General features: G+C 40.6%; 1 protein-coding gene across 1 annotated transcript; it reads left to right on the top strand.

Moving 5' to 3' along the window:
* Positions 1–22,923: 22,923 nt before the first annotated feature.
* LOC308143994 (cadherin-12-like) lies at positions 22,924–130,539 on the top strand (the record flags this gene model as incomplete). The annotated part of the gene is made up of 11 exons (XM_080514967.1): positions 22,924–23,169; positions 54,799–55,093; positions 63,755–63,874; positions 68,302–68,469; positions 75,553–75,740; positions 99,473–99,726; positions 108,555–108,691; positions 113,643–113,764; positions 121,432–121,549; positions 125,142–125,393; positions 130,028–130,539. 11 exons carry the CDS (start codon positions 22,924–22,926, stop codon positions 130,537–130,539), a joined length of 2,412 nt encoding a protein of 803 aa, XP_080371093.1.
* Positions 130,540–144,179: the final 13,640 nt, after the last annotated feature.

Raw genomic sequence — 144,179 nt, 5'->3', positions numbered from 1 at the left:
CATCAGAGCAAGAAGAAAATCCCCATTAATTCACAGAAGTGACTGTCTGCTATTGGGTGTCACATGTTGAGTCGTGTACATGTCAGCAGGATGGCTTACAGGATGTCATTTTTCCACGTTTTGCTGGTATAGTGTAGGATGGATGGATAGATGGATGGATGGATAAGATTTGTATCCAGATTTGTATTTGTACTTTGATTTTTTTATTCTGTTGTCAGTTCCTCAGTCATTCAGTCTCTCCTGCTCGTTGTGTGAACTGCTCATCTGCTAACTAAATCAAGAAAGTTGAGAAGGAATGAAAAAGGCGTCAGGGCAACTGTTTTTGTGCTTCTTCTCCATTTGAATCCATATTATGTTCCCCGAATGATGCAGCTGTGAACCAGGACCCTAAATCCGTGAGACGCCTCCTGGAACTCCTCTTTTAGCACTTATTTGATGATCGTTCTGAGGGGCCAGGTCTTTGTGGGACACTGCCTTTAATGTTCTACCTCATAACTTTGTTCGTACAGTGAAAAAGATGAAAAGCTGAGGAAAGTGAAGGTAATTCAAGAGAACCAACAACTAAATGATGCTTAACCAACCAAAGGAAGCACCTAAATGGTTTCTCCTCAATGCCATTAAGGGCTTCATTCCATGAGTGGCTTTAATGTGTTTTGTTAAGGAGGACATCATTGGCTTCACAAACTGCGGGGGCATTGTGCAAATTTATTTCTTATTTACTTAATGTTTGGCTCCCCATCAAACACATCATTAACCAACTTTCACAAACAGTAATTTGTCCGTTTTACTAAGTTTTTGAATCAACACACATAATGCAGTATTCAAAGTTTAGTTGAAGTAACGTTTAGGATGTTTTTATCTTGAATATAATGAATGTTTCGCTAATCAATGAATACACATTTCAACGCATCAGCAGTTAACAGCGGTTGACAGGCCAATACTGTTAGGCTGTTGTGACAATACTGTTAATGATTTCATGTATTAACTGCTGAACATATTAAATACTTTAGATACCATTGATAACGTCAAAAAAACACTAAATTAACCCTTGTTTATACGACGTTTCAAGTGAAAATACATAGTTTTTGGACAGCAGTGTTTCTGAAACAATGTATTTTTACTGAAGGACAACTATAGGATGGTCTTTATATGTAATAAACGTACCTTCCTGTATACAGATAACAGTATCTTATAAACATTGAAGTTTCTTTAAATGGTCTTTATACGTCATTTTGATCAACTCTGTATCGGTTGTTAGTAAAAAAACAAAAAACAGAACATTTACTTAGACAGTTCCTTAATATCTGTTGACGCCACCTGAAGTACTGCTATTAATTAAACAAATGCAAACAATGTGATTTACATTGACCTAATAGTCTTGAAATGTACTGTGAATATCTTTATTTTAATCAAACTGAAAAACAACAAACTTAAACTTCCAACAATTAAAAAGTACCTTGAATTGTGGAACCATTTTACAAGGGGAATGGCGTACCTTTCCAATGGCACATAACAGCACTGCAATACTGTTTGAGTATTGAGAAAACAATATGCATGGTGATAAATCCATAGACTGAAGTCGATGATTTTGATGAGTTTGTTATTTTGATGGAACCAGTGACAAAGCACAGCGTTCTATCGTCTGGCTCTCATTAACACCATATGTGTTGTTGGTTGTTCCATCATATCTGCATCTTCAACTCCCACCAGGAGCATAACAACAGGAGCAGTTTCACTCTGTTTTTTTTTTTTGGATATTTCAAGAAATAGCTGCAATGAATCACACTTTTTGACATTTATAATACATGTTATAGTATAACATGCATTACCAAGAAGCCTTCTTGTTATAAGCAGTTTAGTTCCTCACCCAAGTTCCCTTTCCCACCTCAAACAAGATAGACGTTTAACTGTGGCTCGATGCTCTGCATCCACCTTGTTATGATCCGACTTCTCTAACCTTGTCTGTCAATAGTCGGCATTGCCGATAGCTAAATTTAATGACCCACTGTGCAAGACAACAACAGGATTCAATATTCAGCCCTGCAGTGTTTCCTCCTTTAGTTCAAACGGAAGCAGTGGGGGCCGAGCCAGCTACCTCGGTCTGCACCCGGTAACCTGTAGTAACAAGTACAGCCACATTCCCCCGACTGCCAGTTTGACTGGTGGGCATGTTGTCAAGCTGTGAATTGACAGGTCTCCACGGTCACACCTTTTATTTCATTGTGCATTCACTCACTTGAGATTAGAGAGCAGCAGTCACTCCGACCCGGGAACCAGGCCATCGGTTTTGAGCTGTTCCACCTTCAAGAGTACATCGATTTAGCGTATTTTTGTGTTGTTGTTTTTTTTTTTCTCCTCCCCAGACGCCTGTGTCATCTCTCAGATTAGCCACTGTACTTAAGATTTTGCACGCAACGCTTACGTTCACATCCTGCTTCGCCGATCGTGACTTTTCCTTCTAATCATAGCCTTTTCATGGGACATGTGTTGCATCATAGGTTTCGTAGGCAGGGGATCCAGACGCGTTCCCACTGGGGAGAGCCGAGTCGGCGTGGTGCTGCTTTTATTGCCCCGGGCCAGTTTTGTCTCTACAGCTAAGCCTTCCACATCTTCGGGGTGGAAAAGTTCAGCTGGGAACACAGAGGCAACCTTCGTTCAGTAGGACACGTAGCAGCTAATTTATTTTTCATCAGCGGATTATATTCAAGGTGATACGCCATCTCGGAGAGCACTCGGTGAGATGAGGAGCTCCTAAATGGACTGAATTGAACCGAGCAGACGAAAAGTACGTCTTCTGAGGGTATAATCTAGCCTGTTTCCTTAAACGGCGGGAACGGTCGGAACACTGTGAGAGCAGGTAATGGAGGGGTACAACAAGATCTCAGAAAAGAGCTTATATATCACACACACAAAATGTATTTTGAAGGACAAACCAACTGGCAGGTCTTCAGCAAAATGCTGGTTTCCATCTAAATAAATGATGAGTAGCCAACTGATTTATGTCTGAAACAAGATTTTGAATGCTGACAAACAAAAAGTCTGTCTCTCCGCAGCTTTGGGCGCATTCTTGTTGAACATGTTACGATAAGAACTTTTGAGGCCAACACCATCATGTATATTAGTGTTACTGCAGCAGTAAATATTCAAAGTACGGATGGAAACAACAGGACTGTGGACCGAGTTCAACCACAAGAAAGATTAACAAGGTACATCCGATGTACATCAAATTTACTGCCAGATCAAAATTGTGCATTGTGATTTAAAAATGCCAAGTTTAATTGTTGAAGATCTGATAATGTGCATTAATTTTACAGACAAGGTTGAGCTGAATAAGATCATTTCCGGAGCTTTTAACAGGGGACGTCATGCGTGTACTCACGGGTTAATTTCTCCAACTTTTATATTAAAAACCAAAAGGGAAAGCAGAAGCACATGGACAAGGCTCCATTCACATAACATGAAAACGGAAAACTTACTTAGCATTTTGATTTCCGTTTAAGCAACAATGTCACTTGGAGCCACTGAAAGACACAACTTTTCAAAATCGCTCCGACTCGGTCTCCGTGGAAACGGGGAAAGAAATGCAGCTTTTTGGAGAAGCGACCACTGCACATGCGCAAGTTGATGCACAAGAAGAACAATGAGTGTCACGACTCCCAGTCTATACTCTCCTGGACCTTGGTAGTTTTATACATTATAGTGATTTAACTTTGTTGTCTGCCCTTACAAACGTTTGTGTACTCGGAAGTTGTATTATTTATAGTAAGAAAAACAGCACCAACTCCTGGCCTGGCATGCCAACTACATTGTTTTCAGCATTTCCGTGTAAATGGACATGTCAACGTAAAACTTTTAAGGAAGGTAAACACTGAAATGATTGGTTTTCATTTGAAACATCGCGTAAACCTGGCCCGTGCAATTTCCAGTCAAGGAACTGGTGATCATGCATATTAGATTGACCAAGGATGGTTAAGAATCAGAGTCAGTGCTTATAAGTGGACTGACTCATCTAATCTTGGCACATTCCTGATTGTGAAGGCAAATAGGAAGAGATACTCTAAATAGAGTTCTTGTATCTACAGGTTTTGAGAAACTTCAATGGCGGCGTTATTTTATTTCATTTTCTGGGGTTTTCTTTACTTTGCGATTTTAGGTCCAGTGTGTTCATCCAGTTTGTCAAAATTAATAAATAGTTGTAGAATCACATAGGTGAGGTTGTGCTGACAAAAAGGACTCCAAACATTCAAGTGAAACAGCATTGAATAGTGAAATACAAATGTAAAATCAACAGTAGTCAAAACTGACAAAATGACCTTCAGGGCCCGAAGGGTTAAGGATGGTTAAAACCCAGAACAACAGAGTCTATAAGAAGACCGACTCATCTAATCTGAGCGCATTTCCCAATTTTAAAGGCAGACAGGAAGACATTCTTTATGTGGAGTTCTTATATCTATGGGTTTTGAGAAACTTCAATGACGGCTAATGATAATGAAAGGAATTTCAATATTCCACTTACATGAAGTGGTGTAATTCCTTTGTGCCTTTGAAACAGCTGCAGGCCAGAACCGTTCAAGTTTTTTATTCATCCAAGTCCTTGTCTTCCATCATGCCTTAAAAATCTGGTCACATACCTCAAGTTTCCCTGAAACACCATCATAGATTTTTTTGGTGCCTAATTCTATGTATTGGTCATCTTTTATCTTCAGTTTTTTGTTTTTTTCCTGGAGAATGCTCGAATCATTTTTCAAACCCTGATATATAAGCTGCTGTTGTGTTTTGCTGATGTAATCCTACTAGTGCTTTTATTTTTTGCCTTTATCTTAATGTCGAAAAGGGCTGACATTTGGACTATTCCTCTTGGATCAATAAAGTATTCCATCTTTTTAGTCCAGGTCATTTTTGGAGCTGTATCAATTCGTTAAAAAAAGGAGAGACCGAAGACTTTACAGTCAAAGCCTCGAAGTCTTGAGAAAAATGATATATTATGCAAGATAGAATATTCAGTGTCCATCCATTAAATGCTATCTTATCAAACTTTATCCAACTCGGGATTGCAAAGTGCTGAAGTCGACCCAGACTGATAATGGGTGAAGGCGCGGTCGATCCTGGACGGGTCTGCAGTCCATCACACGGCAAAAATCGACACAGGTAGAACATGCAAACTCTAAACAGGAAGACTCCCAAGACCAGACCAGGACAAATCAAATTTCTTAAGAGTAGCCGACAAAACACAAGACTGAGACCTGAGCTGAGATATCCGTGATGCTGTCTTTAAAGATAGCTACCTCGTTGCCTCAAAGCCATGATGTCAGGCTGAGTTTGCAAAAACATGCATAATACAACAGCTATAGTGGAAGGTCTTTTTCTTTTCTTTTTTTTTTTTTTACATTTCACTGTATTTTGCACCAGAAGGTCTCATTAAAATTGGTTTTAAGTTGAGATTGTAATCATTTTCTATAGTAATTGTTTGGTTTTCATCACATATAATCTGCACCACAACAAGGACAAACTTTTAAGTTAAAATTTAAAGGTTCTTATAACACTATTCGACTACGTATAGATGCCCCCTCGAGATGAAGTTGGGTTGTTCATGTCCCCTGAAGTTAAAACGTATTTGACAGCCCTGATTTAAGCTGAGTATGCAAACCACTGCTTCACTAATAATTCAGTTGTTTAGGTTATACATAAAGCTCGTCTGTCAGTGAAAAGTCTGCTCGGAGACTAACAATTGCAGTTTGGCATTGATTTACCATCAGAGTCATTGACCTGTGTACCCCCCCTCTCACCTGAAAGATGTACTGCTGAGAGTTCGACTTTCATCAATGTAATATCTGAAACAAAGCAGCAAGCCTTCGTCTTGACTTTTATTAGAAAAGCTCACCCTGACCTATGTCTCAAAGTACTGGTCGGAATTCAAAGTCTGTTGTCTTCTCGTGTTGTTTTAAAGAGAAAAGTCTACGCTCAACACCATGGAAGACAGTCTTGTTTATTAGATTGTCACTCTTGCCAGACTTCATGTAGACAAATCTCGTCATGCACAAAAAGAAGAGCTCCTGATAAAGGTGAAGCATTCTGCGTACTGTAACAAAAGGCAGACCGTCGTAAATCCCGGAACAAAATCTATGTAATAAATATAATTTGATTTCCCGAAGGCTTTTTTTGTGAAAAACGCTTCAATTGTTCCGCAGTTAATAGATAAAAAACAGCTGCTCTGTCCTTCTTAATTGAGTTTCCCGAACTCTCTATATCTGTTTATTTTTAAGTACGTTACTTTGTTCCACAAGTAATGCCTTGTACTTTAGGAGTGTTCGTAAATCCGGTCTGCAGTCGGCAGTTCTCCCTTAATGACTCCCATTTCCCGGACTCACTCCTCTTTTAGAGGTTGCCACACAAGAAATAATTAACCGGGTAATATATATTTTAAATACTTTCGCAGTGTTGTCATTCGCCTCTTCATTATTGTTGGTCTCAAGTAATTGGGTTTAAAGTCCACCCTCCTCCTCCTCCTCCTCCTTCTTCTTCCATAGCCAGTCTGCCAGCGCAATAATCAACAGATAACTGCAATTAAAAGGAAGTGAAACAACAAAAGGACTTGGAGTGTCTGTGCGTCTTGTGAATCAAAGGAGCTGCTGGATACCCGTGCCAGATAGCATTGTTCTCTGTATGTAAATGGATCAGCTCCCTCTCACAGCGCTGTCACAATAATGATCAAGTCGGCGACCTTGATTGAACCACAGCCATGTCTGATGAAGAAATGTGTGCGTCTAAGACTTTGGGAGAGGAGGGTAAAAAAAACAAAAAAAACAAAAGTGTTCCGTCGGGGGAACGGGCTGCAAAGACATTGTTTTTGCACGGCTCAGGCAAGAGAAGACAGTAATATCATTGAAGCCCTTCGGGGAGAAAGAGTGGGAGGAGAGAAGTGTAGGTGGAAGCGATGTAATGAAAATGGGAGTAGCAACACAGCTGGCCAGTCAAGCTAAATTATCAAAGAACATCTCATGCGTAGGCTATAGCACCGCCGATGAAATGAAAAGTGAATACAAGGGCGCTGAGCACATTCAGTGGTATGCAGTGCACCTTGGATCGGAGCATGCTGCAGGTCTGAAGTACCACAATCTTTTATGCACTGTTGTGAATATTTGACGAAGCAAATATAAACGGCGATGGATGATTACCATGGTGTTCAATAATGACTCTTACAAACACAAAAGTATGTTAGGTAAAGTCAGGGTTTTTTGTTTTTTCTCTTCTTTTCTTGGATTCAGAGGCTTCCACTCATATTACAGCTGGACAGGCTCGATTTTGTGCTCGATATGAAATGCTCGGGGCCCTTCATTCATTTTCTATACCTGCTATACCCAAGTTAGATAGCGAAGAGCTGAAGCTGATCCCAGATGACAGTGGGCGAAAAGCAGAACCTGTCCATCACAGGACAAAGACATCTTCAAACTACAGCCATCAAATAAATCAACAAGCACTTGGATTGTGGATTTACATTCAGGAATATTCAGGCCTCGTACACAATCAGAATCAAACTAGCATGTGATTACTGTGAAGTAATGGTGCAAATCACGAAACTGACTATAGCAGTCAAAACATTGTTTTTGCATTTTCCTTTCTGAAAAGCTGTGCGTTTACATGGGACTGTTTTGAAAATGATGCATGTTTGCACAGAAATGCTGAAACTAAAAATGAACTAATGCAGTTAGCATGCCAGGCCAGGAGTTGGCACCATCTTTTTCTTTTTCTTTTTTTCAATGTAACCACACACACTTACGAACAATACGCTGTACACCCAAATTTAACTGGACGTGTTTATTCTCTGTTCAGCTACGAGGGGATCGTCTATAGCGTTCATCTGCAGTACCGCCTCATCCATCTCAGGCTTGAAGTGACAAAGGCGGGGAAGACCCTGAACAGCTCTACAGTCTGTCCCAGGAAACACAAAGTCCCTCTCTTGGACTCCCTCTTGGAAAGAGAAAAAGTTTTAGCCGTAAATAACCCTGGTGATTTACAGTAGATAATCCTACTATTGAATGCCAGTAGTGTGTTCATTGAACCGTTAATGAAGACCAGGAGAACAGAAGACCTCCATCTCTCACAGAGTTCATTAGAACGCCAAAGACCAACACGCGTTGTTTTAATGGTGACAAATGGAGACTACCCTCATTGCCAAGACTATTTCAGTGATGAATGTGCTTTGATGCTAACTAAAACGCGACGTCGGCAAAACCAAGGAGCCGTCGCCGGGCAGAGTCTTAGCAGGAGGATGGCTTCGGTTTGCGTCTGGGGAACTTCTTCGGGAGGTATTTTAGGATGGTGACGAGTTGCCGCGGCTGCTTCCATCGTCTTAAATGCTTTTGTGAATGCACCTGCTGCTACCGAGTTCATGATGGTTCAATTATCTGCTGAAATAAAGCTGCTGGAGTCGGTGTCTGGCCCACCTCGGCTCCCTGACGCAGCACAGCTCTCCTTTACCACTGCGAGGCATCTCATCTGCAAGCTACTGGAAATGAAAGTGTGCTAATGTGGATATGTCTGCACTGATTCCATTATAACCCCCATTGCTTTTAGCTGCTCCATAACGCACCTAAATTCTGGATTTAGCTTACTAAAAGACCAAAATGTAACTTTTTTTTTTAATGGCGAGTGTAATTGCCGTTCCAACTCCGCTGTACAACCTCCAGTGTTTATATAGGTCCAAAAAGGTCAACAGACCTGGGTGTCTTCTGTCTAGTAGGTCATTTAATATTGATTTCTGGAGGTGCATTTTTCCAATAAAAGTTTCATGCAGATGAATTATTGAAGCTCAAGAAACTAATGGCTTTGAATGAAGCAGCTTAGGAACCACAAGATAGGCCACATTCACAATATTAAGGCTTTTCATGGTTCTTGCCTTTTCACAGAAACTTTCCCCCAAAGGAGCAATAATCTGATTCAAGTCAAAATGAAAGGACTGCATATAAGGAACCTGTGGGTACATTTTGAAATCCTTTGACCCTCATTGTGCCGTCTTTTTCCTTGAGCTTTTTGTCAGTCTGCTAAAAAACCAACAACAACACAATGTAAGGCTGCTGTGGGAGAATCAGGGTATGAAAACACAGGAGACAAACGTATTTACTGGTGTGGTCACGAGGCACCAATTATTCTGAAAGGCAAGCATCCAGTCTGAAATACCAAAAGGAAACTCAAAAACATGCAAACTGGAGTTTGATTGAACTGGGGATGGCGCCGACCCGATTCAGTATCCGTATCGTGTTCCGATACCAACGTAATTCACGGATCTGGAAGTTCCAATCCAACCTGCGGAGATTTCCCATCCATGAAAAAAACTACATGATGATAAACTCTTTGTATGTCAAAGAAATTACCTTTAGGTTCATATGGAACCCAATTTAGCTCTAAAAGCATGAATGGTATACTTTAAAACACTCACAACAAATGTAAATCTATGATTTGCTGTTGCTGAAATGACGTTTTAAGTGTTTCCCTACCGGCTGCTCTGCTCGCTGGCTACAAACTGTGGAATGGATTTCCTGAACGGAGGCCGGTCCCAATGAGACGTGGAGTAATGAGTCAGAAAATCCATTCCACAGTTTGCAGCCAGCGAGCAGGCTAGTGTAGAAGCACTGCGGCTAACCAACTTTGCATGGCAACGTGTCACTGGATGTATTTTCTACGCTCAAAACACCGCAAAGCAACACGCCAATGTTTGCAAAGCCATTGGACAGCGAGACGGCCTCTCTGCAGCCGTTTTAAAACGCCAGCTCACCGAGGAGAACAGCACTGACCGCGGCATCAAAATAATGAAAAGCAGCTCCACCACGCTGCAACAGGCAATTCACACCTCCGTGAAGCTGCGTCCTACTCCACGCCAAGCTCCTTGAAAATAGTCCCAATCGTTTGTGCTGCGTTAAGTGCTGGAAGAAATTCCACTTTCTGCTGCGTTGATAAAGAATTTCCTCAGGAATTAATAAAGTGATTTTGAAGTTTTAAATATAAAACAATCTTATGATATGATGACGTCACACAGACCCCCACATTGTCCTAATTGAACAAATCTGACCTTGCTAACTATAAGTTGCCTTTTGAGAGAATACATGCAAACATTTGTACATTTCATACTTTACTGTAGAGACAAGTTTATTACAGCCTCATATAAAATCAACAACAATGATAATCATTAGAGCAAACCTCCAGTATCAGAATAGTACCGGTATCGCAAATACCCAAATTTGGGTATCGGGGTTGGATCAGAAGTAAAAAAAAACGTGGCTCGGTGCATGCATGGATTGAACTAATCGCTACACCAGGAGTCTTCAAACGCTTTGAAACTAAATCCCTGTTAACGTGACACCATTTTCAAGTACAAATGGTAAACTTTTGCAGTGATTTGTAAGCTGATATCATTTTCAAACCATTTTCTGAACTAAAACAGCAAAAACTATGTGCTTTTACATTAAACATCATTATGTAAACGGGTCCTTCAAGCTTCTTCTGAGAAACAAAGTGCGTGTTCCAAAACTCAATAACTAGAACCTTGAAAAAGCTTTGTTTATACTTTGGAGCCTGTGGGCACCATGTTGACGACTCCTGCACTACAGCACTGTGTGTTCCAGCTAAAAGACCAATACTGTGTCTGTGTTGTAATTTCGAGAGAGTATTGGTGAGCTTTTATCAATGAAGGAAGCAGAGACGGAAAAGACGAGAGGAAGCGTCGATAAAATCAAAAAGCATTGTGACAGCTCTCTTTCCCTGCATTCTATCTGACTGATGCCATTGACTGTATGCACCGTGTGTTTTATATCCTTGAAACTTGATAACTAAAATGTTTTGAGTTAAGATAATTGAAAAAGACACTCAATAAGGTTGTATGCTTTTTGCAGCCGTACATTCTGAATAGTGTTCATATGGTTTTCATACTATCGTCAGTATATATTAAACATTTATTGTGCCAGGATGTCACTTGATTAAAAAAAAGAAAGAAATTCTTCTCGAGGGAGATCTTGACAAAAGGCATAATAGTTCAACACAAAAGTTTGCAAAATTCACTTCTGCTAATTTCACGAGTTAAACATCCGATATGTAATTGAATGTGAAATAAATAATTAGCGAAGGAAGTACAGCCTCCTCCCGGCTCTTTTTAAAGCGCTAGGAATTGTCTGGCTTGCAGTTTGTTTATGTAAATACACAAAAGTAGCAGTATAATCAGTCCGGAGGATGATGTCAAGCACTCCTCGAAAAATGTGAACTTTCCACCAAGTAAAATGAAACTATAAATTAGAGAGAAAACGGCGTCGGAGTGAGTTACTGCTGCAGGGATCACAGTAAGTTTCTTCCGGACCTCTCACACAGCCCTCAGGGTAAAATAAAGCCACTGCCCCTCCTCATTTAGAGGAACCCGTTGGGTTGTTGGGGCATCTTGTTAGGCTGTCTCCCGGTCGACTCCTGTTAGAACGAACCAAGAGATTCGGTCTCTCTGGACTCGGAGCAGCCGAGGTTCGCCCTCCCTCAAACAACCCATAGTGGTATTTTGAGGACAGTTGAATTTTAAATCACCTTCCTCTAACCTTTAGGCCGAGTCTACTTAATTTGATGCTTCAGAAATGAAGCACAACAAATTGCGTTTGCATTTTTTAGTCACGCGAGCGCCTGCTTCGTCAACACTTGACCTTATGTGAACACTGCTTGTTGCATGTTTCTACCTCATGTGGCCTGATGCCTGCAGAAGGGCCTCAATATTTTGAAGGGAGACGAACCAGACAAGAAATCGCCCAGCGTTAAAGGTCTTACAACTTTTAAGCAGCCTTGGTGAGATCCAGCACCGTGTTTATAAAGGAAAGCAGTCTGACAGATGACTGCCAGAAAGCAGAGCCTGGCAATAAAAACCAAATGCGACAAGGTTAGGTTTGTCACTGCAAGAAATACAACAGATGTCAACTTTTTTTTTTTCCCTGCTCCAATCCCTTTTTATATGAAATGTCTGTCACTCCATCATTCCTGCATTTTCACCACAATACGTTCCTGCTGCACACAGCAAACCAACTGGGAGCCTCTTTCAACACAAAAACACTGAAGAAACAAAGGGAAGAAATACTAACGTGTTGAAATAGTGAAAGAAAACCACTTTAATCTTATTATAGAAAAATATACAAAAATACTGGCTTTTTCTTCAGCTTACAGTATTTAGTTATGTTGCACGCCAATAAGCAGTGATTCATCAAAACAACTTATCCACCCTCCCTTTAGTTCTCTTTTTCCCGATAAACCAGTGTTCAGCTTCATCTTTCATCACGGCTCTGACATCAGAAGTTTTGACAGATACAAATATTCAGAGTCGGGAGACATGCCTGATCTTATTCCGGAGCGGTGAAAGACAGGCAGCTCCTCAGATGAAATGAAACAGCCCCGTTGCCCCAAGGAAAGCCGGGGAGCGCCGCTGTTGCACGAGGCAACTCCTGTCATGTAGGCAGACAGTTTTCAAACACGGAGGGCTCCAACCAACGTTTGACCCCCGTGACTTAGGCTGCGTGAAAAACTGGAGCTTTGCTCTTAATAAGGAGCTGACAGATTTCGATGTTTGCTGCATTTTTCTTCTAGCCTATCTTGGATCTATCAAGTGATCCTGATGGGGTCGTGACCTTACCATGGTGGGATAGTCTGCATGTCTCTAGGACCTCTTGAGCGACAATATGTCAGATGGAGCATGATGCTCCTGGTTGGACCACCCCTGCCGAACAGGTGGGAATGTAGAGAGCAGACAAAAAGTGTATTACGGAAACCCAACTGGGGAAGCAAGAGGTACACGATGTCAGTGTAACACATCGGGGGCTGTTTAATCACTGCAGCATCAAGAGTCATTTTGATCAAGACTGTAATCGTGCTTACTGGCTGGCTTTACGTGAAACGTTTCAATTTCATTGAAATGTATAACCTTATTCAATATTTTCTCTTCCATTGTTGCTACACTTTATCAAGGTGCAAAGGTGTCATCTTCAAAATCACACTTAAACTTAGTGTAGAGCATTGAAATATGGAATATACCACAGATAGTATCGACAAACACGTGGTGCAGTTTCCCTCAGAAATGGACGAGTAAATGTTTCCCTATTTGATGAACTGAATTACTGGAGTTTTCCAGATTAAAAACAAAACATAAAAACTCACTGGTTTTTAGTACTAAAGATGTACAAGTCCAATATGGCGGCAAACTGCACTTACATTTAACTCACTAATGGCATTATTGTATCTGTCTAGTAATAAATATAGATAATAATATTTCACTATTTAATCCTGTCAGAATTTGAGCTTATGCTTTTTTTTTTTAATGCCGGTCTGACACTTTACAGTTCATAAGATGCAGTGAAATTCATCACACCATACACATACCACATTATACTCAAAGTAAGTCGATACAGTCCATTCCCCTCACTCAAAGAAATGGAAGATCTAACGTGGTTGTTTATGTAATTCATAAACAAAATAGACTTTAAAAATGGGTGAAATTAGTGTTTCTAACCTCAGTGTTGCTGTTTTGGGAGATTAAATTAAGCTTGCAGTCACTGGAGTGGTCCTCTTTGTTTCACGCTGACCCCGGCGAGCAGCGAGCAGGGTAAGAACTGCAATTTGCCTTGATCACGTCTCTTTGTGCATATTAATGAACCGTGAAATTTTCAGCAGCGGCCGTGTTCCTCTCACTGCGCGGGGAAGACACAGAGTAGAACTGAATGAACCATATCAGGTCCGTGAAAAATTAGGTTGAAATTGGAGGTGAAACTGTTACCAATTTGATGCAGGAACTGAGATTTGAAAACTGAGTCGCAAATATTTGAGTTTGGGCACTTAGTCCATTTGCTGCCAACCACTGCACTAAACTAATTGTAGCCCCTTCCCCGTCTTCCTCGGATGACTTCTGGGAGGGAAAAAAAAAATAATCTTCTTCACATGACTTAAGCATCCTTAACCACTAGCATTGCTCAGAAAAAAAAAAATTATACTTCACTTCAATCGCTAATATCTAATGGCATAAATCCAGTGCATGATTTGTAATAATTTTCAGATTTGCTACAATTGTTTCTCTTCATTTTTTCGCCGATGTTCTATTTTCCACTTTACAGCCTTCACATAACAATGACGGAAACAAGGCCACCGCCAGTAGTGCAGCTTTCTTCCAACTGTCAGCATCCTTAAAAGAGCTCATCACCACGTCCTTCACATGAATCAACACCTCATGGTGCAAGTTTACCATCAAGTAGATGTGTTATTTTGCCATGATAATATCTAGTGAATTGCGAAAACTGTTGGGATCAAACTCTTCTTACAAATCAAGTGTTAAGCTGGTGTTTTGTCTCCGACATTTTGCACACCTCACCCACGAAGATGCCAAAAACATCAGATTAAAACAAAACAAAGCAGAGTAAGTATCGAACCAATGTGAATTAATCTCTCTGAAGCTTATTACACTCTCTGCGGTGGAAATAAGGCTGATGTCTCCGAGTGATAATAATGCGAGCTTCAATGCACTGCGGTAGTTAAACAGGGATGAAGGATAAACAAAGCATCTACATTCACTTATCCATCAGGAGATAGAGCTGGAGACGGAACAAACAAAAATAAAAAACTTGATCAGATGACTCATTTCTCCCCTCCAATCCTGCTCTCCGGTGCCTTTGTTTGTCATGTTTATGGCAGCCTTGACGAGTCATAACTTTCGGTGGAGGTTTCTGGTGGGTGGTAATCGGCGCCAGGCAGATCAGCGAGCCATATGTTCTTTGATTATTGCAGGTGATGTGTGAGAGCGCTGTCAGCCCGGCGCGTTGCGCTATCTGAAGTAGACACATGGGTCAGGGCTCACAACCCAAGCCCGACATATGCTAATGAACTCCCCTCATAAAATATGCATGGAGCCCTCCCAGGATCGTACAGTGGCAGAGGCGTGATTTTGCAGGAATTATGGGAACAGTCATTTTCCATTATGTCGCAGCTAAATGAGGAGTGACCTACAGGAGAGCCATGTCCGACCTGTGTCAACGCGCTTCCTGCCAATTCTGCAAAGAGAACTTCCCCAGATCAGTTTTGACTTTTAAGATACTGCAGATGACAGAGAGAATAAATGGATCCGGGTGTGAGATGTAACCTTGCTGAAGTAATCCTTTCTCTGAAGCAGACGTTCCAGGGTGGTATAATTAATCAAAGACAATGATGTCAATGAGGGCTCCAGTTATGAAATTAGAGGCATGCTGTCTTCCATTACCTTACGGCTCATAAGTGCATTAAGGAAGGAGAGAGAGGAACAATAAACCAGGTGTGGAAACCATTAGCTCCATTCTTCATCCAAACCATTTGCGGTTGCCTTCTCCTGTTTTCAGCACAATTAAGTGTCTTGTAACAAGGCCAGAGCTGAACACTCGAGTGTTGACAAGCTAGTCGAGGTTGTAAATAGGTGTGAGCAGGAACAAGCTTGTTCCCTCGATAATAAATAAGGTTCAACAAATTAGGCTGTTACTGTAATATTTCATTCGCTTTTACGCAAAGGGTCCGTCTAATGAATAATTCTTCAAATAAAATTCTACATAAGTCACCTGACAGTGATGAAAATGGAACTAATTCATACATCTCGTGGGTTTATTCATGTATTTAGTTGTTTTACTTTTCAAAAATGCACTCACACTTAAATTGTGCAAGACCAAGACTCGATGAAAATTGTAATTCTTCAAACTAGGATTTTGGAAAATACTTTGTTTACAAAAGTTTAGTTTTATTATAGCAACAACAAAATGTAGACTCACGAACCAAGAGTTTGAGTTTTGAACAAAAAGCTGCTGGATTTTGAGCTTTTCCAAGGAGTTGATGTTCTTGAAGGCATCACCCACATTTCCCAAAGCAAAGACAACACTGTGAAGTGTCCTTGAACGCACCTCCGAAAAGAGCCAGCAGCATATCCAACCACCACTGAAATGTCCGTGAAGACCTATCCGAGATCCACAAAAGCAAAAACAAATGTTGTAAATTGTCCTTGAACGCCTCTCCAATATGTCCAAAAGCCCAAACTGCACAACAAAACCTATTTGAACACGTTTCCTTTCCCCAAAGGCACATCCCACCCTGGTGAAGCCTTCTTAGTCGCCACTTGTTCTTGAATACTTTAGACCGTATTAAGAAACCACTAATTCTGACTGATGCCAAAACGTGGTGCGGTTTGTTAGAAGACTGCGACATTGCTGTGAAACACTTTATACGGATGTAAAACCCCAATACCAGGGGAGCAAAACCATTTTAGAAGTTCCCTGATGGTGTCAGATGTTTCCTGTTGAAAGATACTTTTGTGCCAGAATAAACGGTTCCCAGAGTTAATACAATACTAGACTCTGTTGAAGGTCATCGCGCCGGAGCACAGTGATCTGGAGAATTACCAGGAAAAGACACACACACACACACACACACACACACACACACACACACACACACACACACACACACACACACACACACACACACACACACACACACACACACACACACACACACACACACACACACACACACACACACACACACACACACACACACACACACACACACACACACTCACACACACACACCAACAGAGGACATTTTTAAATGTGGAAGTTAATCTGCGACTAGGGAACACTGAGGACTCCATCTGACAGATGTGTAAAGTAAAACATGGTCTATGTATTATGGGCTCTTTCGTGGGTTGCACCTAATACTGGTACCCAGTGGTATATTCTAGGGTATTCATGGCTATACTTAATCACGTATACTCAATTATTTTCCAGTCAGTATTGTGTGACCCCCCCCCACCACCACCGAGGCACCATTCTGCAGTATCTACAAGTCAGATTGCCTATTTATTCCCAAAGATGATGAAGTCATGACCCACCCTACTTGTTCTAATTTGCTCATACTGGCTGCATTCACTGATTTGATTGGTTGATGTCTATGTTTTCCGTGCATAATGCGGGCTGACGAGCCAATGAGATTTAGAGCATATGAGGTCACGATGAGGCAAATATTATTAACCTGGAAATTATACCAAAATGATGTAACGATGAGCAAATACTATGGATGAGTATTCACTCAATGGAGTAGCCGTACGTGCTACTCTGCTAGGCTGGAGAAACACAGAGAGACTGACAACCACTTTGACACCTATGGACAATTTCAGAGGCACTCACCGACTTCTAATGTTTATTGTTTGTGAAAACGTACACACAAAACCCGGACTAAAACCAGTCCACTGTGAGGCAAGAGTGTCACCACTATACCACCGCTCCATGGCTGACACAAATAGTCGCAAATGAAAAAGCTAAATTTAAACCTAAATCTGTTTGCATGCGTTGTAAAAATGGTAAACAGATCTCACTTATATAGCACTTTTATTTATTAGCATCTACAGTCCCAAAGTGCCATAAATTGTTAGTCAGAAAAGACACACACACACACTCGCATTTGGCTGCCAAAGCTTTACGTCCACTGGGAACAATCTGGTGTTCCTCGTCTTGATCAAGGACACGTTACCCTCAGACGGAGCCAGATGGGTGAACGAACCCAGAGCCTTGTGAGTGAACCTGCTCTATCCACTGCCTCAGCTGTCAATCAAGCCATTATCCGTCGTTCATCAGCCACAAAATGCACCCAGGCTGACGGTGCAATCAGTTTGCATCACCATGCAATTTACGTCTCTTTATTGTGGAACTCAGTAAATCAGGCCTGAAGTGTCCCCGGTGCCGTGTCCTGATTTTTGTCGTAATATCGACCAAGTGTAGAGAATTTTGATGTCAGGCGAAGCTGCGATAAGCTGTATTTGATACATGTGCTGGAACGGTGCGTCCACTTTTCATGATGTAAACAAAATCCATCATACATGCATGCAGGTGTGCATGAATGACGTTTCCCACCAATAAAGCCGCGCGTCTGTGTCTATTTGTTTCTGTTACTTCGACTGAATGATGCAAGGACAAAACAGTGGGAATAAGCCAAATTGAATATTTCATTATTTGTCAGCTGAATTATTTATCTTCTGCGGAGGTGCAGCTTTCACTGAATGCATGTCTGTCAAACGACATGCTGCAGCGATGGGCTGGATCTCCTGTGGCCACTGGCTGTCAAATTGGTCTCGTCAAGCGCAGAAGCGTCTGAGAGACGGCGGCGCATTTTAAGGAAATCACTGCGAGCGGGCTGCTCCGCACTGACACTTCATACAGTACTCGTGTCAATTTGAGATATGAAGTGCCAATGCGTCACGTTATCTTCACATGCTTGGATGCAACCGTTTTCTATTTTTTTTTTTTTTTTTTTTTGTCAAAATTGAGAGGACAGAGGCTTGATAAAATGATTATTTATTTTTTTTTTTTTAATTACGACAAGTTTAGTGAAGCAAACCATGAAGCTCATCAGCACCTCTCATTAAGCTGTCATTAAATAATACATGACTTTCAACCTGTATGGGCAATGAAGGAGCTGAGCTGAGTGACGGGCCTCACAGCAAAAAACTAAAAGCCACACGTGACTCGGCAGAGACGAGTAATCTCGCTAATTAGAGCATGGATCCACGAGAACAGGCTGGCGAAGAGGTAATCTATCACCAGGCAAATAATTGCGGCAGTTACTTTTGTGTTCGAGAAGGAAAGTTGTGGCATTCATCAGTGAGCTGTTCAGACTGCAGCAACCAAGAAGACGACAGACCCCAGAGGGACGCTGATAGAGAGTCAAAGTGGGACAAGATGCAGCAGGATATCAGCTGCTTAACAAATCAAGGTACTTTTCCTCTTTAGGCCCCAGCATCAATATTTGTTAAAGCACTTCAGATGAAGGTGAACGTTAATAACTGAGGCAATCTTTTGTTTAGTCAGCCTTTCTCAATGTTTTCAAGTGAAAAATGTCGTTGCATTTCGCGGCCGACACGACAACGGTGCTCAGAGCCACTGAAAACACAAAAGCTACAGAAAATCGTACTTTTGCATAAAAAGCTCTGGAGTGTGGTCATCGAGCACCGCTCGCATGCAGTCGCTACAGGTTCATATACAAATGAGTTGGTGTGATTGTACATTATTCTGGTGCAATGATTAAATGGCTACGTTCACACTGCAGGGAAAAGCAAACCAATTCTGATTTTCTTTTGCTAACAAGTGACTCATATTCGACCAGTTTTGTGGCGGTGTGAAAGCTCAAATTCTTAATTTTTTTTTTTAACACCAGACACAAGCTTCGTTCATATGTGGGAAGCAGTCGGACATTTTCCCACATGCCTCGTCATTGCTATGTGACTGACGCCACGCGTAAGCGCCAGAGAAATATTAAAAGCTGTGCATCACAGCTGTGCCTCATCTCCTCTTCTTTCCCTCATAATTTTGTCTATATTCTGTGGACTCGTATTTAATAACCACTTGAAAATGGGTCCAGATATGGCGGTATCCCCCAATCGGGGAGCCAAATTGTCTTAACTAATAGTTTTAACATGATTTCTACACAGGCTTAGATTTGGGGCTGGTTTATGTTCAGGTGCGTGGGATTGAGCTCGTTTGGGCTGGAAACATTGAGTGACATCTGGCAACCATGATGCTGGCTGTCGTTCCGTCTCATATTTACTCACGTCAACAGTGTCTTCTGCGCATGCGCTCTGGAGCCCGACAATGTTAGGTCTGATCACGTTCACATGGCAGTCTGATGAAGGTCATATTCAAAATGTAACGTGAATGATCACGTAAAATCATTGGCTTCCAGCAAAAAATGGGATTTGACCTTCAGGACCTGCGGTGTGACTTTGGCTCAAATGTGAGATCGATTCTGACAGTTTATGTTTTGCTTCAACTCAACATCCTGGTAAACTGCACAGGGTTAATAGGGGAACATTTTTTTACTTTTCCGACCAAAAAATGGTGTCTGAATCCCAGAAGTTGCCTGAAAAGCTGTTCTCCGAGTCGTATCTATGGGCCGGGGGGGGGGGGGGGGGGGGGGGAACAATGGTTGGATAGGAAACATGGACATGTTCCAACATTTCACTTTCTGGGCAATCTGCATAGTAATGTTTTGATGCAGCATTGGATTTGCTCATATTATCTATTTCTACTGCATTTGTATTGATTGTAGAAGCTGCAGCTCATAGCAGCAGAGACTGAGAAGCCAAACGATGGCGTCATGACAAGTTTTCAATGTCACATTGTCCGATTGTTGCCATCACTGCACAAGTGCAACAGGAGTGAAACAACACAGACTCAAAAGCTGAATTTCCTGTCGGCCTACAATTTAGATGATGGTCTATTTGAAGACAGCAAAAGATGAACATACCTTTTTTTTTTGGGGGGGGGGGGGGGGGGGGGGGGGGAGTTGTAGTCATCTTTCTGCTGGTCTGTGTCCTGGTCTGTTCCTGGTTATTTTGCCATCTGATCACTGGTCTGGTGAGAACTGTGTGCCCTTCCTCTTCCTGTCACCTATGACTTCTACATATACAACCTGTGTCAAACTGCCATCGCCAAGCGTCCAAAGGATGCAACAAAAATTATCTAAATAATCTAAATAACCTGCCAACAATAAGCATCAATGGCACCGACAGATGCTCTACAACTTCAGATGAGTTAAAATCCCATTGTACACTCACCTTGAGATGTAAAGAGAGTTCACAGTTGGAAAATGATGAATAGGAATAAGAAGAAAATTGCATTGAGCGATCGACCTGCGATGCTCAAGTCTGGACCCAACTAAGCAAATTTGACAAAAGACAAAATCTGACCAGTTGGCATAAACATGTATGGACGGATGACCACTGCACGATATATGAGAACCATGTTACGGGCAAGAGTAAAGCAGGGGGATTCAGATACTATGTTTAAAATAGACCCTGCTTTCTAAATGAGAGGTATTTGAGATTAAAAAAAAAAAAAAAAAACACCCAGTTAGATTTGGATGGACCTGTCCCAGTGTTACAAACACTGAAGCCAAAGCATGAATAATTTCCCCCAAAAAGCCGTCCTGGCTCTAAGCATTACTGACAGTAGAAATAACTTGGTTAATGCAATCCTACACTTGTGCATTTACATTAAAGAAGACGGTAAATCCCTTCATGCTCCAGATTGTCAAGATTTACATGAGAACACTCCGATTATACAGAGAATTGCCACATAATTTCAAATAGTTTGCATATATAGGTCAGTTATGCAGTATTCACAAAAAGTCGACATTGTATGTATAAAGGCTCAAGAAATCTTTATGGGCCGGAAAACACTGTGAAGCAGAACTGCACTGTTTGTTTAATTTATTGCCATGCTTGAATTCTGCCAAGTTACACTCTAATATGTTCAGGATATAATTTTTCTGTTATTTCCAATTCAATACGAGTGGCATCAGATCGAAGAATGATAAAAGAATGAAAAAACTAGTTGCCAGTACAAACTGCACCTCATCGCTTCACTGGTGATTAGTTTTCCTTATTTAAAGAGGTACTATAATCTACATTAATGGAATTATCTTGCTGTAAGGTAGTTCATGTATTGATTTATCCTCTATCGCACTTTATCGAATTAAGGTCGCAGGGAAGTCCCACAGCAAATTAACCTTTAACATAAAATTCAGTTCTGAGACTGGGCTCAGTCTAATGAGTCCATGTGTATCTTAAAGAGCCAGGGTTCAAAGGCAATTCATGTTTTTGGGTTTGGTATAAATAGTTTTCCGGGTTGCGGTGCTTCAGGTGTTTCAAATTATATCCTCTGGATTTGGGATCTGGGTCAATCTTTTGAACAATCCAGTAAAAAGTAAGTCTTTCCTTGAGCAAATCCCTTTATTCACATTTTCGTATTCTATTTACGCATTATGCTACTTGTGGTGGGGAGTCACATTAGGTCACTCCGTGGTCAAGGGTCTTGCTCAGGTGTCTTGCTCAGGTGACCTGTCCACTGTGGGATTAGAACCTGTAAAAATGCAATCCAAAGTCTACTTGTTTAGCCACAAGGCCACCACCGCCCCAAGTTCTTTGTATTTGTCCCATCCGACGAGGCCCAGCCGGCTGCCATCAAATGAGTGAGTGGGGATGCGGTGCTCAGGGGCTCAGAGTGATAACCTGTAGGCTGTGGGAATCGAACTAGCGAACGTCAGAACCCCAAGTCCGATTCTCCAACGACTGCTCAGTTCTGGTTTGAAGAGTCTTGGTTATGTGTTTTAGTCTGATAAGAAGAGTCTGGGTCTCTTCTGAAAACAATCACAATCTAGTTTTAAGAAGACTGTTAAAGTTTAAAGAATTATGTTATTACATTCAAGAGTCCAGGAACCAAATAGTTATTTAAAAAAAAAAAATGGGTCTGTATCTAAAGAACTAGGGATGACTTAAAAACCCAAGTGGACTTAAAAAAAACTGCAATTCAACAGTTTAAGCCTTTAAGGTTCTTGGACTTTTCAATGAATTTAGGTCAGTTTTAATAAAGTTCAAGGTCTAAGTATGTCTAAGTAAGGATAGTAAAGGACCACATAACCATGCTGTATCAAAGTATGTTGTGAAATCAGTATCGTAGGCCCTGTATCATATTGCAAGGTACTGTGTGCTGCCTGCCACCTCTACTATCAAAGAATGAACACATCAAATCAACTCTGTGTGGTTATTATTATTATCATCACAAGATAGTCCTCGTAATAATAAACCGAATATCATTATTGTGGCAACACATGCAGTAAAAAGACGAGCTGGAGGCAAAAGGTCTGAACATTGTGTCCGTTTCCTTTCCCCACAGGTGATGAGCTCCACAAATCTCTGAGTGGGATTCTTGACAGAGCCGGGGGGGGAAAACTGCCACGCCACAGGATCACGCCTCCCCTCATTCCTTCCCCTCACACCCGCCATCACACACCGGTTCGCCGTGGCTCAGTTCTCGTCACCGGACTTTAGCCTGCGGACCTGAACCCCACAGATTGCCAATGCTAACAAGGAACTGCCTGCTGCTGTTCCTGTGGATTCTTGTCAACGAGGGTTCGGTCTCTTCTTTACACCCACCTTCGCCGCCACAGGGACGGGGCCGGACGGGGAGGGAGAACGCCAGGAGCTCGGTGGGCCCGATGAGGAATGGGGCGGCTGGATTTCAGCGGGTCAAGAGGGGCTGGGTATGGAACCAGTTCTTTGTGCTGGAGGAGTACATGGGGTCAGATCCGCAGTACGTGGGCAAGGTAAGATGGTTTTTTTTCTTTCACGCCCCCCCCCCCCCCCCCCCCCCCCCCCAGTTATTTATGGTGCTGCAGAAAGTCATAAATCACATAGTAAAGGAGCTTGGAAGAAATTGAATTGGTGGTAAATGGAGGGCGCTAAAGAACGTGAGGGAGATCAAATGGGAGAGAGGGAACGAAGAAAAAAAAAAAAAGCACTAATGTACAATAAGTTTAAAACTGCTCGGGTTTCCATTTGGTGAGATCATTTTATTCTCTTCATTGAAAAGGATCTCCACGAGTTCACAAAGAGAACAAGGAGACTTCAACATGGAAATCAAGCGTGATTTTCTTGGTTTATCACCGCATTAGCTTTATTTTATAGAGATACACAAAAAAGTATAAAAACAAAAAATTCAAACAAAAGATGTATAAAACAAATAAGGGATTGATTTATATAGAGAGAATGAGTAAAAATGAACAATATGGATTGCTGGCTGTCTCGAATGGTGGTTTTCATTACAAAAACAAACAACTGCATCATTTTCATCATTTGTCGTTCCCGTGAAAACAGAATTTACAAAACATTGCAATGTAAACAACTTTTCTGAAATGAAAAAAACTATAACTATGCATTTTTACTTGAATCGGTGTCATGTAAATGGAGCCTCAGTGTCAAGTCTTTAACTGCCGCAATTGAAGGTTTTGCACGAAAACTTATTTCATAACTGCACTTTATTATTCTTACTTTTCAACAAATACTAAGAAACTACGCCCAACGTATATAATGCTTATATTTAAAACTTATATTTCTTTTTTCTTTTTTCATGATCGGTATTATAGAAGAATCAAGATTGTGATTTTCCACTGGATTTAAAAAAAAAAAAAAAAAAAATCATTAAAATATCCTGTTTACATGCATGTTGCCATTTTGGTCAAATTATAGACCTCAATAACTAATTTCCAGTATTGAATTTCTCTGTTCACTTAATGTAGGAATAAATCTGCCGTCTCCGAAAGCAACTGCTGCCAGTGGCAGCTCTGCCTCTGCAGCCTCACTACTTTAATCTAATAATGCTTTCATTGTCAAACTGCTCTTTTTTGTTAGTGTTTTAAGATAGAAACAGTGGAGGGCACGGCGAGGAGGGGGAGAAAATCCATACATGCTAATGGAGTTGTGTCACATTTCTCTGTTAGACCAGCCAGACACACATGACATTGAAGCGGTGAGAGAATCGATGGTGTGGTAGAAATAAATTTAAATTACGGCCTTAGTAAAGCTGTCAGAACATCACCGTTATGAGCTCGGGAAGATGCTGACAGCAATAAAAAGACGGCAGAGATCCAATAGCCTGCGCCGAGACCACAGTGGGGTACGTACACACATCCTCTCAGATTTTCTGCCCCCGTCCTCCTCAAACCCCGGCCATCTCGTTTTAGTACGCGATTTTCTTTTTTTTTCCGTTAGATTTTATTTGCCGTCTTGGCTTAAGACATTCTCGTGAGCAAACTCTGCTGGGGGTTTAAGGCTAAAGTTGTAATTTGGCACTCCTGGCTTACATAGGATAATAGTAAGACTGACTTATCTGCCCCAGTGCCACTGCAATCAGCCCTGACGAGCCTTGCTGTTTGTGGAAGCCTCTGAGGGTAAAGCAAAAGGAGGAGGGGGGGGGGGGGGGGGGGGTCTGCTGCAGCACTGCTAAGTCACTTAATCCTTGGCTACTGCACTGCCTCCAAATAATTGACTTATTCTTCAGCATATGAAAAGCATTCAAAAAGGTCCTCGGACCTTTATTGGGAACTTTTTGAGGAGAAATACCACAGGATTTGTACCTTCTTTTTTTGGGGGGGGGCCTCTTAATGAAAATAAAAGTTGAACCAGATGATTCCCGCAGACTCGGAGGAGCCCGTCGAGGTGACATATACCGAGCATTTATCAAGCACCATCACAGAGGCCCTGAAGGTATCTGTTGTATTTCTAAGGTGCATAAATGGACTGTAATGGACCGTGAGTCTGCAATGAATGCTTGTTCTCCCATACATCACTGCCTTATTGTGGTAATGTATTCACTGCGGAGTGTAAACATGATTTCCATTCAGTGACCTGCGCAGCAGGGAGGCCATAGATCCTCTTCCTGCAGCAGAAGTTTCCTTCTGAACCATTTGAACAAGTTATTATCTGTCAGCAGACTATACAATAGCGGCTGGAGGCAGAATGTGGTCATGGTGGTTATTGTGGCAGGAACAAGGAAGAATATATGTGAGAAAGAATGAAGAAAACATTAAAAACTACAAATTCCTCATGGTTGAAGTTATATTACTTAATGTATCCACAGATCATTCTGAAAATTAATGTCGACATCCTGGTAGAACTATTAGACCCATCTCACGTCTGGCTGAGGCGTCAAAAATAAGGCGTCAAAAATAAGTAAAGAAATAAGTAAAGAAAGAAATAACCACTCACCCAAAAAATAATGCCATAAGCTTTACATTTTAAAGTGTTTCTTTGTTCCGGTGCAGAGTATACATGAGACAAATGTTTGCGTTTTTGAACAAAACCAAACAATTACTGCAGAAAATGACGACAATCTCAAAATAAAGCGAATTCTAATGAAACTTTCTGGCGCAACATACAGTGAAATACCCCAAATCAACCTCGAGAGCTGTTGCATTCGGGATGTTTTTACAAACTCCCCCTGACAGCATGGCTTTGAGGCGTCCTTGTTTCCACATTTACCCGTCTTATTTGTAGGATCAAGGTCGGCAGCCACGTAAGAAAGAAGAGGAAACCGGCGCCTAATCATGCTCAAAGACACAAAAGGCAATAAAGCAAATGAAAGAAAGTGTCAAGCGCAGTGTAAATACCGACACAGTCTGCAACAACCCAGCCTCCACATTCCCTAAAGATAACACTGATCTGTGGTGCCTCTTCAGTGGCGCCGAGCGCCATTGTTGTGTAAACAAAGTTCCTCAACTTGTGCCTTTTGCACAGAACTTGAAATATTATTTCAAGCTCGCCTGAATCGAATCAGGATTTTTTTTGGTTTGTTTGTTTGTGCTGGTGACAGGAGAACAGAGAATTGGGGGACGTTCACGTGACTCTGTCAGAACATTAAGCGAGACGACGCAGAATTCTCGACTTTACAAATAGAGCGTCAATTTCTGGCTCTTTTCTGACTTGTCAACATGAATTGGCAAATGTTTGAGGCATCAACAGTGACTATGAGACTATTTACAAAAAATAAATAAATAAATAAATGTTTGCATAACTTGTTTGGACAAAATCATTTGTGACAAGTCACCGACGAGTGAGATGGGAGCCGTTTTGTATTTTGCTGTTAAAATCTAATTTACATGGATTGGAACAAAACTATTTTTTTTTTAAAGTACAATTTATTTCCTTTGCGCACATACACACTTGCAGCCTGAATAAATTATTCATGTGTGAGTACAAGAGTGTGTATGTCGCTGCTACATGTTTATCCTGGCGATGAAATCAAACCCAGTGCTTTACTGGCATTTGCCCTGTATTCGTCGGCTCCTGCAGAGGTGGAGAAAACAAGTTATGTAATAATAATCTGAGGGATTTTTTTTTTTTTTTTTTTTTAGCCGGACAGTAGGACACAATCATCAGGTCACCCAACAAAACAATCTGTTGGATTTTTAGATTTAGGTTCTGAGTATTTTTGTCCTCTGTGTAATCTGTGTGAATGCACCCAAATAAAAAAAGCACCTCTTCCTCTTTACATTACTTTAAAGACGCGAGTTTCGCGACTACTGGATTTCACTTGACGATGACAAACATAAGAAAACATTTTTTTTTTTTTTTTTTGTAGATCCAATTCCAAAGAACCTCACCTTGCTGCTTCGCCTACTCATGCTTTTTAAATCCAATACATTACACATTCATGAAGCACAGGGAGAATTTTTTTAAGGACTGTCAAGTGAGTAACAGCAGTTTTTTCCCCCACAAAAATAAGATTGAAGCACGAGTGGAGTACTTTTTTTTTCTCCTTCTTTTCAAAGTATTGCTTTAGCATCAAGTTTCCGTGAATGAAAATGAAAACTTATCAGGAATTCAGGGTTTATTTTTTTCTGTATTCCAGCTAAAAACATGACCTGACTAACAAAATATTACTCAGAAATATGCCATTTGTCCAGTTTATCGAATGTTTTCAGGATTCTGTCTTATCTGCAGCAAGTGGATTTTTGTCTGTTGAATTGAATAGAGAATCACGACCCAAACCAAGGATTGAATCCCTTGTCACAATTTCTCCCCGTCTGTTCTATAACGTTCCGGTTCTCTCCCCTGAACCCAAAACTGGAAAAGCAGAAAATCTCCACCAGTGAGTCTGGTTCTGCAGGTTTCTTCCTTTTAAAAGGGAGTTTTTCTTTTCCACCGTCTCGTATGCAGAATTGTTGGCGTTCCTTGAGAAGTTGCATTTGGCACAGTAGAAATTAAATTGAATATAATTCCTATTAGTTGCAGTTGCATCCAGGAAAGTCACACATCCATTATACACAACTGAGAGATCACTCATAAGATCCCAAAATATATCCAGTATACATAGAAATACAATCCAGTCATTCACAACCAATATTTATTAATTTTTTTAAATCTGATTTTGGTCAGAATCGGACCTTGTCAGCAATGATGAACACAAAGTTTCAAGAGAACTGTACGAAACGCTGCGAACTATAATTACAACCGCCGGACCACGACTCATTAAGCAGTGGACACTGAAAACAGACTTAATAAGACAAAGTAATTTTGTCACTTGTGACAGCGTACACAATGCAAGACAAGAGGCGCAGCCAGGAAGGACAAGCGCTGGTGATGGAGTACACGGTCGGCGCTGGTGTTACGGTTCAACTGGTTCGCCTATTAACTGGTGGCTCTCGCCTGAACGCACCGGCGGCTGTTTGGGAGGAATGCAGATGTTTGGAAACGAGCGAGATAACATTTAAGTGTCCTTGTGGATGCCTTACTGTTGTCTTGTTCATTAAAATGTCAACACCTCCGAGTGTAAAAACATTCCATCAATCACCATACCGTAAACACAATTTCCAAAAGAACTTGGCAACAATTCATTTTATCTTTATGCGTGTGTGTATATGTGTGTGTAGAAAAAAAAAAGTTTGGAGGCAGTTGGGTCCATAAAACTAAACAAATAATTTCAAGCATCCCTGCATGATTAGCTTGCTGTAATGCATTTTTGAAGACTGTGTCTGCCTTTAAGCAACGTATTTTTTTTAATAAAGAAAATGTGTAATATCTCGAGCAGTAGTCAAACTTCGCCTCGCATTTCATTATTGCGAGAAGAGAGTGGACGAATGTGTCGGCAAGAGGGATGACAGCCGCTTTAATAGCCTTGATAATTTACTCAAGAACACTTGGTTAAAAGAAAAAAAAAAACATGGAATTAGAGTGCTGTGAAGGTCTTTGAGCAAATATTCCTGAGCACACACAAAATTAATAATCATGACACTACTAATAAGTATAAAACAAAGAAGAAGACAACAAAGGGCAAGGAGAAGGATACACACAAAAATACATCAGACGAGGTGGTCAGAAGAAGCAGACTGGGACGAAAAGAAGAAGGTGCAGGAGCGAGGAAGAGGAAGAAGCAGATCAAAAAGGAAAAGAAGGAACAAAGCAGAATGCAAATGAAGAAAAACATGCAGGAGAGGATGAACTGCAGAAGCAGAGGAAACAACAAGATGGTGAAACAGAAGACGACGAGAGGGAGACGAAACCGATTAACCAAACCGATAAACTAAAAGGCCACAAAGGCCTCAGACCTGGCTGCAAAACCGCCAGCGAAATTGTAAACATTTCAAAGAAAACTTCTTCTTTTTTTTTTTTTTAAAGCACATTACTTAAGAGTAGCAGAGACAACAAAAAAAACAGAGACTCAAGTTGAAATATGCTCCTGCATCCACACAGTACATTAAGTATACAGGTGTACTTTCCGGTTCTACCTCACACAGCCTGGATAATGCCGCGTGTTTCCACCTTTAGAAATTAAAAACCTGTGTTGTATTTGACTATTTTGAATGTGCATAGCACCTGAGTTCATTGTGTGGCCAATGCCGAGACTTCCAATTACAATTTTGTTGCGAGTGTGGAAGCACATATATCATGACAAAGGATTGTGATATCAGTGACGCCGCCATGAAAGTTGGCAATCGAGCACTCGCCTCAATTTTTTTTAAGAACATTTCACTAAAGTTTGCATGAGCAGGTTTCATTGAAATTGGCTTTATGTTGAGTTTATAGTCATTTTTGGGAGTAATTGTTTCGCCAATCTCAATCAAGGTAGGCCCTCCCTTTGACTCCTCCCACAATCAGGCAGCTCTGCTCTGGCACATGGCACCACGAGAGGAAGTACTTCCTCCTCTTTCCAAGATGGGCGTGTGTGAGGCGGAGCCAGTCCCGCTCGCACAGACACAGCAGATTCTGAATGCAGCTTCTATGGTCCAATATTCTAATGGAGGAAAATCAAGGAAAAGCTGGATGAGACCATGTGAAAGTGTTGCAAAGCTGTAGATTATGACCACTTTAAATTTAAAATGTAAAGGTTGTTATGGCACTATTTTACTTGTGGCCAATGAACTATATTATGCAGAATAGAACCATAGTTGTGTTGGATACCAAGATTCTGATCCAATGGTTTCCACTCAGAACGACGTTTCATTCACAGAGATAAAGGTGGTTTATGTCGAGCCTCATTCTGTTTCGAGGCCACGCCCAAATTTCCCTGTAGAAGGGATGTAATGATCAATCCTGCACATGGCTGGTGTGCAACGTCACCGCACAACGAGGGGTGGGTGATATCGCAAAAAAATATCACTTTTTTTAATAAAATATTACTTAACAGTCATTTTAACAGGATTTATGTACCAAAACACTAAAGAGCTTATTGAAAATAGTCAAATAGAAATGCAAACTAAAGTAACTGAGGTTATCTCGGAAAGTGCAGCAATTTAAACAATTAGCAAACTCCAGTGTCTATAACCTGACAATTGAAAATCTAAGCTTTTAAAACATATTAGTACTCAGGCATCTGGCACAGAGTTTCTTTTCTCTCCCTGGAAAGGTGGCGCATTATGACAGAGTACGTCTGAACGGTGGACGTACACACTTTTGCAAATCACGGTTGTTTGTACTTTTTCGTCCGGGTGGAAGCCAAACCATTTCCGCACGACGGCTGTCGGGTTTCTTTTCGGGGACCACTTCCAGCCGCGCTTCATTGATACACAACCAAAACAGAAACACTCGTAATTCGCTTTGAACGGTTGGTCAGGTGGAACCTTGTGAAAGTGAATCTTCTGATGCGTCTGTGCGTCATCATAGAACTCCAATGTATAGAGCGGGCTGAACAGACCTTTCTATGCAATGAGGAACCTGGCTGGTTTTCCCCTCTGGGCAAACACCCCCCCACCCCCCACCCCCCCACCCCCCACCCCCCCATCACAAGATCATATCTCAGCTGGTGCACGGTGTGCCCCTGTTAAGTTTGCGTCCTGGGCAGCTGCCCATAGCAAAATCCGCCGCTGATTCTATGATCCCTCTGCTTTGTCAGATCGTCAACACGTTCTAATCCTTCATGATCTAATGTGGCCATATCTACCCCGCCTCTCCGCACGACCATGACAAAACGTGTTTTTCCTGCACAGACACCAAAGAAGCAGAATGCTTCTTTGGTGTTTCAATGTTTAAAGATACAAGAAGCTCGATTAGTTGAGCCGACAAATCCATCTTTAATACCGACAGGCTTCCAGGTAGAGCTGGATGTGGGACCGTGTCACCAGAGGAACGGCACAAAAGCCTTTTGGGATCGATCCACTGGCTGAATCGAGCGCATCAACCCGACTGCTTCATTCAGCGTTTCAGTAAACAGGACAAGCGGCCACATTTACACAATGCGTTCAGGTGAAAACGGGAAACTTTCATTGCGTTTTAGGGTTCCGATTACACAACTACCGCATTTTCGTTGTTGTTGTTGTTTCTGTGTAAACAGACATCGTCTTCAGAACGCCACCGTGTCAACATGAAACCTTTTGCGAGAACGAAAAGCCAAAATCGATGCACTTTCACTTGAAACGTCGTGACAATGGGGCCTCGATCTGAAAGACTTCAATCTGACGGGCAAATCAGAGCATGCGAGGGAGCCAGTGTGTGTTTGAATTCAAAATGAATGTTAAAAAAAACAACAACTGCATTTTCTTCCAACCTGGTGTGCTTATAAGTCATGATTCAATTTTCTTTTCATCACATGCATACATTCCACGAGACGCTTGAAAGCGCTGACAGTTTCATCTTTTCTTCGGGTGTTGGGATATTCCAAATCACAGGTAAAGGCGGGAGACAAAAAGAAGAAGCCGATTCATCTTCACATGCCGTCTGCCCTATTTAGGATTAATGAGTGCCAGCGAAGCAACATTTCTTTTCTTCTGAAAGATGTGCCGGGTCTGCACTTGTGGTGATGGTGGCGTGGCGAGGCCACAAACCAAACAAACACAGATGAATGCACACGCAGGCTTTTTTTTTCTCTCACACCCTTTAATGTATGCGCGTTAATCTGAGAACACAAACTGTGAAAAACAAGTGAAGTAATATATTCATGCTGCTTTAACACACGCTTGCACTTAATCTTAATATTTGTCAGACTTTATATATTCTTGGGGTAACAGCTATTTGGTCAGGACAGCTGAGCCGGCAGGCACCGAACGTGAAGGGAATTCAGGAAATGCTGCAGTCACAACTCGGAGCAACTACTTACACTACTTACTTAATTATCCTCTTTGCTCCCCGAGGTGCAAATAAGGTCATGAGGAGATTCAGCGGGGTCTTTAGCGCTGCTGCTAGTCACTGCTGCGAGCATTAATATGGCTCTGGGTCCTTGCTCAAGGGCACCTGAACTGCTGCTGTTTGAAAAAGCGGTTATTTAATTTTTTTTCCCCCCCATACAGATGTCCAGAGAGTCTCTGGGGCACGAGGATCCCTCCGAGGAAGATGCACCTGCTACATGAAGTGAATTAAATTCAGTCTTGAAATGGCACAATGGAGGGGGTGACACTGTATTTGACTCTAAAGGGGAAAAAAAGCTGTCAAACAAGTGTTTTAAGAAAATTGTTGAGACCATAATAAGCTTCTGCATTTAAAAGTGAAAGGTAATATTGTGAAACTCCAAAACAATAGGCACTTTTTCTTCTCAGTTTTAAATTATATCTAGAGGAAACCAGAATTGTAAGACAGAGTCATAAATTCACAGGCTCTTTCAATACTGGTGCCGTTACTTGACAATTAGTCTTGCAACAAATAGAAACTGAATTTACAATTTCAGTTCATAAAGGTCTAAAACTCAGTCTAGATGGACTCAAACACTTCTGAACGAGTTGAATTTGAAGGGTTTAACTGGGTTAAATCATAGCCTGCAGGCCAGAACCGGCCCATCAGCCCACAGAGTTATAGCTGCCAGCTGTGAAAAAAATGTTAAGATTACCCGCAGTATATGTATTTGACCACCAGGGGCACAAATCTGTATAACTTGTTTAGTTTCCAGTCAGTATTGTGTGACAGGTCAGTTTGTTGTGGTCACGATTACTGGACAGATATAAGGGAGGATTCATGAGAAGTAACAGTGTTTCAGAAAAGTTATGTTTGCCCCCGTTTCCAGAGAGACCAGGTCCCAGCCTTGTCGAAAAGTTCCACCCTCCACCAAATCCCAACTTCTCAAAGAGGGATCATGGTGCCTCTATTGGTTTGATCGAGTACCGTAGATTTTGTTTTGTATAATTCATTCATAATCCCTTAAACAGTTAAAAATTACAATTTGGGGGGGAAAAAAACATGATTCTGAACATATTATAGTAAACATTCAATATGTTTAAAACAATCGTTAAGTGTCTCAGGCTTAAACCACTTAAACCAGAACCTAGAAGTTCGAATCATCACATAAATTGGCCATTTTAATTCTAAAACTGTGCTAAATGTTATTAGCACAAAAGCTGGAATTGGATTTCTCGAACAGACCGTGTTAAACTGTTAGCTAGTCATTGTTTGAATATTCACTCACTGAATAAATCAAGAAGAATTACCAGAGAAGTCTAATTCTCTTGGTTTTTCCATGAAAACCAATTAGTAAGTGATCACGATCACTGCAATTTTGGTCAAATGGATACAGAGGAGTACAGAGCACAATGTAAAACTCATTAAAATAGGGAAAGCAAATGTCATGGCAAGTTGCACCAATTTGGACATCGACATTAATAAAATTCTAACAGTATACACCTCTTCGCTTTAAAAAAGAAAAAAAAAAAAAAAACAATCGATGTCAAGGAACTTTGGAGATTCTCCGATTGCCAACAGCATTATTGCAATTTAGCAAAGAACGCCCAGAGGGTTGAGCGGGGTTAATGTAACAACCTGGTGCACTCACAACTAGATAATGCCGAGGCCTTTTCCTGTGCTGAGCAGTGATTATCTGCAAAAAAAAATCTGCCGTTAATGGTGTGGCTGTACATCAAGCCAAGCCGCTTCCTCTCACCCTCTATTAAACTCTCCACTGGAGCCTCTTTTTTTTTTTTTTTTTTCCCCCTCCAAACATCCCGATAGTCTTCAATCCTTCTGCATAAGAGCCATAAATTGCCATTTGAGGTATTTTTCTTCAAAGATCTAAAATAGTGCGGCCACATAAAGGAAATGCGCCCGTCGGTTTTGATGAGTGATAAATGTGACAAGTCTCGGAGCAGGTGCAATCAAAGACATCTCTCACAGCTGCGACTAAACTGCTGGGACTTTGACTGGATGCCTCAATTATATCTGGAGCATACAGCGCATCACTGAGCCGGTCCTGTGAAAGCATCGCATACAGTACGAGGCTTCAATTTGTAACCAAAAACAAACATGATTCGGGGATCAGATCGGGGAGTTGAGAGAGAGGATGCATTAAGATTTTCCCCATGTTCAACTGGTGAGGGAGTGGACCCACGAAAAACACACGATTTCCTTGAATCAAAAAAAAACTAAACTAAACCATAAAACTAACTGAAAATAGATTCCACATCAAAAGGAATCCACCGTGTTTGCTTCACAGAAAAACTCATACCGAACGTCAGCAGTGTTTCTTTCTGTATGAGAAATCTAACGGCGAGGCAACGTGCCAAGCTTTCTCCAAGGATGGAAGAAAATGCAGATTTGGAATCGCGTAAAATACTGCAAAACACTTTACTCTAAACACAGCACATATGGTAAAGATTAGTCAAGAATTTAATTGCTTTTGATCAGGGGTGTCAAACATTCAGCCTGCATGTCAACACTGCCCTGTGATATTGTTCCATTTCAAACTCAACCACATCAACTCACAACACTAACCCGCGTGTTGATTTCGTCCACATATCTAAGTTCATCCGGCTCAGCTGACCGACAGGCCTCCATCCAGTTAGAACTGCCAGGTGGTACATTCACGCAGACAAACGACCAAGTTGGATTGTTATTATGTCGACTCTCAACTCTGAAACTCCCAGGACAACATGGACTGGGAGTCATGACACTCTGGAGGCCGCCATTGATGTTATTGTCCGTCTACTCGCTCATATGAAGAAGAACTTTTTACTACAGTCGCAGTGCGCATGAACAGAAGCAGCATTTAAGATAAGTTGCATTATTCCATGAACCCAGAGTCTGAGTGTTTCAGAAAAGTTCCACCTTGGGAGAGGTTTTCAAAAAGTTGTATCATCAAACAGATATTCCACTTGAAACATCATCGTTTAAATGGGGGTTTTAATCCAATGTCCAAACCACGTCAATGAGCCAATTTCAAATTGGAGGAGCAACAACTTCCACTGAGTCGCGACAGATGGAGGAGTGAAGTCCACCTCTCTGCTTAAACTCAGAATAACTACTATTCCCGATGTGGCCAATAGGGGGTGCTAGCAGAGCCATGGACGTACAATCAAACAGTTTTCGAACGGTGCCTGATCCAAACAAATCCTTTCATGTCTACAATCTCTCTTAGGTTGCTTAGCAACATCATGCGTGTGCACGTACAGCCCCCACTAAAATCACACTTTAAACTGTTAAAAAATTTACATGGCGAGATTTCATATAGAAGCATGAAAATAGTGTTTTTCTCAGATCTGGCTTTGCAGTTCATCGTCCAAACAATAACATTCCTTCTTTTCCGCCTAGTGTCCCATTAAGGCTCCACAGCAAAGGTTAGAGTGAAAGAAAATGTCTTACTAATTTAATAACTTGTTCTTTATTCGGTTGGTATTTTAGAAAATATCACATTGCATCTGTAGGCAGCAAAAACAGCTGTAAAGGTTAACAAATGCTTTATTGTGGAGGTCAGGACTGAATTAATTCATCTTTTATTGTTTCTTAGGGGAAGAAAGGTTTTTTTGTTGGTTTCACAACAAATTTGTTCGAGAACAACTCTCAGGAACAAATTACATTTAAAAATCACATTTTGATTGTATCAATGTGCAGTAGATTGCACCAAGAGGGTTGTCGTGTCGAGTCCCGACCTCTCTGTGTGGAGTTTGCATGTTTTCCTTGTCCAACAACGATTGAGTTCAGTCGACTGAGGCCGATGGTCGACTCTCGATTGGCTTTTGTGTGAAGGAGTGGAAGATCTCCGGCTCGTAGCATTAACATAAACATGATTCCACTGCAGTTTGCACTTGCTTCTCCCCACTAAATTTCAAACTCATTAATTTCGACTGAAACATTGAGTATTGAAAAATGGAAGCCATTATTCCGAGATTATGTTTATCTGCTCTGACCTTATAGAAGCCAAACGAGACTGGATGTAGCCGCAGAGCGGAAGTTTGACACCACTGATTGGGGTAATCACACACGGAGTACATTCCCCTACGTGCGTCGCAACACGGAGCATGTGATCGCATGCGGTGTCATGCTCCAGATGTCTCCGTTTTGCACATGTGCAGACAAAAAGGTCACTTATTTACATACAAGTCAATAAGTCCCTTTTTTCTGGGAAAGGGCAGCTCGGCTTCTCCCACAGCTTGTTTATCCCCCTTTAGCTTCCTGCCTGACACGGAGTGACCATCCTCCTTTTTATTGATGGCCTCTTCCTCCCGGTCCCACCCCACACCTGGCTGAGATTTATCACCGATGCGGAGCCCGCAATTTAATCTTTCAATGAGGACCTATAAGAAGGACATAAAAACCTTTTCGACAAGACTTACACACCAGGGCACACAAAGAGTGATCCCATCAGCTGACCATATGAAATTTACAAGCCTTGCTCGCAGCGATGGCCTGTTCCACGCCGTTAAATACGAGTCGGTTTAAATCCTCCTGAATTTAGCCGCAGAGCAAAAAAACCTAAAGATCTCTCGTATAAAAAAAAAAAAAAAAAAAAGAAGGCTGTTTACATGCTAGGATGATGATGACAGCCGCAGCTGTAAAGCACTTTCAGTGGGACCGGCTGCGAGGCGAAGCGGCAGCTGATTAACATCGACTCACCAAAAAAAAAAAAAAAATCACAGGCTTCATAACTTGATTGCTTTGCACTGAGCTGTGCAGATGTCTATCCACTGACCTACAGCTAAGTGCAGCTCCAACATGCAGCGTCTGAGCAGTGTGACAAATAATCTTGCAGATTTATCCATTACATCCAGAAAGCCATGGCCAATACTCCGTGTGACATCACAACACTTAAACCATGCAGTTACAATACACTGGAATTGTTTTGGGTTCGGTTTTTTTTCAAGATGCATACATATTAACACTATGAGGCTGGTAACAGTTGAACTGATAGTTTTCCAATCAATATATTGGCAGTTCCATTCCCCATCTCTCCCTGTCAATTTAAATGTATTTTGGCAAGACATTGAACCTCAAGTTCGCACCAAGAGTTGGTGAGAACTTTGCATGGGAACTGTCACCACCCTTGTGTGTGTGTGTGTTGATACGGCAATGACATAATGGAAAGACTCAAAATATATCGTGCAACTCCGACCAGCATCATAGTTTTAAGTCTATTTATCTAAACTCAATTGCAGGGAGGATGTTTAACTAATATTGTGCTGCCCTTCATAAACAAAGACGATGCAAACTCTGTTTTTATTTCAAACATTGACGTGTAAACAGTTTGAGATTTTGTTGCAAAAAAGTTTTGTGTTTCCATGAAAACGTCAGATAAGAATGTCGTCAGTGTGCCACACGACAAGTTGGTTGTTTTTGTCATGAAACCACACACGGGTGGAGAGCAATATGCTATAAACATTAACAATGGCGAATCCCCGGACATTCATATGGACAGACGACCAAGTTGATTTTTTTTTTTTATTTCAGGTGACTCAACTATAAAACGAGCAAGTCGCAGGGGAATGTGGAGTCATGGCAGGGAGAAACACATTGAGATTAACAATCTCTTTTTCCAAGTGTGTCCTGGCAGGAACATCACAGACGACAAACTTAGGGCAATTTGAAAGCGTCACGACTTCTTCCTTATTGGTTCCCACAGAAATTACCCATAAGCCTTCATAAAAAAAACAAAAAAACTGGAAACCAATAATGTTTCCACTTGGCTGCCAAGAAACTGACATCATTGGGTTCAAACTGAGGTTTGCAAAGGCATAATGAGCTTCTAAACCAAAATCCTTTAAACCAAGGTTTAACGGATCCCTCCTAAACTGCTTCATATCTCATTACAACACATTGTGTCATTTTTCTTCCAATTATATGCGAATATGACAAGCACATGTTTACATGTGGGTGAATTAAGTCCCGGACCCTGAAATTCATTGAGAAATGTATTGGCTGTGCACCTCACTGTCCCTATGCAAAGTAACTTGAAAGGATTGCTGGTGTGAAGATTATGCATGAAGTGTGTCCAAGGCCGAGCTGCTCGTTTGAACATATTAGGAGCTTGAGAGCATTTACAATTGTAATGTACGTTGATGATGAATGTTGCAGGAAATTGTGAAAAGAACAGCTGAAATCAAAGCTAATGATGCCATTCATCTGTCCAACCAAAGTCATATTTTTCATATTTCATCCTCATGCATTAATGGACAATTCTCCCCCTCCTTCCTGCTAAACTGCCTGGATCATATTTCCAAATAATGTGCTGATACCCCCAATCAGTATCACTTACCAGCATGGTCCACATTTTCTTTTGCCCTCCCATTTGTGCGATGACATTGATGAGCAATATTGTTCCGATTTGGGGTAGAAAATTGCATTCTGTATGTTGTATCAATATTGCTATATTGTTTAATCAAGTGTGATATGAGAAAAGGGAACTAAGGCTTAACCCTGGTGTGTGAGATCAATAACAATCATGTGCATTAATTCAATGTGTCAGAGATAAGGTTTTACACCGTTATCTGCAATGCAAAATGTACACTAGGGCAACAGTCGGTATTATGTAAACCTGTGATATGCAATACTGGCGAGTGTTGCAGTTGCAATATGACTTGTGATAAACAAATACATAAATATTCCATTTAACAGTGCTTTTTTTAATACCAAGTCACAAGATGGCTTATTTGAAAAACTGGCTCGATCTCCTCTATACAATAATAAGTCGTGTCCCTCAATAATTTCAGAGATTCTCTGTGGAGCGCAACACGAGATGTAAACAGGATCGACGTCCAGAAAAACCACAAATCTCTCAGACCCCTTTTACACGGCGATGTTTCAAGTTTTTGTCATATTAAGTTTCATATTCATATTAAGTTTTGTGGCAAAGTTTTAAAATTATGGCTGTTTACAAGAAAATACCCTGTTTGTTGTTTTTGTAATGAAATCTCACACACACACGTCCATAAAACAATACGCTCGGAACAATAACGATGGCGAGTACTCATACATTTCAATGGACAGACGACCAAGTTGGATTGTTATCATGGTGACTGTCAACTATAAAACTACCGAAAAAAACGTACAAATTAAGTATAAGAAAGAAAACAAAACGTGACGCTCGAGTCCAATGTTGTTATTTTCTACTTGCACATGTGCTGAGGAAATATAATATCACAAATATAATGTCACCATAATTATTATTTGCCCAGAAAAAAACCCAAAACATTTCACACCCGGTACTGCACGGAGAAGGAGGTGAATCAGTAGTTGTTGGGCCATCGTTTACCCTCAAAGCAGCTTCAGCTCAGGATTTGAAATGCTAAACTGTTTATGAACGTCAGAAAAAAAATAAAAAAATACCAGAAAGAAGGAGCTTCCATGTACTTCATATTGTTGCAACCCCAGACCTACTGGTCAGATGTGATTGACCATTATGTCACAGCTTCTAAATACCATAAATAAACACACAAACATAAAATTGCAGACATGGGAAAATGAAATTATCTTGCTAAAATTGTATGGAGACAATTCTGCAGACATAAAAAGGTTCAGATCAGGGCTTTGAATCATGCTTAATTTTCTTCATTCCTTCATGGAACGTTTTTCAAAGTTCTTTTCATTTCCCAACATGCAGATACAGATAAGAACCCGTTGTGGATTCAAGAGTTTCCGTTTAAATAACTATGAAATTGATGATTGAATAAGATCACTGCAGTGTGCAAAATGGGAATAAATTCACAGATCACCAAAGCAATTCAAGTTGTGGTTATCACATTGATGCCAAACATGGTGACATGACTACAGACACCCATACTCATGATAATGTTATATGAATAGCACACACAGTTGTCCACAATGAAAGCAATTGCTGATTTATTCAACAACCAAAAATCAGTTTGAGTAAAAAAAAATATATATTTTATATATATATATATATATATATATATACACACCAGACTACATCCATAGGAGACTTCAACTTTGTATACATAAAGTTGAAGTCTCCTGTGGATGTAGTCTGGTTCAAATCCTTTAATCTGTTCATGTAAACCCAAACAGGATTGATTCTGCACCGATCGGTGCTCTGTGGGCGACACCCCTCTTTCTTGTTCTTTACCCTGAAGGTAGTTCTCGATACACAATGTCTGTATATTTGGGGACGATTCAATCAGCTGGAGAGCATATATTCAGCCAGACAGCTGTATTATATGGTGGATAAGAAGCAGAGAAGAGCTCCTACACATTTTTGGGAACTTTTCGCCGTCTATGATGAAACTGCAGCGTGGCATGTTGACTCGGGAAACATTTAGCAGCACTATTTCACACTCCACTTGTACAGACGTCAGAAGACTGATGAATGCCTAATTACACGGCATCACATGTACCATTACATTCTGTTGCCATGCACCCACACCTGTCAATTTTCTCACGTATACGTTTACCAAGGTTGCATATCGGCACGCATAGCCTCCCATGTGAGCATTTTTCCCCCCCTCCTCCCTCCATCCCCATTACCTGACTGAGGCATGACACAATCCAGATAGGGAGCTGGGAGCTGTCAGCAGTAAAGAAATGGCTCAGGAGCCAATATCGATCAGCTATAATAAGCTCCTAGTATTTGACACAGTGGGGTTTCCCCCCCCCCCCCCCCCCCCCCCCATCTCCATCAGCTGCACACACCGGCAACACCAACTACCTGCAAAAACTTGCCATAAGCAGCCGTCATGATGCGGCGTGTATGGCGTGGCACCGGCCCCCCGACAGTACGAGCTCGGGAAGCCACCTACAATATGTCAACACGCCAACATGCTGCCACTAAGTCATCACGCTGCCGCGCTGGTAGGACAGTGGCTGAATGGCTGTTGGACTGAAAGGTGGCTTCAGACCTCATAATGAATAGCAGCATAAAAATAAATCCAAGGCGGCAGCAGGTGACGGATGCACACAAAGCCAATGACACATCCTGAATGATACCCAGAGCACACTATTGCTGCACCACCGGTTCAGGAATGGGTTACTGTTGTCAAGTGAGAAATACCAATAACTATCTCGGTGAATAGCTTAATCCATACAGACAACTTCTCATTCGAAGAAAAGTATTCTAAAGAGTTACGGATTTGGAGATGCAGGTCCGCCGGACCATTCGAGGAACAATGTCGGCACGCTAACCGCAAAGAGTTTGCAGGCTTTGATATGCATTCCTGAGAGGAGCTCCGCATAATCCCGGTCACAGAAATCCAATTACAGCATTTTCTACAGAGGTTGGTTACGTTTGCCACTGAAATCGCTCAAATTAATCAATATGCCGTTTTACTGCATAGCCAATGAAGGCTTGCATGCTCCAAATCCTGCGACTCGTGAGGGGGGGGGGGCTAAACAGTCCTTCCTATGGAAGACACTCACTATTCTAAAAGGTATAAGACAACTCCACATACAGTGAGATGAGCCATCATTCAACACAATCATCTTCACTACTTGGTGACTCGCTTCAGTCAATACAAGTATATTGCGTTGATGATTAATAGGAGATGAGCAATGGGCTTGCCAATACTTATTTTGACAACACTGCTGATATGCTGGCTCACGCAGCTCATTAAGGGCCCACGGTGAATCCAAATGTATCTAATTCATCAAAACAAGGCTAAGCAGGAGTCCCAGGCAGTGTTCAGACTCATAGTGCTGTACTATGGCCAAGATCAGGACCGGTTTGCAGTCACTGTGGTACATTTAATTTCAGACTAAAAGATGTGAGTAAAACACAAACTGGAGAGCTGCTGTGATATAATCTGGTAAAAAAAAAAAAAAAAAAAAAAGGCTGTGTGCTGAGCTAATGAAACACAGCGGATGTTGGATTAATGTGGTGGGATTTTCACAAGCCAACAACTCGGGGGGTGGGGGGGGGGGCATAAAATGTGTGAATAGTCAAAACAACAGCAGGGATTCCTCCGTTATGTACAGCACTTAAAATATACTACGGGTATTTTCACAAAAGTTGGATCTGACCTTTTTCAGAATCAAACATGCAAGGAAAGCAGAAGATGTTTCCAATTTGATTAAAAATGTGGAAATAATTTGCCATTTTGTACTGGTGAAGGCACGACATTAGCATACATTCCAAAGTCTGCCCCTTTAGTCTTGTAATAACAGTTTGAACCACAAGATGGTGCATTGAGCAAGTCACAGAAGCATCAAGTTATAAATAGTAATCAAACAATGGCTGAAAGTCATCACACTGATTCATTTGTGATAAACAGGTAAACACCATTTAATTGCAACACTGACATGCAACACTGTACACCAGAGCTATGACAACTTCCCCTTTCAGTGACTACATTATGTTTTAAGATGTCAACAGTGACATGTAATTTGAGTTGGACCAATTTTGCAATCCGAAAGTAGACTTGAGAGTCCTACATATACAGCTAGTTTTATAGCATCTATATCCTAATTATATGGAAAAACAGACATGGGTCACTGAAAATGTTTCTAAAAAATAAAAAAAATTGGTCAGGTATGGAAGGAGGTGACAAACCACAAAGTCAAATGCAAATACTCCTTCAATATTGTAAAGCTGAATGCATTTTAAGGTACAAATGAGCACTTTGATTCAAAAGCCATGTCGCGTTCTGCTATTTTATACGTTTTCACATTGAGAAGAACTGAGTGGAACTTAAGGCTCAGAACTACTAAGGAGGGCTGCGGTGTCATGCGGGACCCTTGGGGAAAATTACGTGCCCGCCCCTGACCTGAAGCGCAAATGTAGAAGGTTTAACACTGCTGATGCAGAGGTTCACTACTTTCATTGCCTCAACTGTTTTAGAGGCGGAGGTAAAACTGCCCGGTGGCTGAAAGGGGAGAAAAGAAAAACACTGAATTTACCAAATTGAATCCAAACAAGAGTTTCAGCAACTTCATAATAGAAGGATTTGACAAACGTAAGAACTAAAAACTGCATTCTGAAGGTACCTTAAAGAGTTTTGTTTGTACAATCGTTCATGGTCCATTTGGCATGTCAGAGATGAATATAAGAATAAACTGAGGAAGAACACAATAAAAGAGGAAAAACACAACAATTTCAGATTCAAGGGTTCCCTAAATGAGAAAAATATTGAATCTGACCCAACATTTGTGATGAACACGAATTTCGATATCTTATTTTCAGCTCATATCATGGGACAGCAGATTCTGTATATTTTAGGACTTTGAACATTGCATCTTTAATATGAAAGAACAGGAAAATCTGTTGAAGAAACTGCGACCGTATCTGCTGGTTTAATTTGCGACGGGGTGCCAGAAGTCAGCACGTAACCACAGAGACAGGAAATCAGTGGCTTTAACGTTTATGAGATCCTTGTCTCCAACGGGCTTATCAAAGTGTCTGATCCACTCCTTGTACACTTTGCTGCGGACCCTGCAGCCGACTGGGAGGTATTTTTCTCTCTCCAATCTGCCTCATCTGTTTTGATGACGTACGTTGTCCCAAACACATTGAGTCTTTGTCCCACTTCTGTCATACTGGCCTCAAATATCTCGGAGCCAGATTGCTTTGACTGACCTTCCTCTGCGTCTCATTGGCTCGTAATCATTACATCCAGTCATTTGATCGGTACATTTCAACGTTTACATGCAGCATGAGAGCTGACGAGCCAATCAGAGGCCGAGAAGTGCGGGTCATGTTGAGGCTAGTGTTGCGAACCGATAAATTGTGTGACAATGAGCAGAGACTATGAATGAATTTTCACTAAATAATCAAACATGCCGCTGTTTCTAACAAAATTACATTTTTGGCTGCTTTATAAGCAAAAATCAAGACCATATCCACTTTTCCAAGGAGAATTATCATAATTTACAGACTATTAATAATAATGATAATAATGCATTGGTTTTATATTGCGTATATGCACCATACTCGATGGTGGTAAACTCCGGCGGTAGCCACAGCTGCCCCGGGGCAGACTGACGGAAGCACGGCTGCCACTTTGCCCCATCGGCCCCTCCGACCACCACTAACCATTCACTCTTACGCTGCCTTCACACAGGCAGTTCGGGGTTCAGTGTCTTGCCCCAGGACACTTTGGCATATGGGCAGGCAGAGATGGGAATGGAACCTACAACCTTCCAATTGGGAGACGAATGCGTCACCCAAGTTATCAGGCCTGAAGCTCTTTGACCCGTAAAAATCCATGAATTCGCCGCATCGTTGTTTAAACCGGAGGGTTCAAAGCATGTCAAATAAGTCGCGGCTTATAGTCCAGAAATTACGGTACGCTATTTCACCAATCTGCAAAACCTCCCCTCGTTTTGACCATATTTCATTTCTTCCGCCACCAAGACCTGCAATCCTGTTTTCTATGGCACAGATTCTTGTCACAATATTCTGACCCGAAGAGGGTTTACAACTTTAAAACAGAAATTTGTTTGCAAAACATACGAGCGGTGACGTCAAGGCTTTTCTTTTTTTTTTAACACCGTGCAAAGTGATTAAAAAAAAAAATAAATCTTCCAAATCTGACGTGTTTGTATGTTAACAGCAATTTTGTTCTAATTCCACCCACACAGGTTCTTTTTATAGCCGCTTCAACCCTGAGCAGAGTCCCTCACTAATTACGCTTATCATGCAAGTTTGAGTGAAAGGACATTATTAACACACTACGGAGGCAGAGCATCATTCTGTCGCCGTGAGCCAGCCCTCAGCCGTTACTCACGTGTTGATCTACTTCAGGTTATTAGCAATACAATCACTGCAGCTCCTCACACGCTGTTTTCTTTGGTTCTCAGAAAAGTGGGAGTCGCGTCACGCGGAGAGGAAGATTTTCCCGGAGGAGGTTCTGGTCATGATTCCATCTCGCCTATTGAGAGCGAAGAGTGTTTTGTGGTTTAGACAAAGCCCTCGTCTTCCTCTTTAATAAATCAATCTTTTCATATAATTGATTACCATTGTAAGCATAATGGAATTTTTAATTAATATCAGTACACTTTCGCATATAATTAATGGAGGCAACGTGCCCCTTCTTTTTATACATTTGCATTTCTTTTTCAACCCTAATGGTGCAATCGTGAAGGAATGAATGTGCAGGTACCTCTCCTGGGTACTATTGAATAAACTGCAAATGCTTTTTTTTTTCAATGCTAATGCATTGAGAGGCTGTCTTTTTCCCCCCACCCACAAGTCAAAAGACAATCAAATGTAAACTCATATATGCAATGCCCTGAATATATAATGTACGCAATCATACGAATGTGCAGAAAACACAATTCAATAAATGGGATTTTCTGATGACTGATGATTATTGGGGCTTAGGGGCATATTACCAATGTTTTCATTGTATTGAGGGTATAACAACTATACAGTAATCAGTGTTATTGTTCGTTCCTTTAACAGGTTCTGCGCATGTGATCCAACCGAACAAACAGAAAATAAGCTTATGCAATGGAAAAGCAGAGCTGGACTGAAAATAACCTTATTAAAAGAACTGAAAATTCATCAAGTACAGACTTCTCTATGAAGTGGTTGCTATGATGTCTGCTGAAAGTGTGTTTGGCACAAAGGACACTACTTCCCGATCTCAAATTTCCTAAAACTATCAATCCTCTTTCTTTATTTTCTTAAATTCAGCAGCACACATTGCAGACAATTGGTATGGGATTGCATAAGGCTGCACAGAGGTGTCCATGTTCTGCACCTCTGTATGCATCCTGCCAGGGATGAGCTTTAACTAGCAAAAGGCTGGAGATCCCATTTCAGCCGCGCTGACGCAACAGTCCATCTGTGGCCGTGAGCTCACCAGTGACAACAGCAGCATTATTTTCCTGCTCTTTTCCAGGAGTGTAATTGCATCGGACCAATGGGATTAAATGGTATGACAGTGTGCGGCGTCGTTCTTGTGGGATTATCCGGTACGAGCGGCGACACTGTCGATCACGTTACCAAAGACCGCCGGATTACGACAAGGCGGATGACAACGATTACACAAAACAGCTATTCTTGTTGTAGGATCCCTTATTAATATCTAAAAAAAAAACATAAAACAACAACAACAAAAAACAGAGTGGGTCGGTACACACAGAGTTTTATCAAAGGCTGCCAAACCTGGAAGCACAACCTTCCTGGGAGCACCCGAGGGCAACAAGACTCTTAAACCACAATGCTGACAATGGGGAAAAAAAAAAAAAGGCCCAGAAGAAAGTGCTTCCTTTCATTTGGCTCAAGGAAATGCAATCACCCTCCTACAGGACCGTCTCCACTCATGAAAAACAATCCAATGTTCACTCAAGAATGTGGATTTTACAAGCAGAGAGAGTTGTGTCGAAACATCAAAACACGATATTGCTTTTAAAATATACTTTAAAGAAAATTCCTGTCATGAAGTGATTCATTTGACGTATCTTTTGCACCGTCGTTATGGATACTGAAATTAGCGAGTTAACCCAATGTAACATCGCGTCATATAAGAACAACAAATTGACACACGGCGGAGAATCGACTAAAATTGGCAATAATAAGATTAGAACAAGATGGAAACAAACTGCTGCCACTTTGATCACTACACATCTAACAGATCTTTACAAGCTACTACATGTGTTCGGTGGTAGGAATTGGTACTGAATTGATCACGCTTACCAAGTAACCTGTCAAGTCTTACAGATTCAGCATTTCATCTACACAAATCATTGCTTTATGCACATGTTGGTAGAATGCCTGGCCAGCTCATGCACATTTCTACTAGATATTAGATCAAATATTCCCAAATAACCATTTTCCTGAGTTTATGAAGGTAAAAAAAATAAAAATTAAAAGACAGACATCCTTTTCCATAAGCAAGTGAGCACAATTTCCATTAGGTGATGTGCTTAGTTATAATTCGGCCCCATGGCAGTCAGGAACAAATTTAACTATTCCTTATCTGGCACTTTCTGAGTCTATTTAGAAAGCGAGGGACTAAAACAAGTGTAGCTTCGTGCTCATAGATGCTGTGTCAGCATGCCAGAAACCATCATAATAAATCATTCACTGGCATACTGGGAGAGGCATGAATGCAGACGCAGGTAAGGAGACCCAAGATTTAATCATGATGGCTTAAATCCAGGAAATGGAACATGAGAAAAACGTGCATCGGCAGCCATCAGGATATTTGTCATCAAAAGTCAGCATCCAACAGGAATCACGAGACCAAAATCAAGCCAACTTAAAAAAAAAAAAAAATGTTAAAAAAACAAAGTGCTGATTAATAATTGCTGACCCATATATATTATTTCAACCCAACCTCTCACACAAGTAAATTATTGCAACCACTGCAGCTTCAACACACGTATCTCCAAAGTCTGATGATATAATCCAAAGAATGTGAGATCCACAGCTAATAAGAGGTAATGAGAGTAACTTTTCTTCCACAACAAAAAAAAAACACGTTCTCTGCAACAAGCCAAAGAGCAGAACACACACATGCACATGTCAGGGAAAAAAAAGGCAGCCTTTTCTCCAACGGCACACAGATAACCCAATCTGTGCACACCCATGCATGAAATCACTTGCAGATTGCGCTATTGTATGCACAAACAAACAATCGTATGCAAACATTGTATAGTAACACAGCAGGATAATGCATGCACCTCAAGGCTGGGTGCAATTATCACAGCCAAGCATGAGAAGAATAAAGTAAATGCCCTACCTTTTGTAGTCAAACTGCAGCTCTCAGTTGCTTTCTTGCTGATCAAACAGCACCACACACACACACACACAACCCAATGAAATCACTTGTACATTGGTACTTCTGTATGCACAATCAAGGAACGGTATGTGAACATCGCAGAGTCGCACAGGAGAAATGTATATGCACTTCAAGGCTGAGTGACATTGACCAAGCATGAGAAGAATAATGGAAGAGTTCCTACCTTTCGTCGTCAGAATGCAGCTCTGGATTCTTGCTGGTCTGGTCCTTCATGGCTCGGCTGTCCGAAGGTTCCCACGACTTTCCGAGCAGATATCCAGAATCCGTCATGATGTTCCATTCCAATTCCCCTCTCAACTCCAATGTTGCTGTTGTGATCCAGTTGGTCCTTAGACACACCACGAGAGGCAAACTAAAGTTCCATATTTGCAAAACCAATTGACAAATGTTGAAGGTATTGCAGTGCGTTAACAACAATGATGCCATTCGTGGAATATATGAAACAATAATCCAAAATGTTTGTCATTTGGTGCCACTTTCATCCTCTTTCTCCACCTGTTTTCCCCAATCAGCTCACCTGGAGGTTCAAGAAACTCTTGTTTCAAACTCCACTTCCACTTTAGTTTTTAATAGTAAGCACATCTAATTAATGTTATTGCCTTCTGTAATCATTTTTTTTTCAAACTCATTGTTAAGCGTTTCACTTTCTCACTGTACTGACATGCGTGTGTTTTGTTTGAGTCATTGAACCAAAGAAACTCCTGTCCAATATTTACCAAATCTGATGTCATAGAACCGCATGATTAAATCAAGGTTTGCATGCAGTATATTATTTTTAAAGAAATATGCATCTTTTTTATTCAAGAAGAAACATTATTGACGAGACTATTCCAGCAGCAGCAGCTTGATGGAACTCCCTCTCCTTCTGCCTGGAGATGTGAAGGTGTCCTCAGGCTGATTAACTCAAGGTGCGCCCAAATAGTAATGGTAACAGGTCACATATCCTTGTAATCCATCAGTTTCCATGGTGACAAATGTGAGGGTTCGCGCTCTACCAAGTGCCCTCTCTCGTCTCCCATAGACTGAATTTCAAAAACAATGTTTTTCACAAATTATGATTGAGATTTTAAATTAGATATCTAAGACAAATTTTTTTTTTTTTTTATGTCTTTCCATTGACATTGCAAGGACGTCCTGTCTGGACATCATATAGACATCCAGACAGGACTCTCTGGATGACGCGACGCAATGGAAAAAAAAAATAATTAAAGTGACAGTACCTGGAATTGAACCTTGTTTCTACGTGAAGCCTGACAATACATTTGTAAGCATGTCACTTATATATGACGAGGTGAAAAGTATTATACTCTATAAAGTGTTATATGCTGTTTTGAGTCTGTTATATATAAGTGACATGCTTACAAATGTATTGTCAGGACTGACATGTGCACTGTTGGTCTCATGGTGAGGAATCACACCTGCAAGAAAGAGGTTTGGGTTCAATCCCAGATGGTGTCACATTTATTTTTTATTGCAGCACATCATTCAGAGGTCTTGTTTGGACATTTATATGCTGTCTAGAAAGGGCGTCCAGGCAATATCCAGGAGAGACGTACAAGAACCTCTCATTTTGGCCTCCCTGAAGACTTATTGTGGACCACTGTTGCTCAGTGGGACTATTTGTAGGTTCTCAATAATGGTTCAAATTTGGGCTTCAGTGGCTTAATAGCCGACATTCGATTCACTTTACTCTCGTAAACCATCTATTGTTCAAAGCACATTTCTTAGAAAAAACAAAACAAAAATTTAAGTATAAAAAAATTACACAATGGCAATTTGTTTTGATAACTTGTGTAGACATAAAGGAAAACTTTGCTCCTTTAATTGGCTATTAAAAAATACTGATTTGAAAGTCGTAAAATCACACTAAGGAATAAGTACATAGGTTAATTACATACCTGAAAAAAAAAAACACTTAATAACAGGGATTTTGTTATTTTTAATGTGTCATTCTCACCCTTTGCGTCGTATTCTAATATGTGTTATTTGATACATTATGTCAATCTGTCCGAGTAAAGATAATGTCAATTTTCCAGACATTTTCTTTCATCAGTGAGTCAGTTTATAATAACTATACTAATGTTGTTTGTCATTTATCTGCTGATTGTTTTTCATACACTTATACTTTTCTCTATTTGCTGTTGTCAGGCGAACACCAAGAGCATATAAATGGAAATGTCCCAAATAGTGACCTATTGAAGACAGTCAAATGTTGAGCTTTTTTCTGCTCTGAAACAAGTCATGGTCCTTTTTGTTGTACAAGGCCGTATTTACGCACCCTTTTCGAGTAAAAGTCGAAATCTGTTATTGTGTGTTGGTGTCTATTAAGGACAACGGTGCCCAAAGTCACTGGCAATGCAACTTTTTGAAAGCACCATGACTCCCTCTCCACGTCAACTGGAAAAACGTAACTTTTCTGAAACACTGCTCCTGTGTGGGTGCATCACAATCATTGTGAATCGTTGTTCTGAACATACGTGACTAGACGTTAGAACAACAACGGCAACCTCCAAAGTGACTCCCAGTCCATCATTTTCTAGGACTTGGTAGTTTTGTAGTTGAGAGTCACCTTAAATATTACACAAACTGTTCGCAGCATTTCTGCTTTATTTCTGAAATACCACTTGCAAAACAGTATGCACATTCTCTTGAAACATGTGGGGCCTGGGCAGGATTGAAATTAGAAACTGTGCTTTGTGTTTTATTTACATTTGGAGCCTCTTTTTTTTTATAATATACAAACATTTGGGACAAATTGCTGCTATTGTCCCAGTGACAGCTTTGGTTTTTCCTTGGTATTGTGCAAATCAAGTCAGTGGTACCTTGAATCATGTGTTTATTAAATATTTAGGATTGTTTATGTAATTAGTAATCCATAAAAAAAAAACACCAGTTTGAAAATTCCCATTTTTTAAATGGTCGCAGAAATGGCTCCAAATCTGCAGAAACGTCCAAAATATTTCGTGATCAAGGGGGATTAGTACAGAAAGCAGCATTTACAAATAATAAATATTGTATAAGTGTTCCAATGCCACCGACATCAAACTCAGAATTTCCCAACAGCGGATGGTAATTTCCAAGTTCTGCAACATTTGTTTAAGCTTAACTATATTATGCAACACAGTTAGAGTTCATTCTTTTTTCATTCACAGTGTTGGACCGAAGACTATTTTATTGAAATAAATTTTTTTTAAAAAGGGACAATGTTTTATTATTATAATAATATGGGACACATGAAAAAACACAAGCTGGAATAATTATCATAAGAACTAGGAGACCTTTGGGGGTAAATGAAACAGCTCAAGCATGACTGGGAAGCATTTTCCTCCTTACTGTTGACCCACCTTATTCTTTTTAATGCATTTACACTGGGTTGACTTTGTTAGGTTTCCATTTAAAGTTATGGTTTTGCTTCTTTTTTTTTTCTGAGTGAGTCCTCAATGGACCAACAACAGTGTGATGCCACTGATTTCCGCAGCTGCAACCATTAACAGAAGCTCCATCTCACAAATCACTTTGAGATGGGATGGTGGCAAATTAGAAAATCTGGAAATCTCCATCGAGAAACAGCAGGAAATGCTACAAATTCACATGTATAGAGCCAGTTGCTTTCATATGTGACCTGTCATAACTCCTTAAATTGAAATTTCTCAGTACTTGCTGTTATGTAAAACAAGCTAATTATGACGGAACCAATACAAGGCAGTATAGATGAATGAAGCCGGCAGTTTAGCATAAACAAAACCATTTCCTGCATGAATTTTACGGTTAGTTTCTTTGGTTTATTTGAGTTGACGGATAAATAGAGTCAAGTCTGTATTACGCTTTGTTTTAGTGTCAGACAATCTCGTTTTGTGGAGGATAAACATATTGTTTACATTATTCATACGGGGCAATAAATAAACTTCTCGCATTTTATGCCCATTGCAGAAAGTATTATCGGGAGTAATGTCATAGACTAAAAATAATTCTCATTCATTTGAATAGCGATGAATAATGCGCCGTGGGTGGCAACGTTGTAATGCCACGCTATGCTTGTGTGAACTTGACAATTTGCACTGAATCGCCAATTACCCCCCCCGTGTGTTTGTGCATCAGTGTGTGGCCCGGGCTGTTCTGAACCGGAACGTACAGACAATTTATAGCACGCATCTCATATTTCCCCCGGTCTCTGTGGTAGACGCCGACATTGAAAGTTCACAGGAAAATTGTCTACGTGCAAATGATGTGTTTAATATCTGCCAGTGGGATGTGCGGCGGGAGAGACGAAGAGACTCGACTGCATTAGGACCAAAACCAAAAGGTATAATGACGGGAAAAAAATAAGGGTATGCTGTGCATCCATTCGCTCGCCAGGTAGTTAGCAATACAGGAATGTGATGTTTCCGCTTATCGCTGCGGTTGGCATTGCTCTCAAAGTTGAATGAAAAATGTGCAAATGATAGTTGAGGGTTTTTTTGGATTTGTTTTTTTTTTTGCTTTTGAGATACAGCCAGGTAAAAATGCAAAGAGATGATTGATTTTATTGAAAAAGGAAGTGGAACAATGAGTTGGAATTACCTGCAACGTCTATTTTGTAAGGTAATGCACCGAGAACTAATTGCTATGATTGCACTGATGATGCAATTTGAAACCAATAAAGTTATGAAAAGAGTTTTAAAGATGCAGAGCAGCTGTCTCTCTTTATCCAAATTAGGGCCACATTTTAAACGACAATGTTTTCAAGTGAAAACGGAAAACCTTCATTGCGTTTTTGGGGGTCAGTTTACAGGACAATGATGCTCGGAGGCATTGAAAATACAACTTTTTGAAAACAGCTCCAAAGGTGGAACTTTTTGACAACGCTTTGAGGAAACGGGAGAAAACGAGACTTTTCCCAAATGCAACTTCTACATTGGCACATGATGGTTGTAGCCATTCGACCTTCTGCACATGTGCAAGTCGATGGACAACAACAACAAGTGTCATGACTCCATATTCTTGGTAGTTTTACAGTTGAGTGTCGCCCATAATAACAATACAGTTTGGTAATTCGTCGATACAAATGTTTGCGTACTCACCATTGTTAATGTTTATAGCGCATTGTTCTCTGCCTGCCTGCGTCTGTGTGTGTGTGAGTGTGGCTTCGTTATAAAAACAGCCAACAGCATCCACTAGTGGTGTGGCAATATGCTCAGTGGACATGAACATTTTCACATGTTCCACCATCAAGGGCTTTAAAACCGAGCTCAAGATTAACACCTGAACAGTAGCCGGTACTTATTTTGGTATTTTTTTTACTGTTTTCTTGTCTGGTTGGTGTGGGGGGTGGGCAGGGATAAGTCAGGGTAATAACATTTTTAGTGTTGTTTCATGTCTTGGTGAGCATCTCTGTGTGTTAATCGTTGTCCCTTGTCTTCGTTACGTATGGATTGTCTTTTACCTGCCACGGGACTGCAGGTGCGAATTTGCCTCCGGCTAAATCTGGTACGATGCATCAAATGGCAAGATTTATGTTCAAATTGTACACGGTCCCTTTTAAATAAATAAATAAAATAATAATGACATTTTCTGAAAGGAAAACCCAAAAACAATGCATTTCTACTTCGCATTGTTTGTTTGCATAACGTTGTTGTGTAAATGAGGCCTCAGCCAAAGGAAACTTAAGAAATCTTAAACTAACTCCTGACAGCAACATGAAAGACAACAACAGGCAACTGTGTACAGTGTCCTTCATTAAGCAGAAGTTTACCTTTAGCTGTCTGCATAATAGTTAAATATATATATCCCCTTTGAAATTAAAGGTATGAACAAGATACCAAAGCAAACTCTGATGTTCTTCAAGTCCGGCATGTGAGTGGTATTCATACATGTGTGTTAGCATCAATGAACACACGTGGAAGGAGTAATGATTCTAAACAGACCGGAAATAAGACCAAAGAGGGAAAAAAAAATGTTCAACTTTGATGAAATGGACACATTTATCTAAAAACAGCATCTACTATTAAAATAAAGGTCTATAGCATGAGAGTGGATCTCAAAATCAGACAGAGGAAGTATCAATATTTTGGTATTGATCTCCACATCTTTACCTGTCCTATAAATTCGGTTCCAGGGGCTCTACAAAAAAAGTCCATTGGGGATTGTAGAAATGCAGGTGACTCAGTTTAACGTATCAAAGTGCTTTTTGACGGAGCGAAGAAATTAATCTTCGCTGCCCCGAGCCAGCTGGGGTAACTTTGTCAGCCTGGCTCTGCCTCTGCGCTTAAAATATCTGTTCTTGTCTCCAGGAATAAAACTGCTGTTCAACAGTGTTGGTGGACATTTTATGCCAGCAAAAAGCAGGCAGCGATCCATATCCATATACAGTAATGATCACATTGCATTAGAGCTTTTTAATATTTAAAGGGCTTTGAATGACTGAACTCTGCAGTGAGGTAAACATAGCTATGTGAATAGGCTTTCTACCAGTGGCCCTGAATTTGTTTGCCTCGTACAAAGAGAGCTGCCATGGTCCTGGGTCTGTATTAACAAAGATGTTCTCTGGCTGCATTTGAGATATTGTTGCAATTGTGCAGCGAGCCCTGTAGTCACAGCCTTCCTTGTCAGGTGAGAGCATAAATAAGGGTCTCTCTCTCTACGGAAAACAAGTATTTACCTTGAGTTTCTTCCAGTCTAATCCTTCTCCCACTTCGAGAAAAACTCCCGTCTCCGATCAGACTGAGAGGGGAGATTTTTGAATCATGCCCGGATGGAAATAGGTCCGCGATGTTGAAGAGTTATCACTGCGGCATAATTGCACAGCGAGAATACATTATTTATGAGAGATTTAGCCTCATTAATCTGTGAAATGTTCTGAAAGCACCATCATTTTATTTTTTTTTTCTTCTTCTCATGACTTAGTGTTTTGCAGATTCTTGCAGAGAAATGAATTTGCTCTTTGATGCGCAGTCAGTTTCCTTCACTGCCTTTGTGAAATAGTCCTCCTTGACAGTTCTTCCCCAGCGCTTTCAATGAATCATTATCAGTGCCAATGTTTGCACTCAACCTGTCTCATTTTTTTTGTTGTTCCCCTTCTCACTCGTCTTTTTTGTCTTTCAGCTGCACACTGACCTCGATCAGGGGGAGAGTGCCGTGAAGTACACTCTCTCTGGGGACGGGGCTGGCTCCATTTTCACAATTGACCAAACAACGGGGGACATCCATGCCTTAAGGAGCCTCGACAGGGAGGAGAAGCCTTACTACACCCTGCGCGCCCAGGCCGTCGACATCAACACCAATCGGCCCCTGGAGCCAGAGTCTGAATTTGTAATCAAAGTCCAAGATATCAATGACAATGAGCCAAAGTTCCTGGAGGGACCCTACACCGCCAGCGTTCCCGAGATGTCACCAGTAGGTAAGTGACCAGCCTGACTTAACTATAGAGAAAAGTCAATAGTTTCTTTAATGGAGCCAAAACTTTGTTTTCTTGTCTCGAAGTGGAGAGAACTCAAGTGAAAGTTCATTTTAGGAAAGTCACGAGTACAACCAGAGGGGTGAAACCTGCCCCGCCCAACAGATTCTGACATTTCAGAGAGCCATTTATTTTCGGTGTGCCCTCAGTATATTTCACAGCTTTGTCTATACACACACTCCCCCCCAAAGGGAGAATAGATCAAGGTAATTCACCGGGAGAATGGTTCCTCTTGATGTGAATTGCAACGAAGCCCTCAAAACTCCAAAATCAGCAGTCTCTAGAGTATGGCAAGAAAGCGGGAACAACACAACATCCCCCGAGTGAGTGCTCTAAATCAGAAGACACGCTGTTTACTGCAGAATACGAGAGATGTTTTCAAGTGTATCAAAAAAGACGTCTCCGGCGAGGTTGAAAAAACAAAGTGAAGGGATAGGACTTTAAACACCACCCACCGATGATCAGTTACCGCACTGACACAACTAATTACTTCTCCTTTCGATGATCACATTTTTCTAAACGATTCAAGTCAAATATTTCAAAGTTTTAGCTCCTGCTAATGTAGAAATTTACATTATAATGGTTTTATATCACACCAGTCTATAATAGTCCAATCTCCTATGGAGAAACCCCCACTTGACTCTACAGTTCTAAGCATCTCATATCTGGACTTTATGGTCATGAGAGAAAAAAGGTGCTGAGCAGATCATTTAATTTATGACTGGAAATTGCCTTGTTAGAAAATTTCAGTCTGGCTTCAGATTGCTGCACAGCACAGAGGCTGCACTCCTCAAGGAGCTTAATGACCTTATTCTAGCAGATTATTCTGGCCTCTCATGGTATTTAATCCTTTTAGATCCTCATGCAGCTATTGATACTCTGGATCAGTCGATTCCCAACCTTTTGTTTCAAGCCCACTTCCTCCTGGATGTCGATGGCGTCGTCGATCTTTGACTTACCAAACAATTACAGTGAAGCCAAATGCTGGCAGACACAAAGTTTTTTAAATCTGCTCTCGATTTTAAAATATTTTAGTTTTATGTGCAAATCTACTTTTGACTATATCAAAGCAGGCAAAGCGTCCAGCTGACTCTTTCTAGTGTACCTAAAACTCCAGATTGAAACCTATAAACCTAACATAATTCCATAACTTCTGCCTCTGACTTCTTTTTGCATATCTCTTTTTTAAAAATGTATTGTTACTTTTGTTAAATACAGTTTTTCTGTTGAATTTTTTATTCCTGCTGCACGTCAGGGGTTCCTCCCCTTTTATCTACATATAAACACTGGAAGAGATTAGCAATCAATATACAGTATCAATTTCCACTATATGCAGATGATAGTTGACTATTTCTTTTTTGGCCTCAGTATTAATGACCGAATCCAATGTAGGAGTCTGGCGCAGGACTGTCATGCATGCGTGCTTGTCAGTCTGTGTGCACGATTGTATGGGAAACACCACTTTACAATAAAAAAAAAAAAACAGCACCAAATGCCAAAGCAGCGCCAATCTAATAAAAAGAAAGTAAAAAAAAAATCGAACACTCACCCATCACTTGTAGATTAAATCCATCCTGCTGTAAAATGCTGATGCTGGTGTTGGTCTAGACACTCACAATTGAAACAGGTCCTGAAGCAGGTCCTCTATCGTATCATGGATCTTGCTGTTAAATTAGCCGCCATTGTCATTCCAGGGTAGCAGATAATAACAGAGCGTCATCACCACCTGCCCATGAGCCAATCAGTCAAGCTCATTTCAATGACGACGGCAAGACCAGAAACATGGCTGGTCCTGAGGCGGTCCGTTAATAACACATCGAAATCTGATTGGCTGTTGATACTGTCACTCAACATTTTAAGCTAATAGCAACGTCCAGCTTCCATCAGAGGGCAGCGATGAAGTTACTGCTGGTCCCGGCAGAGGAAAGGAGCCGTGATGCGTTTAGAGGACATAGGAGATTTGAGCTCCACAAAATAGAACCAGTCGTCTTCTGGACAAAGTTGCTAAAGTCACTAATTGATTTCAGACACAGATTTCAGAATCACTTTAATTATAAAAAAAAAAAAAAGAAAAATAATTTTTGATAAGGCGAGCAGTGCAAGCCCAGCTGCCCTTGACTACACACCACTGCATTTTAGTATACAGAACTTAAACATAATCCAAACCTGTGCCCACTACCACGGACAGTATTAAAAATATACACCAACCATTAAAGAATGTTACTATATTATACATTCAATTAAACAGGCAACCAGAAGAATAGAACAGCCATTCCCAAATGCTCTAAACAGAACTCAAACGCCAAACAAATGATGTAGTGAACACCAAAATGGATGTATTTCACATTTCAGACTCCCAACACTCTTTCACATCATGCCACACACATAACCTATTCATGGAATGAAAGCAGAGAAACTTCACAGGTTTTTAAGAATATAAGGAGATAGCATTTATAAGCAGAAACCTTAAAATAACCTTGGTTTCTAAAGGTTATAGCAAGAGATGCTTCTGAAGAGAAGCAACCAGGAAACTGTGACCACAGACATATCACCAGACCTTTCTGTCATAAAGAACCTCGAGATTGTTAGTTAAAGCACTAAAAACAACTTGCAAACTCAATAAATTCCCTTTTAACTCCATCTAAAATGTGCAGACTCCAGTAGGTAAAGAACATTGCACTAACCAAAATCAAAATACAAATGAAACAGTAATTTTGTTACTGTCACTTTTGCAGCAATGAAAAAAGCTTCCCCTCGATTGATAATTGATAAATGCTTATGTCTATATAAACCCAAACATAATGATTCCTTGAACTGGACTTCTTTTTTTTATTTATTTTTTTATGATTTTTTGTTTTCTGGTTTGATTCAATGGGCAGTGTCTTGCCTGTTGTATTGCAAAGTTTTACACCTTCAACGAAAGCAGCTGGATGACATTTTATTTATAAATGAGACGAAATAACAACCTCTACTTCTAAAGCCTGTAACAGTGGCACACAAAGTGGAGTATGGACCGTGGGGATTGCATCGTTACCGTTTCACGGCTCCCCGAGGAGACATCTTGCATGTGCTCACCCCGTCCGGTCTTGATGAGCAAAAAGCGTGTCGTGTGTTCATTTAGTGGACAGGCTCTTCAACTGATAAGGGATTAATCAGCTAATAGCACATGGCGGATATAATGACAATGGGAATAATTGCAGCCCGGGTGATTCCGAAACTTTTCAGGACAAGGGTGGATCTGAATTCAGGCTATTTTTCTTTCTGGGTTTATTACAGTTATTAGGAAACATTTGTTTTGAGGAAATAAACGTGAAAGATAAGAGCATCTTTGAGGACAAGATTACACTCATCGTAGGAAATCAAGAGATTAAGTTGAGATTCTCAAATCTTGAGAAGCTTTTAGATGAGCCTCGATTTGGATGGATTCATATGTATGAGCTGTTCTCAGGCTCATGCAGAATGACATTTGTTTGAATGAGGTGTATTGTAGCAGGGCGATCTTTCAAACATTCCGGGCAGGTACTCTCCATTAAAGGTTTCTTGGGGGGGGGGGGGTTGCATGGTTTCTTGCTTGCTGGGTTGCATGAACAATCAATCCTCCCAACGTTTGAATGAATCACTCCAGCGCCGGGCTGCAGGGAGCTGGAGACGATCCAGGCTCACGATGGGACAGACAACCACACACGCGTTCACAGAAATGTAAAGTAGCATCGAATGCATGAGCCTGAATTGGAGGAGAAAACCGGACTACCGGAAGACGTGTCAGTTTACGCAACAGCGGTGCTTGAAGCCACTTGAAAATGACACTTTTTGAAAATGCTCCCCGTGAATGATTGGAAATGCTACTATTGTGAAGCACAGTTGTAGTAGATAGTTCTGCTACGTGAATCGATGGAGTGTCACGACAACCTGTTCCATACTGTCCTGGGACTTGGTCGAGTCACCTGTCATAACAATCCAACTTGGTCGTCTGTCCGCACTAATGTCCGTGAAGTTAGCACTTCAACGGGTCTTTTATCTAATTCCTAATGTTTTAATCATGCAAGTAAACTAATATCTTATACCGTGAAAGCAGGAATAATCAATCTATGTTGAATAAAACTAATATTCACTTCAAAACTTCACCGTTTTTTGTATCATCTGTGATATGTTTACAAAGAATTATTTGGAAACATTTTTTTGGACACTTATAAAATCTTTGCTGGCCAACCTTTGTCCCCTGAAACTGTAAGATAAGAATCCTTTTGATCTACTGTGCAACTATGTCATTTTGTAAACGGAACAAGGAGCCATTACAGAGAGAGCTTGAAAAGCTCCATACCATACTGTATACCAATAATAATTCAAAGTTTGCCTTCGCTATAATGCAACAGTTGTTGTAACAGTTGGAATCAATATTTACGCCAGCAAGAGTCGTGTAATCGATGGGTTCATTAACTACTACATACTTCTCGTTGTCCCATCAGGGCGAGACAAAAGAGGCGAAATAATGGTGAAAGTAAATGTGCTCTAACTGAGAGTTCGCACCGGTAATATCGGAGCAAAACATTGAGGAACCGCTCCTGGCTACAATCTCTTCTTGGTTGTAATTAAATTATCCCGAAAGCATTCAGAAAAAGGCAGAAAGTCTCATTTTGAAAGCTGCTTGGAAAGTTTGTAATTACAATAACATGTCTGTGGTTCAATATGTGAACTTGTATTTAAGTAAGTTTCAAACTTTTATGAGATCGTATTTTTATGTTTTTAGACATATTCAGGTCTTTTTTTTTCTCTTTTGATCTGTGTTAATACACAGTGTGTTTTGGACATATCTTCATTGTTTTCCAGGTTTGAACTTATTGGCTTTGTGGTCAACGTTACTTTTTGACATTAGAATTCTGATTTGGTCTTCATCTTCAAAGTGACACGCCATTTCAAAACATTTAAAACCACAGTGGAAACATGCAAATATTTAGGACACGGTTTGTGTTGTTTATGTACGTCTCTGATACGCTGTCAATACCGTTCTGAAGAAAAATCATTTTCTAGCATTTAAATATGGCGGAACATCCCTGGGTTCGTTGACATCTTGCGGTCACGGAAACGCCAAAACTTTCCCGAGGCTTTGTGTCACAAGATCCTGTTTGTACCCTCGATCTCACGAAAACGATCAACGATCAGTTTCACAACATTTTTCAGAAAATATATCTTGTTTTCAGGCTTTATTGGTCAAGCGCTCATATTTTCGCTTGAGCTGCCATAATTGATACCCCAGAAACCCTTGCGGGGGGGTTCCGAAGATGACGTCCATTAAGAAGCATAAACGCAGTTTGATAGCTATGATTCCGAGTTGTTTGGAAACATATTGACCTGTGTGGTCGATTTAGGAAAGTGCGGTTTGGAAAGTTGTGGAAATGAGTGTTAATGGTCTTGATTTGGTGGATTGGTTTATGCTCTGTGTAGAAGTGATTCATTTTCTGGGAAGGATTTTTTTTTTTCTAGTAGACTAACTTTAAAGGAAAACTTTTTTGTGTTTTCAGTGACCGTTTACATGACAATGGTGCTCGTAGCCACTGAAAACACAACCTTTTCAAAAAGGGTCCCTAAGATAAGATAAGATACGCCTTTATTATCTTATCTTATCTTATCTTATCTTATCTTATCTTATCTTATCTTATCTTATCTTATCTTATCTTATCTTATCTTAGGAACCCTTTTTGAAAAGGTTGTGTTTTCAGCGACTACGAGCACCATTGTCATGTAAACGGGCACTAAGGTGGAACTTTTTAACAGTGGGTTTTTAAGATTAACTCCATCTGTGTGGAAACAAGAGAAAATTCAAGTTTAGATAGTATTATGTGTTTTATGTTTAAACTATATTAGCACCGTCTTAACATTTTAACATTTTGTGGCTGTTCAGTTTAGTTGATTTTGCATCTTCAGATGTTCCATTTTAGCCGTTTTAGTTGTTTTTGCAGAAATAGTGCATTTTCTACTTAATTTTATTTGACAAATGTTTTATTAGATGGATGATCCAATTAAATATTTTTTGCCACTTTATCATTTTAGCTGTTTCATGTGTTCTAGCGTTCTTGGACCACTTCTTTTAACAGCCCCAACTAATTTGAACATTTACTACCTTTTTCTCCCGTCATATTATCAATATTTGCACAATTTTATCCTTTTCACCTGTAGTCAGATTTGCATTTTGAGTACATTAAAGGTATAGTAGAGGATTTTCTTCTTCCGGGTGGATCATCAAAATAACTGGTCCTCCCAATTGTCAATCATTCTGGTGATATATGACGTAAGCCCGTCGTACGTGCTCGTCCCTGCGCGCAGCTCACTCCACACGGTTCTCACATGCCGGTGGCCGACCCGACGCATTATTCTCTGACATTTTTACACAGTTTCACCCCCTCTGGTGCAAATCTTCTTGTAAAGTGAGCTTATGTGAGCGATGCCGACTTATGACTTGTAAACAGAGCGTGCACGAGGAGAACTGGGCTCATGCATGTCTCTCGCACGCGTTTTAGTAGGCGTTCCGTCTCGGGAGCAGGTACAGCGTTGCGCATGCGCATTTTTTTCAAACGGTGGAGAGGGCGGTTCTATCCTAAAATTCCTGAAAATCCTCCTGTATACCTTTAATGGTCATCTCTTTGAATTCATATTGCATTTTGAAATGAAGCATTTCTAATTAATTAACAGAAAACATACAAAGCTAAAATGTCCTTTAAATCTATGTATTGCAGGCTGGTATTATTGATTAAATTGGCAGTTTTAGTCATCCAAACACACCGGTAAATAGCTTTGTGCATGTATCGGCTTGAATCTGTTGCATTTGAAAAGCCAGCTTCAGGTGTTTTTGAGCGCTCTCTACATCTCAGCTGTTCCAGGTGTGTCGTTCCTCCCTCTGGACGGACATAAACAAGTTGTCTGGGTGTTATTTTGACTATTAGCACACTGCAGATGAGGACTGCATTGCTAATAGTCAAAATAACACCCAGACAACTTTTAGCACGATGCAGTCCTCATCTGCTCGGCCTAATCACACATGTGTGAGCTAATCTCTCCTCACCTAATGTTTTAATACCGGCGTAACATCTGTTTGGAGCGAGAAGCCAGTTTAATATACCGAGAGATCGTTATTGCGAGCGACCGGGAGCTTAGCGGAAATTAAAAGGCCGGTGTAAATGCCATCCCTGTGGTCAGTGTCTCGGGATCGCACTGAGCATCCCACACAGCCGGCGGTTTAATCCTGCAGAGCGTGTGTGGAAGCCATCACTGCGAGGCTGCCTGATTGATGCGTGGACATATGTGCACAGAGCTGTCTGGCTGTGAAGGCATCATTGTCAACCTGTCTGGAAGTCGCTTGTTGAAAGTACCTGGCCATCTGGCTCAGAAACAGCGCGCTCGTGCTCGGGAAGTTACGAAACAGTCAGTCTGACAAAGCATTTTGTGTTGGACTCTCCAAACTTTAAGGGAGAGAGAGAGAGAGAGAGAGAGAGAGAGAGAGAGAGAGAGAGAGAGAGAGAGAGAGAGAGAGAGAGAGAGAGAGAGAGAATTGAATATAATTGAATGTGACTGAATATGTTCGGCATCAACACGTGTATGTGACTCATTTATGTGTGGAATTGTATTTTTGCTGCCAACAAGTTGAAGGTGGATGAGCCAAACTACCAACAATTATATTTTCCCTTTTGACTACACGAGTTTGGATGAGCGCCATCGGAGTACAACCCCTGCCAGAGCGCTTTGTTTTCTCAATGGCAACATCACTTCATGAGTGCTCACACAAAAGCTGCATGTATTTATTTATTTGCTTGTTTATTTGTTTGTTTGTTTATTTATTTATTTATTTATTTATTTATTTATTTCAGTGGTTATGTTATCCTATGCAACTTTGCAATGGACAGAAATTACAGTTATTCATTGTTTTTTTTTATATTCTCTTCAAACCATTTTATCATCATCATTTATTTGAATTATTATTGTTTATTTTCTGTTTGTATTTTGAACATACACTACAATTATCAGATTTTTGGGGGTAAATGTCCTACTAATTCATAATGAATAACAACACATAACTAGATACAAATAAAATACCATTACATAATGTTTTATTTTGTACATTGGGCAACATTTCATTATTCATTCATAGATTCACTCTTTCATTCATTTCCTCTTTAATTGACTTCCGATGATATAATTCATTATAGATTTCTTAGTATTTATAATTAATAGATGAATAATTTAAAAAAAATGCTCTGTGTTAATTTTTTTAAATGATATTCAGAATTCTGATAGAAAATATCCAAATGTGTCAACAATATCAGTGCTTTGAGACTTGCATTAATTCAGGAACAACCTAATAAAAAAATGATAATAATGATAATAATCGTATGTGAATGTGCACATCAGAAAAGAAAGCTGGACTCTGTACCTATTTTCCTCTGTCGCACCTCGTCTGCAGCTTTCTTGTGATTCATCATTCACTCAGTGGGTCAGGCGAGACTGTTTAGTAAAGTGATGATCTTCAGAGAGAGTGGATGCTTCTGTCTCCTGGGGAAACCGATTAATTCAAAGTCAATATGTCTTCCCACTCTTTCTCTTCTCCCACCGCAGGGACGTACGTGACGCAGGTAACGGCCACGGATGCAGATGACCCCACCTACGGGAACAGCGCCCGGGTAGTATACAGCATCCTCCACGGACAGCCCTACTTCTCCGTTGACCCCAAAACAGGTGAATGCTCGTCTTTCTTCCTTGAGGCTGTATTGACTTTTGAAGTACATACGTTTCCAGCTTTAAAAGCCCAGTATGTAAGATTTGAGTGTGTCTGTGATTCACGAGTGGAAGAAGTCAATGGGTCAGAGGAAGGGAATATGACCATGCTACAGGAATAAATTCAATTCAGAATGCATTTGGAGAAAAGTGAATTATTTATAACTTAGTGTCATCAAAATAAAATCGCCATTCTTGCTTGATGACATCCATCTTTTATACCATTTTATCCAGCTCAGGGTCGCTGGGTTGGAGCTGATCCCAGCTGAATATGAGCGAAGGCAGGGGTAAAACATGGACAAGTCACCAAACCATCACGGGCAAACACAGAGAGACAGATAATCATGGTCACATTCACACATATGGGATATTTAGGGTCACCAGTTGACTTGAGTGAGAGAAAAAAAAAGAAGCTCTAACCACATTGTGGCTCAAGACAACAGATCACTTTTAAAGTGTGTTACATTATTCAGCAAAGTTAATCTGTCGGACTCAGTGAAGGAAACGTGTCGGACTAATTAGTGCCAGCTCAGAGTCCAACACTACCTGCATGCATAATGCAAGGGTTATGGTCAAGTAAGGATCTTGCCCAATTGAAACTGAGCCATGGATTGGCAGTTTTCCTATCGCCCCTTGAAATATCCGCCCATCTTCTGGAGATCCTCAGTCATCCAGGTCAATATGTATTCAACACACAAGCCACAAAAAGGACATTCCTCAAGTCTTATCCAAATTCTCCACCAAGACATCTTCAAGCAGGTTTAGTTGCCTTTGTGGTGAAAATTGGACCAAGTGACGTCCCTTTTGTCTGATGGGTGGATGTTGAGTCACTGTGGCATCCAGTCTGCAGTTAAGGCTGATATATATATATATATATATATATATATATATATATATATATATATATATATATATATATATATATATATATATATATATACCTCTGCGTCTATAATACTCATAGGGTAGTATATAGCCTCAATGCAGTCCCTTCAACCCTGGAAGGTCTACATTGAGTTTATCACGTGAAGCAGTTCACCACTTTAACGTTGGCCGTGTACAAGAATCGGCCTAAACCACAAAACACTCATAGGTAGGATATATTTTCTGGGTGCACATTTGTGAATGAGCAATTTGGCATGAGAGAATGTTCATGTCAGAATACTTTAACAGTTTAAATGGTGTTCACAGTAATCGGATTTGGTTTAAAAGTACTGCATTGGTTTGACCAAACTCGTAGGCCTGGAGGTCTTGGTGTTGACATATGAACAGCAGTCAAGTGTGTTGAAACTTGAGACATCCAAACCAGGAGAAGAGGTACTTGCACAGTTTAGACACTACTTCCCCAATCCAACTAAAAACGCAAAACCACTCTCGCCTCACGGCAAGGACACTTTTATTATTAGTTCTTGTTGAATTTTCCGCTGGTAAAAATCTCAACGATCATTTCAAAATTATGAAATCCCTCCAATCCATCTTAATGAAAAAGACTGAAAGCACAAAGATGAGAGGGCTCAAAGCTCAAATAAGCTGGGGGCCACTGCTGACAATGTTGTCTCATTGGAGGACCACTTCAGAGTTGGAGGAGTACAATAAATGGACATTTATTTTTCAAAACATGTTCTTTTTCTTCTTTTCTCATATTGTATAATAACACAAGCCTGCAGGTAGTTTGTGTAGTGCTTTTTCTTTTTTCTTCTTCTTAAATACTTAATTGAAGCCTTTCAATAAAAATAATAAAGAAATTACTGCTCTCTTATGGCCAGACAGCAAGCACTCTCATGTTGTGCTCGTATTAAACTGAATTTAATAACGTGTACACACTACTTTGGAACTTTCTATGTATTTCAATATTAAATAAAACATCACAAAATCTGCTTTACCTTGTTTTGCATCGCTTTGCATTCATCCCAGAACACAGCATCATTCATCATGACAGCTCTTCGGCATGTTCGATTGCTGAGTAAATAACAAAAAACAAAAACAAAACTGGACCACAATACCAACGTCTCTTTGCCATCAGTGAACTCTGTCTTCAAGTTCTGGTGTTTAATCTTATGAGCTGTTTTCGTTAGTTTGACTAGACACTACAGCACTAACCACACCACGTTGTGGTACAAACTCATTTTCCATGATTAGATAATGAGGTTCATTTTGGCATTCACCAACTTTTTAAGAGATATCTGTAGCACTCACTTCTTTTGACACGTGCTTGTCATGTCCGGCCGTCGTTCGCGTGTGGCTTTGAGTTTTAATGCTTTAAGCAAAAAACACATTGTACATTTTACCTTTGAAAGAGCGGGTTACTCCCGCCGGAGGACAAGAATCTGTGTTTTACATGTACCTTGCAATTGCAGTGAGGCAATCTGGTGAAATAAGGTTATCTAGGTCATTAGTCATGACAGAGATGATTGAGCGTCTTTCTAATCAGTATGCGCAACACAACATGGACCAGTGCAAGCATATATCAAAAGAATAAAACAAGCCTCAGAACTGACCCCTGGGGGCATTGCACAAATCATCTGTGCCACAACAGGACGTATGTTCCCCCAGTGCCGAGTGAATTATTTATTTGATACATATACAAACTGTGTCAATTGTGGGAAACGCAGCACTTATATCGAGCAGAATTTCAAATCAAGCATTATCGAAAAGCCTCAGAATACGAGGTACATTGAGATATGATTGTATGACGTTTCATCAGGAGACTTTCCTGTCATTGTACAAAATATCATTCTCCCACTCAGCAATAATATTAGTTAATAATTAACTGATATAATAATAAATATTGAAACCGTATGTGCCAGTTGGAGCCATGAATTGACACATTTGTGACAACCCCCCCCCCCAATCGCCCAAAAGCCTCATAATGGTTTTGTCCACTTCCTGTGGATGATGAGAAGCGTATTTAAAGATATTAGAAAAAGTTTGATCTATTAAAATGAAATGAACTGCATTTACTGAACAACGTTATAATATTAAAAGCTATTTTGTTAATAAATTGAAAGTAGCCACAGTGATATGTATAGTTTGTAAAAATGGCAAAGTCACAACAAAAATCAGCACCTGCTCATAAGAAAATGTTCCTGAGAAGTTGTTTTTTTTCAGCACGTTGACCTTCTCTTGCCTGTTAAACAAAAACAATAGGTGTCAGTACAGTGCCTCTAAATGTGGCAGCCGGCAACTGTCACCGCATTTTGCAGTGAATCAAGCTGACAAGTACCCCCATAAAGTGACAGTTTTGTGCAGAGTTAGTCTGCAAACTGCTACTGCGGGGTGGTTTTAAACCCAGATTACACCAAGACAAATAACACAATAGCGTCCGCGACGGCTACGTTTACACCGTCGGCCATTTTCCAACTTGTTTATACCTGCACATTCACTGGCGGAAGGTGGACGGTGTCCCTCGGAGAGCGGGTGGAAAGGAATGGCAGTAAAAAGGGTTCGGCGGCGGCGGCGGCGGCGGCAGCAGACGGCGGCTCTAAATCTGAAATGCCTTCGCGGCGCCAGCGCTTGCCGGCGGTGGGCTGCTGTTGGCTTCCTATCCGGGGCAGTTCAAAGCGTATGAAAATAGGTTCATACATATCACACAGCCAGATACGGTGGAATCTGTCGCTGATTATGCTGCTCATCCCAGAGCATTACAGAGCACATACTGTGACTGTATTTCACACCGAGTCTGTGGGAACGGGAGGGAGGGGGGGGGGGGGGAGCAAACCGTTATAGCAAATGTTTGCCTTGCTGGGGTTGTAGCTATCTCCAAACGCACATAAACAAGGGGAACAAACACTGGGAGGTAAAAGGTGAGCGAAGGGAAGAGGAGAAGGAGGAGGGAGGGCAGCGACAATGTCGATGAATTGCTATGTACTTCACAGAAAGATGAGAGAGAGGCTCATTTCTCTTTCAAAAAAAATAACCACAGTCTTGCATTTTTGGGGATTTTCCCATGTTTTGGGGGTTTTTGGATCAAATGGGGCATCCTCTCTGAATAAATGAACTAAGGGGAAGGGAGAGGTGCACCTATGCTGCTTCTTCTTCTTTTTTTCTTCCACCCTCCCACTGACCCAGCTATTAATCTGCAGTACAAACGCTCTCTGATCTCAGGGTCTCTGATCCTCAAGTGAATCATTATATGGCTTCACCAGCGCTGCCCTATTGAATGTCAAGTGTTTCCAGTTTGTGCGATGACCTCTATTTCAGCCTTGGACGGAGGCACATGTGCAGAGCCGGCTCCTTCAGTCAGAAATATATTGAGCGCCTTTTAGACTAAATTGTACATCTGGCATGAGATGTATTTCTTCTCCCTCTTTGTCTTTTTATGCCTCCTCGTCTTCCTCTATTCTTCTTTTTTATTATCCATATTGCTCATCCATCTCTCCGTTCACCAGGGGTTATAAAGACAGCGCTGCCCAACATGGACAGAGAGGTGAAGGAAAAGTACCAGGTACTCATCCAGGCCAAGGACATGGGGGGCCAGCTGGGGGGGCTGGCCGGGACCACCACCATCAACATCACCCTCAGTGACGTCAACGACAACCCGCCCCGGTTCTCCAAAAGTGAGTCTTGAAAACATTCGTGACTTTGTATCTGACCTGAAATACCTTTCCTCACAAGAATGGAATAAACAGGATTACAGCGGGGGTGGGTGGAGGCAAAGGGGTAGCTGGCGGGGGGAGGGTGGGGGGGTGCATTCATCATATTCACTCATCCTAATTGGTCTTCATTATTTGTCATTACGCGCTGTCGTAAGCAACGGCCTGTTTATTTAGCGTGATTGCATCTACTACTGCTACGTGGAGCCGGTGGCTCCATATTTCTATATTTAGACGATCTGAGCTTGGCTGGTGCTGCGGCGGGGAGAGAGCCGGTGTATTTAAACGCTGTGTTATTTTGATATAAGCTGCTAAACCGCATTAATGTGATTGTAGCGGTTCAGCAGGTCATGCAAAAAAAAAAAAATCAAAAAAAATCTGGTAAATCATTGATCTGTGAAAGCTTTTTTTATATACACATTCAGCTGTGTGCAAAATGTGTGTGAAAGGAATGCAAAGTGATCATAAAAAAAAAAAAAAAATTGGTATTTTAAAGGGACGCCAAGAGGACTCCTCTGAATGTAAATATGACCGGTGAGACGGTCAAGCTCCTGCGGCTTTGAGGAAAAGATGATATTTCCATAATGCTGTCACAGCAGAGAGGTTTGGGCCGGGGATGGAAGCTCCTCTGCCCTCCTCTGTCCCAAATCCTCTCTTTGTCTTTCTTCTTCTTTTTTTTTTTTGTAAAGGGCTAAAGAACTGACTTCACCAGGCTGTGACAACACGTTCAGGGTACTAAAGTGTGAAAAATTACACAAATCTGGGATAATTTTCACTTGGGGGTCAGGTTGAATTGGCTATTTGTCTATGTAGTGAGTATTAAAAGGATGAAACGAGAAGAATTGGTCCAATTTGGATCGAAATTCATATTTAGGGGATTAAATCCCCCCCTGTCGTGGCGTCCTTGAGCCTTTACAGAATTATATGAGACTGCATGTTCTTTAATGTGAGTTTAGTTTACTTGTGCACAAAGCTTTCTTTTCGTTTCACACCTCAAAGTGACAAATGTTACATGTAAACTTCAGGGTGGTTCAATAGTTTGCGCGACTCCGTTTCAAGTGAAAAGGCATCGTTCTGTTTTATATGTAATGACACCAGGAGAATATGGACGAGGAGTCATGCCACAATGGAGGCCAAATTATTGTTATTGTCATTATTGTTATTGCCGATCGACTTGCAGGTGAAGAGGAACTATTTATCACAGTGGAGACTCAGTTGGAGATTTTTGAAAAAGTTCCAACTTGGGAGCCATTTTCAAAAAGTTGTGTAAATGGACCACCCAAAATAGGATTGAAGTTTTCTGTATGTTGTATAAATGGTGCCTTGGAATCACATCTCATTGTCACCTTTAGTTGTGAACTGCTGTTATTCAAATACCTCCCGATAAGAGAAGCACAGATAAATCCAAATAAATGTCCATAAAACATGGGGAAACTGATTTGCGTTTACTGTGGACATTTTTGGTTGACCTGGATGTTGGATGTGTAGAAAGCAACAGCAACAATTATTTAAGCTTTTGAATTAACTATTTAAAAGCTTAAGAAGCAGCTAAAATGACTTAAAAAAAATTAAAACAGGTACGATAGTTAGATAGATAAAACCACCAAAAATACCAAATCAAGATATTTAAAAGTGGAAAAAATTAACTGTAAAAATGGACAAAAAAAATATAAAAATGTGCTAACAGATTGTCAAAATATGTACAAATAGATGAAAATATCTAAAACCAAATGACAATGTAAAAAGGAAAAACAGTCAATAACTAAAATAAAATATCTAAAAGTAAAAACAGCTAAAACACCTCAAATGAAAAGGATACATTTACAAAAAAAGATAAAAACTGTCAAATGGATTAAGTGACTTAAACCTCTAAAACTTTTTAAAAAATTGTTTCAATGTGGACTAAAACATACACTGTTAGTAAATAATATCTACATGTCAAAGAATAATATTCAATTCAGTTCAAATGTATTTATATAACACCACATAGAACACAATCATTTCTCGGTGGCTTTAACAGAGAGAAACCCAACAACAAATAAAGCTTTGTACATGCCATACAAAAGCCATTTGACGTTCGATCAACATTTACAAGCCAATTCAATCGATCGATCTATACTCACTCAATCTTTGTTGGTACGAACATTACAATTGCTTCAGTTTCACACGACACTTGAAATCTGCACCATGTTCGCTCGCCATTCGCACAATACTCAAGGTCAAACTGAACCATATTATCCTGGACGGCCAATTTGTATTCCAGCTCGCAGTAAAGCATGGATATAAAGACAGCATTCTCTCAATACATGTATTGACAAACCTATTATTGAGCCGAACAATGGCCGTTGGAACAGAAGAGTAAACTGAACAGATAGCCTTATGGTAGCAACAAAACTGAAAATAGAGGGCAGCTGTTGTGAACTGTTTATACCAACACGGATTTATAGGTCATAAAAACCTTGCAGCATGCATTTTTGCTAAACTCTGGAGACATTTATTGAGAATTTGTATGATAATCACTTGAGATTCACAAGAAACTTGCTCAAGATTCAGTTAAGATTCACTGGAGATTTGCGCGATACTCAATGGAAACTTGCACAACATTCACTCACCATTCGCTCAATGCTTATTCAACATTCACCCGTTACTTCACTCATCGTTCACTCGACACTCGCTCAACATTTGCACATCATTTGTATGATATTCATGACATTTGCTCGAGGTTTACTTGGTACGTTCTCTAATTTTGTCACACGATACTCGACATTCACTCGACACTTGTTACAAATTTGCTCAAGATTTGCACATCATGTGTCTGAGCCTCATTTGGTATTTGCTCCAGAGCTGCATGATTGTCACTTGACACCTGGACAATATTCACTCGGTACTCACTCAAATTTTGGTCAAGATTTGCACGATAATCAACATTTGCTCAGGGTTTTGCACTTGCTTGACTTGCCTCATATCCATTTGCGATTTGAACAATACTCAATATTTTGTAGAAATGTGTCACACTTAATTCACGCGTATTCACTGGTATGACATTCATCAGATTACACTTTGAACAGACACACCAATGTCTCCTGCCCAGCTGGTATTTGGAAGTGCCGAAGCTCATTTGTAGCGCTTTCTAATTCATAGAAACTAAATCTAAAACATTTCAGACCACATTAAATAATCCTCAATTATCATGATAATTTTTTTTTTTTAAACAACCTATCCAAGTTTACAAACACCTTCAACATCCAAGGGATATGTGTGCAACTTTTCCAACGCCTTTGCAAAACAACAAGATCCAAAATAAATAATACCCAAGGCCTTTTGTTTGAAAACAATCATTCAGTTGTTACATTTATGTTATGTTGTTGAACTAGCGAGTGAATGCTGGTCAGAGAATACATGTTTGACTAGTTTTGCAATAAAATTGCCAATTGGTAAGACTTCTTGATTTGTTTCAGATAATATTTCTATAATTATTAACATTGGTGTGATTTGCTATTTTTTGCTTTGGCAAAGTGGTGCACCAAAATCAATCGGTTTAACTAAAAAATATTACAGACTGATGCCATACTCGATCAAATAATGACCTGATCACATAAAGCTGGTCCATTTCTGTTGCAAAACATAGAATTTTTTATGACACAAGTCTTCAGTAACGTACATATGTGGCAATAAGATAAAAAAAAAAAAAAAAGAAAGAAATCATTTGAGAAATCACCACATTTCAATCATTCAATATGGATACATTTGGTCAGTTTTAGAGTTTCCAGCAGATTTTAAACAGATGGTCTTAAAATAGCCTTCAATATCACAGTTTAATGAATGCCCTATGACGGTATAATATGGATCAGATTATATATTTTTGATCCCTTTATAAATCCTGCAGCTGCAATAGAAGCGTAAAGCACCTGCATCTGGCCTGGCTCAATTATCCGAGCAGGTTGTTAACCTCTTGACACGGCCCTATGCGCCAGCTGGTTCTCCTAATAACCCGCTCTTTGGCTCGAGATCCAATAAAAAAAGAGAAGCGTTCTTGTCCTTTCCAGGAAAAAGGACGCAAACCGACAATGACTTCTATAACGCCTTTGAAAGTAGTTGATTATTGATGTCGCTGCACTCGTTCCACCGCATGTTTGGATCAACTTTGACGATGAATAGATTCATCGTAAAATAATGGAGAAATAAATCAAGTAAAATGGTTGCAGAGTAAATCAGAGCAGTACTATATAATCTGGGGTCAGAAATGTCACATATAATAAATATTTGAATCAGGAAATGAAGCCAAACTCCAGAACTGCCCAAAACTGTGATTTTTAAATATAGTGACATTATACTGATATGCTTATGAAATATTTCCAACTTCACAATATATGAATTGGGCTTTCTTTGATTATTAATCAAATGTAAAGTCTCAGCATCACACAAAAAGCATTTGAATTTGGTTGGGGTTTTTTTATTCCTTTGCTTCAAAAATACAGTATTTAAAAACTCTTACAAAATGAATAAATCCATGTTTAATCCACACTGCAACAGTGCTTCTTATATAGTCAGAAAGTCTGTTTACTTTCCATTTGAATGTTCCTACATTTGGAAGAGACATGCAGAACGAGCAACAAAGATGAGAAATGCCTGTACCTTACAAATCTGGGAACATTTACAAGGGAGGTAAACAGGCTTTCCCACTGCAGCACTGTTAAAACAAAGAAGTAATCTACCAAATACACGCTTACTTTTTTTTTGTTGCACTGCTTAGAATTCAAGGCACGACAGAAATGCTTTGCTGCACTCAAGAGTAAAAGTTAAGTGGTTTAAGTTGTGGTTGGAAACAAGTTTTTTGACCACTTAAGCTACAATAATGTAAAGATGATATGAAGGTATGACCTCATGTCAAAAAGTCGAAACAACATTTCCCATTCCCATCTTTATGCAAAGTCTGTTGCTGTCATAACTTTGCAGTTTTCCTCTGAAGCTTTTTTTTGTAATTTTAATAAATATCTATGACAAATATGATGTCAACCTTCTGAAATGTCTTTTAAATAGTTATTAGTTTTACTCTACTTTTAATTCTATTAAGAATGGTTACATATCAAAGTTTAAAAGGAGACTTTTAAGAAATCACGTTGGGAAAAGCATCCCACTTTGCTTTCTGGCACAAAAAAGCCAAAGAGATGTTACTGTCTGCTGATACTGTATGTCCCGACACACAGGAAGTCCAATGTCTCCTTTCAAAATTGAGTATACTTCAATTGAGTATTCGTTGCCTCCAAAATTCAAATTAACTTAATTATTTGACTTGAGCTCCCATTTACACAATAATCTTGTGTTTACACAGCAACATTTCAAAAGTGATGTCTGCCGTCACAAACGTGGCAAAAAGGCTAAAAACAATGTAGCTGGCATTCCAGGCCACGAGTTGGTGCTGTCTGTTTTTGGAATGAAACCACACACACATGCACATAGAACAATATGCTTCAAACAGCCGTGTGGACAGACGACAAATAACTATTCACTATAGCCATTTCAGAAAAGCATTTTCTCCTGTTTCCATGGAGACAAAGTTGGACCATTGTCAAAGAAGGTCGACTTTGGGAGCCTTTTTTTTTTTTTTTTTTTTTCGTTTAAATGCGCTTTCAGTGACTGTGACCACTACTGTCGTGTAAACGGACCCCGAAAACACAAAGGTTTTCGGTTTTCACTTTAAAACGCCAAGTGTAATTAGGGTTTAATTAGTTTTGTTTGTTCGACTCTTTCACACACTGTGAATAACAAATATTCTACGTGTTCTGTATCGATGTAATCATGTTTGAATAAACTAAAGCAAAGACAAAATTAATGTTTGATCACTTTAGTTTTGGTGACAACATACTTCATCCACGTCATACAGTTTTCATGTAAATTGTCTCTGGTGCTATTTTCTGAATAGGAAACAACAAAATCAGTGACTCCTGATGTGCAAATAAACTTACATCATTCCTATTCATCAAACTAATTAGCATTAAGCAACAATGTAAAACATTTGTACCATTTACACATGTTAGAATATAAATAAATACATATATATATATATATATATATATGTCTCAAAAGTCTTCGGTGGAAATAGTATATTTTAACTTATTTCTGCTCTATCATTGGAAGAAAAACTCTCAATTTCACTTGAGGTCTTTTCTGAAGCTCGAATTTATTTCTTAGTCAAAGGTCAAATAAAAAACAGACAAAAAAAGAAGAAATGTGTTCTTGAACCAGACTTGGCCTCTCTTTTTTTTTCAGTGCTGAGAGACACGCCAGGAATTTGCTGAAATGAAAAGAAAAACTGTGTTATGATCGATACATCAAGTTCTGTTTTCCAGAAGCAAGGTGTGATTAGTAACATTTATAGTTCATTCTTAAGCAGTTGGGGTTTTTTGGTTGTTTTTTTTTTACAAATAGTGAGTATTTTTCCAAAGTTTTGTTGAAAGTAAATCTAATTGGTCTGATAACCGTTTAAAGAAAAACAATAACCATCAAGACAAAAGCAGAGGAATTAGACTAGAACGCCCAGCAACAGGTGCAACCACTTCTGCACAGGTCCCAAAATCATACCATGACAGTATTTTCATCCTTTGATAAAAGCAGAAATTAACCCAGAGGAAGCCCAGGAGATGAATAAATCCCATCGTCGGTCAAGTGTAAACGATAATCAATCAGTTGGTGTTCATATGTTTGAAGATTGCTCTCCAAGTCCTTGGCAGTGATTTCTCCCCGCTGGTGGGAATCAAAGCCACCGGACTCCCATGTTTGTTGGTCTTACAGGTTTTTTGAACCAGTCAATTACAAGGAGCCGAACAGCCTTGATGTCCAAACATGTCAAAAATGGAATAATATCATGCCTATAGCTACGGGCCTGACTTCACAGAGAGAAAATCAGCCGCTTTGCCTGTGGGTGGATAAGACGTGAGAATTCATAAAGGATGGGAGGATGTGAAGAGCTCAGTGTTTCCACACACTGTCGAGCCGCCGTGATAAGAAAAACCCGCCTGAGTCCGGTCTGATACTGTGTGTTGACAGGTTTCTTTCACCTGAGAGTCCCTGAATCTTCTGCAGTGGGCTCGGCTGTCGGCAGAATCAAAGCCCACGACTTGGACATTGGGAGAAACGCAGAAGTGGAGTACACCATCGTGCCAGGCGACGGAGGTGCCATGTTTGATATCACCACCAATGAACACAACCAGGAGGGGATCATCATTCTCAAACGGGTATGAATACAAGCATTTAAGTGTATGTGCTAGATTCTCGGTCCATTGCTCTCCTAAAACTGCTTTATTCAACATTGGGCTCCAAAAAAATGCACGAGCCAATTCTGGTTGTCTGACAACACCCACCCACACCCACTATGGTAACAACAGTCACAAATGAATCGAATCTAAAATGCATGTACCCTACGAAAACTGAAACCCAACAAAGACCGTAGTCCTCATCCCAGGTTGAAAAGGAAACCAGGGTCTTTTTTCACTTTGATGCACTAACCACTACACCACTACATCGCTCAGTCAGAATGTTGACGGTTTGATCCCCCACCCGCCCCTGCCCATATGTCAAAGTGTCCTTGAGAAAGACACTGAACCCTGAATTGCTCCCAATAGATAGATTGAGCATCTTGAATGGAACAAACAACATCGAGTGCTTTAAAGGCTCCTGTAGCAGTGAAAGAAAAACATTTGCGGTGAAAAACCATTTACATTTACACTACTGTCCTATGACATTTGCATTTACGCTTCTTTTCAATGCAATACCACTTTCAGCTACCACACACACACACACACACACACACACACACACACACACACACACACACACACACACACACACACACACACACACACACACACACACACACACTCTTATTCACATCTCTGGGTAATTTAAAGTCCCCAGTGAAGCAAACCTCACATACACGTCTATGGATTTGGGGCGGAAACTGAAGTACAGAGAGAAAAATCATGCACATTCAAGGTGGCTTGTAAATTCTATACAGAAAGCTCCTCAAGCCGACGACGCCATTATCCTTTGTGATGCGGCTTTCATTCAAAATGCGACTGCAGGGGTGCTGCAGGGGAGGCTGGAGCCTTCCCAGTTAACAATGATCAAAAGGCTTGTATAATCACCAGATCATCACTAGACCCAACACTCATTCTGATTCACACTTAGGATCAATTTAGAGTCATCAATCGTCATCAAACAACGGAACCTGCAGAGTTTCACAAAGAAAGGTGTCTGATTTGGGAATGAAACCAGGATCTTCTTGGCTTGAAGTGAGAAAACTAACCCCGACAAGACTGTCCAGAATGATACCACTTTCATTATAGGGCTGCAGGTGGGCCACTGCCTGCCCAGTGACTCTTGGTTAAAAAAATGTAGGGTGCAGCCTGGATAATCACCAGTCCATCACCGAGCTCACGCAGATATTCAGATCCACAGCAATGAGTTTGAGAGTCAAAAATCAACCGAACTTCATATGCATGTATCTGGACAGAAAGCCGAACTAATTAATGAACTAACTAACTTTAATTTCCTTCGATTCCAATGGAAGCGATTGTGACAGTAAAACAAGGAAGAGACAACAACGCGCAGGTTTAAAAACAGTGAAGAACATCTGCTTTGACCAGCTGAGGTCTGGACAGTGGTGTGAAATCGGTTCTCTCTGACCTGTCCTAAAGGGGGCAACTTCAGAGTCCACTGGATTAGGGGACAACAGGACAGGAAACAGCCTCATCTTGAGTAATGGCTTGCTAATTGCCAAAACAACCTCATAGCTCAACACTAATAATAAAATAATAACTGTGAAAGAAGTGAAATTAATTGTATAATGAAAATTTCTTGAGATCAGCAGAGTAGAAAGTCCTGTATGAGACTGTTAGACTGATGGAATTAGTGCGGTTGGAAATTTACATAATACTGAAGTTTTGCCTTTGCATTAACTGGGGAGTAAAGCTTTGCACAATGTCAAAGAAAACCAGTGAGATATTCCTGTGTATATTTATCTTATTTGGCTTTCTCTTCTGGAACTGTAATCAATTAGTAGAAAGAGGGTTTTTTTAGTAGAGCGTGTTTTTTTTCCAGGACATACCATCATCGGTGAGGACAATGCTACACTTTCGTTGGGTTGTTTTGATGTTTCAGAACCCGTCTATACTCGGTCCAAAACTTTGAGCTGCGAAAGATCAATAAAACAACAGACAGGTACTATAGGATCCATCCGTCTCCTCTGCGCCTGGTATTTAAAAATAGAAACGGCATCACACGTAACTGAATCAGGAGGGAAGGGGGTGTAACTCGACAGGGGGAAGGAAAAAAAAAAAAAAAAAAAAAACCTCTTCAACTTTGCATACCCATAAAAAAATAAACCCTCACAGAAGTGGGACTAGGTGGAGGTGTCTCAGCACCCTTGTCACTCCACATTAACACCAAGCACCTTCAGCGTGATCCTTATGAAACACCAATCTTCAGGTGAAAAGGGTTATTTTTTAATAAATAAAAAAAAAAAAAAATCTTGGAATAAATCAAATGAGTGACAGCTAATTGTGTTGTGCTACACAGTCAGCAGGAAGCCGAGTTCATGCAAAGACCAAACCTGTGATGTTTCACTTCTGTGATGTTGTTCTCTGCTCGAGTCCTTGCTGTCCATGCCTTAAAGCACAGCTGAGAGCAGCGGCAGAACGCCTTCCGTCTAATCATATGTGCTATAAAAAGCGTTCACTCAGCATGTCAGGGTCACTATATAACGCCATACAACTTCTTTCTGGCTAAATGGATCAGTACGGTGACAAGGAGCTTTGGGTCTTGGTTATTTTGGTTGAACTTCCGTTTTTGGGGGTTTTTTTTGCACCGTGCAGCAAAAAATGTCTCATTCAAGATAAACTTTTTTCTCTTTTTCTTTTGTACCGCATGTAGCATTAACAATATCACAAGTGGCACCGGAGTGCGAGTGCTATTAGAGAAATTTATGACTCCAAGGATAAACCCTTAGAGATCTATCGTCTCATTTTCAAGGGGGGAACCACAGCTGCCAGAGCTGAAGAAAAATGACTGAAAAGCACTGAAATTAAAGGGAGAGAGAAAGCGCTTGAGTCAGTGAAATGCTCGTCTGCTAAACATAGGATGTGTTATGCATCAGCTCGGACTTTTGCAATTACATTTAAACATTAAATTCCCTTTTTAAAGGATGGCCAAGTGATATTTGAGTCAATTTAGTTCCATGATATATCTACTTCACAGTTGAGAGGCGTGTTCAAAATTGCACAGCCAGCAATCACACTAAATGTGGATTACCATTGTTGCTAATAACTTTCGAACAACTTTGTTGTGCTAATATGCTCGTAATGGATTTGTACTATAGAATATATGTATTTGGAGCTAACAAACTCCACCAACAACAACTTGTTTCCGAAAATGCAACAACGCTATACACAGAAACCCTGTCGCGACAAACCAGTGACGCCATGACACCTCTCGATGAAAACGTACCTCAAGAGTTTTCTGAGGCTCTGTACGACTATCAGTCATTTTGCATGGAATGTCTGCACCATGTTCAAAACCTCTAAAACAGCTCAGGTCAGATAGGGACTGCACAGTACAGAAATCATAGTACAGCAATTGTGATACAACTCCTAATGTAATACAATAATAACAGCAATAATACTAATAGGATGAACAATAACTGTAATACTATTACTAATAATACTACGAAGATATCATACAACAACAAGAACAATCAGAGATTTTTGACGTCCATCAATGGTTCATGTACTTTTGATGTAATTCTTAAAACCCTATAAATAAATACAAATTCCTGCTGTAGAATCCGGATTTGATCCACCTTCAAAACTATATGGAATCTTTCATATTCCTTATATCTCTCGCTGCCGAAAATGTCAACAAAATCCGTGCAGTAGTTTTGATGTAATCTTGCTAACAGACATACAAGCAGATAAATGTACGCAAATGATTTTGATACATCCACCAAGAATGGAAATAATTCTGTTGAATGACAAACATACCATGGTGTCGTCTTCATTTTACTCTTATTCCCATTATATATATTTAAGTCTGGAGTTGGTTGAGGGACTGAGTTCGAACCGAACAACCTCTACGCAGAAATGTCAGTCTAGAAACCCCTCATCATTCTTAATGTCAGCTCTCATAATGTACTTGTGTTATTTATGTGTACAAGTGAAAATGAGCCCATTAGGAAGCATTTTCCCTGGTTTGTTTGCAGTCTGAGCTCTGTCCGGACCTGCTCCCCAGGCCAAAGACTTGTAAATCCATCAGGTTCTGAACACATGAACAGAAAGGAGCCTGTTCCTCGCACCATCGGCCTGGACTGTGTGGAGTTGGAGCGTGATATCAGTTCTCTTTGGAAAGCATTAAACCCAGCGACTGTGGGTGGGAAATGTGCATTTATGAGAGCTGCATGGGCCAAGAATAAAAGACTCTTAGTATAGTCTCATTATGGGTTCGACTTTAAAAGGTGCTTTTGAAATCATGGCAGGCTTAAAAAAAACAAACAAAAAAAAAAAAAGACTTTTAATCGATTTATTTTTAAACTGAACATTTGACTAATTCCTTTTCAACTCCAACTTTTGAAAATGATGATGAAAGTTGGGAGTAGAGAAGAAGTGACCTTGAATTGAGTCATTTGACTGTTAACTGGGGATGCACTGATATCAGTATCGGGTATTGAGACAGATTCTGCACGGAGTAGTCATGATCGTTACAGATCCCCGATACAACCGTATCACTGTTACGCAACGTCTTCCCGAGGCTACTGCTGCGTCTAAAGTATGCCTGAGGCAGGACGTGGATAGACGCTACGCAGTGCGCTATGCTAAGTACTATAGACGCAGTAGCATACTGGAGCCTTCAAGGCTGTTGGAGGTTTGTGGCAATCCATAATCTTCACATATTGTGTATAGATTATGAATTAGGCTTTATGGCATTAACTAAGTACTCGTATTTGTACTCGGTGTCGGAAAGGAGCTGAAGGTCGGTACACATCCTTAAAAAAAGTGGAATCGGTGCACCCTTAGTATTTATAGATTTATTTTTAAACTAAATTAACATTTGGCTGATTCCCTTCCAACTCGAGCATTTGACCGTGATAATGAAACCCATGAGTACAGAAGATGCTGCCTCGCATTGATCCGCTCGCCTGTTTTAATCCCTCCGGTGACACGGAGCATCACCGTCCAGCCGGGCGGACGCAACCATTTCCAACAGTTTACAAAGTGTTGCCTCTCTCGTGCTTGAACACCTGCCAGCACTCTATTAAAACGCATCATGCCGACATCAGTGAAACAGCTGGCAGCAGTCGCGCCCGCGCCGCGTGACCCGTTAAGAAGGCGATAACGTATTCTAATTCAGAGGTGTGTTATCTGCGCACGTCTGAGAAGCATCATGGTTTCTTGGAGAGAACAAAAAAGGAAAAAACCTCTGCGGCAGACACACGAACCTTCACGCTCCGCATCCCTCCATCCCTTTTTCCGACCCCCTGTGGTGAGTTTAAATGCCATTTGTTGTCAGTGGTGTTGAGATTCAAGGCGGTGGAAAAAAGAAGGCACAGCCAAGGAATGCTAAGTTTGCATAATGCAAAAGCCACGAAATATCTGCAATGTGGAGCAGGAGGAGGGAATGTGGTTGTAAATGCTAGAAAGTGATGATTTTTCTAAACGGCTTTCTCATGTATGGACAAAATGATCCTTTTTTAAAAAATGTATTTTGCACAAACCTTGGTTTGAATTTCGTGTTGACCCAAAACTTTCATCATCACTTAAATAGTTGAATTAAAATGAGGGTTTTTATAAGAGGCAAGTGTTTATATTAAATGTCAGGATTTCTCAATCTGAGTGGCTTTTTAAAGTCACAGGATATATTTTTTTAATTATTATTTTTTAATTGCACTCATTTAAACTTTTATTTGCATGTACATATATATATATATATATATATATATATATATATATATATATATATATATATATATATATATATATATATATATATATATATATATGCCAATATATTTGACCAACATTCCACCAAAAATTAACATACTTAATGTCATATATCCTAAAAACTGGACTGGATAATGAGGACCATTGCAGACTGCAAGAACTGGCATCCCAACATGATGACCGAGACTTTACTGATGACGTGGCTCTCCTCTCCTACTCTCACCATCACGCACAAACAAAGCGCTAGTTGAAATCTTGAACAGCAAAGCGAACAAGGTTGGACATAAATGAATGAGAATCAACACCGCCCAAGAACATCACCTTGGAAAATGAAGCCCTTGAAGATGTACTTTGTCTATCCAGGCAGTATGATTTCTACTTATGGTTCTGAAAAAGATGTGCAGGCAAGATTTGATCAGCTTTTTTTTTTACTTTTCTTTTTTGCTACAATCACTATGGCGATCCAGAAACTTTTCAATAGCAACATCAAAGCTGCCATACTTTAAGATATGGAGACCTAGAAAGTAACAAAAAAAGTCAGAAATCAAGTCCTATGGGAGATTACCAAACAATACAGAACAATAAAGAATGGCACACAGAAGGAAGTGGAGATAGATCGAACACACGCTCAGGAAACCCAAAGACCGAGACCTGCAGGGCAAGAGATCCCGAACTGAGCTGGAAACAATCAGTGGAACAGGAACTGCAGCAAACTGGTTCTGGCATAAGATGGACAAATTAGCTCAAGGTCGTTCGAAGTTGCATATTTTTGTGGATGCCCTCTGCTCCTCAAGGAGCAATGGTGTTAACTCATTTCCTGAAAATGTCTCCCTGAAGTTCTGGGACTCATTGGGCAAAAGTAAAAAAATGGACACATTGTAACTTCCACTAGTTTCATGTGCATATCAACAAATATGATGGAAATTTGGCAAAACGCAAAAGTATTATGAGAAATGTGAATTATAGAAACCCTGCGCCAGCTAAAAGACACATTGTGGTCGAGAACTACTTTGAAGTTGCAGGAAAAAACACATGGCCATTACTAAATATGGTCCCTTGTCCAATAAAGAGTCGGACGCCTTGGCTGCAAATTGCACATTACCCTGTGCATGGATATCTCAATACCCCAGAAACTCCCATAACAAAACAAATAACTCAAGCTAACCATAAATTGCAAGTTTCCTGTGGCCTTTCTCAATAAATCCTGCCTCCTTTGCAGAAACGTCTGTTTTTGTCACTCATTGCAGGGTATATTTCACCTGATTGCAAAACTAAAGCCATTTCTGGTGTGTTTTTTTGTGCCTTTCAGGCGTTTCTGACGTAAGACTGCAAATCTGCATGACTTGTTTCCCCCTGATGCATCAGACTGAGGGTTTTTTTTTTCCTGTTGGCTGGTACATTTTTAGTACATGCCCCAGCAGACAAAGGTGTGTGATCCTTTGATCCCCCCACCCAAAAGAAGAAGAAACTAAATCTGCAGTTGACTGAGTAATTGATTCCCTGCTTAGTGTGAGCGTTCCCATCATGCTTGAACATGTGAGGCTGGTGTGGCGGCCACACTGGAAGGCATGGATCATTATAAAGTGACCTTCTCATTGACACGAATGGAATAACGGAGAGAATCAGCAAGCAGTTGTGATGTAAATGAAGACGGTTATTTGTTGACATCGTGTTTTCCCTTGATGGATGCTGGGAATGCGTCGTTCTCTGCTTTTGTTTTCCTTGCTGCGTTTGATATGTTGCCCTCACAACAATGAGGCATTGTGGTGAATCCCCCACACGCAGCCATTGTGAGCTGACCAAACCTCGACCTCCCTCCTCGACGGCGTAATTCACCGAACAACATGTGCTCCCTGCTCGTGCAGCGGTGTGATATTAGCAGGTGTCGAGGAGGGGGTAGGTAGAGATGGAGCCTTTATGAGTTCCCTGAATACTGACCCGCCCACGGACTTGTCTTATTTCAGATTGGTGGAATATCCCAAGAGACAGGTGTGCAAATGTGTGCAGACAACCTCTCTCTCTCTCTCTCTCCCTCCCTCTCTCTGTCACTTTCTTTCTCTTCTGAGTGCACTTCCTCGCAAACGTATGCAAGAAAAAAGAAAAAAACAAGGGAAAAAAAAACCCCAGCAGGACAGAGCCGAAAGCCACATTGTGCGCAGAGCAGAGTTTGGCAGACCCCAAATTAGAGACTCGGGAAGGTTGGTTATGATAAGAGGATCAGGCTGAGTAATGGGTTCAAAGGATGATCGTCTGTTTCCCAGTCTGCCGATACAGGGGGAAGAGAGGCGCACACAAAAACACAGACGCAGAGGCATTGAAGGGGTTTGCACATCCCATCTGCAAAACAGAAGATTATGTGAGACAATAGGTAAATCCACAATAAATTCCCAGTGAAACATGCAGACAAACGTGTACATGCGGAGCCACATACTGTACATGAGAAGACACGGCTGCTTTAGCATACCACGGTGCAGGTGTTGGAGCTCTCACAGACATATTGAGGGATCCGGAGATATAACCTTGGAAAATGTGTCTGCAACACAGTGTTCAGTGGGATTAAAAGCTGTTTGTCCATTTGCATGTTTATTCGCTCCCTCCAGGGAGGATGAGACGGTGAGATACCTGCAATTCAAATGTGGCGATCCGAGCCCGAAGCGGTGGCGTTGTTTAACGACAGCTTGTGTGGCGTAATGTTTGCTGGCTCACTTTCGGGAAATCCATTTTAAAACAGGAAGATCTACTCAGTGTACAAACCCAGTGCCCCCGGTGATCACGGCGCATTGAATAAAGAGCATTTGCTGCAGACCTCTGGCACCGCTTCCAAATCCATCGCCCAGAGTGTTAGAGGGCTTCAAACACTCTGTGGAGAAGTCCGGGTGACTGAAGGTGGCTAAAAACTGTGTATTTTGGTCGTCTTAAAGCACCTCCACACTTTGCGATTCCTACCGTATCGGACAGAAGACGGACAATCGTGACGATATTGGTCGTCATAGCTTAAAAAGTTGTGCCCAACCATATCATTGCAATACATTTCTGACAGTATCAGACATTTCACAATGTTGGACTCGCTACACTGCAGAGCTACCCAACAAACCATATGATGCAACGAGCAACACAACACCGGTGCAACTATATAAAGGTTAACTGATTGTGATAGACATGGACAGTCTGAATATGTGTCTTGAAATTAAGGATCACAGGCTGCGATGGCTTCATGTGTGAATGGGTGAATGTTAATGACAATGGCATGCTTCAGGTGGTAAAACTATGCCATGGAGCAGCTGTGGCTCAGTTTGTGGTGCGAGTAATCTTTCCATGACAAGGCCGTAGGTTCAATCCCTTAATCTCCCTCTGTCCATGTGTGGAATTGTCTTTTGAGAAGATACTGATCCGAAAAATTGGCACCTGATTGAAGCATCTTTGAATGGCAGTCCTCACTGAAGTCCTTGAAGTAGTGAAACTGTGCTATTTTGGTGAAGTGCATTTAAGACAATATAGTCCCGCCATCCTTCCATTCATCTTCTAAAGCATTTTTTTTTTAGAAGCTTTTATGTAGCAGGGTGCTGGAGTCAATAAGAGCTGTTAACCTCAGACACATGTTGGAGTACCTGGAGAAAGCATACACCGGGCCAATATGAAAACTTTGAAATGAAAACGCATCAAAGCATCAGTGTGCTTCTGAAGTGTACTGTCATTTCCTCACTCTTTGTTGTTGCTGTCCAGGTTTTTGTCAGAGCACCTTCTCGTCAAGCACTGAATTTCCGCTCTCTCGTCTTTTTCATTGTTAGAGATCAATCCAATTGTGGCAGTGTCATCTGCAAATTTTGAGTATTGCATTGGGACTTGTTGGTATTGCGCATATTTTAACCCAACCAGTTCTGTTATGATCAAACTGAGACGTGCACGAGTTCGAAAAAACCTTCTAAGTAACAACCTTAATTCTATCCTACATAATGAAAAACTTTTGTTGTGGACTGAATTTGAGGTTTCACAGATCTGAAATGAGCTGACAGGTGTTGTGTCGGAAGTGTTGTGTAGCTAAGGAGCTGCTGGTAGTTACTGCATTAATCACATGACTTGCTATAGATTTTCCATGTCCATGGTTGGACTCGTAACTCATACAGTCGAGCAGCCACTTTAATTGCTAGACTGACCCTGCGAGACTTTGACACTTTGCACTTTAGCAGCATGAAGGTGTGAATGGGAGAAAGTAAAAGCCATACTGTATCAGCCCCGAAAGTAGAATTTATAACTATTTCAGGGTTGTGCAACAGGAAAGATGAGCTCTATAGCACTTTATTTCAACCCCAACATACCTCTAAAACCGCATATGCTTTTTATCTGATGCCAAGAAATGATATTGGATTGAACGCTGTAATTCCTGTTTGTCAAAATATAACTAGATTTGAGTGAGCAAAAAGCTTTTCTGTGGTTTATTTTTAGAAAAACACCAGTCCATAACATCTTCTGGAAAGAGGAAAAGCTGTTGTTGCTGGTATTTGAATAGATATACTATCGGATTGTGAATAGCTTAATATTGTAATATAAATATTAACTTTGGGATGCAAAAAAAGAAAGTTAATTGTTATATATGTATGTGCAATTGTAACTCAAACAGTAAAAAATCTACAAGTGTCACAACTTTGTGCTCCATTCTGAAAATTGTGCTTTAATTTTCTGTTTAGTTTCTGTTTTAGCAGATTTCTTTTAAACTTTGGTTGGAAATTCATTCAGACACAGCCTGCAACACTTATGGTCTTCTCCATGACGTTTATCATATTTTTCATTATTAGTCACACTTCATTTTTATTGCTTTGGTTGGCATGTGAGTCATATTCAGAAGCGCATATCAAAAAATGTTGGTCCTAACAATCTGGGGCTACTAGATGTACCTGTACAACAAGGGGATGTTGGTACAGAACCACAGAAAAACCCTTATTACCACCATATTTCACTTATAGTGCAATCCAAATGTATGTTGAAAATACAAATGGGAAAATATGTACAGCAGAAAACAGGAACAGAGTATCAGACAAGTTTAGAGTGTGTGAGAAACTCACAAGGGACTGGCAAAAAAAGCAGAGAAGACGTTACCGCGATGAAGAAAATGAAGAATTGTGGGCTTAAAGCAGGACTGCAAGTGCCGAGGAACAAATTCACAGAAGGTTCAAAAAGAATAGCTATTCGGCCAGGATTATCAACGCTGCAGTTATACCTGGACATGGAGAAATAAATGTGTCTTATACATGTTGATTTTAAATTCTTTATCACATTTATTCATAGATGTCACTTATAGTCTGGAAAATATGGTAATTACCCTGTTTACATGACTACCCATCATAAAGTTGATCTGCAGGTTTAAAAAAAAAAAAAAAAACTTTTAATTGTAAAACAAGAAGTTCTTCTACATTGCTGCATGTGTACAAATGAGCATAAAGTAGAGCATAAAATACTATATGTAACATGTATATTATTACATTTACAGATGAAGGCACATCGTCTTGCGAGGGATCTGAGGTTTACTGCGCACACTAAAATGCAGTATATGGACACACCGGGAACAGTGAATCGGAGAGCAGAGGCCTCGTTACAGTCAGAAACAGGCTTGAATGCTCGGGCACCATTCTAACCCCGCACAGCGGCTCTGAACGAGCTCTGTGATTTAAGGTTTTTAACGCAAATTGCCACTGCACAAGGATTTCTTTTAAAATTCTGTAATAAACTGGTTACATGACAAGAAGTAATGAGTCATACAGTTTTCATGAGGGGACTTCCAAACACCGACATGTTGATTAATTTGACAGAGCGGTGTGGCATTTGAGAGTTTCCCACAGACTGCGTGCAGAACTGATATCTACAAAAACAAATGTCTCCGCCCAAAATGTCTAAATTTAGACTTCCTCCCCCCCAAAGTCAATTGACGGTATTGAGACAAGACGACTTTCTCATCCTCCCTGCCATCAATTAAGGACTTAATTTCACTAAAGCCATAAAGTGACTGCAGTCTAATTTCTCTATCAGACATGTCATTACTGGGCTGTTTGAACAGTAAATCATTTCAGAGTGCCAACGCTGCTCTGGCCTTTCAATCTTTGTGAGATACCAGCAGGCAGGAAAAGAAAGGGGGGAAAAAAAGCAGTGGTTAAATGACAAAAGTAATGAACAAACTGCTAACTTGTGTGAAGGCCAGAAAACAGTGAAGAATACTGGCTGAAATATGAAGATCTCAGTCGACTGTGGAGGAATAAAGTTTACAGCTCAGACAAGGAAGGACACTGTTCTTCTGGATGTTCTCATCTTGGAAAATAGTTGAGATTTTTATATAAACCAAGTACATCTTTGTGGTAATATCCCTTTGTGGCCATATAGGTTATAGTAGTGAAAGAAATTGTTCATATTTCTCTTCTAAATAGCTTCATGGGAATATACATTTATGTGAGTCACACAAAAACATTCATACAGACTTAACTCCAGAGAAAACACTTAAAAAGCTGAATCTTTCAATAGAAAGACTGACCAAGTATACAGTAATTAATAATACAGTATTTCCCACCAAAGAAGTAATTACTAATGAAACCTTGCTGACTCTGCAGTAAAGGTTCTATAATCTGGATTCGGACCGGACTCATACGACTGTGAGGCAAGAGCGCCACTGCACCACTGTTCAGAACCTAAAACCTCCCATATAAACCCAACATGCTTGGGTCAGGGTTTGCCAAGACACCGCTGTTGGTAGATTTTATTGGCAGAAACACACAAAAAAAATACAATAAACCAAAATCACGAACTTCTCGGGATCACAAGAGATAATGATGAGACACGGGAAAAGCCCAGACACACAGACGCTAAATGAACCAACGACCAGAACACACAGAAGACGCCCACTACCGTCTTTACCAAAGCCATCAGGTGAAGACAGTGACACAGTACAGCCCTGGGGAAACACATCAGGGCAGGAACAGCAATCAGACACAAGGAGTCAAGGAATCAGAGACGGTCAGAATCTCAAAAAGAACTCTGAAAATGAAACATGAACCATGACTTGTGTTTGAATTGCTCAATACTGAGTCAACAGTGCCGACCAGAAAAAAAAGTGAAATTGAAATCTTTTTATGAAGATTGCAAGTTTTCCTCAGTTTGGCTCAATTTAGGAGGATCGATGTGCAACTGCAAAAGAAGACTGAACTAAAACACGATCTGTAGGTTTACAGTTGGCGTCAAACAGTCCTCATAGCGACGGTGACTGTTTGGTCTGAGCCCACCGTGACGTCTCTGTTTCCTGCGACTCCTCCATGAGGTCAATGCGGTGGAACTCTGCCGCGCAGAAGAATAGCGAAGACCTCCAGCTACCATTGTCATCAGCAGCCCACTGAACGGAGAGCACAAAGCACTGCTCATCAGTGAGTGAGAGAACGGGGCAGAAAGAAAAAAAAGAAAAAAAAAAGAGCATACATGCCCCAGAGAGCCATTTCCTGCCCGCATAGATACCAGGGGGTCCTCACACTGTGGAGGAGGGATGCTCACTTTATTGTGCTGCCATCAGTCACATCGGTTTGTGTCCTTGGCTGCCTGGAGGCGTCTCCACCCCCCCCCCCCCCCCCCCCCCCCAGTGTGGTGCCATGTGCCAGTGGTGGAGTGGAGCGACAGAGAGACTGCCACTCTTCATCGGACGGGGTGAGCCACCGGAGGAGCCCTCAGACACAGGTTTAATCTATCTCACCCACGCCTCCCCCGGCTCCTCATCGACGCCTCGGACACCTCTCTGTCGCTCTCCTTTCTCACACACATGCTGCATACGCAGACATTCCACATATAAGCTTTTCCCCCCCAACCCCCCACCCGCCCCCTCGCCCAGCACCTGCACCTCCCGCTGTCCCGGAGTATTGTTTCCCCCCCCCTCACACACACACACACACACACGGTTCCTTTCACACCGCGGCCGAAAATAACTCATTTCACCTCCCACTGGAACACTCAGCTCTGTAATCAATAGATTAGTTTCAGCGTGTCTCTGCAGCATCAACTCTCAAAGACAAAGACTTCTCCACGTATCAAACACTGCAATGCTGGTGCAGTGGGCTGCATGCTCGCACCCCACCGAGGGGAGCCTGGATTGATTCCAGGCCTTTGGAGTTTGAACTGAAGCTCTTCCAGAGCAAGCTCATGGCGAGGTTTTGATGCATTATTGTAATATAGGCCTTTTCCCTTGGTGTCACTGTGAGGAAGTGGTTTGCAGTGTTGCCTCACAGCATGAAGACATGAGTTCGATTCCAGCGACCGTTTTAAATAACTTTTTGTTTAAAAAAAAAAAATCAAAAATACTGCTAAATGAGGGATGTACAGTGTGATAGTGGTTTGCATTGTTATTTCACAATAAAAAAAATTCCTGCAAATTCCTTTCTGTCTGGAATTTGCATCTATGTATATACCTACACGAAAATAAGGGTCCAAACCTCAGCTGCAGTTTTGTTCTTCTTTCAACAAAAACATACTTGCTGGGTTTGTAAATGACTTTATATGTTTAGCACATGAGATACAACAATAAGAGGGCTGTACAGTGATGTAACTGTTTGTGTTCTCACCTTACATTGGTTCCATTCTTACACAGCTATAATGCTCATAAAATCTGGCCAATCAGGGAAATATGCGGTCTGCTTCTGTTCTTATTGAAAAATGTCCTTTTCATATTGTGATATGGGTCTTTTGTCTGAGTGGCATTATGGGGAAGTGGTTAGTACTGTTGGTTGTTGCATGAAGATGTGGGTTTGAATCTCATCTTGAGTTTACCTTTTTTTTTCTGTCTATGTCTGGTGCTTTTTTCACTTTGAAAGAAAAGTAGCGTCTTTATTAACATGGTAAACGTTTCCCAGCATGTTGCCGCCCAAAATATTTGCGTTGCACTAACATTTATTCAATTTATTCATTATCATTGGTCATCAGTATAGAGAAATGATGAATGGGTTTGACCGAGATGTTGGATTGATCATGAGGACAGAACTTCACAGGAAGTCGGGCCGTAATTTCCTCGCTGGAGACGTTTCAGATCTGATGAACCAGCTGCCACTTGTAAACCATCAAACGACTACTGAGGAGTTACAGAGATCAAGTTTGTTTCCAAGCAGTAGACTTGATGGTTGAGGATTATTGAGGAATTTGTTTTATATATATATTTCAAAGTAGAAATCTCTATGCTTCATTTCTGGTTTTAGTTTTATGGATTTTCTCTGGGTGACTCTAAAATCCTAGGCTGTACATTGTCTTTTACACTTGGGTAAAGACCCACAATTGCTACGGGTCTTTCAAGCGTTATCATGTGTTCTTTACGTTCACATGGTTTTTAATCAACAGGTCCAGTAGAGGGCAGTGTGCCTTTTTGGTTTCATGTGTGACCATGTTTCTACTACAAACATCAATGAAGCTGATTGAAAACGATTAACACAAGGAATTGTATCCATCAAAGTATTTATGATTTGTTTTGGTGAGATAAATTATTGCATTAAGTTTTTGAGTCATCTGAAACCTCTTTGTCCGGATGTTCAGGTGAGATGCAGAATTGTAGAATGTAGAATTATTTATATCTACACATCGGTACAGTGCATTCTCCAAGGTATTATTATGTCTCTTGTCTTCCTTGTTCTTTTTGCTGGTCGCATATTAGCAATACTGCTCAACACTGCCCCCACAGATCATCGGTGGTATTATACGTTTGCTGGAAAGGAACCAAATTACACATGTAATATACAGACGACGGAAGGCTCAATCTGTATCTCTCTGAGTATTTAGTGTCGAGCATATTTGGGCGTTTAGGCAAGATTTCACTCCGTACAGTGGCCATTTTTTGAGGCCACTAGGAAGTGTTATATAGCTACTTTTCGAACCCTTCCGACATTTGTTATATCCTTATAATCTCAATGCCGCCCAAACATGGTTTGCGATGGTACTGCAGCGTAGAGCCATATCATTACACTTCCAAGAGACAAACAGAAATATGTACAAAATGCTTGCACGGTACAGATGGAAGGTTCTAACATGGAGTATAAAGGAGCTCCTTGCCAGGATCGGCTCCAGTTTCCGAAGCGGGTGTAGAAGATGGATGGTTGGAGCTGCTGCGAGCGATCAGAAGGTTTCATCCTCTGGAGAAAAAAATGCACCCAAACATTGTCATGATGTGGAAATATGTTGGCTCGCGCTGCTGTAATTACAAATGTGTGATATTCTAGTCATGTTTGCTTTTGCTTTGATTTGCTCTCGGAGGATAAATCATGGGAAGGGGAGTGTGTGAATGATTCATAAGTGATATTGTAAATATATAATACTGTGGATAAACGGATTTAAAGCCGCCCTGCATATCACAGATTAAACAATACTGCAGCATCCCTTTCACCTTTTTAATCAGCAGCCTCTTTAGGTAATGCACACATGAAGCGCAAACACATGAAACCGGGGCTTTGATGACTGGCTGTGTGATTCTTCAAAGAGGGGAAGGAACCGAAGGCAATCACGGTTACTGGCAGAAGAAGATCCCTGCCTCAGTATTTGTGGGTGAGCGACACAGCTGAGGTTTGGAGCAGAGTATCGAACTCTGCTATTGTAATACTGAACCTGAACACACACACACACACACACACACACACACACACACACACACACACACACACACACACACACACACACACACACACACACACACACACACACACACACACACACACACACACACACACACACACACACACACACAAAAGCTGAGGAGCTATTAAATATGCATATCAACCCATTTCTCCTATCCCACCCAAAAATAACTGCCAAGCCGGGACAAAAAATAGCTGCAGCAAACACTTTCCACATTGAAAAAGCCGCGACAGAGAGGGACCTGGAACAGGTACCAGAGCAAGATTTAGCCTGCCGTTTCTTGGTCTTAAAGGTGCAGTGTGTGAGATTACTGTCATGCAAGGTTTATCCTTTGAGTACCGCTCACAGTTTCATCCGTTTTTAATTAGTTGTTGCTCGGTAGTAGTAGCCACATGTACCATTTCACTGCAAGCACATCTCCTTGAATTAGAATACAATGGAAAAGTGAACTTCTTCCATAATTTAAATCAAAGAGTAAAACTTCCACAAGTTTTAAATTTATTACACACAAGCTGAAATAAGCCTTTTTTTTCTGTTCCATCCTTTATCATTCGACCCTATAAGTCATGACAAGGAAAAACAGAGCACTGCAAAATGATCATTTATTTTATCGGATCATCGTTTTAAGTTGATATATTTCAGCTTTAAACAAAAAACACATTTATTCAACCATTAACAGTAGACCTTCAGTGACTCTGATGGTGAAGGATCTCTAAAAGATTCACGACCAATGTCCTAAAGTGAATCACTATATCTTGTGGCAGGAAGTGGTACTGCAAGACTGGACCACCTGACGCATGGTTACCTTGCTCCCTTCAGTGTTAAATACCTACATCACAATACACTAAAGTTTTTCTTGAGTCAATGATTTGTCATATTGTTTTAATAGTCCAAGTGAAAAAAATCACATGTTTAAAAAGATTCATGACCCCTGGTTCTTGACTCATTACATCATCTTGTGTTACAAAGTGATATTGGACAAATTGAATACTTGTGTATTGGCTTTATCTTGCTAAAACTGCAGTCATTGCTTTGGCACAAAACTGAAACATTGCATCACATTTGAGGTTATTGAAATGTTTTAAGTGAAAAAAAAAAAAGATTGAACACATTATTCCTTTGAAATTAACTGTTTGAATTACTCGATGCCCATTGAAAAAAGTCACTGTTTGTTTTATCGGATACCTGAAGATTAATGCCCCCTTTGACACACTACACCATCTTCTGGTAGGATGTGGTATTGCGAGACTGGACGACCATTGGACAAATTGAATCTTGTTAGTTGGATTGTTAACTACTGTTGCAGCATTAATCTGCAATAGTGTGTCATATTTTATCCAAAAATGTTTATGGTACCTGTTTTCGAGTAACTTCCAGAGGAACTTAAAGTGGTTTTGGATCTCGTTGCCTACTTTGCTAACTTCACTTTTCTCCTGCACCACAAAACTGACATATTGTTCCTTTAAAAAGAGCTGTTGTGTTATTTGAAATACTTGAAATTGCTGTAAAATTAATATATTTGAAGTCACTCATGACATCATCTTGTGGTAGAAAGTGGTATTGCAAGGATAACCTGGGTAAATTGCGAATATCAGTTTCAAATCTCTACAGCATCATAAAGAGGCATCTTTGAGATGATAAAAATGATGTGTTGTCCCACTATTTCTTGTTTTTCTCATGTTCCCAGCAAAAAAAACTCACATATTGTACTTTTAAAGTATCGCCGTACCATTAATCTTTTTTTTTTCTTTCTTTTTTCTTTTTTTATCTTTATGCCTTACCTGTGAGACTGTGATGCCTCGATTAGTCCCCAGCTAGTTCCGAGGGAATTAACGAATTCCCTTGGAACATAACAGGTTCAATTGGCTGGAAAGAAAAAAAAAAAAAAGTTCCTTCATTCAGTATCACTGCCAGTGCAATGAAGGTGCACATTTACATATCAAAGGGCGAAGCGCCACGTCTTGAATTTCAAGTGTGTTCTGTTGTGATGTTGAAGAGCAGCGGCGCTGACATGAGAGGAACTCGGTCTGTCCTCTTTACAAATTCCACCATTGATACGCTTCCTCGTTGTGTCCGCGGTAACCTATGAAAACCTGCACAACAACCGGAGCCGTAATGAGACACTTCAAACACGTTATGGAACACGCGGCGGCCATATGCAACTTGTTTGAGGATAATGTGTGTGTGGATACCAGGGAATACTTAGTCATACAGGGCTGGTTGGGAGCTCATAAGTAGGTCAACTTCCAAGAAAGGGAAGGGGGGAAGAAGAGAAATGATACATGAAGTCTGAAAATGAATGGTTCATTCCCCCCCCCCCCCCTCCTTGGGAAATTTCCCCTATGGCCTGAAGATCTGATTTAATTCTCCCCGAGTCAAGCGTTGACACATTAGCATGTCTTCTCATTAGCTCAGAGCTTCTCATTACCACCTCCTGGTCCTCTTTTTATCCCAGTTTTAACAACACACATCCCAGACATACTTTGACGGTTTAAAAAAAGAATCTCTTATGTCGTTTTCTTTTTCCATGTCCAAACCATAAACTACTGTGTGGGATTTGGTTGACAGTTAATCATGAGGCTTTGTTTCACCTCCGCTTCGTTCGGGAAATGTCCCTGTGACATCCTCATCCCTCCACTTTAACCGGAATCCCCCCCCCCCCCCTCCCCATCAAAAGCTTTCCATCTCCATGAAACACCACATCACTTCCATCAATAAATATTATAAACACATTTACATCATATATATATAGATGGATGGATGGATGAGTGGATGTATGAGAGAGAGAGAGATAGAGAGTACAATCACAAATCAACTAATAGATGGAGGAGTGTCCATCCATCCATATATATGTGTGTGTGCGTGTGTGTGTGCGTGTGTGTGTGCGTGTGAATGCATTTTAGACAAAATGTAAAATAAAATTAAGCTAAATCAAAGTAGTTGTAACTTTAAAAAACAAACCAATGTACAATCTGAATGAAATTTGGTGTTTAGTTTTTCCTTTCCACAGTCTCAAATAAATCTGCTTGCTCATGTGGATTTGTTGGGTTTTTGTCTGTTAAAAGCACCCTGAAATGACTGTGTTGTATTTAGTGCTATATAAGTAAAGTTGAATTGAATCGAATCGAATTCAATTCATTTATAAAAAACTGAGCTATAACCTGAAATGCATTAGTATAATTCCACAAATTCCAGAAATTGAAAGTGTTTGAGATTTCAGTGTTTCACATGATGATTGGACAAGTTTTCATTCATTTCTCATTTCCAGTTCTGAAGGAACAGCAGAAAAGCAGAAAAGAAATGCTAGAATTTCCCAAATAAGATAAACATTGTTATCAGGTTCGGATGGAAAGAAAGGAATTATGTGATTGTACAGAAATATTTCTTAAGTCTGACTTATATTTCAAAGATTTTGTAATTTTTTTTTATGGCTAGCTTAACATTATTCTCACTCTGGCAGCAGCTGGGGAAGTGAAAGTATTGTCTGTTTTCTATCAATTGCTCACATTCAAGTCACGTTTGCTGAATTTGCTTGAGTTATTAAACACAGTGGCAGGTGAAACTAAGATTTCGGGACAAATCCTGAACAAATATATAAAACCTGAGTATTATAAACAAAACAAGGTAAAGTTGATATTAGAGCCTTGATTACGTGACAATGTTTTCAAGTGAGAACTGAAACTTGGTTGTCCATTCACAAGTCAAGGAAGCTCGGGGGCCACTGAAGATGCAACTTTTTGAAAAAAATCTCCCAAGGTATAAATAAATAAGGTGTAAATTATATAAAGTCAAAATATGACAAAATAAAAAAAATAAAAAAGAGGCACTATTTCTATACTGTGTCAGGTAGATTTACTTTTAGATTCAGTGTCGTGGCAGGTGGATTAAACAAAACAACTTCCAGCTTTGAGTTTAATAAGGAAGATTAATCCACCTTTCCACCATTCTGTCAAAAAGTGTGTGTAAAGTTATTCTTTTAAAACCTGTAGTCGTTGTTTTGTTTGCAACAATTTCTAATCCACCTGAGTAGTTTTCCCCCTGCTTGTTTCCAGGCTTAAAATAGCTGGGGGTCTGACCCCCAGACAACCCCCTCACAGCTGGAGTTTTGTTTCAGACTCCCTCCCGTCACACAGCCGAGAATTACAGGAGAGTCAGACAGCTGGGAAGGAGCCATGGATCCTAATTGAACTTCTGCTCCTCCTCTTCCGCCTCCTTCTCTTCCTCCACTTTCTTTTCCACCCACTTCTCCTCATCATCCTCCTCCTCCTTATCATCATCATCATCATCATCGTCCACCTTTCTCCCCAACTTCGCTTTTTCTTCCTCTCTTCCTCAGCTTCCTCCTCATCATCATCCACCTCCTCCACTTCATCATTATCCTCTTCCTCCTCTTCCTCATCAATCTCATTCTCCACCTCTTGTTACGCTTCCTCCTCCTCCTCCTCCTCCTCCTCCTCCTCCTCCTCCTCCTCATTGTCATCCTCAATCTTTTTGCTTCCTCTTCCTCTTTCTCATCTTCAATCAATTCCTCGTCCTCCTCATCCTCATCCCGCTCATCATCATTATGCATTTAAGTGTTTGTATGTTCTTTGTTTGGCCTTTTTTCTCACGCTGCTTTGAAATGAAATAAACTCCACATAATGAGAGCTTTCATTTCCCCCTCTGATTGCCTTATTGATGCGGTTGTTAGAGAAACAAAGTCGCTCCATTTCAAGCTGATTCTCGGGGAATTTGCGGTAAAGCAGCAGGACGCTCGGTAAACTGAAATAATGAGACCGCTCTCTGCAGGTTGGATGGCATTTGAATGGCACCCATTATGATTTCATGTTTCTTTTTCTTACCTGTTAAATGTGTAGGGCTGTTGCTTCGGGGGAGCTTCTCCTGGTGTTGTCCCCTCTTGAGAGTGATTGAAAGGGACAGAGTGTATTTCCTGTTAAAGGACCCTACAGCGGGGCCAAGCCAGTTGCATCTGGTGCACTGTAATCAAACCAATCACGGCGGTTGATGGTCAGTGATTGCTTTCAGATTGGCTCGCCTTGTCATGGCTTGTTTTTTTTTTTTTTTGCCCTCCCCCTCCTCCTTTCTTTTTACAGACACCTGCTGTAGCTGCAAGACTTTGACAACCATGGAGATGGAGGGGAGATGGGGCTGCAGGAGCATGTGCTAACACTGTGAAATCACCACTTATTAGTTCTAATTGATGTGCTTTTAGGCCAGTGTTTCAAGTGAAAATGCATTGGTTTTTACGTTTTCATTTCAGAAAAGTTTCACTTTTACCTGGCAACGTTTTGATAACAATTTCCTTTTACACGGAAAACGGCCCAGCCACGGAAAAGGTAGAGTGGGTTGACTCTCAATCGGAAGGTTGCAGGTTCAATTCTCCATCTCCCCAATTTCTCACAATGGATGGATGGATGGCTTGAACACCTTGCATGGCAGCTGCCACCATTGGTAAATGTGATGAACAGTATAAAGCACTTTTGGGACTGCTGAAGTGGTAGACAAGTACTATACAGATGGAAGCCATTGACCTTGGGAGCCATTTGAAAACGTTGCATTTCCAGTGGCACTGAGCACCGTTGTCTTGCAAACAGACCCTCAAAATGCAAGACAAGTTTTCCATTTTCTTTTGAAAACCTCACGTTAACAGGGCCTTCACTTGGTTGGATCTTTCATCTTTCGCTGCACCTCCTCACTTGCATTGTTTTCTGCACAGCTGTTAGCAGCTGTTTCCTCTCCTCAAACAAGGTGCAGGAGAAGCACACCCACCCCACTCACCCCCGGTCCTGGGGCGGGTAGATAGCGCCGCTGCTGCCACACCGGGTTACATGTTAGTCAATTTGAAATACACAGAAAGGGAATGTCTCTCATGTGACTCCGGGCCGGCAGAGCGTGACCGGCTCGCCGAGCACGGCCGGTCACACATGAGAGGGCAGGAGACGGACGGGCAGGCGTGAAGGGGGGGGGGGGGGGGGGGGGTGGCTGTCGGATGTTTGCGCCTCAGCCTCAGACATGCTGAGGATGCTGGTTCCTCCTCTTGCGTTGACTAATTGACCCTGAGCTGACGTGTCGGAGGCTGCGAGAGCGCACAAACCTTTGAGCTCAAAGGACTCCTGGAAACAGGAGGGAGGTGAAATATTAACCGGTGTTTCTGTTTCTGGGTCAGTCGCTCTGTCCATCCGTCCACACCTGGCAAGTTCACCCATCTATCAACGGGGTGAACACAAACAAACATCCTCACTCTGACTCCATCAGGCAATTTAAAGTAACCAAGTATCCTCAGGGAAACAAACAAACAAAAAAAAAACCCCGCCAGAAACCCAAGATCTAAACAGAAAGAACATGCAAACTCCACAAAAAGGCTCTAGATTTGCAACTGGTGGCCCGGATAACTAAGGTGCCTCAAATAGAACAGAATAGCAAAAAAGGCAAAAATATTATATTTAATATATAATAAGAACACAATTTAAATGGATTAACACATTGGAATGCTAAGAAAAAAATTGATACATTCATCACAAAAAATCTTAAATCAGGCAAAATCAAAGTAGTCGAAAAATCGAATTAATGCAATGAAATAACCAGAAAACAACTTCATATCGTAAAAATATTTAACAAAAATAATTAACAATAATAATGTATACATTATGCACATTTGTGAGTGAGCATGTATGTATAGCTACATATACATGAATACAAAAAATATGTAAATCCATATTTATATACACATATACATACATTTGCGTGTATGGAGGTAGTGGAGGTGAGAAATGCCTTCATTTGATTTTTATGGCGGAGACTTTCACTTTGTTTTATGGTGTAGGAGCGTTAACCGAGCTAATGAGATAGTAAAAACAAATATTAGTGCACTTTCACACAGAATGGACCACATTAGGCAGCCAGTGCCTGGACTGACCCTTCTAAGTTCATTGTTCATTTAAACACCACCAATACCTTCTGCCATTATTTGTAATGGCACATGAGGAGATGTTTTCACCAGCGTTGTGTTGTTCTGCTTCTCAGGCAGGTGAGAACAATCCCATTCGTATGTGTTTTTCTGTGCGTGACAGCATAAACACTGCAATCACCCGAACACTAGAATCTGTCGGCTCCGAGCTGAACGGTGTTGACATCCGATACTTACTCGAGCGTGAAAATAGTGGAATAACAAAAAATGAACCCACGGCAAACTGATGTCAACACCGATGCTCTTGTTGAGTTACAGCACCTTTAGTTCTAAGAGCTCTTGTGAACACTACTGAGACAGGAAATTATAGCGAGAGTGCTAATGTATGAAATGAAATCTTCAATTTTCCTATTCTTTCTCTCTCTTTTTTTTTTTGCAGCCCCTGGACTATGAAAGCAAGAAGGCTTACACCTTCAAGGTAGACGCTTCCAATGCTCATCTGGATCCACGGTTTCAGAGCTTTGGGGCCTTCAAAGACACAGCAACAGTCAAGATTAACGTGCTGGATGTGGATGAGCCCCCAGTGTTCAATAAGCCCTCCTATGTGATGGATGTGTACGAGGACACGCCTGCGGGCACCATCATCGGAGCGGTGACGGCTCAGGATTTAGATGCCAGCAGTAGTCCCGTCAGGTAAAAGTCTTCTGTCTGAAACAATAGAGTCTGCACACCGACACCGGGGGAGGGGGGGTTATGCCACACTGCTTTCAGTGGTTTTCTTCATCGGCCTCAGAGGCAACGTCACATAATGAAGACGTGAACGCAAAGCCAGAAATATATGTATGTAAGTAAGTATGCGAAGTGAAACAGATCAGTCAGATGTTGCGTGGAAATCTTGGTTTGGTTGTGATAGCGTCAGAAAATTGAAAACTACAGATAGATTCAATTGGACATCAGAAAGGTTGAACATAGAAGTCGTTTATTTGTTTGATTTAATAAGTGTCTTTTCTGGATCGATTGAAATCTAGGTGACTTGCCATTTTTATACCGTAAGCTCATCAAACCAGGTGTGATTTGAAAGGCAATCTATAGATCAATCAAGTCCTCGTGATCCTAACTTTAAACCCAGATGAAGGCATGAATAAAATTGAAACTGTATTTCAGTAAATTTAATTATAAAAAAAAAGAGCTCCTAATTCATTCACTTTTCAGATTAATTTCTCTCCATTCAAGTTCAGTTTTACGATTCATTGTTTTGTGCCACACATCCGGGACCCGGTGCAAGGCTAAACTAGTCAAACACAGATGGGAAGAAATCGCTTTGATGACAGCAATGCGCTTTACATTAGTTCCCTGGTATCAACTCCTCCGATACAAATATTAATTGAAAATGTGATGTGCACTGTGGTAAACTGGCTGGCTGGCATACTAGGACAAATACCAGGGGGTCAACATGGCTTTATTATGATACCCATTCAATAGATTCAATTTCAAATTGGACCATTCCGACTGAGGTTTAAAGAATTCAAATTCACTTCCTGCTAGCCCAGGGGTCGGCAACCCGCGGCTCTTTCGTGTCCTCCACTGCGGCTCCTTGAGCCTCTGTCCCACTGCAGGTCATCCCGGAGCGGGACATAAGGAGGCAAAGCGCACCCAGAGCGCAGTCCCGCTACAAAGAGTGGTAAAATGTAGGCGGGTTGTGAACGACGCAGAGATGTAACGTCATTACGCAACAATAATGGCATGAAGAACGTAGAGTTGCGGCTGCAGGTCATGACAGCGGCTCAACAGGTATCTGAAGCTGGGAGCTTCCTGTACCTTTCACAGTAAAACCGCTGCACTGCGGAGCGCCGGCAATTCCGGGAGGTTCATTGTGGACTTGTTGAGAGCAATGGCAAATTACAGTGAATTACACAACAACTAAAGGACATTGAAAGCCACACCGCTCACACTCATGGTTCTAAAAATCCCAGATCTCCCACATTTATCTTCCATTTTAATAATGTGTAGCAATAAAGGAGCTCATAGCTGCAATGCACTATGGGAGTTTCTGTTTGACGTGTTTTAAATATAATTATTGAGGATTATATTAAGTTTGTAGTGTTGGTAATAATTGTGTTGTGTTGTGTTTTTGTTGCTTAGTTCATGTAGTTTAGTTTATTAGTTGTAAGTTGGCAACCAGCAGTGGAGAACGTTTTGTGTGTAGTGTGGTCCTGGTATGGTCTGCCAGTGGGAGTGTCAAAATAAAATGTCTGTGGCTCTCTGGGTGTTGTTTTCAGTGGAAAATGGGACCAAATTGATCTTTGAGCATTAAAGGTTGCCCACCTCTGTGCTAGCCCAAGGTTTATCCTATATATATGAATGTTGTTTACCAAGCAAAAGTGATGCTGCATTCAAATCAAAATAGGAAAGTAGATGAGAAAACATATTCACTGAAGCAACGACTCTTCGCAGAAAAACACTAGAAGCAAAACCAGAAAATAAAGTTTATGCACTGTTGTGGACTTACAAGTTTTATTTGTGCTGCTAAGCATCCACAATCATATAGAAACAAATGATGAAAGAATGATAGTGAATGAAAAAAAAATTTTTTTTTATGGAAGTTTATGGCTACTGTGGGGCGGCAGCGAGGAACTGTTCATTCACTGCAGGGCTGGGCGACGCGCTGGATTGTGCCAGGAAGTGGTGAATTTAGCCAAAGTTGTCAAGCCAATAGTAAACAACAGGCAGCCCTGGTGTCTGGAGGGTTGGGAGCCTCAGTCTTGGTGGGACCTCTCACTCATCATCGTGTTGTCGCCTTAAAAACAGGAAATACTTTAATTACTAAGTTGATTAAAAAAAAAAAAAAACAACCAAAAAAAAAAACCTTTTTAGCAACGTCTTGTGAACATTCATGAGTTTTTGGTAGGAAACACCAGCCTGGGTGTTTCTCCTGGTGCAGCCGCGCCTCTTCTCTCGCCTATTCATAATACTTCTGCTGCTCCTGGTCTGTTAATGACTTCCACCGTGGAGAGGTGACAACATATTGTCAGCACGCAGACACACACAGACACACAAAGACACACAAAGACAAGCCAGCTTCTAAACATGAGCAATGAATTTGTATCTCCAACATGTAGGAGTGGTTGGGATGCTTTCGCTTTCTGCAGGCATCAAAAACAAATGTTCAGAGCAAGCATTCAGGGAGATTTCAAACATAAATCGACATGTAATAGGGTGTACGGCGCTACACCCAAACATGGGATTCACACTCAGGCCTCACTGACACTAAATAAACTGAGGTTTTCTAGCTGTGCAATGGTTGAAGTAGAGCTCTGGTAAACAAACTGAATGTAATAATGTTCATGGAGGTACAGACAGCCAGAAGTATTTAGAGCCATAAGTAGACAGGTGAACTCACCTTGACCTGCAGGTGACAGGAGGACCAGCAGGGGGGACGGGGTACACATTCTGAGATTCCCTCCACACACTGTAGAGACAAGAAAAGTGTTAAATGCACAAGTTCCACAAATTGAGAGACTGTGAAGATCAACACCAGGAGACACCAGATCATTTTGATTGAGTATGAGGCAACACACACACATGTAGTGAGGTGGTATTTAAAGGCTACTGTAATTGCAGGAGGAAAAGTTAGTTTTTGTGGACTGATCAAAGGGTTAAATAATCCCTTGTATTAAATTTAATGTCATATTTTCTTAAAATCATCTTTTGTTGTGCAATTAAAAGAGATGGAATTTATCAATCACTATAATGAGCCAACGTATGTTCTATGTTTACTACGTTTAAAACTCAATGATCAACCATCTCAATCGTCAGTTGTAGACATTTAATTTATACTTCATCACCTGAAGAGTCCAACATTGCTCTACATCGTTAACTTCTTAACAACTGAAATCACAGCTCTAAGTTCCTGTCACTGAATGGTCCCCGAACGTCTGTGTTAAACCATCAAAACGTCTCAGAGATGTAAACTGCAGTCATTAAACTGAGGGCAACTTAAAGAATTTCTCAATTCTACTTTTTGAAAATGACATTGATGTTTATACACTGCTATCTTCACGGGTAATATAATATTTATTCATTTATTCATTTGACCGGGACAACACATTATTGAACAATCGTACACAAATTCTAAATGTGCCAGATTGTAGCAAAACTGCAAATTTACGTCTTTAGTATGAGAAAAATAATTCAATCGGCATGCATTGTTGGAAATGTAGTTTGGGCCTTGAGTTTGACATATCTGCACTAGAGGCTCTGAACATTTTGAGCCTTTTCATATTTTTGAATTAATGAAGGTCAGAGCAATTATTTATTTATTAGTGTTTTTTGAGGTTTTTTCTTTTATTTAAACTTTTATACTTAAAGTGTGTGGTGGTACTCTTCTTAAAGGGTCACCAGAAAACTCCAAAGGAGGCTTTCAGTAGGACGCATTTACCAAGAAAGTTATTTTCTTTAACAAATCCTGATGAAATGTGATGCACAGATGAATCATTAACAGGATATTTTCATTCCTGAAATAAACTCAGTGACATGATAGCATAGAATGTTTCCATTGAAAGGTTAAATAAAAAGGCCTCACAAGGTTAAATAATATGTGTCGTATTTATTTCCTGGTGGATGAAAGAAGCCTGAACTCCTGCCATACAGCAGCTGCAGATTGAAGGTTTCACATTTCTTAATACATTCATCAATTCCTCCGGTCTGCATTCATCACTGTCATCGCGGCTTTAATCCTAAGAGTTTCTGTCAGGTTTTCTGCATCAGGAGCGACGGCTAATCAATCCCCGTCCAACATCCGACTCTGTCGTGTGAAATCTCTTGCAGGCAAAAAAACCAAAAAAACTTTATTACTCCACCTCGTTACGCAGATGAAAACCCGATAGGTGCTCTGTGAGAACGGGGGCGATATTAGAAGTCTCATTACGAGCATACAGATATTATCTGATGATATGATAATGAGTCCAGTTAATTCATCTGGACACCAAATGAAACGGATGTTCACTGCACAGGGACAATTCTCTTTAAAGTGGGGGTGGGGGGGAGGGGTCGATGTCCTTTTTCAAAGTTTATAAATCCATCATACTGTCCTCAAACTTTCTGATTCATCATCAATATTAAGGTAAAATCATTTCACGTCTCCCCTGGTCTCCCCTCTGAAACTTCAGTGGTAGATAACAATATAGCGTCCTCTGCAAAAGACAAAAGAAAGTGTGTGCCTTAAAAATGCATGAGACCCCTTTTTCATCTTTTTAAAATCTATTAGCTACTTTTACTCCAGCAGATTGCTTTATGGTTGCGATTCTTCGAAGATGAATCACTCGAGCGGCGCGCAGAGAGACGAAAAAAAAGAGAGATACCTGTTGCGTGGGCAGTGGTTGTTTTATTATGAATATTTAATTCAGAAGGAAAACAAAAGACGAGCAGAAGCACTGATTTGTACAACAGAAAGCCAACGCTCTCCACTTCTTCTTCTCCTCCTCAAGCACTTTAAATATTCATCAGCAGCACAGCTGACATTGTTCATTTGTGCGCCTTCGGAGAGCCATTCTTCTTCTTCTTCGGCTGCCTCTTCTTCACAACAATAGACCCAATGACCCGTCATGCATAGGGAATTATGCTTTTAGACTGCAGACTCCCCTCTTTAGCCACGCGGTGTCACGTTATCTGCAGCACTGGAAACAAAAGGCCAACATAAATACTGCATCGATGGTCGATTTCAGATAACCTCGCAAAGTTTCAACGACTCTTTCACAACAAACTTTTAACCTTCGGTGGCGAAACCATAAAATCACATCTCAAAGCCATAATATAAAGTAATATATTACTGAAAGACTTCTGTAAGGGGCTGTTAAAATTAGCAGAAGAGTGACAATCAATGGTTTCGTGCTCAATTCAGGATTTTAGTCAGTAAAAAAATACTAGATTTTAATAAGTCTGTACATCAGTTGTCAAACATGAGGTCCTTGGTCAAGAAACCCTCCTGCATGAGGGTCAATTTTGGCCCCAAACTATATTTTTCTCAATGTTAAGTGGCTGGTATTTTGAAATGTATTCAGTCTAGACAGCTATTTTTCAGTAACACAGGGTATAACACAACGCTGACATCTGAGAAACCCGTGTAAAATGTATCTGAACGGAAAAAAGTGAAAAAGACACCCAAAACTGAACTTTGTGAAAAGTTTCACTTTGGGGGCAGTTTTTAAAAACATTCTTGACTTTGTCTCTGTGCAGATAGGGAAAACGCAACTTTGCTAAAAAGCTGTTACTACGCATGCACACCACAGCAGTAATTAATAGTTCTTCTGCACGTGAGCGTGAATGGACAATAACAACAAGGGCGGCCTCCAGAGGAGCATGACTCCCAGTCCAGATTCTCCTGGGACTTGGTCATTTCACCAACTCGTGGCCTGTATTTGTGGAACTTTTCTGAAACAAAGGCGTTAAAAACAACGTGTGTCACTTGAAACGTTGTTGTGTAAAAGCTGCAGTCTTAAAGAGAAACTGCCACGGCTCGCTTTGAAGGTGGACTGAAGATGCCAGACACTGTTATTGGTGGAACTGGAGCTCTTTTTTTTGGACACACAAAAAAAACCAGAGGGAGCAAAAATTCCAAAAGCACGAATTCCACTGAAACACTGGAATGCAACGTGTGCGGAACAGTGAAAAACCAACAACCAGAACACACAGAGGAGGGCCAATATATACCACAGCCACCAGGTGAAAACCATTCCACATTCAGGTGAAACACATCAGGGCAGGGAGCAGCAATTAACAGAACATTTACAAATAATCATGTTTGAGATAATAGATTTTAAATCAGTTCGGGCCAAATCGGCTTGCCTGAAGGTCAATTTTGGCCAAAAATTATATTTATGTCAATAAGAAACACTTGAAAGGCTGTTTAAATGGCGTACGGTACTTTTATCTTCACAGTTTTGTACAGCGTTGACTACGTAGAGATTGCATCAAAGCAGTTTTAGTAAATATTTCTCATACACAAATGCGATCTTCCTTGCTGAGTAATGTGAAACTGTATTTCAGCACTTTAACTCGGAGTACTCATGTATCGAAGTGGTTCTGGCTGCGCTGTAAAGTGAACCGAATGCTTCAGAAGCTCAAACCTACCCCAACCGAAAAAGACATTTTACCCCGAGGTGAGATCTCAAAGCACTGATCTTTTGAACTCTTGATGGGTGTTTGCTTGTAATACTCATCAAAGGGACTCACATTAAACTATTTGGACACCATCGTGTTCACTTCAAGGCTGCACACAACGCGGAGTTAAAGAGCGGACGGATGAGAGCTGAAACCCGAAGTGAGACTGAACTAATGCTTCATTTTTTATTTTATTTTTTATTATTACCTTTTTTTTTTTTAAAGCTCAAGTGGTTTTGTCATCACGCTCATTACAGTAAAAGACTCGAGGGGTTCTGAATAATACGCTTGGCCTGTTTCTCTTAATGACTGAGTCAAGTCCAGTTTGAGGCTCTCTGGTGTAGAAAACAAGCACGATAAATATTCATGAGAAATAGCCTTTTAAGATGAAATAGCTCGCCATGAGAGGAAGAAATAACGCTGGAGTGGTGGCAAACTGACACAGAGAGAGAAACTGTCCTTCCTGTGAAGCATCCAGGCACAACCCCATGAGAAATTAAGCATCGGTCTATAGGAAGTGCCCGTGAGCAAGGCAGCGAGTCCCCGACCTCCAACCTGCCAGTAGAGGGGGAATAAAATGACGCCTTTCTCCTCTTTAAACAATCACAAAGTTGTTAATGAAAAATGGCCTTTCAGGATGAAACAGCATGAGATGATGAATGGTGCTGTCAGCAGTGCGCTCGTTGGTTTCAGATCTCTGTGTTTTCATAGTCTGCATTAAGAACAACAAGAAAACGTGCATTTTCAGACGACGACTTGTGTTCTGATCTCCCGCGACAAAAAAAAAGCGTCGGTTCTTGAATCGCCTGGGTTAATGACATGAATCTTCTGACGGAATCAGTTGTACTCGGTCTCCCAGACCCAGAAGACAGTCGACTCAGTCGATTCTGTTGAATCGGTTCAATGACTTGTGTTCAGATTGAAGTTACCTTATTGATCATATCGGATCAATTTTAATGTATCCGCATTTAAACTATCCTTTTTCCAAGGTAGCCTTAACTACACATACTAGGAACAATGAGCGACGAACAGAGCCGTTGGGTCTTGCTCTGAGGCACAGAATACATCTCAAGAGTGTTGAATCAAAGAATGGATCCATGATTTTAGACCTTAGTAAGACCTTAGTAATTCAGTTTCATTGACTCAGGGACTTGAGCTAGTTGGAAACACAGATGAATCAGATGATTCAGTTCAATCAGTTAGTCAGTCAAATTAATGGACTCAATCAACACAACATGGAGTCAGATGACTTAGATGAATTGGTTCACCGACTCGAGTTAACCAACTCACTTCAAAACCAACAGACTCAAGTGATTCGGTTAAACTGATGCACTGCCTTGAGTTGGCCAACTCACTGTAAACACGGATGGTTCAGGTGACTCAGTTGAGCCATTCACTGACACGAGTTTGTAGATTCACTCATAACAGACGACTGCGATGATTCAGTCCAATCAGTTTGATAACTTAAATTGGTAGACTCATTCAAAACACCAATGGAGTCAGATGATTCTTTTGGATCCGTTCACTGACTTTAGTGTGCCAACTCATTGGAAATGTCACAGACTGAATTGGCTCAGTTTATACGATTCACTATTTCAAGTTGGCCAATTCACTATAACAATGATGATTCAGATGATTCAGTTCAATCGGTTCACTGAGTGACGTTGACCAACTCTCCAGAAACACTCAACCCTCAGATGATTCAGTTGTTTAGATCCAGTCAGTGTTTAATACAACACTACAATGACTCAAATATTGTTGCTGTGTTCCCTCAATTTTGTACACAATTTGAAAAAACAACTTTCTCTTATTCGCACCACCAACCTGGAATCAATTCCCACAGAACCCAAAACTTATCAGATTTTTTCTGACTGAGAATTGTTGACTGTTCCTGATCATTTCAAACTGTTGAAGATATCAAACACTGAAACATTTCGCTATAATCCTTGAATACACAGAGATCCCACAACAACAACCAAACTGACTCAACACTGATCAAGTCAGTGAGACACTCCATAAAATTAATTTACCATTAATACCCACCAATTTAACATTTAACGCCTTTGTTGCTCGTTGGAGTGAGAGATTGATATGCTTTCACTGGTGCCTGAAATTCATTCAAGAAAAAAAACCAAAAAAAAACGTGGGCTCAGCACGGCTGAAGTACGTGTGCCCCATTACTGGATTGGAATGTATATGCAATCCTCAGCACATTTGCTGGAAATGACCATTCAGAATGAGTAATGAAGGCGACGCCAACATCACATTACACATGAGCCTGAAGGGGCAAAATCAGTGTGGTTTAATTCCTTGATTTATGCTGGAAATGAGCCGTCGTTTTTTAAACAAACATTTTCCTTCAGGTATTCCATCGACTGGAAGAGCGACCTGGACAGCTACTTTGACATCGATCCGGTGGAGGGTACCATTTCCACCAACGAGCTCCTGGACCGAGAAAGCATCTCCCAGCACAACATCTCAGTCGTAGCCACGAAGCTAAGTACGTATGATGACTCGATTAATCGGCATTCACGCAGGTGTCATTGTCCTTGCCTTCTACCATAATCTGTGTGAAGGATTTAACACACTTTTACTTAAGTCGATACTCAATCCCATTTTCCTGGAAGGGTTTATAGGGGACCATAAACCGTGATGGCTCACCCGTAGGGACGTGTCTCCGGGACGTCATCTCCTCTAGCAAACCTGCCACAGCCCAGTTTTCCTTTTGAAATGCCTCTCTGACGGCTTTGGAATCGAGCTTCCATTTCTTGTACGAGTCGACATCCACTAAACGTTGGATGTTTCCAGAACCTCCGCCCCCATTCCCCGGGGAAGAGACGGAGCTGTGGCTTTAAGACATGCCATCGAGCTAATTATGTTTTCATGAAGGAAGTGGAGCAAATTTCCGGATAAATAAGCAAATCCATCGTCATCAAGTCATCAAATCTGCTAAGAACCGTCAAAGTCATTATCCCCGAGGCAGCCTGGTGCTCAATCAAAATTACACACGCTGTATATTCATTAGGACAGACTGTGAAATATGGGCTGTTAAAACTTGAGTCATTGTCGCCTTGAAAACTGATATTACTCACTTCCCCTCAAGGTCACAGCAGTGAGGCGCTAATTTACTTTTTGTGTGTGTGTTTCTTTTTGTGGCGTAAGCGCCGAGCAACCGGAGGTAGACTGAAAAGACACGATTTGGGAGGAGGAGTGAGGTGGAAGATTTACAAGGCCGTTGCATGTTACTTCTGTTATATTTGAAGCGGGAATCGGGGCGTATGTGCTGCGCTCGCCCCACAACCGTCAACGATTCACCCCTTTCTGATCCCGTTCCGCCGTCTGCCCTGTCTGTCGTCACCTCTCAGAAGACCGGAGATACGTTTTACTCACTGACAGTAAAGAAAGACAAACAACCATCAGTGGGAAAAAAAAAAAAAAAAAGAGTTTGGAAATGATAGTGGGAGTGACGCGGTGAGAATAAAGATGAAGCCCCACACCCGTGAGTTTGTGTCCCAGCTTGAGTTCAGATCTGTTTTTGACCTTCACTGAGATTTGGCAGAACTTTGTGTTCTGGGTATTGGACGGCTGTTACAGCTCCTCTGTGCTGCTCTCGACTGTCATTGATGAGGAGGTTGTGTGTTATATGGGTTTCAGACCATGAAGAACAACAATTAAAAAAAAAAAAAAAAAAAAAACTGAGGCAAAGATTCTTTCAATGACTTTACTTAACAGTGGACACGTTGAAATGTCATGAGCACTGATTTACTACCATCACTTTGCAGTTACTAGTTTCTTTTTAACCTGGGAAAGTTGTGAAGAAATGTGACATGCGTCTGTCGTCAGACACCATGGAGCCATTCAGCACTTGATTACAGTGTCGGGTAACCTCAGCTGGCATCGCTCGGCAACTCTCACTAAACATCCAATTATTGCTGAAGCTTTTTATAAGGCCTGTCTACACATCTGCTGCGTGTCCTTGCTGCCGAAGCTCTTTATGCCGCCCACACCTTCTTTTTTTTATTTTTTATTTATTCCCTCCACTACAACGACCGAGTGGCGACGAGGGCCGCCGGACCGCATTCTTCCCCGCCTGAAAGATTCCTCCATCCTTGCAGTGCTCCGACGCCTGACCACAACACTTCTGTCTTCCACTTCGCACACCTCGTGGATGTGCGCGGTCATCTCCAGACACTGCAGTCATGCAGCAAAAAAAGCCGAGCGCTGCTCCCCCAGCTCCCCGAAGACCGAACGGGAGGAACGCTCCAACAAAAGATGGAGGGAGCGGGAAGGGAGGGGAGGGGAGGGGAGGGGGGGGGGTTCGATTAACGTTTAAAGCCACTGGGCAATTTTTAGGAGTCAGAGCTATTAAATGCAATAATAACCTTGGCAGGAAGCAATTAGCAAGCACAATCTGTGCGTATTTACACAAAATTAGCTCAGTTTGACACTTTTTTTCCTCTATCTAGTTTTTAGCAGCATCCTCATGCAGAGGGGCTCTTTCTCTCTCTCCCCTATACCATTGTTTGATAGACTTATTGTTGACCGCCTGCACGGATTATTGTTCTTGACAAATTATATTAGCTTGAATCGAAATATAAATAGAGGCAATATAAACTAAAACAGACAACTTGAGTATTCAGAGGAAATATTTAAAAAAGGAAAAAAACAATAAACAAACATTATTGGACTGAAATGCTGAGGCCACTCCGACTGGGATGGATCCCACTGTACCATTGTGCCATCTAGTGGACTCCATGGTGTATCACTCAACGCCACTGCAGTTATACAGAGGAGCATGTTCAACTGCAAATCACAGCATTATGGATTGTAATTTCCAAAAACAAGAGGCAAAGCCTGTAAGGCAGACAAGGACTATCTGTGGCCCTCTTGTTTTACCATCTGTGGCCATTTCAATATGACCTCCAAGAAATGATAAAACTGAGCCTCTTCCTTACTGGGATCAATTTCACATTCAGCTTTTTTTTTATTTATTACATATATACTTCTATGTTTCACATTTGGGATTAGCTTCTTAAAATGTTTTTTTTTACCAGTCCCTACAGGGGAGACTTTAAATGTTTTTCAGAGTATCTCGTGGGCTTGAAAACATGGATCGATATAGCAGTATGATCATCAAACAAGAATGGGAAACAGAAGAAGAAGAAAAAAATGATGGATTTATAAAAAATAACAAAGTGGACCTTGTAGAGATCCCTTGGTTTTAAAAGCGTTGTGATATTTATTTTATTAAAACAATTATTCAGAAGTCAAATATATAATGGTCATTGTGTGCGTATGTGAGACTTTTAGATTTCTTTTTTGAGTTTTAGAGTCATGATATAGACATTTATTCTGCAATACATAACATTATTATTATTATTATTATTATTATTAAAGCATGTTCAAATTAATTATTAAAAAATGTTCTTGATATGGGAAATATACAACTCAATGTCAATTCCATTACTATTTATTGACAAGTTCATTTATTTATGCAGTTGTTCAGTCTTGGGTCATTTATTTAGTCATTTCTATACTTTAGTGGCTTCCATTCCTTTTCACTTTTTTGAAAAAAAAATCTTCTAGACATTTAATTAATTAATTATTTAAGTTAGATTTTATGTCTTCAATGTTAAAGCCTATTGTTTGTTGCTTTACTTACTCATAATTTATTTATTTAAATTATAGCCACATTTCTAATATAGCTCACTTGTGGAGCGACACGGTCACATCTGGCTCTGGGAGTCACAGTTGGCAGGTTGGGGGTAGGTTGCTGTTAAAATTGTGGGCCACCAGGATATTTCTGTACAGAAAGTGAACTCTTGACCCCTACCGGCCCATTGTGGACCCATGAATGCTCCCCAGACGCTCCTTCAGGGTGGCCTTTGAATCCGCGGATGAAAATCTCTCTGTGTTCGACAAATATGAGAATATTTTCTTCTTCTATTTTGGAAAATGTTGATGGTTCAGCCGAGGCGAAGCGGCAAATCCCGGGCTCAGTGTCATTTTTAACCTCGCTGGGAAGATTGCTTTTTCCATCAAGGTCAGGGACGGGTTACTAGCCGAGCCGCTGCCCCCCTGAGTCCACCTCTCCTCCCCCCGACCCCCCCCTGAATCGCTCTCCACCGCCTCTGCACCGACTCTCGCACAAACAAGCCACCCTCCTTTTTCCCCCCTCATCAGATCCATAAAGTTTACCTCTCTACACTAAAACATTTTCCCATGGAGACCCCGTGGAGAGGAAACACAGCAACAAACATGTTAGTGCCACTCAAGGGGGGGCTTTGGCGCTATAATTAAAATGTGTTGTGTTAAAAAAAAATAAAATAAGAGCTAGTAAAGAAGGAAAGCCTCTCTCATGTGAGGCCGGCTTTATCGGTGGGTTGAATTTACGATGTGTATTTATTTAATTCACTTTGTCACCATCAATCAAAAGCATCATAAAAAACCAGCATCCGGGGGGCAGTTAATGGATCAGCTCCAGATGGGGGTTAACTCCTCCGACAGCTCTTAAACACAGAGGTGGGCGGCCAGGAATCTCCTCAAGGACAAGATTGCATCTCCATCCCTCCTTAACCATTCACACATTCATTCCGTTGTATGAGGGAATGGAGATGACGGACTTTTTCCAATGTTTCTGACTGTTTAAATTAAGAAAAACAAAAAAAAGTTTTTATATTTCATTAAAATCATTTGAGTGCAATACTAAACAAAATGTCATTAATTTCAAAATTCTTCTTCAAATGAATCTCTAAATGGGGGGAAAAAAACACATTTTGTTAAAATAAATAAATAAATAAAAAGCCATCTTGAGCTCCGTTTACATGACTGTTTTCTGAAACGATGCCTTTTCACAAGAAACACTATGTCTGTTGCCACAGAAATAAAAAGTTCGTATGCCCGGCCATGAGTTAGTAAGCTTGTTATTTATATATTTTATAAGATGTTTTATTAAATATATGTGGTATTTGACTCAAGTTTTGTTTCAGCACGTTTGCAACACTTAACACGATAAACACAACACACCACCCACAGAACACCTGTAGACCAGTGACTCGATCTATAAGTCATAAAAAGAACAAGTAGAAGAACAGGCACAAGTTTCCTCACACAGTCCAATGACAAGCATTTGAAGATGCCAACTTCCGTGCACATATGAATCTGAACACTCTGGTTGCAGTCTTTGCTTTGGGGTGCATCCTGGTGAGGATACATTGAGGACACATTGTGGCTCTGACGTGCCTGTAGTGGTGAATGTGATTCTGTTGTGGCCAGATGATCTGCACAGTGTGTGGACTCTTCCTTTCTGGCCTCTGGTGATGAAGCTGGACAGTCAATGATGACTGGAAGATGTACTACTGAAGGTTTCCACATGATGTCAGTGCTGTGAGGAACTGGAAACACACTTTTTGTTTTTAATCTCTCTCTCTCTCTTTGCTTCTCCCCCACAGACAGTCCTGTTCTGACCAGCCGGGTGGCCGTCACCGTCCACGTGCTGGACATCAACGAGTTTCCGCCCGAGCTGGCCAGTCCTTACGAGACCTTTGTGTGTGAGAACGCCAAAGCGGGACAGGTAGACACACACACACACACACACACACACACACACACACACACACACACACACACACACACACACACACACACACACACACACACACACACACACACACACACACACACACTGGGGCCGATTATTGTCTCAGCCAGACGACAGCTGTTCAAGCCGAACAGCCTCCAAAGGTGCGAGATTGAACACAAGGCTGGTGGGTGTACATTAGCACTGGCGGCGCGTCATTGTTTACACTTGGTGGGGATTAATTAACAGTTAATACGTGTTAATCAATCCCCACCAACATTAAAAAAAAGTGTGTGTGTGTGTGTGTGGGGGGGGGGGGGGGGTCTGTGTTACTTCATTCAGGCGTCTCTTGATTTGAGATTTAATTAAATTTTCTTCCCCACATTTGAAGACAAAAATCAGCAGGTTCCTTTCATTTCATTATTCAAACTGGATCTTGTTCTTATTTTAATTTCTATGAGGACGATTCGGTTACAGAACTGGATGTCAAGACGTCCTGATTCTGTTTACAAAATAAAGGTAATACCATATATAACTAACTAACTGAAAAGAAACAGGCTCCAACCAAAGAAACATACAAACAAACTGCGGATGTCTCACAAACATAAGGACTTTCCAGGACACCAAAGGTCACTTTAAACATTTTTAAAACTATATATTTTTTTAAATCCCATTGAGTATGTTGCTCACTTTATAATACATCTTAGTAAAGCATTCTCATTGAGAATCAATAAAGTCAAACCGTTTCTTGAGTACATTCCATCAACTGCGCATTTTGCCTATTTTACTCAAGAAAATAATATCAATCCCTTTTTAATGTTGTATTTCCTTTACTATGCTTCTTCCTACATTATAACTGTCTGTACTTTTAACGCTGGTAAATGCACATGTTGAACTCTGTTGTTGGATCTTTCCATGAGTTGGTTCTCAGTGTTTTCCTCAAGGTCACTTGGCTCAAACCTTGGATTTCTCAGCTCCCAGCACCTTCAGAGCGTGAATCAAAATCCCGAAACTGATTATGTGGTGGATTCGGGTGCAGCAGGAGAGGCAGCCATAAAGCACAGCAGCACTTTGCATATCGGCAACCTGGAGTACATTTCACATGATATATTCGAGATGCGGTGCAGAGTTTGCCCGTGTGCACTGCGGACCACCTGCGCCTGTAAATTAGCCCATTAACCAGCATCGGTATGCAGCCGCCGTCGTGAGGGAGCAGCTTCTTTGGCAGTCGATCAAATCACCGAAGACCACTCATCTCGTTTGTGTCTCAACTTGTCCTCTGGCCGGTCGCAATCAGAGCCGAGGCGATGACCTCCGTCTGAAGACGTCATGGTCCAGTCTGATCCCGGTCTGAGAACTTCCAACAAGTTCTGTCAGGCCTGCACACAGACGGAAAACTGTTTTTAGAACCCAATGAAATTCACTATCTTATATGTAAGTCAGTAAGTAAACATCGAAATCAATAAGTGAATAAACATTCTGGTCAGTCAGTAAGTAAGAAATTAACAAATAATTGGCTATAGGACTTAATAACCGTATACAACTAAGAAACAAATACATAATGATTTAAATACAAATGGGATTAAATGACAAAACACCATCATTAGTGAACAGTAAGTAAAGAAGAGTAAGTTAGAATACACATTACTTTTAGTACATAAATAATACAGTGAATGTACAAGTAAGCCAATAAGTGATCATGACTGAGCAACCACATGAACAAATGAGTTACTTTATGGATAAAAGACTAATTAAATATATTTAAAGGATTTTTCTTTTTTTTTTAAATTCTTATCACTTTTATATTTATTTATTGACTCAATTCAACTTTATTTATATAGCACCAAATCCAACACAGTTATTTCTAGGTGCTTTTAACAGAGAAAAACCCAACGAATTCACATGAGCAAGCAGATTTATTTGCGACTTTGGAAAGGAAACTTCCCTCTAACAGGAGGAAACCTTTGCAGAAACCAGACTCAGAGGCTTTTCTGCTGGCCGGTTGCGATGAGGGGATAGAGGAGAGGAAAGGATAGGATAGGATTGACGGAGAGATACATGGGGGGGGGGGTACAGACCCTGATTCGGGTAGGGGGAGGTAGAAAGAGGTAGAGAGAGAGGAAGAAAGAGAGGCGATGATGAATGTATTCATATTGTAATCATATTGTTTCATCAAATTTCAGTGTGTAAATGAGACAACAGACTTACATGTTTTCTAACATATTGACAAACAAACAAATAAATACGTGAGTAAACGAGTTAGTACTTTTGGGGAACAAGTAACTAAGTCAAGTAAGTGATCAGTTAATTAATTAAAGAAGGCAAATTAATAAATATTTAAACTTGAGTGGGTGACTATGTAAACAAACAAATGATAGATACTAGACTAAATGATATAAACAAATAAATCAATTAACAACTAAATTGTCAAACAAAAGCAAGTAATTAAAGTAGGAGTTAAGTGAGTGAAAGTAATTGAATAAATGAATGCCTGAGCAGCGGACGTGTTAGTATATGTCCATATATATATATATATATATATATATATATATATATATATATATATATATATATATATATATATATATATATATATATGTGTGTGGTATAGTTACATATGGCTTTGTTTCTCTTGAGAATTGCTCAAATTTAACTAACCACACCTCTCTCACACCTACACTGTCCTGGTCACACCTCAGATCTAACCTTAATCCTAAAGACTGCTTCACAAGGAAGTATTTGGAAGAATTATTAAGTATATTTGACACAAAAACATGTGACATATGTGTCAAATATACTTTGAAATGCTTCAAAAAATTAGTCTTGGACGACATGTCCGGAACCACATGGACGAGTTGTCGTGGATTGCAGTTTTGTGGATGAGTTGTCAGTGGATGAGTTGTCAGTGGATGAGTTGTCGGTGGATGAGTTGTTGGTGGATGAGCTGTCGGTGCACATTTCTGCACACTGTGGAGAACACACACTTTCTGCAGAACACACTGTGCAGAATACACGCTCTCGTCATAACACACTCTCTCCTCAGCATGACTCCACCAGGTGTTGCACACAGCTGGGCCCTGATAAAGAATCACACGTTTTCTCATGTGAAATCCATCATGCGTTTCCTTTGATGATTATCTGAAAAACACACAAACAGCTTGTTTCAGAGCGTCTCACACTGCGATTGAAAATAATCCATGACCGAGGTGAAACAGTGAGAAAGGAAAGTGATTATTCAGACGGAGGTGGGAAGTTACCCAGTACAAGTGCTGGAAACAAACTGAATTTTCTGTATGTTATATTCATGTTTTGACTTCTTGCTGCAGAAAATAACAGAAAATATAATACGGTAGAATTAAAGATGAGATATTAGCTGAATTTTGGGGCATCAATTAAAAAAAGTGTATGTATAATTTGAAGAACTGAATAAACAATTAAATAATGAATACATATATGTAATAGAAGTAATATTTATACATTAAAAAACATAAAGTCCTGTTGTATATATTTAAAAGGACAATATATACAGAGAATCTTTGTATGGCAAGAATTATTACATGTTTAAATATATTAACCCACCAAAATTCACTAAAAATCACTGTCTTCACTATTATAACAACAACAACAACAACAACAATAATAATAATAGATTCTGAAAAAATACAATTTATAGAAGCGAAAATGTAAATATTTGCTTAATGGAGGCAGGTTAAATTCAGTTCAGCTTACTAAAATGTAATTTAGGTTAGGTCAATTTGATTCAGGTTTAGTTAAATTAGTTACAATTACAATTTTGAGGTCTCATACGGTTTTTCAACAAATTCACATCGCCGTCAGAAGTCCAACAACATTGTATTCAAAGTATATTTCCCCAGATCCAGCCTTGGTCCTGAATTTCAGCCAGTCTAAAAGTCTCTCTAGTGAGCTCTACTGAGAACAGGTGATTTCTGTGTCTGTACCTTTAAAGTCTAATGAACTGTGTCTGTCCATACCTACTCCACACCACTCTCAGGGAGAAACACACTGTTGCTTTGGCAGGTTTCCCCCCTGTCTGACTTCTTGGGAAGCCTGTTTGTTTGTTTTTTTCATTGTTTATTATCTAGTTTGTATGTTTATGACTTGTTCTTTACTACGCATATAATAGTTTTATGGTTTTAACATGAGTTGCTATAAAGGTTGAGATTTGAGCTGGTTTTTATTGAGGTGGGCGGGTTTTACAGCACGTTTGGGCCGGAAACAATGAGTCACATCTGGCAACCCTGGTGAAGACGCAGTTTTCTGGGCCCATGCGTTAATGTTTACGCTGGATATATCTTCATGGCTCGAAGAAACGCAGTTTTTAAACCATTCCAGTTTGAACCAGAATCTGACCAAGAAGGAGAAGCTCCTGAAGAAGTTCAGACTCTATGGCAGGATCATTTGGAATTGTTAGTTAAAAATATTGTGTCTTAATGTTACTTAGGTTAGTCATACATGTTGTTACAGTTACCACCAAGTAGCTAATGCTAGCTCCTGCTAACTTTCAGAGCAACTGTTAGTTTGTCATATTATACTGAATTTATTCAGTATATCAGTAATTTTTCATCTACTTGTGGGAATGTTAAAGTGAGTACCCACTACCAGGGGGAGTGGTTATTTCCCCACATGATGTCATGAAGGGAACATTTCTAAATCACCTGGTTGAGCACACTGTTGTTAAAAAGTGGATCAAGTCAGGGACACGACAGACTTTTCTTCACTTCTTTGGCCTACATAATACACAGGCTATGAGGACACATATTACTTTTATGAAACCATTATGAAGTGAATTTTGCATGATATGTGAGCTTTAAGCCAAAGGTTAAGTTAAAATGAGAACCAATACTTTCTTATTTTTATAAAAGGAGCAGCAACTGTAGTTGCACTTAAATAGAGTTGGTGAGTTCTGTAGCAGAGCCAGAAAGAGAGGAAACTTAAACTCAAATTTGCAAATAAAGGAGACGAGGCGAGATGACACAGGACGTTTCTTCATTTGACGATTTACAATACTCGGCGTCGGCTGGTCAAGTGTGAAATGAGAAAAAGCCGCCACAAAGGCGACATAAAACTCCTCATTTTCCCACTGCGGAGCTCCCAGTCGCAGATCTGCTCGAAGGAGCTCTAATGTGTCCCTGCCACCTCAAGTGATTTGCCTTGCTTTTTCTAATGCTATATTGAAATGCTAACCTAGTGAATCGGTTTGTTATGCAGGGATAATTACATTTACATTTACAGCATTTAGCCGGCGCTCTTATCTGACCTGACTCACACAGCGGTTGAGAGCCGAGGCAGGATGCACTCGAAGCCATTTAACGTACACAATAGTATGTGTGGAGTAATGAGCAGCCGCTGCTGCAGCAGCTGCACTCCTGATGGAGAGGAGGAGGAAGAAGAGGAGGAAGAGGGAGTCACAACCCAAAGGAAGAAATGCAGGGCTTCAGCACGATGGATTCCAGTCAGTGTTGTCAATACAGCAGCATCTTCTTATTTTGAAGAGCTGTTAGCATGAATACAAAAGAGTTGTAAAGTCGCTGTTCCCTTGGAGTGCCAATTTGTATTCACAGTGTTCTTGAAAAGTGTACAAAGAAAAGATAAATGTGCCAGTATTCAAACACCAACCTGACATTACAGAATGAAAATATTTTTACTCAAGTATTTATTTTCCAAACAGCTGGATTACCGGAGGGGCTGTGAGGAGCGATTGTAGGACAAGTCGTCTACAAAACTGCAACCCCGGGCAACTCGTCCACGGAGGAGATTTCAGAATTTTTGGGAGAAAATAAATCCTGTACAGTGTACTTTTATAAATAATTTAAAATTGATATTTTATATATTTTTCATATATCTAGTATATGTTTATATGGATTTAATATGGACACGAGGTTACACTAAGGCCCGTTTACATATAACGTTTTAAAGAAACAATAAAATCACAACTGTTTCACTATTTTCACGTTTTCACAAGTTTGTGGAAACGTCCTGTGCATGCGCAGCACGGCTGTAATGAATAGTTCTGCACCTGCATGAAGAGATGGGCAATAACAACAATGGCGGCCTCCAGAGCGGCATGACTCCCAGTCCATGTTCTCGTCAGACTTGGTCCTTTTATGATTGAGAGTCACAGTTAATAACAATCAAACTTGGCCGTCTGTCAATATGAATGTCTATATACTCTCTATTGCTATTGCTTGTTGCATATTGCTCTCTGTGCTTATATGTGTGTGATTGCAAGCTCCCTTGTTTTCAGCATTTTTCAAAATGCTGTCTTGTAAACATGAAACTTTTCTGAAAAGAACATACTAAACCAATGTGTTTTCATAGTAAACATTAAATTGGGCCAAAGTTAAGCTCGGTTAAGTTAGGTTAGGTAAAAGGTTAGGTTAGTGTAAATATTAGTTTGCTTTGGTGAGGTTAGGTTAAGAAATAAGGCAGATTAACAATATAAGGTATTGTAAGGTTAAAAATCCACTTTGGTTAAGTTGAGTTCACTATAGTTACTTTAGTTTAGGCTAGGTTAGGTTGAATGAGTCTAAGTTGGTTTAAGTTAATGTGTTCGGCAAAGTTATGTTGGTTGCTTTTTGGACATTTTTCTGCATTTGATGTTTCCTGCTGAAAGTCAACATTGACCATTTTGACTCAATGGTCCATATTTGCATGTTCTCCCTGTGCATGTCTTCTTGAAGTGGAGTCTCTAAACAGAGCGTGGCTGTGTAGTTGTGTTTGCCCGCTGATAAATTGCCAACCTGCCATTTCCACCTGAAGCCAGCTTGGATTGACTCCAGCAGCCCCCTAAGTTGGATAAAGTGCTGTAGGAGATGGATAGATGGTTTACCTGAATAGAAATGGCTAATTAAACACTAATGGAAAAAAAACAGTGAACCCAATGTATTCATCACAAAGCTAATTTGGTTGCAGGGAATCAATAGTGTGAACTGTACATCTGCTGCGGGGAGCCCACAACAGAGCAGTCATCACACCTGGTGTCAGGTTCACTCCCCTGCAGGGAGGTTTATCTCAATGCTGCAAGAGAGAAGGAGAAGAGACACTGCAGCACAGTCAGGTTGATGTACCAGTGCTGATTATCTCCTCTGTGGTGATGTGTCTGTGTGGGTGGGTAGAGGGGGGGTGTCCAGGCAGGACAGGACTCAAACCAAAGGCTCATCAGTCTGCCTTTAACGGGCTGGAAGTGGTCGGGAATGAAGCGGTTGCTTCGCCGGGTGTTGTCGCGGTTAACTCTTTTGGACACTTTCATTTGCGAATAATTATGTTTGCAGGAGGTAAAACCAGAGTTGATCATATTGTGTGGGTTTTTTTGTTTTTTTCCCCCGGCATTGCTGGCAGCAGATGTGTGGTAATATCGGTACAGCGTGGGAGCAGCTGCTCTCTGTTCATGACCGGTAAACAAAGCAGTCTTGGATGAAGTTAATCACACCATGTGTTCACATGGCTCAGGGAACTCAGGAAAGTTTTCACTCTTTATGATTCTGGAACAGAGGAGGGGCCCTGAATTTCAAATCCCACGTCAACACATTGATGTGGTATCTTCCCACCACACGTATTGTAAAAGGTTGTCCTAAAAGACAAAATACTTCTCAAAAATGAGATATGAATTGTCATTTTAATGGTTTTTCTTCTTCTCCCAGGTGATTCAAACTTTCAGTGCTAAAGATCAGGATCTGCCCAGTGCTGGACAACAATTCTCCTTCAGATCACCCAAAGATGATTTCAAAAACAAGAACTTCACCATTCGGGACTTTGGAAGTAAGTTTTCCTATTTCTCTGCAGTCTAAGAAAACAAAATGTCTATTTGCTGACATTCTTCTTGCTCTGTCAGAAAAACCTCTATCACTACTGCAATTGACTGTTTCACTGTAACAGCATTCTGTTGTCAGACAGTGACATCTAGTGGTCCCAGATGGTATGTACAGCTGTATTTTAATATATAAGTCACATGAGCAGCCAAACAATAAAAAGAAAGCGTGACTTGTCGTCTGGAAGATGCAGTAATTACTCCTTGAAAACACGTTTTCAAAATGAATTATCAAGAATAACACTATGAGTGACATCACTCTTAGTGTTGGTGGTTTGTTTTTGACTGGATGGAGCAATGAGCCCCTCCAGCACAGTCTGAGAGTTGAACATGTTGGTGGAGGAGGTTATTGGGCAATTTGGAGCCTTACAGCAAATAAAATCTTGGCACAACATTAAAATGATGTAATCTACTAAATGATCTGTCACAAAGTAAAATACATAAAATATCATAAAGAGTGCAAACAAAAGTCGTTGCCAGCTGTAGTTGGTTTCTACTGCCTGTTGAACTTAGTATTAAAAGAGGTTTTTCTGCAGAACTGCAGCAGCATTTTGTTGTCGTACAGTGACATCTATTGGTCCCAGGTGGTATAAACCACATATTTTGAAAATCAAGTTGATTCTTAATAGAAGTTGTATGACTTGTAGTACAGGAAATATGGTAATCTAATTTACTCTTTTAGAATTCCATTAACCTTTTAACCTCATTTTCTAAATACAAATAAGTAAGACTGCACATAAATCCATGATTCCGTCTTCAATCATATGAGGTTGTCCAGTACCGTATGGTGAAAAACTTCTCCCCCCCCCACCATGATGTTCTCACCTCTAAACTTCACTGAGGTGTTTTGGGGGTGATGTGCGGTCCCAGAAATCGTGTGAGGAACACCTGTTCATGGCCGGTTTGTGGTGAAATGATGGTGCTTTCCTTTTGCAGATCATGGCCCCAATAGTGCTCACAACAATAAGGTTGTGAAGATCCTGAGGGATCTCTTTGCTTTTACCCATCATGAGATTATTCTTGTGACACTTTGGTAATGAGACACCTTCTTCGAGGCCGTCAGTTGGGAGGTAACCAGCAGATATGAATCTGCACCGACAAGAGCCAGGATTGCTCTAATTACTAGTTGATTTCAGCTGATGTCTTGCCTGTCCATATTTTTTTTAACCTTCAATACTTTTCCCCTGCGTAATTTCACAGTATTACACATAACTTAATATATGCACATAGATTGTTTGATTTCCTTGCATGTGTGGATTATATGGATTGTTGCCAAGATCTGGTGAACATTTCATACCAATAGGACCCTGAGAAATATATTTACTGAGGAAAATGGTGATGAATTCAATAATTATTTTACTCACTATATTAATTGCAGTTTAAATATTTCTTTTCTGAAAAAAAAAGACCCTTTAAAGCTTCATTAAAATCACTCATGTAGATAAATTAATACATTTACAAATAAATTAGTAGAAAGGAAAGTGTATTATAGTTATTCTTGTTTATAATAACATTTTCATGTTATTAAGTTACTCAATATACAAAATTGTATTAGGTTGAATGAACAAAATGAATAAATGAGTAAATAAATTAATACTACAGAACTAAAAGAGGTTTGAAAGTTGCAGGCTGCATCTAAAGACTTAATGTTAGATCGCATACATTTATTTCTTATAGTTTTTGGACCATTCAGATCAAGTTTCCAGTTTTGTCGTCACTCTTTTCCAAGATCACCTTCAGAAATTCAAAGTCCAAACAACACATGGTGCATTTTATTTCCCTTTAAAATAGCTGTACTTCAGTTTCTCTGGATGTTGAGCAGTTTTGTGCTGTTGGTGTTTCAGCAGAGATGCAGTGCTATAAATAACCGAAGCACTCGCACTGATAAGGCCACACATGACACTCTGCTGGCCCGGACCCTTTGAAGTCCCCCCACAGAATGACGAGAAGTGGGACACGGTGGGATAAGGCCGGGGGAATCCAATGCATTCACCATCCTCCTGAAACCTGAGGTCCACTTCCACCTGTGCTGCAGCGTCCAGGTCGATCCAGATCCGATAGGCAGAGAGATACGGGGTGTGTGTGTGTGTGTGTGTGTGTGTGTGTGTGAAGGGGGGGTACAAACAGAAACCTGCACACAACATGCTCTCCAAAACACCCGACCCTGCTGTCAGGAAGAAGTGCCAGGCTCTGTGTGGGGAACAAACCCTCTGCGACAGGGGTCAGACAGTCTGCAGCAGGCAGGTCCAGCCTGACACGCTCTCCCTCGCCCATTGGACACAACTTCCCCCTTCGTCCAGCTCTCCTCACGGCAACATCTTCACCTCTGTTTGTGTCCTCCTATTTCCACTTTAAACGCCACACACACCATGGCAGAAAAGTCAATTCAGTTTTATTTAAATGGCGCCAAGCGCTACACGGTGATCTCAAGGCACTTTTACAGAGAAAAAAAATCTCAACAATTCCACTCGAGCAAGCAGAGGTGGAAAGCGAACAAACCTGCAGAACCAGACTTTTTGGAGACTTTCTGCTGTTCCGGTGAGGGGATGGGAGGAAGAAAGGGAGAGGACAGACAGACAGACGGACAGATTGTGGGGAGTGGTTCAAACCCTGGTTCAGAGAAGGGGATTCGTATTGTTGGGAAGGACTCAAGTCTTAGCCATCAAAAACAAAACACTTTATACAATGTTGAGTTATTAAATATATATTTAGCCATTCTAGCAGTTTTACTCATTTAAACAATTTTATCTATGTTTAGCAGTTTAAGCTGTTTTAACCCATTTAGGAGATTTACCATTTGTTTTAAAGTTGCTTCAGTTTCAACGGTTTTAGCCATTTTAGCAATTTTACCCTTTTTTTTAGCATACTTAAATCACTTTTATCATATTAGCTGTTGACAAATGATGAACTTGTTTTTAGCTGGTTTGGCTGCTGTTTTTCTACTTAACTAATTTTAGCTGTTGTTTTAACTGCCATACCTGTTTTCACCCAGTGAAGCCAGCATGGTTGCAGGTTTTTCAGAGGTTTGAGATGCTACTGCTGTTTATTTTTTTAGCGATTCTATGTTTAAAAATGTGAAACACTGCCATACTTTTGAGGAACATACTACATTTGTGGGATGAACATCAGAGCTCGTCACATCAAGGAAAATTCAAATACAGATGATTGTTCCCACTTTTCTGTGCTGAGTTTTAGCGTTGTTGTTCTTACGTTACAAAATGAAAGCTTTATCAGTGCAGCCAGAAAACACAGCGCAGCATTGCAGGGCACATTGTATTGGGTGTGGTTCACCTCAAACAGCTTTTAAAGTAAGCTCTATAAAATGTTTGGGGCTTTGATACGACAGGTCTTTGATTCGATATCAAACATAAAGCGTTATTTGACGTTGAAAAGTTTCATCTTTCTCCGACTTGGACTTCCAGAGGAGCTCAGAGGATCGTTCGATTGATGTTCCAGGTTCTCGCGCTTTGGTCAGAACACTGTGGAGATTTCTTTGATTCGTTTGCAAAACGTCCAAAACCTCCTTTGTTTCCATTATCGCAGATAACACAGCCGGGATCGTGACGAAACGGGGCGGCTTCAGACGGCGTCTCCAGGAGATCTACCTCCTCCCCGTGGTCATCGACGACAACGGCTACCCGCCCAAGAGCAGCACGGGCACGTTGACCATCCGCGTGTGCGGCTGCGAGTCGGACGGGTCGCTGCTCACCTGCAGCGCCGAAGCCATCTTCCTCCCCGTGGGTCTCAGCACCGGAGCTCTGATTGCTATCCTTCTGTGTATCGTCATCCTTTTAGGTGAGACCTGCTCCCAAAACTGGAAATATTCATCACAGTTTGGAAGACTTGTGTTTTGAACATGCCACATTTTCTCTCTGGTGGCTCCACTCTGGATTCTATGTGTCTTTTAATTTCAGCTTTCCACAACAAACAAGTTTGCTCAACTGTTAATTAGAGCTTAAAGGTTTAAGTGATAAATTATACAGACTTTTGTAGATACATTTCACAAAGATTACAATTTAGGTCCTGTTCACACGACATTTTCAAGTCAAAACGGACAACTTGCCTTTGCAATGGTGCTCACTAACTTTTCAAAAACACTCGGATTCCATGTAAAACAACCAACAAACTACATAATTTTCAGCATTTCTGCCTTTCCCAATTAAACAGACATTTTCTAAAATGAAAGTGAAATGCTGTGGTGTACATGAGGCCTTTGCTTTGCATAGAAACTGAAGACAACACAGAACTGCGAGCTTGATTTTGCACTGATAAACTCACCTTGTCGACATAATGTAAACCCAACATGTACATCTTGTTAAATGCCTACAAATATAAGGCTTTTCACCGTTATTAGGATTTGATTCTGCATCCTTTTCTAGCTCCAGAGTGTAGGGCTCACTGGATCTTTGATTATAAACTGCACTTTGTAGATAAGGTCCAAGCGATAAAACATAAGCAGATTTTGCTGCTAATGCACTTGTCGAAAAGTCCGTTGATGCATGATAACAAATGGTGAAATTAGTTCTGTATAATAACGGAAGGCAGATAGTTAGACAAAACTCTGAGTCGAAACCGAAGGCGCTGCCAGCTTGGCCCTCATTTATTTCACCTGTTTGAAAGTTAAAGTTTTTTAAAGTTTTATTCTGGTTTTTATGCCTGGCCTCTTCTCACCTGGATGTGGTAGCAGCGACTGTTCGTTAGTGCACAGAGGTATCGATCTTCACATCCTAATCTTGACAAAAAGACAGGAGATGACATTTTGTGAAATGTCAAACCATTGACGTTTCTGTCACACAACGATTCTCCCACAATTTGTGATCTGAGCCGCCTGTGAAGCTTTGGGAATTTTTTTCTGTGAGCTGAACTGGTATTAAGAAATCTATAACCTCTCAGATCAAGATATTTACGTATTTAGATCTTCACAAAGGTTTCTCGCTGGTTTACTGAGGATTGACAGTAGTGGTTAAGCTTTTGTGGGACCCCATACTATATATGGTCACATACACATCTTTTTTTTTTAACTTGTTTCTTTAAAAAAAACTAAAAAACTCTGAAAGACACTTTAGGTTGATACAACAGGATTGTATAAGACATCTAATCAAACCTTCAACCTTTTGATCGAGGGATGACCACATAGGGCCGTACCCTAATTTAGATAACATTTAATGGTGTTTTTACAAGACTGGCTAAAAAGCCACACACATTAAAAAAAAAAAAAAAAAAGTAGGGAAGATTGTATTGAATTTCTCAATCCAACACAAAGAGTTCAATCAGTGCCAGGAAACGGTTAAGACACCAAGCTTTGAATCCAACTCATCAGATGTACTTTGCTTTGGCGGGAATCCAACTTTTCACTCCATGATTTTTGATTAAACCTGCTTCAAACGAGCTGATCTGACCATCAGAGTTGGGCTGTTGTCTTTCCAGGAGTGTCCGCAGTTAATTACAAGACCCGTTTGAGTTTTATCATTCAATGAGACGTTAAAGATTGGAGGGAGGGAACGCTTGGCTCTATAAACCAAACCCAATCTCCCTGCGCTGCGGCCGCTTTAGCGAGCTCCGAGCTTTGAGATTCCTCCACAAGGTCATGGTTGTAAAACTCCTCCTTAATCCTTCGCTGTTAATGTCCGAGACTCATCTGCATAGCAGGGTGGAAGTAAATGTGGGTTTATGGCGTCGTTTTCTGAATTATGAACGAGGGATGGCCGGTTGTTAAAGAAGTTCACGTTCCGCTCAAGAAGTCATAGGGCGGCCGCGACCTCTGAATTCATCTGTATTTACTCTTCTCAACGTCCTGCTGATTTACGAGACTCCACTGCGACGTCCTCTAATTAATCCTTCGTCATTCCCTCTCAGCTTCAGTGTCATAGTTTCATAGTTGATTGAACATAAAAGCTCACAGATGACTGTGTTGGTGTGCCGCTGAGCTGTGTCAGTGTACCCCCCCCCCCCCCCCCCCCATACGGGAGGAATGTCTTCAAAGCTCTAAGCCGACTCACCCCCAAGGCTGAGGCTGACGCCAAACTGTCATGCTGTCCCTGAGCAGGGAAAGTGGCAGAGAAAATCAGAACTCACACTGAGAACATTTCCATAGAGCCACTTAGTTGGTGCTGAGGATTTGTCAGGATGACCCAGTTGTCCTGTGAGGAGGAATGAGGAGGTAAATTAAACAAACCGCCGCCCAGACTTTCATCTGCATCACTATTTCTCTCAAGCCCACGTGGACTGACTGCACCTAATTGCGAGCAGTGTAGAACCAGCGTTGCCCTATAATAACCTCGCTGCGGTGGAAGTCCAGGAAGAGGCCACTGGGGGGAGCTGGCACACCACGCAAGGGGAGATAAAAATCACTTGGGTGAGGAGAAGAGAAGTCAGATGTAGAGAGGTTGAAAGGAAGAGACCTACTTAGGGCTTTTTCTCAGTCCCAATGCATTCATATTCACAGTCTTTCATATGAGGGATTTCAGTTTTATTCTGGCCATTGCGCGTCCTCTTAGATGCAACTTGTGAACGACTCAAAGGACACACTGCACTTTTCAATGAATAGGCACAGAGAGGTGGGAGGTAGACAGAAAACAGTGGCTGGAAAGGAAGAAAAATTGCAGATTTTCTGATTTACTGCGTTGGGCGGTCGGACCTATGATTAGTAGCAACTGACTGGATGACAAACCAATTACCTGTTCCTCTTGGGTGTGAAAATTGGTGCAGCTTAACCTCCACCAGTGGTGAGAGCCTACTTTAAGTGTATCACACTCTTTATTCCTTCACCCACCAATGGAGTATAATTTCCACTGATTTGCAGGTCAGACATGTAGATGAGAACAGGCTTAACTTAGTCTGAAACAACGTTGTATTTTCACCAAGGTTGTGTATAAATGTTGTTTTAGCGCTCTGTGTAAGTGCCAACGCTAACTATCCCATTGTAATAATAGCTAACTTATGACCCAGATGTCTTGGCAGGATTAAGAGTCCACAGTCATGCTCGCAGCTCTGCAAGGTTGTACAGGGGAGCTTAGAGATAATTGCTAATGTCAGCACACTAACATGCTCATAATGACCACACTAATGCTCACCGCTAGCAGGTAGCGCTCGCCATCTTAGCTCAGCGTGTGTAGTGCGCTAAAGCCAGCTAATTAGAGTATAAGTGCTGATGGGAATTGGATACATTTACAGGTACTTGATCAAAAACTAAAGCAGCAGCTGGACCAGATCAAACTGGAGCTGAAAAGAAAGTCTGGTGAAACATGTACACAAAACCGGCTTCAACATCTGAGAAGGATTTACCGAAACATTTCGGGCAGGACTTAAGTGGTGGAGTTGGTGTTGATAGATACCTTGTTGGGTTTATTCAAGATACTTTTGAAATCACACAAAAACATGTTGCAATGTAGAATATTGAAGGCACAGTAAGGTGGATGGAAGCCAGGACTTTTCACGTATAGGAGGATTAGTCACCATCAGAGCAGTTTGTGGAAAAATCGTAACAATACTCTGGACTTTACTAACAATCACAAAGAATAAACACCATGATTCCATTTGTCGTTTTTTTCTTGGCAGATTGAGTGCTAACGGTCTGATTCTGGTTTTTTCTTTGTTTTTTGTTTTTTTCAGTTGTTAGCTTCCAGTGAGTTGCTGGATGCACTCCCCTAAAGTTCATCTGGGCCCTTCAAGGGAGGCCCCCCTGCTACACATTTTGAATATCACTGATCTCAAGCAGTGGTTGCTAACCTTTTTACTGGAGCCCCCTGTTGAGTCTCTGATTTGCCAAAACAAAGTTGCGGACACACTGGTTAAGGCAGTGGTTGTCAACAGGGTAGAGAAGCAACCTTGCTACCATAATGTAGCTGGTTTTAATCCCTGGGATGATTTAGGAAGGGAAAGTAAAGCCACTCTGGTCACTAACTGATCTTAGTAGACTTGGATAGGTCAAATACAGAGGAGTAAAATACAAAAAGGCAGCTGTCCTGAAGGGGATCCTCGTAACCACTAAGACTTTATATGTGAACACCTGTGTATGTCTTTTGAGAGCAATGGCATCAAGTAATTGTCAGTGGACTTTACTCATGTTGTAAATCTTTTACCATTTCAGCAGTATTCTCTTGTTAGCCACATTAACACACACTCATACACATCAGGAGAGATTCCTGCAAATTGTCTGACCCTCACTGGGAGAAGGTTGTGACAGTCAAGGCAAGATGGGGCATCAAACCACCAACCTTACAATTGGAAGACCATCCCCTCTACCTAGTGAGCCACAGACATTGATTGTCCTGTTCATTTCAGTCTCATCAAATCATTTGTTCTTCTCGAACTGATTATTGTCTATGTGAGTTTACTGCCTGATTCTTTCAACAACCTTCTCCTTCATGATGAGTCATCCTGGGTGTTTTTTCTCTCTCACACGATACCGTCTGGCTTTGTTTCCTCAGTCATTGTGGTCCTCTATGTGGGCTTGAGACGGCAGAAGAAAAAGGAAACCCTCATGTCATCCAAAGAGGACATCCGGGACAACGTGATCCACTACGACGACGAAGGAGGTGGCGAGGAGGACACGCACGCGTTCGACATGGGGACCCTCCGCAACCCCAAGGTGGTCAAGGAGAACCTGTACCGCAGGGACGTGAAGCCCGAGATGAAGCGAGGCCCCAGGCCGCCTGTCTCTCAGGACAGCGCGGACATCCGAGACTTCATCAACCAGCGTCTGACAGAACACGACACGGACAACTCAGCCCCGCCCTACGACTCCCTGGCGACGTACGCCTACGAGGGCGACGGCTCGGTGGCCGAGTCGCTCAGCTCCATCGAGTCGGTCGCCATAGACCTCGAAGAGGACTACGATTACCTCAGCGACTGGGGCCCACGCTTCAAGACTCTGGCAGGGATATTCGGGGAGCAGTCAGAAACTCAGTCGGACTCAACAACCATCGAGAACACACATTGATGTTATTCACGGACTCAACAAGCAAAATATGTAACATTGTTCTTTCGGTTGGTTTGTTTTCTTTCCGTGTTATCTCTGTTCATTTTTCACCAGCTCACTCGTTTTTCTATTTGACGCGGTCATTTACCATTCTCAGTCCCAAAATTGTAAAAAAAAAAAAAAAAAAAAAAAAAAATTCAAATTAGAGATTGAAGAAGAGAGGAGGATTTACGGTTTATATGAACGGCTATTCGGTTTCTTTTCAGTTGAATGTCGTCTTACATTTTCTTTCCTCTCGGCGGGGATTCACATGGAAATGCTGCCATTTCCCAGAACATCCTTTAAAGTGCCTCAATATAATTGTTCTTTCACTCGCTATTTCATGCCACGCACACAACGTTTTTTTCTTCTTAGAACCCTGTAAGTTTAAGCCGATCCAGTCGGCGCAGCGTGATTGGCCAGTGCGTCTGCCGAGACCAACTCTGTGGGGGACAATGAGGTGGCCCAAGTTTGGCCAAAGATGTTTTGAATGTTATTTATTCTTCTATTTATTTATTGGCTGATTGAGTTTGATTAGATTTTTTTTTTTTGCGTGTGTGTATTTATCTATTTATCTCTCAGTCATCAGTCTGTATTTTTTATTTTTTGGAGACACACAAAAATTTTGTAATTAATCGAGGCCCACATGAAAATGTATGTTTCCGTTAGGTGGGTCCTGTGAATAGACTTGTACTAGAGATGTAAAAAGATAAATTAGGGCTAAATACTACAGTTCAGTCATGTAATAAGCACTGTTTTCTTAAATAAAACACACTTGGACAGAAAACTTCTTTTTATTTATTTACTTACAAAAGTCCATTAAATAAAACAAAACACAACATGTCAAACCAAAAACCCTCATTCAAGATAGAAATATAATTGTACTCGAAAGTCTGTCACTGATTACAACATAATGTAGAAAAGTACAATATTCCAAGCAGGTAATTGAATACTTTCACAGATTCATTCTTAAACCTTTATCAGAATAATGTACATATATTCATTATTTCCTGATTAGTTTTGTCGAAAAAATTATATTTCCACTATTATACTGTCATTATTGCCTCCATAACATTGAAAGAGTATCATTTAGCTTGTATTTATAAATATATACTTTAAAGATACCATGAACAACAGAGCCAAGGAGACCTTATAAAAAGGATAATTTACTTTTAGTTTTCTGAGTGGATTCATCCTGATTCAACTAAATCTCTCAAAGTCATAGAAAAGCCAATTGAGGCACAAGAATTATTACAAGTCCCACATAGGCTTTGGAAAAAAGGTATCAAAATGGCCAATTTCTCCCGTCAGTGGATGGAGGGACTCAGGCGCTTTCTCGCCATGGTCCGGTGACGACCTAATGGACGGTCTGAAAGAAAGCCAGGGCGGTGACACACAATGCAGAGCTGCCTGAGAAGGGGGTGGAGGGGGGATGGGGGTGGGGAGGTGAAAGCAATGCCCTCATCTCGGTCTTCCTCTGTCACTTCCAACAGGCTCACCGAAGGTAGAGCTTCAGTGAGTGTGTAGTGGCGTGTTTAAACAGACATTAAGTAATCTATGACCCTTGCAGACAACTGGAATTGCATCCACAGTGATGTAAGTTAACATCCTTTTGAGGGAGGAAGGATGGTAGAGCTACTTTATTTTTCTCTTCTTGTGTGTGTGTTGATCTGACATTTAGTTTTCATATTGAGCTTGACTCATGAGGCCTGATCTCCTAAAGCTTTGCGCAAACAAAAACGTAATATTGCATGTACACAGAAATGTGAAAGCTGATGTATTGACAGGAACCATTGGGGGTTGTGTCTGGGAGATGTGGAAGACAACACACACTATACATTAATAAGGAAATTTGGGCGTGTCGCACCACAACATTTATTCATAACAAATTGTGAGACTATACGTTTTGACACTGACGGAAGTTATTTTTTCTTTCTCCACCTGCATGTATTTGTGCTTTTTGTTGCTGCCTGCTTCAGAATGAGATATCTGTGTGTGAGCGAGTGCTCTTGTCTGTGCGTGGATTTTTGCGTCTTGTTTTAGGTGGAGGTGTGTTGTTGGAGGGCGGGGCATCCTGCTGGAGGATCTTTATTGGCTGGAGGATCAACGTCTTCAAAGCAGACCCGACTTCCACAGTTTTCAACCAACAGCAGCAGTTTTGTCATTAATCCGTTGTAAGTAAGTAAGTAAAACTTTATTTATGTAGCGCCTTCCTCAGACCAAGGTCACAAAGCGCTTCACATTTTCAGTAAAAAACATAAAACAGGAATAAAAATGCAAATACAGATTTAAAAGGCCAAGACAACACATTGATATACATAACATCCCTAAAAGAACTAAGCGACAGCCTGAAGAAATAAATAGGTCTTTAGTTGACCCTTGAAGGAATCAACAGACTTAAGAGAACGCAGAGAGAGCGGGAGATCGTTCCAAAGCTTGGGAGCAACGGCCTGGAAGGACCTGTCTCCTCTAGTCTTGAACAGAGTACGTGGAACCATCAGGAGGTTCTGATCCACAGACCTCAGAGCCCTGGCTGGGGCGCAAGGCTGGATCAGGTCTCTGATATAAGAAGGAGCCTGACCGTGCAAAGCTCTAAAGGTTAAAATCAGAATTTTGAAATTGGTCCTGTAGGACACCGGCAGCCAATGGAGAGCTTTAAGGACAGGGGTGATGTGCGTCTTCCAGTTTGTGCGGGTCAGGATTCTCGCTGCAGAGTTCTGCACTAACTGCAGGCGAGACAACTCCTTCTTGTTAAGACATGAAAACAAACTGTTACAATAGTCTAAACGCGAAGACACAAAAGCATGAATAATCACCTCCAAATCATTGTCTCCAGGTATTGAATCATATTCGTGTGGGACATTGTTTTCATCTTTCGTTTAGATAATTAAGTTTCCTTCTGTTTGTGTTTAGTTAGGGATTTACTGTATACGGTGGTCCAGAAGTTCCAACAGCACAGCACAACTGCAAAAAGCCACAACACAACAGCAAAATTCCAAAACATAAGTGCACAGTAGATGGACTATTTTGATTACAGTGCAGCAGCGTTTCATTTATATCACATTAAACTCTTAAAGTTTAATGTGATATAAATGAAACGCTGCTGCATGATGATTATGATTAATGTTGTGCATTTTCAGAAATCAGCATTGTTTGTCAGTGTTGAATTTGTCATAACTCTATGCTCTGCTGTCCATCTTATATATATATACACGCACACGCACACGCACACACACACACACACACACACACACACACACACACACACACACACACACACACACACACACACACACACACACACACACCCATATATAATATATAACATATCTAATATGTTATATAGTACAAAATGCCCTATAATAGGAAAATAGTATCTATAGCTATCCCAATCTCAATCCTGCGCCACTTTAAAACAACCTGGCATTACTTGGTTCAGGGTCTTGACCTTGTGCTTGATAAAAACACATTTTTCTGAAGACGGTTGGTTTGCATCATTTACTTTTCTTGTGTTCCTCTCAGTCCTCTGCTTCACTTTAAGACTCCATTGTTTGAATTGCTATGATTGCACTGATTGACAAGTAATCTTTCTGAGCATTCAACACACTTTATTCACAATTGTCTAAACATAGTCGGAGCAGTGGTGTCCAAGGGATGAAGGGACTTGATGATAGGGGTTATAGTGGGGGGAAAAAACCCAAACAAAACTCAAACGCGCCTTGTAGTACCTTCATATTCCATATGTGCACACCCATTTGAGAACCTGTGTTGTAGTGCTAGCCACAACACAACATTGACAGTCTCCAGAGTGTCATGACTCCGAGTCCATATTCTCCTGGGACTCAATAGCTTTACAGTTGAGGGTCACCTGTCAGAGCAATCCAACTTTGTCGTCTGTCCATACAAATGTCTGTGTTCTCCCATTGTTAATGTTTATAGCTTATTTTTTTAAATCTGTGTACTTGTATGTGGGGTTTCATTACAAACACAAACAACAGCACCCACTAGTGTTGCTGTGTAAACGGACATCGTTTTCCTGACGATGTATGAACGCAAAACCTTTCCAAATCAAAAACAGAAAAAACATCTGTTTTCATTTGAAACATCACGTAAACAGGGCCCTGGCAGCTTTTGGCCATATTAAGCCATGTTTTTTTTAGATGTTACAGTCAAATAGACTTTTTTTTTTTAATCAGTTTTAGCTGTTGAACCTGTTTCAGCACTTTTGAGCACTTTCAGACATTTATTAGCTGCTCTTATCAACAGTTTAAAACAGTCTCAAAAAAATGATTCATCCGAGGTCAATTGGTAGCTAGAAATTACCTGCATAAGTGAATTCGACTGAAGGTGGTTGCAACTCAGTGAGGATCAGTTGGCTCCAGCAACCTCTAACCCGAAGGTTGGGCGAGGCGGCATAAAAGATGGATGGACTGATAAAAAAAATCCTGTGGAGGTGAGAAGATGGAGGCGCTGGCTATCTGCAGTCATGTGTGAGTGGTCAGTCCGGTGACATTGATCTATGAATCCTTGTGTGATCACTAAACACATTATTCTTCTCTGTCCCTGCTGCTGCACTTTCCAGAAACACCATTTCCATACCACTTGTCGCTCGGCCTGTGCCGTGGTACGCTAGGCTGGTGTAGACAGAGACATCAACAGAGAGGATGGTGCATAAACATGAGCGAACTGGCACAGTCCCTGCACCGGCTCAGGGGTGGGGGTGGGGGTCCAGCCATTATATCCAGCCACGGCCAAAAGATGCGATGGCATTGATACTGTTTGTGTTGGACCGAGTTCAACCTTCAGCACCCCCATCCAGCCTCATTGCTCACACTCATGATTAGTGCCAGCACTCCAGTCCATAAACTCAAAATGTTCTGCTCCGAGATATGCCTGAGACCACGTTTACATCACGTTTCAAGTGAAACTGCATCCTTTTTGCGTTCTCTTTTCAGAAAGGTTCCATGTTTAACACTGCGACTTTTATAATCTGATGTTCACTTCCACAGAAATGGCAGAAATACTGAAAACAACGTCGTTGAAAACAACTCATGCGCAGCAGCAGAGTGTTTGCTTTGCCCTTTTCTCCGTTTCTATTGACATGGAGTCTGAGTGTTTGCAGCAAGTTCCACCATTGGGAGCTGTGAAAAAGTTACATTTTCAGAGGCTCCGAGTACCAACATGTACACAGACCCCCCCAAAACACAACAAAAGTTTTCACTTTTACTTAAAAACATTGTCATGTAAGCGGGACTTTGGACGTGATGAAATCAGAACAATCTTTAGGGGCATTACTGCACCAGGAGCATTTTTTCAGTTTGTGTGTGGAAAGGTGTTTGCAGCCTCCGGTTTTCTGAGCTTGTGTGTGTCTGCACGTCTGTCTGGATGCAACAACATCAGGTTGTCAAAGCTCCTTTCGAGTCGAATCGTCTTTTGTTGTACGCACTGAAGCAATTTAGACAGAAGTAAGTAAACACCTGTCGCCCAGACCTCTCCTTCATTACTTTCTAGTCTCGAAAACACGTTGCTCATATGCACATCTGAAGATTTTTGAAGCATGGCATACATCCACCATAATTAAAACCAGACACTTTGTTTTATTTTAACATGAAGGGGGTTTCGCTGCGAAAGGAAAACTCCCGAAACATGAATACTAAGTGTTGAGCAATGTTTAAGACCTCAAACATCCCATCTGTGATATGGAATTGACAGAAAGCGATCAACTTCTTAGGTACACCAAAGTAATCTAATGGGAATAAATGTTTATAAAAAAAACAAAAAACAAAACAAATGAAATCCGTTAAAAAAGGTTAAATATGTATAATATTTTTGACGCCACGTCACAGACATGTTGATGGTCAGTTGGCCTTTCACTTGCAAACTAAAACATTTCATCATAAAAGGAGTCAGATCATTAACTGCTATTGTCCAAAAAATGTATATCAAGGATATTGATATGATTAATACAGAATAAAGGTTTGAAAAACTCAGAACTTTAAAAAAAAAAAACTTGAAAAATATATTATTAATATTGATAATGTTTGAAACTCTGAAAACAATTATGTCTGTAAAAAAGGGAAATATTTACTGTTTGACACCACATGTGGTCACTTACTTGAACTACACAAAAAACGATGGAAAGTTGAGTTATTGTCGCAGTTTATGGTGAATACTAAAGTTGTGTAAATATTGTAAGAGTAGATAAAAAAAGTTTTCAAAAATCAATTAATCTTAAAAAAGGAAAAAAAGACATGAAATCTTTCTTTGGATTTGAATACATACATATTATGGTTGGTTAATGAAAGATATAGTGAGCTGTTAATATTTCATCCATCTCGATGAAATAATAAAAGCCATTAATTATTGTCTCGGTGTTACATGATGGTTAGTAGTGGTTTGTTCCTGTATGAATAACCCATTTAAAAAGGGAGAAAAAATGGTTTCCTCTCATGATTCTCAACATCAGTCATGTTTGCGTCTGTGGTTTTACACTGAAGATAAAGTGGAAAAGAACAGGGTGAAGAAGTCAGCCAGCGAATAATAGAAAGAAAACACTTTCCCCCTTTGAAGGTATTACATCAAAATTAAGCTGCAAAGTAACTTTTTAAACCCGTGGCCACATTTCAAAAGCCCGTGCGAGAGACTCAGACATGTGTGAAGTGTCTTTATTTTCAAACTTCTCGCTATTTTTCAGAAACGGTGTGATCCCCCAACCAGTCAAACAAAACAAGCTTCACTCCATTTTTCTTTTTATTCTCCTCAGAAAAGAAAAACCCTTGAACACAAACAAGGACATGCAACACATCAGACACATGGAAAGTTTATTAATATATTCAAACGGAATGTTTTAATGGAGGAGGTAGCGGAAGGTATTTTTGGACACAGATGCTTAAAAAACATTTATTTCTCAATTTCCTATATTACTGCAAATTTACATTTAACAGGGAATGGTAATTACTGATTATTATAAGAGTACTATGTCGGAAAAGTGGCGTTTTAGTTGTGGTTATTGAAGTTTTATTGAGCTTGTTGATGTTGTTACACAAGAAAATGGTTGTTGAGCTGCAAAGCTGCTGTCTCCATCCTTGTTATTGAGCTAGCTGTTAGCATTAGCAACATTCTAAACTGTTTCCTGAAGAAGTAAGCATTAACACAGTTCCAGTTAAGTCTCAGTGCACCCGCCAATAATTTTCAGCAATTTTTCTTTTATCATTGTTCGTAAGTGTTATCCACTTTAGCCATGTAACTATTTGCGCTAGGTTTACGCTATGTTCTCGGCAGCCACGGCAGACCCGTTTGCCCGAAATGTAGTGCGCCGTGGGATTTAGGCCAATTTTTTCTTTGTATTCTTGTCTTGATAAGTTTTTAGTTTCAAACAAAGTTTGGGAAGTGGCCGCTGAGTCCCGGAGGCCCCAAGGCGCACTGTGGTTCATCCCGCGGTCTTTCGCGGATGCAAGTACGTTCCCTCGAGGCCTTCCACATTCAAGTGGGACCCTTCATGTTTCTCACGTTCTGAGGAAGTTCTGGCACGTTGTTCACGTTTTGTCAAGGCTTTCTACGGATGAAATGTGGACGCCGGGTCATTTTGAAGCACGTTGCAGAGAAGGAAGGCCAGAGCGCAGCAGGTAGGAAGAAAGCGGATGAGAAGGGAACGATCCATGTGGGTGTGCAAATGCTTATCAGAAGACAGAAGGCAAAAGCTGGGGCAGGACTCGACATTTCTTACCAGGAAGCTCTGCACCGAAGATGTCAAATCCTTCACCAAACTATCTGAGGATTCCTCCAGAGCTCTTCCACGAGATCCTGGAAAAAGTAACAACAGCCGGAAAGGAAACCACACAGGAACTGTCCCTGGTGCTGAAATCTGGGTTCAGCAACAATCTTACAGTGACTGAAGAGACACTTGTTTCTAGTGTTGCCTGCTTGCCAACGCAAATAATTGCTGCCTATTACGTGTTTCCTCATTTTGCTATGGTCATCCCATTTTGCTATGACCTCGTATGTCTCTCATTCGCACTGTGGGAAATTTTTTGACAGTTTAAAAATCTGGCACCCACAGTAATCACGAGCCGTTACGTTTGACGATCCCGTCGCCCTGCGTTGTCTCACATCCATCCCGTTTTGTCCACGGTGGCCTGAAATATGGCTGCTGTTGCTGCCCGGAACATAGTGTAAACCGAGCTTTACATACACAATATAATTTTCAAGTGAAAACGGGAAACTTACATTGCATTGATTACACATTGTTTTTGGCCTTTTCCATCAGTGCATTCATTTATCAATCTTCTCAAACACTTGATCTGTTTAAAATGACAGAAATACTTCAAATAATGTAGCAGACCGCAAGTTGCCGTGTAAAAAAAACAATACTTTATAAACATTAACAATAGGAGTACACGGACATCCTTATGGGCAGACATAATGGTCACTGTCATGTATAAAACTCTCAAATCCCAAGAGGATATGGACGAGGGATCATAACACTCTAATGGCCGCCATTCTTGTTGTTTTCACTTGAAAATGGGGGCCAAAAGATTTGTAGCTATTTTATCATGACTTTGTCAGGAAAAAAACAGTTTGTTCCATTAGTAGCAACAACTAACCCTGAAGAAGCTGTAATTTTAGCCTTAATTAAATTTCAGCATTTAATCTCATCAGTTTTGTTTTTGCTTCTTGCGGTCATTATTTTTGCATGTATTTATCAATGAATAAATTTCCGATTATAGAGCATCTTCTTCCAGTTATTTACCAAGTTGTGAATTTCTGTAATAATTAAAGTAATGCAACAACTTATAAAATATCCAAGCAGGCACTGGAGTCAAGTTTTAATATTCTATAACTGGTTACAAAATACCGAAGTCGATTTCTGTTAAAAAAAAAAAAAAAATGTTCTGTCTATTTCTAATCCGAGCCTCAGTCCTTGCTGGATGTGCTCTGTAGTTCAGAAGGTTCTGGACATTACTGCTCTTAAATAGCAAGAGTGGAAACAGATGCATTAAACATTAAATACCAATGACTCAGCGTACGACTGCAGCTTTTCCTCAGACATCGTGCTTTAATGTGACATTGACACAAAATGTGGAAAATAAGTACGGCTTCTAAGTGTGGGTTCATGTCTTATGGAGCATAATAAGGCATGTTATTTTCTTCAAGGCGTGTTTTTCTTTCCCTTTGCCACTCATGCTTGGGAACATAAAAAACAAATTCCAAGGATTGAATACATAGGTTGATCTCCTCAACATAATATCGTGTTATTTGGTCCCATTCTCTGGAAATATGTAGGTCGAGGTTGTTTTTGATTGAGCAGAAAGAAGCTAAAACAGAATTCGGAGACATTTGTAACGAGATAGTTTGCAGCTCAAGTGATTCAACTCTTTTTATGCTCTGAACCCAGAAACGTAATCCCGAAAATAGCTGTCGTTTAGTCTCTTATCATTTTTGCCAGGTCATTAGCGACTAAGAAGAGGAACCCTCTCAGATTGGGCCATATGCTGCTCTCTGCTCAGACTTAACATGAAGAGCAAACCCCGTCTGAACTCCCTCCTCTTCCTCCTTCGGTCTGCTTTACCCGCACTGGCAGACACACACCATTTCCTACCACTATCTGCCCACAGGGACTGTGCATGTGCTATTTTTAAAGCCAATACAAAACAGGTTAATCTCGCCGGTGCGCCGTGCGTGTTATTACCAAGCCCACGACTACACAGTTGCAACCATGTAATCTATTTTAAAAGAAAAATATTAACCGGCTGGATTTTCTGTGTCTGTTGTCATCATATTTACAGAATGTACATATATTGGTTGCCCTTTTCGAGGGAGGGGCGACAGTTGCTCGATTTGGTGAAACCTTGAAATAGCTCGCGTGGAAATGGGATTAAGGTAAGGATGTGCACATTCTGCATGCTCGCCGCCGTTTATTCCAACTTTTCAGACCTGTCTCTTCTGTGCGATTCCAAATCTGAGTCTCCGGAGAAGTGGGCCAAGATGATTTAAAATCCACTTCTCCAGTCCCCTTCAACTGCAGTGCTACTTGTGGTATTTAAGCAGAAATGATCTGTATTTCACTTTTTTTATTTTGCCATGACACCCAGTTTCTGAGCGAGTGAACTCCAAACGTATTGAATGTTAGGAGAGCATGCCTGCCTGGAGCTGTCCTTCTGTGCACCACTGATACTGTAAATGCGTGGAAGACTCAGACTCCTTGAAAAGATTTGACCACAGATCTGTGAAATTAGACAGAGTACTGATTAAAACTAGAAAGCACTCAGAGGCCACATTCCTCTTCCAAGACTGCACTCAAAATCTGATGCTTTATTAAAGCTGACCGACTTTTAGAACAGAACCGATCATCCAAAAGGAAAAATAAAGGAAAAAAACAAGGCTTTGAAACAAGTCGGCATTCACTATTTCATTGTGTTTTTAACCACGGTCATTGATTATTATGGTTATTCCATTCAATAATTACATCTATTTCTTATAATATTTAAATGGTTTTATCTGCATGTTGGTTTGTATCTCAGCTCATTTGTTGCATCTTTCTCCCAATACCGTAGCTCATGCATTTTGTTTTTTTTAGTATTTCATCAATACCGAGTGAGGAAATTATTTCAGGTATCCAGGAGCCGGGGGCTGGTTGAGGTCAAGGGTCTTGCTCAGGGACTGTAGGGATTTAACCTGTTGGCTCTCCAATCCCAAATTCTCTTCTTTCACCTCTATTACCTCCTATTAAATCCACGGACGTGCTTCATCTCTCAGTGTTAAACCTTGGTTGAATACCAGAGTTTGTAATCTTTTTTGCAGGGAACAATGTTGCTATCGACAATTGTCAAGATCTATAAACCGGCATTTGCTAGTTTCTAGACTTTTATTTAGGTGTTGTCTTAAAGTACACTCAAACACAGATCCTTATGAATAAGACAGTAATGTCAAATAAAATCTCAACAGTGTAGTTACAAATATTTGTCCCATTTTTGAGGGAAACCTCAAACAGACATCAGAGACAGTGAGACACAACAACATGTGGCCAGCATACTGGCCACACAACACAGAACTGAAGCACAATATATAGTGAAGTCACCAGGTAAAAACAATCACCCACTCAGACACAGGTGGAACCCATCAGGGCAGGGAGCAGCAATCAGCCATAAGAAGGGGAAGTCTGTCTCGTCAAAGGACTTTTTAAATCCCCCCCCTCTGTGCCACCACAAACACCAAGGCATGCCCTGCTTAATGCCCAAACGTTTTACCAACTCATTTTATCATGGGCAAAAACCGAGTCATACTTCTCTAAATGCATATAAACCAGCCGACATACCATGTCTACCTGCAAAAAAAATCCGTTATACAGACCTATATGGTCAAAGATTAGCTTTACCACCGGTAAAATTTTCAAAATCCAAGTTTTCCCACCCTTGGATCCATGAAAAGTAAGTCATACAGTGGCCATCAGTAAATGCACAAACACCAAATCATACAATCTCTAAATGCATATAAACCTTGCCATACCATCTGTAAAGGCTTAAAAGCCAAATTACAACACGTCGACATGCTTAAAAATCCAGTCATGCCATGTCCCAATCATCAAAAATGAGTTCACTGTTGGTAAATAGGCAAAGAATCGAGGTCAAACTCCCTGGAAGTGATCAGAATTGGACGATTGCCATATGTGGAGCCTCAAATCAAATCATACCAAGTATGCAAGTCAAAAAACACAAAAGTGCACAAAAACCGAGTCATACCAACACCAGACGCACAAAAGCTATGTCATCCCATTACTGCAAAGCAGGAAATCTCAATCTGAGTTCTTCTTCCATGTGCTCTCTCTTGGTGATAGAACAAGTTTTCAAACTCAGTCAGCAGAAACTCTCGCTTTAAAAATTGCTTGAAAACCTCGACTGGAGCTCCTCTGAAGGCACCTTGTCGGTGAATATACTCTGTCTTTTCTCTGTCACCATCTGATTCTGCCAAAAAAAAAATTGTTTTTCCTGCACTTACATAGTGAATCATGCACCTGCAGATTTGGATTGTATTTAATTTGTGCACCACTTTGGAGAAAAGTGTCTGTAAAGTCAATATACTGATCAGGTAATTCTTATAACTCTCATGCACTGTGCCCATAATTGTGTCCTCAGAATAGGTTAAAATGATGTTTTCAGCTTTTTATTAGCCAAGCATGATTTTTTTCCCCTCTCGACTTCTAAAAGCCTTTTTCCTCCCGGCTCTTTTTTTTTTTTTTCTGATGTTGATTTGAATCAACAGCAGGCCTCCTGCAGATTAAAAGGGAAATAGAAGATGTGAAGTAATAAAAGTTGTTATGAAAGCCACTTCGATAAAACATGACAGAGACAGATTGAGTGTAATTCTGAAGAGACTGAGAGAACATCACAGTCGACACTTTCCATCTTCCCAATTAAAAATATAATCACATACAACCTTCAGTATCATCAGTCCTAAACAGAGAGGTGCCAAATGGACTATTCTGAGCAAGTTGGTACCATCCAAAAGTGCGATAATAACCCCAGCGGTGAACAACCTGCTGGTTTTCATCCCCTCTGCCTTGGCTTCCTGCAGTTTTCAACAATTTGTATGTGATTTTTTGAAATGTAGTTGAATGACATCAAAACATTTTTTCCAGTGGAGTCTAGTTTTACAGTTTGAAGCAGAAAAGATGACCCTTAAATGAAAAAAAAAAATAGACAGATATTAGTGCACAGCAAAATCTAATTGGCTAAAAATTACATCTAAAATTGGGTAAACTACCAAAATGTTCTTTTTTAAAAATAAAACAAATGTTTTATCAAGAAAAAAACTGTCAAATACCTAAAACAACAAAAAAAATCATACCATTTTTCTTTGAAAGAGCTGAAATAGATGAACAACTTAAAAAACAGCTTTAACAATTTACACTGCTACAGATAGTCACCACCTGCTTCAGATAACCAACACAGCCAAAAAATACTAAAACTCTTTAAATAGCTAAAATGGCAAAAACTAGTGAAAATGACAGAAATAGCAAAAAAAAAATAAAACAAATGGAAAATAGTCAAAACTGCTATAAATTACTTATCATACTTATAATATATACGTATATATATATATATATATATATATATATATATATATATATATATATATATATACAAAAATACCTTCAACAGCTAAAATGATTCAAAATTGTTGATAATGAATGTACTACTTAAATTGATTTTTATAACAGCTTGAAAGAAAATAAAACTGTTAAAATGCCTAATGCTGTGAAAAAAAATATTAAAATGGACCAAAGCTGAAAAAAACCAAACCAAAAAAAACCCTCTAACAGCTAAAAATTAATTCAACAGTTAAACGCAGCCAAGAAACTAAAGTTGAAGTTGGATCGCTATGTATCATTATATAATTAAGGGATTTTAATACTTCCGTGCGCGGCTATTGTTCAACACAACTGCTATTCTGGCTGCAACCAAATCCCCACGGTGCAAAATGTTTCCACAGCCCCGGGCACTGATGACTTCACCTGCTCAGTCTTCTGCCTATAAGTGCTTCAGAGTGATGCAGACACTCTTCAAAAGGTCAGAAAAAGAGGGGAGCGTATTACTTCACTACTTCCCTCTTTGCCTGTGTGGCTC

Source organism: Blennius ocellaris, assembly GCF_963422515.1.
Source record: "Blennius ocellaris genome assembly, chromosome: 19".
In the NCBI taxonomy this organism is placed as follows: Eukaryota; Metazoa; Chordata; class Actinopteri; order Blenniiformes; family Blenniidae; genus Blennius; species Blennius ocellaris.
Note: the sequence above shows the minus strand (reverse complement) of the source record. Positions and strands in the feature narration are given on the sequence as shown.